The sequence below is a fragment of the Mytilus trossulus genome, chromosome 14 (genome assembly GCF_036588685.1).
Source record: "Mytilus trossulus isolate FHL-02 chromosome 14, PNRI_Mtr1.1.1.hap1, whole genome shotgun sequence".
Lineage (NCBI taxonomy): Eukaryota > Metazoa > Mollusca > Bivalvia > Mytilida > Mytilidae > Mytilus > Mytilus trossulus.
The window spans coordinates 5,146,900-5,291,078 of record NC_086386.1 but is presented as its reverse complement, the minus strand read 5'-3'; the positions used below and the strand labels follow the sequence as shown (position 1 = coordinate 5,291,078).

Sequence of the window (144,179 nt, the reverse complement as noted above, 5' to 3'; positions counted from 1 at the left end):
CGTAAAAAGACTGGAAAAAGATTTACATAAGAACATAAAAAGACCGAAAAGAGTGTCAAATATGAAATTCTAAAATTTGAACATGCTCCATTTTTAACTACCGGTATAATATTACTACCCGGTCTTTCTGCTGTCTCATCAGCAGGCATCAATAACGACGTACAATGTTTCCCGCCATAATGTGGGTTACAGATACAAATATAATGAGTAATGTAGCTCTTACACGTGCCTCCATTGTCACATATTATATACTGACATGGATCTAAACGATTTTCACAAAAGACGCCATTGTACCCAACTGGACACACACATTGAAAGCCAAATCCAGAACTAACGCTGCTACATTGAGCGCCATTTTGACATTCAACATCGGTACACGGATTTATCACAATTTCACATCTATGTCCTGTGTAACCCTGACTACAAAGGCAACTTCCGGAAAAACCACTACTTGACGCAATGCATGTGCCATTGTGAAAACACGTGGTACCCATACAAGGATCCATGATAATGTCACAGTTATTGCCGGTATATCCGTCTCTGCAATCGCAAATGTAACCATCCACGCCATCTTTACAGATTCCACCTAAAATAAACAGTGTGAAACCCTTTAATAAATTTTAATTCTCGTGCTGGAGGTCCCTTATTTAATCGGTCTTAATACACGTCAGATTCTTCCTGGAATAGCAATGGTTTACTCGGAACTTTGAATATATTTGGAGTAGCAGCAAAAGGTCTTACATTTATAAGATGCATAAGCAATAACATGGTTAAATATCTAATCTGCTAGTTGTGGTATTTATAAATAATGATCCAAAATCATGGTGGTAGATAAACGACTGTTTTGTGTCATATTCATTATTCGTTTATTAACCGGTGCGGTTTTTTTTTGTTTTTTTTGCCGAACTGATAAGACATGCATTGTGCATAGTAACAACTATATTTACAATAATTACCATATTTACAAGGACTGGAATTGCATTCATCTATTTCTGATTTGCAGTTATCTCCTGTAAATCCTTTTGTACAATTACACATAGTTCCTGTTAGAGTAGGTATACAAGTACCACCATTCAAACAATCTGTTTCATCACACGTTAACTTCCGGAACTCACAATGAGGTCCATAATATTTCTCAGGACATTCACAACCAATTGAAGATACCTGATTTAAAAAAGCAATATCCTGAATGCAAGACTCGATCTTGTTTATGAAATATATATTACTTTATATAACTTTTTTTATAGAAACTTCACATGACGGACTAGACACCATTATGTATGTCTTTAAATGCCTTATTTGATAATCTGTTTTCCTCTTAAAGTTGATGTGTTTCACTCGGTTTAAGATTGTAACACGGACTTATTTTGAACAGCTTTTTATATATACCATTGTTGTTGTGGTTTTTTTTGGCTAAAACTAGATGTTGTCTAATTTTAAAATGTCTGAACCTTTTCATTCTAAAAAAAAAATTATTTCAAACTGCATATGAACGTCATTTGTGGTCATTTCTTCGGAATAATGCATTCTTCTTAGTCAGTATTAAAGATTTTCGGCTTATTCACAGGCAAAAATAACATAAAATCACTATCTACGTTCACACGAATGCCAACGCCAAATGGACCATAATTTTTTAACAAATAACTTACAGAACAATGTCCACCATTTTGGCAATGCCTGTCTGCACATATCACAGACTCACAGGACGTACCAGTATAACCAGTGACACATTCACACGTGAAATTCTTTAGGTTGTCTGGTAAACAAGTACCTGAATGCTCACAGGGATCATACTTATGACAATAGTTTATATCTACAACATGAATGTCAGACACAATGTATTAAATGGTCTTGGTATACATACTACATTCAAAGAATGTTTGCCGATTACTCTTAACATGTACAATGTATAGGACTGAAATTTGTATTAAACGTTAATATTCTTACCGCTATATGTCAGTAAGACTGTCTGTTGTACAACCGTGTTCGAGGGTATATTATCCGGATGTCAGTGCTGCGAATATTTGGCATGTTTTAAGGTAACACTAGCCTTAAAATCGGGTTTAACCCACAATTTTGTCTTGAAATAACCTGTGCCAATTCAGGTATATTTCAGTTATTATCATAATGTATGTTAACGTTTGTTTTTAATGCATTTATGTGTTTCTGTTCCGTTTTTCATCTATAGTCGGTTTAAGTTTTTTTTTCAATCGATTTATGACTTTTGAACAGCGGTATTCTACTTTTGCCTTTATTTAATTGATATACTTTTATTGTGTCCCCTTTATTAATCCGTTCTACTTACCTATATTGCAGTCTTTGCCTGTCCAGTCACCATAACAAATGCACTGCCATGGTTCATAACAATAACCGTTTATACAACCAGGATTCCTGATACACTCATCACATGATTCACCTTCCCAACCAATGAAACAACTAAACAAATTATGAAAAGAAAAAAAGAAACATGGTAACAATTTCAAAATAGCTTTAACAACTTAGTAATACTAGCATGATGTATATTATCCTAGTAATAGAAAAGAAGTGCATGTAATTACCTAATATGATAATGACTGGAAATGTGATATTAGTATTGAGAATTTGAGAAAGAGGAGAAATGCTATCGATATATTCACTGCTATGCCGACGAAAAATTAGTATTGCAATTGCAAATAACGAAAATAAGTCTAAAAGATATAACAGATCCACAAAAAAAATAATTGAATATCAATATTGAGCAACACGAACCCTACAGAAACCGGAAAATAGGACACAAACTACTACCATAGCAATTCGTCCATGGATGCATATTGAGTACCCTGAGATCACCCCAAAGTTTTGGCGGGTTTGTGTTGCTTAGTCTTAAGTTTTCTATGTTGTGTTTTGAGTGCTATTGTTTGTTTTTCATTTGAATTTTTTCTTGTTTCAGCAACGGCTTTGTCAGTTTGTTTTCGATTTATGAGATTGCATGTCCTTCTGGTATCTCTCGTGCATCTTTTGTAACCCCTACTAAACAGACAATAACTGTCATATGCGAATATGTATAAAGTAAAGTAATTACACTTCCGGGATGCCTTCAACTATTAGCACTTATCCTGATTCAAAGTAGCTTTTCTTAACAAATGTCAGAGAACCTATTTCATTATCATCTTTTCATATGACATCTTTGAAGTACGGTATGTATGAATACAAATCAACTATATTATGTGGATGGTTGACTCATTGGCAATCATACCATATCGTCTTTTTTCATAACATAACACTTCAAAAAAGGTCTCTTAAACTATGATAACAAGATAAAACGTCTGCTTTAAGTAGCCTATTTATTAGCTGATTTCTAGTTTTTTCTACATTTGTAGATGTTATATATAATTTGTTACTACATTTCAGAAAGAATGAATTCGTTTTCATTTTAAAATTAAAATAACAAGTACAGTTCTACGTGTAATTTTGATAAATGCTCTTTTTATTGTTGAAAGATTCAATGTTTTATACCATCATGTATTATCTGTAAGATATCTACAAACCTGCATTGAAATGGTTCATAACAGAAACCATGTGACATATTACATCTATCCCAACACATTGCTGAAAAAATAATAAACACATTTACAACGTTTGTCTTTCATCTTCCTTGGCTTCGATGAGATTGAACAGAGTCTTAATTCTAACACAACCATTGACAAATGTATATATAACGAACACTATTCAAAATGTTAACTTTCAATACTAAGACGAAAAAAAACCTCAGACAAAGTTGACATTAGATAGTTTTAATAGTTGCTCTGTTGCGCCTTAATGGTATTTACGTTTTCATACATTTCATACTTTTGTCTATACAAACTGTTATCATGGAGTGAGCTGGTAGAGTAGAGGCAGAAAATATCAATGGCAAATATATATGGATATACATGGTCGAGGCAATTCCATCATGTACAAGGAAATAGTCATCACACATACAAGTAGTTATGACAAACATTGATCTGTGATGTTTTTAAAGCAGACCGTAGAAAAGAACAAATCATTTTCAGAAAGAATCTAGAAAGACCTCCCAAGTGTCTTTGCACTAGCAATATTTATGCAAGTTGTTCTTGTTTAAGGATATCAAGACTTACATTCTGAGTACAATATCGCAATATATACAGTTACAGGATTGTGGACGTCAACTTAGGAAGTTTTATTAGCACATGCAACTCTTTTTATGTTGAAATGTTTTTTTCAAAATAAAGTATTCCGACAGATAGTATTCCATTGAAAATTTATGAAAACATAACATTGGTATGAAATAATATTCCTCGAAATAATTTTTGGGATTTAACTTGCTAATAACAACAGTGTTTTAGACTCTTTTTAAGTTCTTTCACTTCAAGTACATGGCTAAAGGAATTCCTAGAATATTCCCCGAATATAAGTCCCCAATATTTGATGACAAATGTAACAAACGACAAAAAGTGTTACATACGAATGGCTCCAGAGGTCTCAATCCTTTTCAGGCGTCGTCATATTGAATTTTTTAATGCTAAAGCAAAATACCTCCCTTTAAAGTTATTTTCTGACAGATTGCAACTCTGAAGCTCACACGAAGAGTCACACTTGATAATTTGACAGTAAATAGTACCCAATTGAAAGACAATACAACATTCATAACAATCGATATATCATGATTAACCAACAGTTATTCATGACAAAAATTCAAAAAGGTCATTATATAAATACTAAAGCCTAATACAGTAAAAAATAGAATATAAAAAAAATGTCTAAACAATATTGAATCATGATTAATTCGAATCATTGTGAAGAAACTCCGGAAAGATTAGCAGTTCCTAGTTGAAATCGTCGTTATTTCATAGCCTGGTTATCATCTGTTGATTAGAGTCATAGAAAGTCAAAACAAGGAGTGCAGACATGTGGCTTCAGCAACTTTAACATACCACTTGCTACGTGTGACATAAATCATAAATAACGACGATCGTTCGACTTTAGATGAAAGGATTTCAACAGAACCATTGAAGCAGCAACCTATACCACCGAATGTCTTTTGAAACTTTTTTCTGAAGCCTTGAAATACAGTACCAACTGAAAGGTATACTTTCTTTCTGGTACTGTGTGAATGTTTCTACCATTTTTACTGTTATGCTCTGTAAAAAAACATAATAAATAAAGGCAACAGTAGTATACCGCTGTTCGAAATTCATAAATCTGTGTTACAAACTAAACCTGAGGGAAACACATCAAATATAAGAGGAGACCTATGACACAACAGAAACACAATATTAAAATGCAACCACACAAACGAATTACAATAAAACAAGTCATTTTCCTAAATTCGTACAGGACATTCAAATAAAATGGTGGTTGAACCTGGTTTTGTGGCTAGCTAAACCTCCCGCTTTTCAATGTTAGTAAAACATTTTCACCTCAGTTGTACATGCGATTTCAAATTATGTACCTGTTTGACAGAATTCTCCCTGCCATCCGGGAAGACAAAGCTTAGAACCATCTTGGTCACATACATAATGTCCAAAGCTATCATTTCTTGATCTACAGAAAACTTCACATCCTGCTCCGTAGTAATTGTCATCACATATTACTCTGTAAGTGTATTGTATTGATTTGTCTTCTCCTGTTGTTGTCTGGCTGTACCAGTACGATGGCGGATATATAGTCTCGCTCACAATGCTACGTAAGATTAGTTGTGATGAATCTAAGATAGGGACAAAATAAACAAAATACATCTTTGAAAATAGTTTTCTGTTTGATTGTACTTAAAGATAAACTACAAATTGAGAATTGGATAAGATATGGTCTGAAATAAAAGAATTAATAAAAAAATAAATCTACGATCAATTTAAGAAGGGTGAAAGTCCATAAAAAAGTCCCCCAAAAAAGATTAGATTATAGCAACTAACGTACTGAAATAAAAAAATGTAATCATGGTCATATTCCAGACTTTGTACAGGTACCTTTCGAAGAAATAACAATAGATTATTACTTGGGTTTTGGTGAATCACCGGATATGTTTGAGAAGAAATGAATTATATTAATTCGTTGTACTGTGGTAACCTGTTCCAGGAAGTACCGTCTGACAAGTAGGCGATTATACGAAATAAAAGCAACAATGGTGTATTTTTTTTTATAATTTATGAAATTGTAAATCGTTCAAATGTATAAAAGATGTCACGATAATTTTAATCGATTATGCAAGGATAGTCGTAATGTAAATAAAGTAGTGATACAAATGAATTATCCTTACCATTTTGTGATAGGTGATTATCATTATCATGTCTTACATCTACTACCAATGTAAACACAGCCTGAAAAACAACACAACTGATTATAAAAACAATTTATAAGTCATTTCACAGACCCTTGTAGAACTACATAACCAGATAGCCAGACTTTGAGTAAATCTTTTATAGATAATTGTTTAATATGATCCTACGTAACCTTGTTTATATCTTCAATACAAGCTATTGATGTGAGGTACAATAATTTGTATGTAAGTTTATAATTATAATAAATAAGTCAAGTATACGTTGATTGCTATATAATTGGAAAACAAGATTATAACAAGAAGCTTACTATTCTTTGTTGATACATTAACAGCCAAACCTTTGTTGGGTAATATCCTCCTTCATTTCAGTTGATACATTAAAAGTCAAGCATACGTTGGGGATTCTTCATATGAATTTCAATTGATTCATTATGAGCAATACCTATGTTGGGGTTTCCCCTTATGCATTTCAGTTAATACACTTTAAGCCAATCCTATGTTTGGAATTCCCCTTATGCATTAAAAGTGATACATTATGACCCAAACCTATGTTGGGGGTTCCCCTTATCCATTGCAGTTGATACATTATGAACCAAACCTATGCTAGGGATTCCCCTTTTTCATTGCAGTTGATTTATAATGAGCAAAGCCTATGTTTGGGATTCCCCAAATTCTATGCAGTTGATAAATTATGAGCAAAGCCTATGTTGGGAATTCTTCTTATTCATTGCAGTTGATACATTGTGAGCCAAGCGTATGTTGCGGATTCTACTTTTTAAATGCAGTTAATACATTGTGAGCCAAACCTATGTTGGGTATTGAGGGGCAGTTGATAGATTATGAGCTAAAGCTAAAATTATGTTTGGAATTCTCCTTATTTTTTATGTTAAAACATAAACAACAAAACTAGATAGCGAGAACACGGATAACAAATGTATCTCATAAGTTAAAATATATAAAAAAAAGAATGTGTCCCAAGTACACGGATGCCCCACTCGAACTGTTATTTTCTATGCTCAGTGGACCGTGAAATTGGGGTCAAAACTCTAATTTGGCATTAAAATTAGAAAGATCATATCATAGGGAACATGTGTATTATGTATTAAGTTTCATGTTGATTGGACTTCAACTTCATCCAAAACTACCTTGACCAAAAACTTTAAATGAACGGGAAGAACGAACGAACGAACAGGCAGACGAATGAACGAACGGACCCACAGACCAGAAAACATAATGCCCGTCTTCTTTCGTAGGTGGGGCAAAAAAAATAGGAGAGGATAGCTAGTGGTAAGGTTGCCAATGAGACAAATATGCATCATATCCCAAACGACGTAGATATATATACAGGTCAATGTATGGTCTTCAACAAGGAGCAAAACCCATACCGTAAATTACGGTTTAACAGAATCCGACAACAAAATGGGAAACAATCAAAACGAGAGCACCAACAACGTCTTATGTATTCTAATAGCGATAAAAACAAATTACGGCAAAAATCAAACAACGGAAATCATTACTAACCCTCTACGTAATTATGAAAGGCATATACACCTATATACAATGATTGTGAGATTAAACATGTTTATAAGTTCGCTGAAGAAATGACAAAACATAAGAACAAATTGGTGAAATCGGTTTGCCAGATTGGCACTAAGCAAAAACAAAACATTTACAAAAAGACACAAAATACCTGGTTTGAATTTAAGCGTTTTCGAAGACTTTGAAAATTAGTTTAAAATCTTATTTTCACCAATAAATAAACAAGGTTTTCCAGACAAATATATCAATAAGTATTACTCCAACATATTTGTTGTAAAAGTAATTATAAACAATCAGAAAAAAAGAACGAACTGAAGCAATTTCAAAATAACATTATCAACAATTTTAAAAAATGTCAACCAATACATATTTATTTAGGTTTTGAATTATTAAAAACAAAATCAAAATAAATACCGATGCAGACAATATTCAAAGATTTTATTACAGTTGCTCTGTTATTTGATGAATTGAAATGTTTCTTTCGGTATCGATTAATTGTATTGTTGTTACCTTTTGTTTTATCACGTTTTCCCTTCGCACTTGCGCAATGCAGTGTAAAAGAGGGAAGAAAGATACCAGAGGAACAATAAATTTCTAACGAGAGTCACGATTTGATCACTTTAAAAGAAAATACTGTCGGCTAAAACTTGTAGGGGAAAACAATAGTTCAATAGCAGATTGGAGAATATAATTATCTTTTGTTAAATGATAGTCCATGTACATGTGTACTATTGTTTGTCTGTTTGTCTTTTCTTTTTAGCCATGCCGTTGCCAGTTTATTTTCGATTTATGAGTTTGATTGTCCCGCTGGTATTGTTCGTCCCTCTTATATCGTATCATTCAGCACCACATACTCAATTGATTTGCGAATTAGAAGTTACTGTTCTTTATCCTGATAAGAAGTCTCAGACTAATCTCACCACAGCCTATAGCAAACATTCTATACTCTTTATTGTTGCTAACGTTAAATAAAAGTTATCTTTTAAAATCCGTCAAGTTAAGAAATTGTCATAAGTATCTGTTATTTGAAAATACAAGTATCATGTTGTTTTAATTGGCATTTGAATGTCGTTAATCTACTTTATTTTAATGGGACAACATAGATTTGTATTTCAATATTTTTTAGCATGGCTTAATATGATATGCACTAAAAAAAATAATCTAAAAAGACGTATATTTAACATGATATGACTATAGATTTTTTCCACTTTATTTTAATGGGGAAACATAGATTTGGATTTTAATAATTTTCAGCATAACTTAATATAATACAATTAACGATATAAAATGCACTAATTTTTTTAAATCTTATTTGACATGATATTACTATAAATTTATTATGTGCATAACTTTCTCAGTCGCTGTCCAAGGGGTTTTTAATTTAAGAGCGGACTTAATATGTTACGCAAATATTTCAATCTGTTTTAATCTAGAAAAAAGTGTACATTGAAAATTTGATATATATAATGATTAGATCATCTAATCTCCCTTTGATTAATATCAACGCAATGTCTCGTCTCGTCTTTTCATCAGTCGATTATAAAGCAATAATTACATAATTTACTTCCGTGTAAATAAAATAAAATATTCAATATATCATTATATTTGACTACAGGCACGTACGATATTCACTGAACTAAACAACCTTCATCTTGAAACATTTTTAAATTGAGATACACATGATGCCCTACTGATGAATCTATAAACGATAGATACTTTATCTTACAATATATTTATATTTAACATGACATTCACGAAAGTCATCTTCAAGTGGGGAGGGTAACATTTAGCAATTAACTATTACTTAATGGTTAAAAGTTCATGAAGTTCAATAAACTAAATTCTGTCAATTTAACAGCACTTCAAGAGGTTTATTTGTAAAAAGCAACTGTATGCTGATAAAATAATGTATACATTTTGTGTCGTCAATAACTCACATAGCTGTACAATGTAGAGGAAACATCATACAAAGCAGGTGCTTTAAAATAGGCTGGTTAATAACATGAACATGAAAAGAAACTCTTTCTTTCTGAAATTACTGAAACAAACCTGCAATATTTATAGGCTATTAGAAATATAATCAACAAAAACTTCCTCTACATATATATAAATCTGATGAAATGTTGTCTTTTTCCAATTAAATCTGAAAAATACATATGGGAAAGATTTTACAGTAACTAAAATACACACCATAATTTTAATAAACTTAACATATACTTACAGGCCACGAAAACTGGAATCTTATTAATAAAGTTGACAATTCAAAATCGTTTAGTGTTTTTGACAGTATAACATTGCCACCTAAGACAGCAGTACTGGAATTTCCAAAAATACACTCGGGTAATTCAGGCACCTCTGTCGTGTGTTGCAAGAGGCAGGCGCTTAGAAATGTTCGACACTGATCACTACAATATTCCTTGGTACCGACACAACAATGACCATCAGACCTCCGTCCATTTCCGTTGTATATTGATAAAATCGCCATTTCAAAAATACCCGATGAAAAGACCTAAAAGTAATCAAAGTAATCAATTTAGAATGCATCTTGTTTTTTTGTCAAAGTTAATTTTCTAATCATCGGTCAAGAAAATGACAGAACACTTCTTACGTTGAATTGACTAAACAAAAAAGGAAGGTATGATAATTTATCATTCATGTTGACCATTGAAAATTGAAAGTTTTATAAGGTATTCTAAGAAATTACACCAAATATTTTTTTTACAACAATACTCTGTCAGTTTTAATATTTTAAATTTAAATGGATGTTTTGTCTTGAGTTTTGCGTTTAACAAAATTGTGGGGGAACATTCGAGAAAATATTTTGCCATTTTATGATATTAGCATCAAGGTTAACCAAGGTAAAACGATATAACAAGAGATGAAATAAAGTCGATGGTTTTAGTAAAATACGTTGTTTGGTATAATTGTTGTAGAACTTCAATCTTACAATAACCCAGATAAATAACGTCCAGTTTTGTGAAATAAACAATATCCAACATAAATTGTAAGATGTGTATGATGTCACATTGGTGTGAAATTCGACATGTCTACGCCAAATGATCTATGTCAATATTTTTTACATTTTCTTGTATAAACGTGGAACTATATAAGTCTGCCTTCTTTGCTTTATATAAGCTTCTACTGAATGAAAGCAGAGTATATATGATAAGATTTATGAATGAACTTTCATGTATGAATTAGAGACAACAGAAGTTTACTAATGTTCACATCTCATAAATCCATTCATAAGATACAAATCTGGAAAACATGAATAAATATTTATTTCATGACAGATCTGATACTAGAAATCTTACACACGCATTGGTATAATAGTGTTTTTCAGTAATTTTCTTTTTGCATTTCTTATATTAAGTAAAAATACATATATAAATTCAGATTTATTTTCTTGATAACTAATTGTCTTCAAAATTATTTAAGAGGAGTATATAGTGCTTTAATTTTCGGACAATCTTTGATCATTCCTGGTTTTCATTTGGTTGCTTTTTTGCCTTGATTTTGGTGTGTCCTTCTAAGACAATAATAATAATAATATAAAAAAGTATGAATAGCAGGTGTTCAAGGCGCTTTTCTGGATTTATCTTCTTCGTCTGAACGCACAAAGCTGAATTATTGAAAGCAAATGTATCAGAACCAAAACAGTTGAAAAAATACATGAACAAAAATGAAATAAGACAATAGCAAAATCCATCTAAGGTCAATTTTGAATTAGGGTGAAAAAAGAACTCAACACAAATATTGAATTCAAACACAAATTTAATAGGGGAAATACACAAAAACTAAAAGAATCAACGAGTATCAACCAACGGAGCAAGTAAAAATCAACTGTCTTATTCCTACTTGGTACAGACATTCCCCCAGGAAATGGTGGGTTTAGCCTGGTTGTAAAGCCAACAAAATCCCCTACTTTTATACAAGATGCTTATTGTTTCGCTACATTGGCAAAATTGGATGAGCATTCCAAACATATGTAAAAAGATAATGTGACTATAATTGAAATCAAGCAGCCACAACTGTGTAAGTATACATAAAAGTAAAATAACAAAAAAACTGAACTCCGAGGAAGTTCAAAACAGAAAGTTCTTAATCAAATGGCAAAATTAAATGATTAAGTACTTCAAATGGACACTAACTGTCATATTCCAGACTTTTTCGACAGTACAAAAACAGTTATACAAAACAGCTGACTCAATAAAGCAAACAAATTATTCTTTTATGTCAAACTTAGAGGTATGATTCATGGCAAAATCATGGCGCATACGTTGATACGTCTTGGCAAAACAAACGACGATTCCAAGATGGTCAAACCTTTGTATGGATTCGGCTGTAAAAACGGAAACGTGATTTCAGTGTTTAGTTTTTTTAAAACAACTGAGAACTAACTTGTGTTTGCGTAGTGTTCTCTTTTTTTCACTTTTCGAATACTGTATGCATATATACCAGTTATCGCGGATAATTTATTTCGCGTTTATCTCTTTCTAACACATTATGCGTTGACTTAATTTTGCGAATGTATACTACTTTAATTAGATAGACAAGGAGAGATCAAAGTTTAAAATTTTTGCGACGATTTATATTTGCGTTACTTTTCTTTTCGCTAAAATCGCAAAATATAATCGCTTGCGCAAATAAGCTGGTGATCAGTACAGCGTCATGTAGAAATATATACAAACTATTATCATTAACAATTAGGACTGTTGTGACTTAATAATGATAATGCTCTGTCTTTTCCAGTTGTATTCATTATTTTTGCACATTCCTGACAAGTTCTTATGATGTTTACCCAAGAATACATGTAACATGCAAATATAACATGAATAAAATGCATGCAACACGCAATGATAATATTATTGATTCGCAATTCCACGTTGTACATAACTATTATTTTAGTACAAATAAATTGATATAAAGTCATTTAATCTTAACCAGTTTTACTAAAATGCAGTGATCCCGACTTGTTTCTTGAATCATGAAAGCAAAAAGTTAAAGAAACAGAATGCTTATGTTGCATTTGAATATGCAAAAGTATCATAGTTCATGGATTGACAAGTCACAAGGCATTTTCAGTGGAAACAATACGCATGAAGAGTTTTATTTTGGAAATTGTTTTACAAAGACCATAAAATAAGAAAATGGACAATCAATCTCTTTACATCTACATGAAGTAAATGATAAAAATAAATTATTATTTTATGCTTATAAATTATATTATATTTTTTCAGGAATTTAACATTCAGGGCTTTTCTAAAAGTCGGTAAGTATTGAAGAATATATTCCACAAGTATGAAACATATTTATACTAAGTTCCTTCTGGATAAGCCCATCAAACGTACCAAGTATGTACGCCAGAAATGCGCATTTAATCTACAAAAGACTTTAGACGCCTTAACGCTCGGAATAAAAAAAGACATAAAAAAAGCCAAAAACAGAAAGTTGGAGAGCACTGAGAATCCAAATGCCGAAAGGTTTTTTCCGCTATGGTCATATATTCCTGGGGTAGAAAATCATTAGTATTAAGTTATAAGTAATAAGTTTTAAAAAATTAATAACTTATGTTAAAATATTAGTATTCACTTTTGGGCTGGTAAAACCATTTAAGAAGAGACCTCAATTAAGAGTGGCATCGATCCAGGTGGTTGTAAATACAATTGCTTTAGTTCCGTCCCCTTATTTGCTTAGGATAATTAAGCATGTGTCTTTCATTTTACTTTTCAAACACGATTAAACTCGACAAAAATTCTACATTCCTCCCCGCCACTTTTCTGTTAATTGTTTAAATCGTCGATGCCTTATACACATCAAATCAAAATATTGATACATCTTCAATAAAATTCTGCTTTAGTGACGTATTCAAATAGAAATGAAGTAAACTTACGCAAGCTGTGTGAATGTTTTATCTCGGTTATATGTTATCCAAATAATCATAATGCTTTTTATCTTTAACATGATCGGCTTCATTTAAACTTATTTCGAGTGACACGTATTTTTTATAATATCAACTCATTATGGACCACCAAGAACTTTTTTTAATGGGTTAATGTTACAATTTATATATTCTCAAAACAGTTTTTAAATCTGAAATTGTAAATTTATCATATCAAAACCATCAAAGTGTGTTTCTTTCCAATCAAACTTTATATATTTATTTCCATTATTGGACATCGCGTATGAAAAAACACATTTCCTAAAAAGTGAAATAACAAATATACCGAGCTCAGAAGTAAATTTTAAACGGAAAGCCCCTAAACAAATTGCACATCAAACGAATGGATAACAGCATTCTTATTCCTGACATCGTACAGGCAGTTTCTGGTTTTATAGCTAGTTAAACCTCTCACTTGCATGACAGTTGCTACAAAATCGATCATTGTGACAACAATGTGTGAACAAAAAAGACAGACTTCCAATAGATGGTTAAATCAGTGAGTGAATTTGACCAGTTAACATATCGATAAAGTCTTGGTTGATTTCATCGCATTAAAAAAAAAGATTTCATGTACGCGCAAAAATAATACTTGAATACAATTAATTTTAAAAAAAGACATAACTAAAACTATGCGTATAATTATAAACATTACACATTGAAACTTGTAATTGTGAAAATGGTAAAAACCAAATTACATTGCAATTGTTTCACTCTTTAGTTTAGGACATTTTTTTTTTTATAAAACATCAATTTGGTCAATGATTATCAGAGAGAATGGTCAACTATATATACTAGTCACCAAAAACGATACCGTATTTGAACTCGAATTTATCATAAAATGTAATAAAATATGAATATCTGTTTAATTATCCAATGAAAACCATTTATTTACAAATTAAATGCATATGATTAAAGGAATCTGACCAAATTTGAAAGTTAGAAATACCGTATTATTGAACACATGTGTCATATTTATTTTGCGGAAAAGGATGACAAAACTCTGCACTTAAATTTCTAAAATGTAAAAATGTATTCCAATATTTGCCAAGGCATTCAACATTTTAACCAGACCATGTTTAAGTTAACAAATGTATGTTCTAATTTTTTTTTTTCAATCATTGAAATGAATGACCGTATAGATTAAAGTCTGTATCTTGGCCTTGCTCTATTGTACTAATATCGCCTTATAGTTACCTAAACCTCTATTCAACCATTCGTTAACGTAGTTATTAATTAAATGACCTAAACTGACTGTTAGTTTGTTGATAAATAAAAAAAAAGCAGCAAAATCCAAATGCACATGAAACACTTGATAGTAGATGGCAAGGTTTATCATTATCAAAAATAAGATTTCCATTATGTTCAATCAAATCTAATAATATAACTCCTATAAATAGATATGTGAGACAATAACTGTTTGTTAATCATTAGTATATGCTGGCGCGATAATGCATCAGTTTTGTACTGGTGTTGATTTTATCGAACAATGCTAAGTTTCACAGAAACCTGCTGTTAAGGACATGCTTGTTAATGATATGAACCATGTTCGATTTCGCAAATACATAGTACGTTTATGTCTATTTTGATCATAAACCTCCTCCTTGGTTTTTATTTAATGTTTTTTCTTTAGTGTTACTCTATGCACTGGTATATGTACAGATGATAAATAAAGCATTAATTAAAAAAATGTGTATAATTATACCTGCCTGTATATTGTAGGGGATTTTTTTTTTTGCGTAAAGATTAACAAATGAGATACTAATATGTTTTTACAACATTAACTGTCAAGCGCGTATAAACTGGTTTTGTTTGGTTTCTAATTTAAAGATGCAAATGTATGTCATCGGTCGACAGCATGATAAGTGATATACATCGAGTAACTTTAGGCCCTTGTTATTTCTTATATCGAGATATCTAATTATTGAATATTAAGAGAATATTTTTAAGAATGACACTTTGACATGTTTAAACATTGTCTAATGATGGAATTTTAAACTTCTTAACTGTTGTGTTAGTTTATATAACATAACAACTGTACAACGTTCATTGCACCATTAGCGCAATTAATATCTCTTCACTGATGCTCGAAGCCAAGTAGTTGACTGAGGTAGGTGATGATTAACCACGATATAACATAGTTAGTAGGTGTCGTGTAAATGACTTGTTATGAAATATGCGATGTGGGCTTCAGTGGGATTTAATGGGAGGTCTTCCATATAGAAAAAGTTAAATAACAAAAATACTGAACTCCGAAGAAAATGAAAATGGAAAGTCCGCAATCAAATGTCAAAACCAAAAGCTCAAACACAATAAAAGAATGGATAACATCTTATATTTTTTTTATAAGATGTTGACTTATGTCATCTTTAACATGGTCCTTATAGGTAGCACGGTAGTATTTCCTGGCTCACAAAGGATAACGATAGCCTTTTTAGAATTTCACCACTTTCTAACATTGCAAAACATTCTACATTCACAGTTTGATGAAGTATTTTCATTTTACTATTCAGAAATGAATTTGAATATGTATCATGACCGTTCACTTTTTATGCTATTGTTAAAAACCTAAGGCAACTAGTACTTTTAGGTCCTTTATGGTGCAGTGAATAAGAAAAAATTAAATTCTCAAAAATTCATTTTTATCTGTATGTTAAATTATTTCAATTTTTTCTACACCTGATCATCTCTCAGTTTGGGAAAGTACGTTCAGTTGATACTGTATTTTTTGTCCAATCACACGATGTAGATACATTTACCTAATAGATATAGGAAGATGTGGTGTGAGTGCCAATGAGACAACTCTCCATCCAAATAACAATTTAAAAATTAAACCATTATGATACACAAATGAGAAACCTAAATTCTGGAATGCAAATACTACCGTGCCACTTTTATACTATTATGACAATATGGGATACTTTCTCTAGACGATTAACTTTAACTCTCTTCTGAATATTTATACTGTATGATAGGATTACTAACTAAGTTATTCTTATTGATAAATTTAAAGGAGTGTTCTCACAACATTTAATTGTTTTGTCGAAATATATATTTTATGACTGTAAAAAGTAGACGATTGCGTTATGATATAATTAAAATGAGGTATTCCATTGGCGTTTTATTGTATCATTACAGTAATAGAAATGACAGTTTTGATAATGGTATAATGATTGTGCTGTTGTAAAACTGTGTTATATCATGGTTTATGTTGTATATGAAGAGGAAGAAATTACTACAGCCATTCCATCACTCCTGTTTCAGGCGTAAAAGCATTAAGATATTCCTTGAATTCATGAATTTACATGTCATTATTACCTATAGAATTCAAGGAAGGGCAAATTCCCGGTATTTTTTGGTTTATCACATAGCTGTTTTCAACAAGTAACAGTATAATATATCGACAAGTCATATTTCCGATTATTGTTTGAACTAAACATACATATGAAAATATTAAAACTTCATTTTTGGACTTTTCATGTACTGTTATTTACAGTTTTAATTCCCTAATCATCAATTCCGAAGCCAGTGTTTTCGGTACTCACACGATTTAACATGGTACAAAATTCATCAATCTTATTTCTCTTTTATGGACTGTGGGAAATAAAGACTACGTTTTCTGAAGAACTTGAAAAGGGAGAAAGAAAACCGAACTTATCTTGAAATTATTGAAAAAAGGAGGAAATTGTTTCATCATATTCGACAACGTCGATGAATTTTCAATTTTTAATTATATCTCTCCAATTTCATATTTGATTTGGCTCATGAAATATTTTAGTTCGAGCACCACTGATGAGTCTATGTTAATAATCGTAAGGTTTGTATCGTCGATGAGTTTTAAACTAAATCAACACTTTTAATACTGTGATTGAAACTTTACAGGGGAAAGTGGTTATAAACTTTAATAAAAAATAGACAGCCGTTGATGTAGCAAAAGTTTATGGATTAGTTTTGAATATATAATCAATTGTTCATTATATGTTTAGACACAATGTTGTTATGTATCAGCTTTAACATTAAATCTGTTGTTATAGATCATATTTGATTATTAAATCAAAAGTGGTTCCGCCGTCATAGACACATGTTGTTATGTATCGTAAGAGTTAGCTACTTACTTCGCCCATTAGTAATATTATGTATTTTATACAAGAGTCAATTGTCTTCATAAAGTTTCAATGTTTAGTTTTCTTTTTCGAATGGCATATTTTTAATGAATACTTACAAGTTAGATATCTTGTAATATGAACAAAAGATAAAGGGTCCTCAATGCTCTTCAACTTTGTATTTGTTTGGCTTTTTAACTGTTTTGATCTGAGCGTCACTGATGAGTCTTATGTAGACGAAACGCGCGTCTGGCGTATTAAATTATAATCCTGGTACCTTTGATAACTATTAACGATGTTCAAAACTTGAAAATCCGTCTGGACTATACTTACATAAGGTATAAAACTTAAAGAAACGCGAATGAATTATAAAAGAAGGTTAATCGGATATGTTAAGAGATTACACATCTCCTGCTTAAAATAACAATTAAACTAATCAAAAATTAAAATCACACAAATACTGAACTTGGAGGAAAATTCAAAACGGAATGTCACTAATCAAATGGCAAAATCAAATGAGAAAACACATCAAACGAATGGACAACAACTGTCATATACCTGACTTGGTACAGGCATTTTAAAATGTAGAAAAATGGTATATTGAACCTGGTTTATAGCGCTAAATATCTCAATTGTACGATAGTCTACATCAAATTCCATTATATTGACAAAAATGCGTGAATATAATGTCAAAAATAAGGGTAACAACAACACGAATCCCACCAAAAACTAGGGATTGATTTCAGGTCTACTGGAAGGGTAAGCAGGTCCTGCTCCGCATGTGGCACGCGTCGTGTTTCTTATGTTATTACAATACTAGTAATCTAATTCGGTAGGTCAAATTCGTGAAAAGGAAATGAGAGTGTATTTGTAAATGTCACGATAGAAATTTAGAGCTTACTTTTACGATTTGAAATTAAAGATTTAGAGCTAACTTTTACGATCAGACGACTAACATGTGTCTCCAGGGTTCTTCAGATTTAAAATAGCAACAAAATGTCTTGCGTGCGTTCGGACACTGTGCACTTGTGCTGACATGAAATATCAATGATATGGTTATATTTATAAATTACTGTTCACAAAATTTTGAATTTTTGAAATACTAAGGCTTTTCTACCTCAGGCATAGATAACCTTAGCTGTATTTGGCAAAACTTTTAGAAATTTTGGGCCTCAATGCTCTTCAACTTCGTACTTTATTTGGCCTTTTTACCTTTTTTGGATTCGAGCGTCACTGATGAGTCTTTTGTAGACGAAACGCGCGTCTGGCGTATATACAAATTTTAGTCCTGGTATCTATGATGAGTTTATTTGCGAATTGTATCAGTCACCAATTTGTGCTAACGACTTTAAAACGTGTGTTCCTTCCTCGTGTCCTCGAAAAACAATTGCGACCTGGGAATTATGAATTTTACGCTTGCATGCAAAGCCTTCTAAAACGTTTTCATAATTCTAAGAATTCCGTGTAGGTCATATATTTAAGTGTGATATCCTGCTAACGTTCTGGGGGTAAAACCTTTGCTGAAGTGAGGCATTTGTTTAAATGTGTGAGGCATTCAAATATGCAGTCACGCCCGGTCGAAATGGAAACACGAAATGCAAACGCCTGAGCCTCGCCTCATTTTCTACATTAGACAATGCCTGTACCAAGTCAGAAACATGACAGTTCTTGTCCATTCGCTTTTGATGTGTTTTGTTATTTGATTGTGCCATTTGATTTTGGACTTTCCGATTAGATTTTCCTCTAAGTTCAGTATTTTTGAGATTTTACTTTCGCGTAAACAGCGTGCCATGCTCTGTGCACGTTAAAGAACCATTGTAAAAAGATTCTCTGACGGGTCTGTATATTATATGTTGCAAAGCAAAATTTTCAGTTCCTCTCATTTTCTAGTGACATCCCAAATTGCCAATCCTTTGGCATATTAGATCCCTATCTTGCCGATCTTATCTATTGTATTCTTTCTTAATGTATTCGTGTCACAAACAAATATGAGGTGTTTGTTACTTGATGTTAAGGAAACATCAGTCAGTCAAATATTCTAATATCAATTGCCTCAATTTGTGTTTGTTATAACTGCGTCTAAGAATTGTATTGAATCGAAACCTTAATATCGATTTAAACAAAAGCATTTCATTTTCTTAGACCACCGCATTGCTTATTTATGTCGAATAAACGTGCAAAAGTCCGTGGTTCCTTACTTAACACAAAAAGCATTTTTTGAAAAAGATCTTCGTAGTATCGTAATTGAACAATATGCCTGAGGATTGGTATTTAGACATGTTGAATACACTGGTAATGATGAATCTATTTAAAAGGTTGGCGGTTAACTAAGTTTGACGGATACATGTTTTATAAGTATATCGAAAACTCTGGCAGAAGTGTGCTGTTTAAGATAGTTAAAATAAGACTTCATACAAAGAAATACTTAACAGCTCGTCTATATCACACTATTTAAAAAGTACAATAAAAGCTTCTTGTCGCCGAGATCAGTGGCGGATATCCAGGGATCGAAGAGGACATACGCATACCCCTTTTGATCGCCAAGTTTTTAAAGATCATGATTTTTACGAGATCGATAAACGCTTAGAATAACCTGTGGTTTGTCTATATGCCCAATTGTTTCTTTGAAACATAAATGACGTTGTTCTGTACTTATACATCCCTTCATTGTGTTATTGTACTAAGATAAATGTTGCATTCTAGTCTTTAATTTTTGCTAATATGCTTGGTCTAATAGACTATATGTCATTTTGTGCTTCTTTGTTACATATGTGTTTGTTTTTGTAATGGTTTAGATTATAACACAAAGCTGACTGTTGTTCTCCTATTTTTGACATATTAATTACCTATCAGTAATGTATGTGTTGGTTGTTCACACATCGTTGTCAATATAACAGAATTTGATGCGACTGTCATACAAAAATGAGAGGTTATGATAGCTTTAACCAGGTTAATCCGTCAAATTTCAACATAAGAAAATGCATGTGCCAATTCAGGAGTATGAAGTTGTTATCCATTCGTTTGATGTGTTTGAGCTTTTGATTTTGCCATTTGTTTAGCGACTTTTCTTTCTTGAATTTCCTCAAAGTTTAGTGTTTTTGTGAATTTACTTTTTAGCGTAAAAGAGTCTTATTTCTTGCTTGCTTTCCTCCGTTCAGCAGAAATTATTCATACATCGGGAAGACTCACCAAGCTCTTCTGGTCTTTTTTATTATTATAATAGAAAATATGTAAGGAAGAAAATTATTATAATAGAAAATATGTAAGGAAGAAACACAATTATCTGAACTGGGGGAGGGGTGTTGAGGGGGCAACTAGATAATAAAATTTTACATTAAGTTTGAGGAGAAGTTCGTTTTTCACTACTTTCCAAAAAAATATTATCACCCAACTTGTTTTCTCTCTACATGTCTTATGTTGTAAAAGCACAGTACAATGTCTTGTAAATTTAAAGAATCACGCATTACCTCCCTAAAAAATCCTTTTCGTTTATTTTTTAAATGAAAAGCCTCTCCATATTTGTTAATAAAATCTCTTTCACAAGACAATACAAAATACTTGTTTTCTTGTAAACGAAGCATATCATGCAGCTAAATCAGATTTAAATATTTAGATTTGCAAGTTTGAGTAAAAATGTGTACCAATCATTTGTGTTTCGAAATGACCGTCCGTGACTTACTCAAGAGGATCGAATGTAATACAATGAATGAGCGCGAAAAAAAACTATCTTAATACCACAAGAAAAAACATGCTACTGCATTTCAATCACAACTATCTTGCATCATTAAGCCAATAATTATAGCATTCCACACTTGAGACCGTTTATTTTCATTTGAAGGTGTAGATTTATTTATTTCATTTGTCATTTTGGCATATATATAATTAAATAATTGTTTAATTTTACTGTGACGTTGTTTTTTTATTTGTTTCATTTGCGTTGTTCTACAAATAAAGATATAATTCCAATTTGAAGAACAAAAAGTTTCATTTCTTAAATCTAAAACTGCATTACAATCACAAACAAACGGGTCAGCAGTATCAATGACATGTATATTTATTAATAATTTTAATTTCAATATTACTGTAACGGCGACAAACTGCATTCATTATAATTACACGGCAAAAAAGAATTATAAAAAAATCTTTGCCTACCTGTTAATTAATGAAATATGCCTACCTGTATAATTAATGAAATATATATAAATCCTCTTGTTATCACGCCATCCATTATCTGTTCACTCTATAGTCATAATTGATATATTATTTTCAAATTAATAAATCGTGAGTATCTGAAATGATAAGATCAAACTGATGTAAATACAAGTCAACACTCATCTCTTATCTATGGATACTAACTACTAATTATCGCTTAATTCGCTGATATAATCATCTTGACGAACGTTTAATCAGCTACTCCTAAATGTCAGCATTGTCTTTTAACTCATATTCTCTTAAAACTGAGGCAAACTATAGTTTACCATTAGATTCAATGTGTATTTCCTGTGTTTGAATTTGTTTCTCATGTATTTGACTTCTTTGTACTGGTTTGTTTAGGGTACGGCACATGTTTAATCTGTAATCCATTAATGTTTGGAAATCATACTTATAAGTTATAGTGTATTAATAAATATGACTCCACCGTTTCCTACATCGGAAGTCAATTTCGGACATAACACATAAAAACATGGTATTCAATTTTATTATTTCGAATTTTAAAATGTATTGTTACGGAGTAAGATAATATATGTAGCGATATTTTTCAAATATGATATCGTTACAAAAACGTTTTCGAACTCGTTTTCAGAATCATTAATGTCGATATCATATAATCCGATTGCTTAAATCAGCGATTTCCTGTTTTTTTCATAGCAGATAAAACATTGCTTAATTTGTTGCTACAGGTTTTTTTTTATTTTCAAAAAAAAAAACAATTGGTTATTTCACATTTTCTAAAATGTTGTACTATGTTTTAAATTACATATAACAGATTTCTTAGCAAATTTCAATAATTGGCAATAATATGAAAATCATACAAAATAATGTTTATGTTATCAAGAAATTTTGCAAATGAATATTGCAATTTGTTTTACAGATTTTATTTGATATAATAATTGTTGATGAGCTATTACAAATAAAAAGGAATCATTATTCTGATATCTGAGTATTCGCTCCAATGACATTCGCTTAATATCATTAATGCATTTTCAACAATTTTTGCAGGTATTTAACTGATGCGTTCTCTCGAAATAAACATGACATTTCTACATATACCATAATGAAATCCAAAACAACAATTACAGGGCATTTGTAAAATGTATACAGTAAAAGGCAAAATCACAAAAATACTGAACTCAAATGTCAAAACGAAAAGTCCCTCATCACATGGCAAAATCATAGGATAAGACACATCAAACGAATGGACAACATCTGTCCTATTCCTGACTTGGTACAGGCATTTTCAAATGTAGAAAAAGGTGGATTGAACCTGGTTTTATAGCGCTAAACCTCTTACTTTTATGGCAGTCGCATCAAATTCCGTTATTTTTCAACGATGTGTGAACAAAACAGACATAATCGGTAAATAAAGGCAACAGCAGTTTACCGCTGTTCAAAACTCATAAAATAGTCAAAATATGGTTACAGCAGTCATCACTGCGTTACAATCTCAAAACAAACACACATAAACAAAACCACAAAAAGCATCTCAAATTAAAAAACACATTCCTTGTTTCGCGTGTTGGACAGAAAATGCAAACCTGACAAAAAAAGAAACTTTGTCGTTCAATCTCTGTTCAAAACAATTATAATTTCACATGGAGAATGGTGGTATGCAGGGTTATAAAATAAAAAGTTATGTTAAAATCAATTACAGAAACAGACCGAGATTACAAATTATCCAGCAGTTTTTATAACTTTTAAGAATCGATATATGGTTAATACTACTACGCGAATGAAATAATTTTGTCGTTTGTCGTTCAAAGTATTATCAAATTTATAATAGACGTGACAATAACATGATGACATGAAATAGAACAATAACATAATGACGGGATCTTTAAAAAGTATAGAAAAAGTCACGTTAAAAGTAACAAGGAAACACAAAAAGGGCATATACAAAAAACACCAGCAAAATTGAAAGATAATTACAAACACATTTACTGGATGTATAGGAACCGAAGTCTGTCAAATGGATATCACATAAAACAGACCAAACAGTAAAAGTAATATTAATAATGGAACAAAGACAAATAAACGAACAATACTAGTATAACACGGAGATTATAAACAACGTCAGTATGCAGAATCTTTCATACATCAAGACCATCATGTGTTATTTGTGAAATACGGAATATTTATCTACAAGGTATTGGTACCTTACAATCGGAACTGTTTTAGAAAAGGTACGAGACGTTCTTTTACATACCCCTGGTTCGTCAACTTCAGCGTCATATATCGGGTTTGGAACGACGTAACCATTTCTGCTCAGTGTCCTACATATATATTCGACCATCGGTATTAGACACATGATGTAGTTTTGCTTGCAGAAGACATTACTGTGTTGCTTAACTTGTGTTTGATTCGTTTGTCTTTTCTCAATTCAAAATGTTTAACCGCTAGCATTCTATGGTATAGGTTTAACACTTGTAATTTTCAAACTAATAGACCAATATACAATCACTTTGTATCTTTTCTGTGAAGACAGTTCCTGTTTATCATGCATTATAAGTCACATCAAATTTTGTTAAGCAGAACGATTGCGAGATTTGCTTAAAGATTCTCGCTGATGTTGAAGACATTACAATGTCTTTACTTTTTGTCTACAATATTTTTTTGTTTTTTGTTTTTGTTTTTCCGGTTGCTGTCTCATTGAAGTTTAACAAACATTTTATTTTATCATTACATAATCAGTAGAATTTGTGTTTTTGTCGTTTAAATCATAATAAACACTTCCACAGATTCGAACGTGATACAATATGCAGGTTTTGACGATTAAGCTATAATAAAGACATGATTTACCGAGTGGTTATTATTTCGTATAAAGTGAAACGTGGTGTTATAACAGTCGGGAGGGCAATAACATTAAAACAGGGAAAATATGTAAAAGCTAATTTATTTAACGCGCATTAAGATTGAAATTTGAAAAATCTTTGACTATAATAGAAAGTTGAACTAATGACAAAAGATCTTTTTATAGTTTTTAAGTTTGAAATCAGATGTTCACAGGCTTCTTATTATATAAACGATAAAAATAATGATTTTAAAATGGGCATATAAGTTATCATACTAGATCTAGTGCAATATCTATTCATTGTTAAATATTCATTTTCAACAGAAATTCGTATGATTTTCTCTTGTTTTTCCCTCTTTCTTCTCCTAACACTCATATTTGTTTGCACTGGCATATACCTTATTAATTTCAATTTTGAATCTTAACAAACAATCTAAAACCGTAGGGGTTGAAAATGTTAGTCTGGAAAATGATAAATAGTTCTTACATAATACTTAGACATTTTATGTACATGTATGTTATATTTTGTATATAAGTTGATCTGTCATAAAACAACAGTTTGCACTTGATTGATATGGTTACAGTCTAGTCATGTAGGGTCTACCCCTATGTCACAAGTGACAGTCATGTAGGGTCTACCCCTATGTCACAAGTGACAGTCATGTAGGGTCTACTCCTATGTCACAAGTGACAGTCATGTAGGGTCTACCCCTATGTCACAAGTGACAGTCATGTAGGGTCTACCCCTATGTCACAAGTGACAGTCATGTAGGGTCTACCCCTATGTCACAAGTGACAGTCATGTAGGGTCTACTCCTATGTCACAAGTGACAGTCATGTAGGGTCTACCCCTATGTCACAAGTGACAGTCATGTAGGGTCTACTCCTATGTCACAAGTGACAGTCATGTAGGGTCTACCCCTATGTCACAAGTGACAGTCATGTAGGGTCTACTCCTATGTCACAAGTGACAGTCATGTAGGGTCTACTCCTATGTCACAAGTGACAGTCATGTAGGGTCTACCCCTATGTCACAAGTGACAGTCATGTAGGGTCTACCCCTATGTCACAAGTGACAGTCATGTAGGGTCTACTCCTATGTCACAAGTGACAGTCATGTAGGGTCTACCCCTATGTCACAAGTGACAGTCATGTAGGGTCTACTCCTATGTCACAAGTGACAGTCATGTAGGGTCTACCCCTATGTCACAAGTGACAGTCATGTAGGGTCTACCCCTATGTCACAAGTGACAGTCATGTAGGGTCTACTCCTATGTCACAAGTGACAGTCATGTAGGGTCTACTCCTATGTCACAAGTGACAGTCATGTAGGGTCTACTCCTATGTCACAAGTGACAGTCATGTAGGGTCTACTCGGATATTACAGGTTAGTTGTCTACTCAGATGTTACAAGTAACTGTTACCGTTTAGACTTATAGGTAATACTCAGACGTCACATGTCATAGTACTCTAAAACTTAGATTCTACTCAGAATACAGGTCAGAGTTATTTTAATTATAAGTCAGATGTTATTGATCACAGTCTACAATTTTAAAAAGGTATACTCAGATTTTCCAGATAAGTCTGGAATTAAGGGTCTTTTCATAAGTCATAAGTTACAGTTGTCTAGAATTAAGGTGCAATCTGATATACCAGGTCACAGTCAATAACATAGGGTCTCAGATGTTATATATCAAGGTCTAGAATAAGGGTCCACTTATATGTATCAGATCACAGTCTAGAGGTATGGTTACTCAGATGTCACGAGTAATGATCTACATGTAGATTGTGGGGTCTACTCGAATGTCACAGATCACAGTCTAGAGGTAGGGTTACTCAGATGTCACGAGTAACGATCTACATGTAGATTGTGGGGTCTACTCGTCACAGTCTATTATTAAGGTTCTGCTTTCATTACGCAAGACTTGCATTACAGTCTATAGGGGGGAAAATATGGTAAGGTATGTTTATACTATATGTTTTAAAGTATATCCTGACGCTAATGAAAATAAAAATAATTTTTTTTGCGTTTTTTTTTTTTTCATCGTAAAGCTATTTTGTTAGAATGGCTATTTCTACTGGATAATTCTGGAAGAGTCCTCAGCAGATTACACCAAATAAAATACACGGAATCCATAATGGACTAGCCGACTTAAAAAAAAACGTTCAGTTCTGCTAGTACAACAAATGGAAGTTTTTAACGATCTTGACTGGCTGTACAGCCCTTGCACGGCGGTTCTGCTAGTAGAGCAGGCACTGCTTACCATTCCAGAGCTTAAGATTTCTGCGAAGTGTTATTGTCACCCGATCTTCAAATGTTTTATTGTATTACATTCATCTTTTTTTTACAAAAAAAAAATAATATAAAGGAAAAAAATCATTTATAAGTTGTTAAATGAAATGAAAACTCAAATTTAATACAATGATGTAAACAGCTTTATCGTTGCTTTCACCATTCTGTCAACTGTCAACGTCATTTTGTGTATGATAAAAACGAACATAAAAACGTGTGAATATACTAAGCTAGATCTAGATGATCCAGGGTGCTGACAAAATCACAAATCAAAACTCGTCAATGATGTAAGATATAATGCCCACGGAAATCATAGAATATTACATGTTTTATAAGACAAATGCGCTTGTATGTTTAGGTCGTAATATTTTGCACGTATACATTGAGGAACATGATGGCTGTCACCAGTCATGACATGTTTAAAGCAGAAAAAAACTTACACTCTCTATAAATGTTTCATTCAAAAACGATTATCTTTTAAAAAAAAAATTAAAAAATCTATCTATCGCATTCAGAAAACGTTTAATCTTTATCGGATTTTTTTTGTCATACATATAGTTTTAAAAAAAAATAATGCACACAATTTGACAACTGACAAAATGTTGACGTTTCTAAAAGTTGAGGATATGCGCTTTTAAAGAATAAAATATACTGCATGGTACTTCATTAAATGTATATATGTATAGTATAGGTGGGTATTGTTCAGAGATAATGTAGCGTTTACACAGTTCCAAATAGTGTTCCTGTTTGAGATCAAACGGTGCTAAGACACGAAAAGGCAGATTGCTATCATCAATGATCTGAAATGTCCTATAGTTATCAAAGGTACCAGGATTATAATTTAGTACGCAAGACGCGCGTTTCGTCTACATAAAGATTCATCAGTGACGCTCAAACTTGACTCATCAGTGACGCTCAAACTATCATTGTCTGTACGCAGTCGTATACGTTTGCAACATATTCTGAGAGAACGATGAATCATCCTGACAGTACTGTTCGTACCGTAGCGTTCTTGGAAACTCATTTGATTCTGTCTAGTCGGATTACAATCGTAACCTTGGAAACTCATTTGATTTTGTCGGATTACAATCGTAACGTCGACTATTTCGACAGATTCTGCTGTATCGGATCAAAGTCGTAACGACAGATTCTGCTGTATCGGATCAAAGTCGTAACGACAGATTCTGCTGTATCGGATCAAAGTCGTAACGACAGATTCTGCTGTATCGGATCAAAGTCGTAACAAAATTCTTTGTTTTCTGGAGAAATTATTCGTTGTTTTTATTTTTGCTAATTGTACCCAAATTCCAACCAGATCTTGGTGAATGCGGTCTTTTTTCCAGAACATTTCCGTTGTTTCTTTTAAATAATTATAAGAAATTCGGCAATATACCCATGTTGTTCCCGACAATAACAAAACACGATACGACGGAATACAGACAAAGCCGTTGCAATGCGAAACAGTAGTCTGTGATAGGATGTCTGTGCACTGTCTGATCTATGTCGGATCGCAAACGGCAAAACCGGGATGCTGTCGGAACAAGTTTGGTCGTTGTTTTACCATATGAAAGATACAAACCAAATTAGAATCAGATTGAGAACGGGGCGAGATCGGGACGAATTCTGCTGGAAACGGCTGAAATTAGACGTGTCTTGAACAATATCTGATGTTTGTCGTACGTGTTCAGATATTTTTTTACAAATTTAATTGAAGTTTAAATTTCCAGCAACGATTCAACGAAGATACGGTACCGTTTTTCTCGTTGTTGAAGGCCGTACATTTGCCTATAACTGTTGAAATCCACTTAATTTGAAGTCTGGTGAACCGTTTCTCATTGACAATCATACCACATATCTTTATTCTTATATTATAATATTAGTCTGGTCAGGAGGTTAGTGTAAAGTTGATTGAAAAGTATCTGAAACATTTGAGAGTATTCTGTTTCTACAAGTTGTTTAAGACATGTCTATTTAAACTATATGACATTGATTTATGTAACATCAACGGATTCTGACAAATTAAACAGAAGTAATAACATAAAGTACTGGAGAAGTCATTCTCTATCATATCTAAAGAAATGTATGATAAATCAATCAAAATTTGTTTTCTTTGGTGAATTATGAAATCGAATAAACAAACGCAGATACACTTATCTCTCTGTGTGTTTGTTTTCCATGTGAAATACAAGTCATTATAGACATTGGTAAAAAGTTCTAAGATTTCAAAACTCTAATTTAAAGAGTATAATTAGTAAAAAATAGTTACATAGAGACAATTGTTTTTGAAATTCTTGTACGCTTTATGCTTTATATAACTTTGACGAGTAAGCGACGATAGAATCAAATTTTAAGTGGATTTAAGGTAACACAACTATTTTATTTTCAGGTGGTTTTTGGAAGACAACATTTACTTGACTTTGATATTGACATAATTATATTCCACGAGTTTTGATTTACACTATTGGTTTGATGTTTTTTTTCGGCTTCAAGTTAGAATCCAAAATCATGCATTTATCTGTCACACAAGGCAATTTGTCCATGAACGACTTTGTCTTCCTATGAATAGTTCGTTTGGTTTAAATTTAGGCTTAAAATACATTAAATAAAAGCATCAACGCTGTCTACTGAGGTCTCTACTATTATTAAAAATCGTATGTTCCTTTGGATATCAGTTTCGTTTTTGGTGTTGTTTTTGACTCGTTGACGTTTTCGAAGATATTTCCCTCGGTATCTGCAAGGATGAGAAATATGTCATTTGTATGGCTTTTTAAGTCCAATAGTATATAGTTAAGTCAGAAGTAGGTTAACCTGAACATCTGTAGTCGCCGACTAACATTATGATATGTACAAGTTAAATATTTACAGAGTTAGTGGTGAACATTTAACACCTGTTTGTCTTTTCTCATCGTTCTACTTATAACGACCAAGTCGGTTAGTGTGCTGTGACGACAAAACACAAACATTATAACATGTTCGCTTCAAACTAGCCCGTTGTTTTCAGAATTATTTTTCAAATGTTTGACCATGGATTCCAGAAGCCAAATAATGTCCAAGGTCCGAGTCATGCAATTCCTTTATATTATATATGCCCGTTACTTGTATTAATTAAATTATACTTAAATTACTGAATCGTTTTTGATAAAACTAAGAGCAATGTTTTAATCTGCAGTCCAGCTAATTTTGTTTAACCTAGAAGTGTTGTCATTTTTCATAAAAAAAATGAAATTGTTGCAAGTAAACTAAAACAAGACAAGATAGTACATTGATTGATAATTCATATTGCAACATTGCCATACAAAAGCAGTGAAAAGATGTCAAAATGACAAAAGAAAATTTGACGCAATTAAGATTTCATTCTAGATCCATTTATTACCAAAGATTCTCTAAAAGTCTGATGACACTTTTTCCTGTTTTATCAAAACTAATTGGTAATTTTAGAACAAGAGAACAAGAGACAATATATAAAATATTACTTCGATGTAAATCAGATGTTATAAGTTATTAGCTATAGACTTGCATCTGATAGATATAAGGTGATGTGGTATGAGTGCCAATGAAATAACTCTCATTCCAAGTCATAATTGAAAAATGTACTTTGATACTTGTTTACCTCATTTTCCAATCCCACTGGCTTTGCATAACAAAAACTTATTAAAGTTTACATAGTTTTTAATTTGCTTTGAATTCTGGACATGTTTATGAGGATTGATCCTCGATAAGCTACTATTTCATCTATTTTACATAGAACATACATGTAAATTTACGCTTTGAAAGCCCATCAACGAAACTTTACCCGTCTGAAAATATTAATATAAAGTGTTGAATGACTAGCGTTATTAATATAGAAAGGAAAGTTAATTAATATAATCGTTTTATTATTTTTGCGTTATTTTTTCTTCTATATTTGTTGCATTATGAAGCTGTTATTTCTGGCGCCAGTGGGTTTTTTTCTACTTTTTTAAGCATTGCATTGTTTTAAATATTGAAGTTTTAAGATTGCATCTGTTGACATTTGAGTGTTGGCAGGGTCTGTGATAAATATTTTAGACAATTTGAAGTTGTTATGGTAAATAAACAACCTGCTTTTAACTTTAAGAACGCGTTATAGGCCAGTGCCATCTATATTTCATTTGCTTTTAACTTTAAGTACGCGTTATGCCAGCGCCATCTATATTTCATTTTAAAAAGATTTTTTTCTTGACACGTCACATAATGTAAGTCGATAAAACATTTTTTGTCAAAATATATCAGGCCTAAAGCTAAAATAGTGTGCATCTATCCATTCGGTCCGTTATTTTATATATATACTACTGCGTTGTGTTTTGACTGGTTTCATGGTAACTCTATCATGCAGCCCTTACTTTATAGTTTATGATTTACCTTGGGGTTTATGATTTACCCTTAGAACATTGGCGGATCCAGAAATTTGTGTAAAAGGGGGGGGAGGGGGCACTGACTTATCTAAGAGGGGCCCCGCTCCAGTCACGCTTCGGTGTTACATTATTCAATCAACCAAATTTTTCCCACGTAAAGGGGGCGGGCCCCCAGGCACCCCCACCCCCGGGTCCGCCGATGTAGAGTTCGTTATAAATGGTCAATACTATACTCAGATATATATATTTGCAAATTCCGATGAGGGTAGAGTGACGCTCTCTGCGAACATCATAGAACTTTGCGACTTATCTTTATAGACGTCTTACCCAATTTGCCGAACCTTCCTATTAGATTCAATTTATATTTCTTATTGTCTTGAATACTAATGAAATATTTCCCACTGGACGTAAAGCAATACAGCAACCATTATTTTTGTATCATGTCAACACAAAGTGATTTATTCCTGTCATGCTATAGGCAAGGGCTGTAAAGTAGTGAAGCTCTTAGAACATTAGAAAACCTCTGTGTACATTTGGTTATCATAATAATAAGGCTGAACCATTCTTTTATTTTTCTTTTTAAAATTCTCTCAAAAATAATTTCTAAATCATGTGTAAAATAACGCATAAAACAGTAATACATTTTTGGCAAACCTTAGTGTTCTCCTAAAAGAGTCTATGCAAACCTTTCACATTTGCAAAAAAAAACACCTAAAAATTAGCAGTTCAAAAAAATCAAAAATGTTAACACTCTTAAAGTAACGCTCATCGAATCATTTATAAAATCTAATATGTTTCCCTAAAGTGGATCGTAGAAACGTCATGTATTTTTTGAAACGGAGTTCGGTACTGGTCACTGAATGTAGCGTAATCTATATGGCCAACGTACACGCGACCACAAAAACTAAATTTCTCACGAAAATGTCAAATTTAAATTTTCAATGACATTAAATCATGATTAAACACGATTATAAGAATTCTAACTAACTCTGAAAGAAGTATTTAAACAAAATTGAAAAGCCAAACTACTGACAAAATTATTAATATGTCAAATTAGATAAATGTGTCTTAATCGCGAGTCTTATCGATGATTCAAACAGAACGATTAATTAAGAACACATGTACTTGTATAAATTGTTTATAAAGACGTCTTCCTTTTTGGGTTTAGTCTAAAGTTAGAAATTAATTAGTATATGCATTGTTTACATATGAACATGCAGTCTTAATTGATCAGGTGACGTCTTGTTTATATAGGCCTAAAAATATAAACTATTAAGACTTTTGAAATGTCAAGAAACTGGTTTTCCATCGATTTTTTTTCTTATTTTACACTAGTTTTTGCAAATTCTTACCCGATGATATAATAAACGATTCCTGGCTAATTGCTCCCTTTCACAAGACACCAACCAATGTAAATTTTGGATTTATATGTCCAAAATAAACCACTCAAGTCAACACACGTGCACCCGCTTCATGATCAGTATATGATGTCATTAATTATGTTAATCCCATTTTCATTTCCATAATCGACGCTTTTTAAAGTAGTACTTGATGTTACTATCCGTGTAAATGGTGGACTACCGCTCGGCCGTATGCCACACAATTAGAGGACGCTTATCAACAGCCATCATTTAATTTAAAATGATATTTAAAGCTTATTTACTCTTTTATCTTTCTTGTCCCTTGTCTCTGAGAAATCTCTCTGTAAAGTATGACACGACCAAAACAAAGATGAATCAAAGATATTTAATACTTTTAAATACTTTGTTTTTATTTATTTTAAAGAATATGAACCAAGATATAAAAGATGGGTGAGATATCAGTTAATTACAGAGATTTGAAGATTCAAGATTACTGTTTAGAAATAATGTGCATGTATATAATTCTGACATTTTATATTGTCGTCAGAAAACAAATTATTACAATGTACACGTGTAAATTGTTTATAACATCAGACAAAAAAATATAACCATAGTTTAAAGCATTATTTCAGTAATTAAGTTGTGTTCTGAAATTAAAACTAAACATGCGTAAATATTGTCAATACATATAAGGTTGCATCATATATCAACATTTTGTTGTTCTCTGTACATATTATTTTTCCACTGATCGAGATCACGAGACTACTGTATATACGTAGACATAATTTTTCATAATTTTTTTTAATATCATATATCATTTGATCCAACGTTGTTATTCCTTGTGTAATCTTTAATATCAAAATTATAATTTGAGTCATTTTTCACTCTTTTCGATAAACCAAGACCAACTGTGCACCGTCAGTTATATAATTAAATATCGTATACTGAACACATATCTGTTAGGATTTATTTTGTTTGCATAAATATCTTTTAAAAAAGCAATTCGGAGACAAAACTGGTTCCAAATTTGTATTGCCACACATCCTTAAAACTAACTAAAGATCTTTGATAATTATGATTTTGGTCTTTTGTGGATAGTTGTCTCATTGGCAATCATACCACATCTTCTTTTTTTATAGGTGTGCACTTTCTGATTTTCACAAGTTTAAGTAAATCTTTATCTTTATATTAAGCTGATTTTTAGAATTTACATGTATCTCTCCTAACAATTTAGAAGATCATAGATTAAGGAAAGACATGCAGATGTTTTATAAATAAATTTCCAGGTTTGTAAAATTATTCTTGTTATCCTGATAATCTGTTTTAGTTCTCATGGTTTAAAGTGAATAAGCCGCTTGCGGTATGCATGCACGTGTGGTGGTTTAAACAATTATTTAGTCATGTGGCCAAAGTCAAAGGTGAGTTATGACTTGGTGTCCATTGTTCGTAGACTTTGCAAAGGCCTTTCCGGTGGTGGTGGTGGTGATCACAGATGTGTTTTCCAGTATGTACGGCCGTGGTGATCACTGCTGTGTTTTTTTAGGTATGTGCGTCCGTTCGCCCGTTAGTCCGTCCAGTTAAAGTTGCGGTGTTAGGCAGTTTATAATGAATTTGTGGTCACATGAACCTGAAACTTAGTTCACATACTCATAATACATGCACGCTTTATTTTATTGATGTGTATACCGAGTCGCTCGCTTTAAAAACAGACTTGAAAAAGGAGATATATGCATTTGTTTGCACCTGTCCTTAGTCAGAACCTGCATGATGTTCACTGGTTGTCGTTTGTTGATGTGGTTCATAAATGTTTCTCGTATTCATATATATTAGATCGTTGGGTTTCCCGTCCCGTTTGAAAGGATTTACATTTGTCATGGGGTCCTTTATAGTTTGCTGTTCGGACCGTGTGAGCCAAGGCTCATTGACAAAGACCGTTCTTTAACCTTTAATGTTTACACATTATGACTTGGATGGAGAGTTATCTCATTGGCAAAACTCATCCGATTTTGTCTAGTCTTATTACAATCGTGATTATGTCGTGACAGATTCTGTATTTTTGGACGGTGTCCTGGGGAACTGGTAAGATCCGAAGAGATATACCATTGCTGTTTTTTTGCCGATCGAGTCCAGATTGTATCCCGAATGCAAACCGTCTTTGACGAAATCGTTCCGCAAGAGTACCGTTATAAATACGAAATTTGCCAACAATATCTTCGTCTTAGTCCCGACAATTACAGAATACGATGCGACTGAGTCCAGACAAAGCCGTTTGCACTGGGGTACAGTAGACTGTGATAGGATTCCGTTCCAACAGTACCTGGTCATCCCAAATATGGCGACAGTTTTCTAACGGATATCTTCGGTCAGCGTTGGTTCACTGTCTGGTCACTGTCTTGTGCCTGTCGGTTGTATTCGACAGAAAAGGGAGGCTGTCGGGATACATTCGGTCGTTTTTAACCAGGGAAAGATGCAAATCGAATTATAAAATCGGATTCAGAACGGAATAATCGGGGAAAGTTCGGATGGAAACGGCTGAATTTGGACTCTTCCTAAGCAATGTCTGATTGTTGTCGTGATCAAATAAATGTTTTTTACTAATTTTAATAAAAGTTTCCAGCCATGATTTACAAGATCTTGATCAGACTTTTTACATATTTTAAAACGAATGATCGTAACTAGGACGGCGGTAAAACTCTTGAAAAAATATAGTACAGAAAATCCCTGTGTATAAATAAAACAACTATGACATAGACAATAATACTTCGGATTCGGTAGGTGATTGCTATTTTAGAAAACCATACACTGACAATCTTGCTACATGCAGAACATCAAAGAACATTGAGATAACATCAGGGAGTGCCTCTAGGTACTGTTTTTGGTCAAAGTATATTTCTTGCTCATCACTCTAAAGATCACTCAAACTATATATCTGTCAATGGCAGCGTTGTCTTTCGATTTATTAAAAACAATTATGGGCACTCCATTACACCAAGACTTATAATTCAATTTCAAAATGTGAAAAGACTGGTTTATCCCATTCAGGCATGCACCCAGACGGTTACACACCATTAGTCCGACAGCCCATTAGTCCGACAGCCCATTGGCCCGACAACCTATTAGTCCGACAACCCAATATTCCGACAACCCATTGCTCCAACAGCCCAATAATCCGACAAACCATTAGTCCGACACTTATCAAGTATCAGGGTATCAGGGGAAAATAAATATGTCCGTCTGTATTATAGCGTATATGACATATTTTAAGAAATAACTCCGTATATATTACATAGGTAGTTCGAATACTTTCTATATACTCAATTAGAAATCAGTGTATAACAGTGTATACAGAACAGAACAGAATAGAAAAGAAAATCATTTTTCAAATTACAGGGTCTAATAGAGCATATAAATCAAGAACAGTAAGTTAAAGTTCAAGTTACTGCTCACTGATGATACATCTGCCCAAATATTTCAGTTTTAACAGGAAGTTGTTAGGTTATGATTCTGAAAAAGCACCACACGGCTTAGCTGACTTGGTTATCATATGAAAAGTGTTCGGTAGACAGGAAGTTGTTGAGTGATGAATCTAAAAATGCAATATACGGTATGGCTGACTTCAACAAAAACCTGAAACAAAATTTCAGAAATCTTTGTAACGTAGTTCATGAGAAAGATGCAACGAAAATATTCGTGGGACGGACGGACGAACTGACGGACGGACTAACGGATGGACGGAAGAACAGAGGTAAAACAGTATATCCCTCACCTTTTTTAGAAGCAGCGATATAATGATTGGGTCAAAATTAAAACATTACAATACTAGTATAATATATGTGTAAACAAGTGAACACCTTCAAGAAAAGACCAACATACTTACCAACTATGCAAAGCAAACTGGTCTGAATGCCAATGCCAAGAAGACCAAGGTAATGTCAATAAACACTAGAAATACAACACCAATAACAATCAATGATCTGCCAGTGGACAGTGTTGACGATTTCACCTACCTTGGAAGCATCATAAGCAAAGATAATGGAACAGGGAAGGATATAAAGGCAAGACTATCTAAGGCACGTGCAACATTTGCTAGACTTCATACAATCTGGAAGTCTAACCAGTACAGTTTAAGGACCAAACTGCGAATTTACAACAGCAATGTAAAATCTGTCCTACTGTATGGTTCGGAAACTTGGCGTGTTTTAGTGAGTGACCTTCAAAAAGTAGATGCTTTCCATACTAGCTGCCTTAGAAAAATTAACAAAATATTCTGGCCAAATAAGATCAGTAACAAGAGCCTTTTGAAGAAATGCAATGCTAAAAGTATAACAGCAGAAATCAAACAACGAAGATTTAGATGGTTAGGCCATGTACTGAGAATGCCACAACATCGCACACCTAAAGCAGCTTTAAATTGGACACCACCAGGAAAAAGGAAACCAGGGAGGCCTAGAATCACCTGGAGAAGAACTACAATAGCAGAATTAGAAGCAATGGGTTACACCTGGGGCCAAGCCCAGTACATGGCTAAGGACAGAGAGAAGTGGAGGCAATTTGTTGTGGCCTTATGTCCCACTTGGGATGAAGAGGATAAGTAAGTAAGTAATATATGTAAAGAGTAATAGTTTTCGAGCCTTTTCGTATGTACATAAATCGTTTGATAATTTTATGTATTTACAGAATTAAGTAAAAAAAAACCCGGATAAACCAAACTATTTCTGTTTGGAAAGACTTCGAATTCCGTAAAAAAAATATACTGAATCATGACGGAACAATTATTTGCATACCGCATACGCAAATACACACCACAGAATTTTAATTACGTGTATATTTGCAGAATTCAATTTAAGTTATACAGGGAATTAAATGTACAGATTCTCATCAAACTATTTTTTAATAAATTCGTCGGGGTCGCATATGATTTGCTTTATAAATAAGAGAATCTATTCTGTGTTTTGAAAATAGTGGGACTCCAATATGGCCAAATCCAATCCACCTGTGTAAGGATAAGGTGAACAACTCTACCTTAGTCAATGAATGGTAGACAAACCAAGAGTAAAACCAGGAGAAGGTAAACACGCGGGACAAGAATGTCGCACATTGTATAGATACATGTTATTAGTTGTTATTGGCTTTTAACTAGCTGCCAATACCTGCAAATACTCTCAGATCTGTAATTTGTGTTTGATGATACGTGGGATGTGTAAATACCCTGTCACGTCCGGTATGTATAAGTGTTAAAAAAATTTGTGCTTCGTAATTATATCTGATGAGTTAAGCCCTTTTAAACTAATTTTTAACCCCGCCACATTCTTAATGAGCCTGTCCAAAGTCAGTAGCTAGTAGTTTAGTGGTTGTCGTTGGTTCGCGTCATATTTGTTTTTCGTAAATACATGTAGTTGTGCTGTAATTCATCAGTTCTGCCCCTCCCGAACCATTATAAAAGAGGCCTGTTTTTCGAGATTTTAAAATAAGCTCGGAATATAAAATCGGTACTCCTACAAATATATTGAATGTCATCTCTCAGACTATGTCTGGTCGATCGTTATTGGGTGCTGTGTTCTGTCTCCATATTTCGTGGAGTCATATTCCCAAAAACAACATTCATTAAATCGCACGCGTGGGTGTCTTGGAAGAAGCTGGACTCGAATTGCTTATCTTTTCGGAGCACATTTCGGTCTATTTGTCATCTTATTTTTTTAGGACCTGGGTTTGTATTTGTCTCTTTGTTTTTTCTAATTTTGACTGACTCTACATTAGTCGCTTATTTCCGCGACAAAACTATTTCAAATAAAACTCAGATGAGTGATACAAGGGGTGGAAAGTGTTGCGACCAAAGAGGGCGGGTAATGTTATCTAACTCTGATATATTTATTTATGTAGCTAATATTGCTGAAACTTCACTCCCGTGATACGCGAAAGGGGGAAACCTAGTAAGATCTGACTAGTGAAAAGAAGATAGATCAAGACAGAAAAAAAAACCAGCGAACTAGAACAGCAAAGGATGACAGTGGACACACAAACGCCGAAATATAATGACAAATAAATTACTCAGACCGGTAAAACGAAAGAGGAACAAGTGTAAGGGCTGAGCAGTTGTAATAAGTATCAACTACAATAAACTGAGACAAAAATCACGCATGAGAAGAAGAATCGGAATCAAGACTGACAACAACAAATATTATAGAGAACGGAGTTGATCTTTTCAGAGAAAATTTACCAAATTGAATACACTTTTAAAGACAGATGTATTGTCGGAATAATGAGCTGTCGGAATAATGGGCTGTCGGAGTATTGAGCTGTCGGAATAATGGGCTGTCGGAGTAATGGGCTGTTGCAATAATGGGCTGTCGGAGTAATGGGCTGTCAGAATAATGGTTGTCGGACTAATGGGATGTCACCATCCAGGTTGATTGTCATCATCAGGCTCGCACAAGACGAGAAGCATGTCAAAAATGGTTTCATAACTAATGGTCATACATTCCAAACTATAAAAAAAACCTAAATACTAAGGCGTTACATAATAGAATTATCATATATATTGATAAATTCTAAAGGTTACCAATTCAACACTGCAGTAAATTCTTGAATATTGTCTCATTGATGGAAATAATTATTTTGTTTAAATAAAAGTAAATGAAATCATACTAAATATTTTTGTTATACACATATGCACTTTAACGGTACTGCAGTCTGTGGATACCTTTATTTTGGAATTGCACATGGTCATGCTTTTTTGACGCATTTACACTAAATTCATTAGATATAAAATTTGCACTGATTGATATTTTAATCCAAGCTTTAAGGCATGATTTTTTGTATCAGTTGGTATTGGCTTTGAACTAGCTTACAGTAACTGCGAGTACTCTGAGATTTATACTTAGTGCCCTTATAGTTGTTCAGGATACAGGTTGTAAAATAACCCTGCCATGTCCGGTTTCCACAAGAGACCAAATGACACAGAAACTAACAACTATAGGTCACCGTACGGCCTTCAACCATGAACAAAGCCCATAACGCATAGTCACTGCTATACAAGACCCGAAATGACAAATGTTAAACAATTCAAACGAGAAAAATAACGGCCTTTTTTTACGTACAAAAATTGAACGAAAAACAAATATGTAACGCATCAACAAACGACAACCAATCTCCTTGTTTTTATATTGAATCGTGATCTACCGTAGTCCACACTACAGTCTGAGACACATTATAAAGTTAAAACTAGACCATTGTGACATTTAATAAGTTGTTTCATGTAATTAGTTAATACTTCATGTTTTATCATGTACATCTTTTGTATAGTCATTTTATAAAATTTACTGTTTGCATAAAGTATAAATTATTCTAAATAATAGGGATGTTCTGGTAACTAACAGAAATCTCTTGCCATTTTTAGCACAACCTTTTTGATCTTTTGGTCCTCGATGCTGTTCAACTTTGTACTTGTTTCGGCTTTCAAACTTTTGTATCTGGGTGTCACTAGTAGGTCTTATGTGGACAAAATGCACTTCTGGCGTATTAAAATTTTGAACTTGTTGCCTTTTGTTGACTGTTGTTCGTGTGATTCTTTGTCAATTGTGTTGTCATTTTGATGTTATATTTCACATGGCCATAAAAGTGCGAGGTTTGGCATGCCACAAAACCATGTTCAACCCACATTTTTTTCCTTTAAAAATGCACTGTACCAAGTCAGGAATATGGCCATTGTTATATTATAATTCGTTTCTGTACTGTTTGTATTACATTTTAACGTTGTGTTGTTTGTTTGCTCTTATATTTGAATCACGGTAAATTCACATTGTGATAAGACATGTCACTATACTTGTCTATCCCAAATTCATGTATTTGGTTTTGATGTTATATTTGTTATTCTCGTGGGATTATTGTAACAATTATAAAAATCATAATAATAAATTTATTTGCTCTTCATGGGCCCTTTAATTGGAAAAAAATATCTTATCTCATCTTTCACGGCTTATCTATAGGCTTAATAAATAAAGGCAACAGTAGTATACCGCTGTTCAAAACTCAAAAATCCATGGACAAAAAACAAAATCGGAGTAACAAACAAATAATGTTGACATAAACTGAGTCATAAATGATGAATTTAAATATTTCATGCAATTCTTAGATGTAAATCCACAGCCAGATCAGAGCTATACACATAACACAGGCATTACAATATACCTATTATTAACAGGCAAATATTGTAAACGTATTAATGAAAGCAATATCGATACTGTATTTTTAATTTTTTTTTTTTTTTAGTTCTTAACATTTAAACATACAATTCCTTGCAAACATTTATCATATAAATAGCAATATTTTTTAATACATCTAGTTTTTTTTTAATAAAAGGCCAATTAAATTTGGCACTTGTGCTTAACTTTTTAAAATTTTTACAACCTATTATAATATTATCATGATATTATTTCCTTAAAGAGTTATAGTGGATTATATTTTAAAAAGTAGTTGAATACATTTGAGGGAGAAAAACCGGATATAAATCGTATCCAGTCCGGATCCATGGGAGATAACTCTATTTAGAAATCTAGCAACACCTGTCAAATTTTCATTTGTACGTTAGCATTTGAAACTTATGTACAAGAGCACCCTGATATTATCTTAATGGGGGATCCTGGTATCACTACTTTTATGAAAAATGTTCTCAGTAACTACTCGTCCATTAGAGGTAACTAATATAATGCTGTCTGTTATGAATGAAAGCACGGGTTGAAAAATTATGAAACTTGAGCGTTATTTGCTATCAATAAACTATCAATAAAATTTAAGGCAGATTCATCATTACAAACGGACACATATGGCTGTATTTACATGACAAAATCTACTCTGAGTAAAGACTTGCATGTCCTGTTGGAAATCTTCAATCTTGGAAAAGTTTAAATGCCTGGCATCCTTTTGTTATGATGAACCTTCAAGCTAAACTTTTTTCCTTTAATCATGTTAATAGGCTTGATGCTTGGTTTTTTTCTGCATCAGGTAGGACAAGTTTTTAGCTCTCAAATTCACTGTCCAAAAGCATTGTCCTTTGTATCTGTTGTGCATGTGGATTTATCCCCTTTCCCCATTATATTTGAACTTGTACACCTTATTGCTATTCCAGGCTGACCTAGCTGCCACATGAACTTTTGATGTCATACAAAAATCACTTTTGCATTGTGGCGTCAGATATTTTGTTTTATGACGTCAAAATTTCAAGGGAACATGTGTGATATCCAGTATTCTATAACAGCAACGTTTGTTACGTTCATTTTGTTTGGATAACGTCACTCATCTACATTGCATCAATTGATGCTATGGAACGTACACGCAAGTGCAGACAGCATATGACAGTTTTTGAATACATATTTTAACATTGTTTTCTGTCAGTTTAATTAGAATGGAGATAACAATATTATATTTTAAGCTCCAAAGGCATCAATTGAGGATTTGATGATCACAAATAACCATTTACTGTCTTCGCTAACGCATTGCAGTAAACTGAATTTGCCACCATCAAATCCCCAATTGATGCCGTCGGAGCTTAAAATACAATACAGTTATCTCCTAAATGGCGGACAAATAGCGATAAGGTGTATACAACCCTACGATGGAAAGTGTTTCTATTTCTGATGGTTTCTGGTAATTACTTGATGATATTGGAATTTGGAATAAATTCAAATCTTTGCACTACCAACTAACGCAGTTAGCGGTCAAAGCCAAAAATAAACCAGCATTTCAAGATGTCATAATGTTCTTGAATAAAGTCTTTGCAGTAATAAAGGAATCGTAGCAAAAAAATAAAAAAGCCATCAGCTCAAGATGTCACAATTATTTGGATTATCATTGTACCTGATTTAAAAAATGAAATGCTTTGTTGAAGCTAGGAATGTTAACCTTCCTCAGAACTTATGTGCTATGCTTATTTACTATTGAAAAGGGAATATCAAAACATAAAGTTTAACTGCAACATTACACCAGCTTTGCATTGGCAGTCACTGAAATGTGGCAATCACTAAACAGGACAACTCTTGAGGAAATGCAATCTTCAAAATCATGCACATAGATCTTGTACCTATATATGTAAACAAATTTGCTTATCGAATATCCTATCTGACACAAAACAAGACACCATTCACAGAATCATTCTTATAGACTTATATAACCCCTAAACATGAAAGATTCATATATATATATATATCAGTGGCAGTCCAGAACTTTTGTATTTGTACATGTCACAATAATGCAATCAGCAATGTAACTGTTACACATCTATACTATTAAACGAGAAGACCTCATTTTGGGTGTCGCTTCTCTTCTTTCCACAATAAATTAATCTTCATGCCTCTGTGTCCTATATGTACAGTGCATAATCGCATTTGTCATCCATTCATATGATTATCCAGATTGAGTTATTTTGGGAGAAAAATGAGAAAAAAGGCGTCTGGATATGTTTCCGTCATTGGACGAAATTTTAAGTCAGATTAGACTTCCGGTTTGCGTTTTCTGTATACTTTTAACATACATATATACTACCAATAAAGTGTATTTTCTGTCTGATATCCATCATTGAACGAAATTTTAATTCAGATTAGAACTCCGGCTTGCGTTTATTGTATACTTTGAAACAAATACATATACTAGGAATAAAGTGTATTTTCTGTCTGATACAATTTTCAAGTTTACTATCCACGGCGGTCACAGAGTTAATTAAATAGAGAGTGTCTGTATAATATATCAATGACCGCCGTGGATCGATTATTAAACTGAGAATTGAATTTAAAAGAAAATACACTTTATTAATAGTAATAAATTTAATGTCACTATACTATTTAATTTATATCAAATTCGGAACCTCTGGATTTCATGTTCTTAAGACCGGGATATCAAAATCAGGACCCCTCCCGGTGCGATCCCCCTTTTATGAATGTTCATAATATACAGATAAGCGCTTAAATTATCCATGTGTCATTAAAATTAATAGAGAACTAACAAAAAAATGGATTTCTTTTGAGGAAAAAGGAGGAGCCGGGCTAGAAAAAACAATTATCCTGTCCCAAATTACCTATGACTTTTGATACCTTTCCTGAAATTCTCCAGTTAGAAGATGAGGTATGAATGCCAATGAGACAGTACTCCGCAAGAGACCAAAATGACACCGAAATTAACATTTAAAAGTCACCTTACGGCCTTCAACAATGTGCAAAGCCGATACTGCATAGTCTGATATAAAAGGCCCCAAAATGACAATGTATAACAATTCAAATGAAAATACTAACAGCCTTTTTTATTTACAAAAAATGAACGAAAAACAAATACAAAACACATAAACAAACGACAACCACTGAATTACAGGCCCCTGACTTGAATGCTCATAATATACTACATGTATGAAATTAATAGAAAACAAAAAATAGGAATTTTGGAAATAAAGAAGGACGGTTAAAAAAAAACATTTTCCTGTCCCCAAGTACCTATTACTTCTGATACTTTTCCTGAAATTTACAAGTCAGCAAATCTTTTACAAAATTCTTCATACAGCAAATTACATACTTTCAACCACGCTCTGAATGCCCGCGATTTCGCAGGTGTGTTCTAGTTTTTTTTATCTGTAAATAATCAGTTCCAAACCTGACCTTGAATTCCAGGAATCTAATATCTGTTCTAAAGATATGAATGATGTCAATGTTAAAGTGTTTATAAATTGGAGTTATCTCTCTTTGTCTAGAATTTTAGCTGAATCAACTACAACCTATGTAATATAGACAATGTAATATTTAATTATGCTTCCAACTGATACATTTAAGCAATTTTTACTCTACTCTTCAGTGCTTACAAGCACTTTGATTCATTATTGTAAGATAAACTTTAATACATTGTAATAGCCAGTGTAAATATTTACAGTGTAAAAAAAAAAATGTTTAGTTCAAAAACAGACATGACAGAAGAAAAAAGGAAGTTACCTTGAAACTATATTTGTATACAGGTGTAAAGTTTTTATGTATATATATTTGACTGTAGAAATTTGACAGAAATTATATCTTGCACATGCAGGGCATATATTAACATCAGATTAAAACTCAAATGGTTATAGTATACTTTATAAAAGTCGTCTAATATATGTACAATCATGACAATATAATAATATTTTTTTCATAGCTTTCTTGTATGCATGTCCTCATAAATTATATTATAAATTTAAGTTTTTTAGATGAAGCTGAAATTAACTGCTCTTGGTCTTTTGGTTAGCAGGTTGTGTATTAACTTTTGAATTTAAAACAGTAGTCATGGTAGTACAAAATGTAGTATACATGGTATATGTGTATAATTATGCAAATCCTTGATGTAATTAAACATATGTATGAAAAGATTTACAAGTATTATGTTTGACAGGTAAAGATAAAGACAGTGGCCATGCAAAATTTTGGGATGTGGTAGTCATAACAACAGCAGATGAAGATCAGAAAGATATATTTGATGCTCAGCTGAAAGACAAACTAGACAGAAAGGAAGTGCCATTAAATCTACCTATTCATATCATATCAGATCCACCGGGGACTAAACTTGGTAATTAATTCAGATCATTATTAGTACCATGCTCTTAGGATGCTAAGAACCCTTGCAACAATTCTTTGAGGTGTCCGTACTCCGTGGGTGGCCGGTCGCAAAGCAAAATTTCTGTCCCTATCCAATATACCCTCATTTTTGAGTGGCAGTCCAAATTCTCTGACCATCATTCTGGATGGCTTCTATTACAAGACCTACCTATTGTATTTATTGTTGACTTTTTCTCATCCTGAATATGCATGAAATATTTGCCACTGGATGTTAAGCAACCAACAATATATAAAATCATTATTCATTATAACAAGGTTAATACCATGTCTCAACCTGTGTCACTACATGCAATTGATTGAGAAAGATCTTCCAAATATTCCATTTCATTTGATTCAAGAAAAATCTTTGTACAAGTAAATTTTAAAATATAGACAAAAAGGTAGTGACCAATAATGACTTGCTGGCAGATGTTAAAATTCCTAACATGCCACAACTCAACATTAACAAGCTGTTAGTAAAATATTAAATCAATCTCATGCATAAATGGCAAGAAAAGCTGGACAAACTACAAATATCTTTGGGACCTGACTTTGGCTGTTGCCTGCTATTTGATTGGGTTGTTTTCTCTTTGACACATTACCCATTAATCCCATCCTCAATTTTATTTGGGAAACTTGTCTTTTGTTTTTGAATATAGTATATATAAAGTAAACTGTGCAGAAGTTTTTGTTTATAGACTTATTAGATATAGGAAGATGTGGTGTGAGTGCCAATGACATGAATGAGACAACTCTCCATCCAAACAACAATTTAAAAAAGTAAACCATTATAGATCAATGTACGGCCTTCAACACAGAGCCTTAGCCTTATTGAATAAGGAATCAGAATATCGACTTGCAACAGTCAATTAAACTGGCATGGTTATTTGCATGTTCATGTTGTAATACATATCTACCATTATAACATTTACTACATACATTACATGCCACCACAGACTTCTAATTATTTGTTACTGTGACATTTAAGTGCCAGTCTGCCTAAGAATCAGGCAGTTGTGAAAACATGACCAAAAAAAATCAACCAATTTGACATTGATTTTGGTTCATAATATGTAGTTATGCACAAAAATAACATTCATTTCTGTTTTCTGTTCTGGTAATAGAAGATACAATTTGGTTGAAATGCATAAGAAATTAACGAATGAGGGGAGATAACTTTGTAATTTGCTCTCATTCTAACCAATTTTCTAACCAAGTTATTTGATATTACCAGACACACACAAACGAAAGACTAATAATGTTTAACTCAGGATGATAGTTAGTATTAAATAACATAATTAGCTCAGTGTTTTTTTTCTGATCATGATTTGATTTTTAGCGAAATTGCCTGATTTTTACAAAGACTGGCACTTAATTACTTTTGTTATATATTTTGAAACTGTAAACCCCTCAGTTAGTTCTGTAAAAGAGAGACTAAATATATACCAAAGGGATATTCAAACTCATATATATGTCAACAACAAACAATGACATGACATAAAACAAATTCAGACATTCGACAGACAAAAAACAATAAATTAAAAAAACCATAGAAAAATGACATGAATGAAGACTGAGCAAAACATAGAAAAATGAAGACTGACCCTGGTACAAAAAACCAGAGGTGATCTTCAGTGCTCAGGATTGGTAATTAGTTCCTGCTCTAGATATGGCACCCATCCTGTAAATGTTAATCTTACTACAATTGTTGTGTTATTTTTTAATTTCCTGTTTAATTTTAGGAAATGGAGGTTCTACTTTGACTGCTTTGGACTTTCTACACACGGAGTATGGTGCTAGTTTGTATGACTACAGGGTGTTACTATTACATGCTGGAGGGCAGAGTAAAAGAATGCCTAGCGCTAGCATACTGGGCAAAATATTCTCTGCAATCCCCACTGGGAACCCTTTATACCAGATGTTAGACTTCAAACTAGCAATGTATTGGCCATTTCTACCTAGGATGCCTGCTGGGGTGTTTCTATCATGTGCAGATGATTTCTTGGTTTATAACCTTGGTGATGAAACATTGCCATGGAAATTTGCAGAGACTGGTTTTACAGCTTTAGCTCATCCCTCCACTATACAGATGGGTACCCAGCATGGTGTGTATGTTCTAGAGAACCCTGAAAGTATAGACACATCCAAACATATCTTGAACCAGAAATGTACAGAAGTGTTACAGAAGCCATCGGAGACAGTTATGTACAAGAAAGACGCTGTAATAAAAGACAAAAAGTTAAAATTCCCAGGTGATATAAAAGTCAAAGGTCATGTAGCTTACACAGACAGTTCTTTCTTCTTTGGAATGGATGTTGCTAAGAAACTAATTGGTTTTTACAAAGAAAATTCTCCAATTACTTGTGAAATAGATGCTTATGGTGATTTCCTTCAGGCTCTTGGACCAAATGCTACCATTGATTACACATCACATATCCCTAATGTCAGCAACCCAACAACAAGCCTGGTACCAACCAGAGAAAAAATCTTCAATTTACTGAAAGGAACTGATATCTCACTTCTATTGATGAACTCCTCTAGGTTCATACATATTGGAACTACTAAAGAATTTTCTCAACATTTCTGTTTCGACAAACAGTTCCAAGAAGAAGTAGGCTTAGAAATGGATGTCTTCAATAATTGGGTAGAAAATAGAGAAAGTAAAGAGTGCTCAAAGAAGATGAAATTTTCCGATGTCAACCAAGGTTGTGTAATGCATTCTTGCTTAACATCAGATTCAACTGTATCACCTGGTACCGTTGTTGAATATTTCCATGCGGACATACCTGTAAACATTGGTCAAAATTCTATAATTAGTAACTGTAGTTTGTTGACATCAGAGCTGAGTGAGAGTCTAGATCAGTGTGATGTCCCACACGACATATTTTTACACACTGTGCCTGTATTTCACAATGGTTCCACAATGTATGTCACAATCTTCTTCCACGTAAATGATAATCTCAAAAAACAAGCACCTGCTAAGGACCTAATCTTTCTACAGAGGACACTTGGTGATGTATCATCTATATGTAAACTAGACGTACAAAAATTAGCAAACAAAGGAAGCGGTGATGGAGAAAATTCAGGGAAATTAAGTCTTTGGACAGCTCAAATTTATCCTCTTGAGAAAACAATGTCAAAATCATTTCTATTATCACTAAAAACTATTACGAAAGTAAGAACTGAGAATAAGTCTGATTTGTATCTCAAAGATTATCCATTAGTTTCCATTGCTGAAATATTGAAAATCAAAAATTTCAAAACTATGTTGAATTTCAGAAGCAAATTGAATAGAACTATACGTGACAATCAATAGGGGTTTTATTTATGTAACTGTAAGGGGAAATAACTATTTTTTATAATTAAATTATTTATTATTATATATTCAGAGGTAATTTTTAATAAATTTGGTAATACATAGAGTTGGCTATTATATAATCTCATTTAAACAGGAAACCGTTTTGTTTTAATTAATTTCTCTGTTTACTGGTGTAGTTTCCAATAGGCTTTAGGATGCAGATTGTATTTATGAAGTACCAATAGAATTTTGAAAAGAAGTGTATTTGCTAATTTTGAACTTATGTGTTGTTCCATGGAGTACAATTTATCTACATATTTACCTATTTCAACAATTCTGCTTGAGTTAGATTGATAGAAATTATTTGTGATAGATCAATGATATTTTGTATGAAGATGCATTAATATCAGTACATACATGTATCAGTTTGACAACAATGTTGAGGCCCTAACTCTTAGGCCATGGTAACAAGACTAAATTAATTTTAAATGTGAAGTTTTCTGTTTTTTAAGATAACTTTCCCCAAGAGAAGTTGTTGTTGTTATTGGTTTTGGAAGGCGGCTTACTTATGTAGTAATTGCGCCTTAAATTCATATAACATAATTTAAGATATTATGTATATAATTATACTTTCAGTCTTTAATTTATTTTTAGTATTTAACGTTTTGGCGAGTAATCTTATGAAACTTTGACGAACATGGTTGCTGAATTACTAGAAAATATATATATGTTGAGAGACAAAAAAAAAACACATATCAGAAGGTACATGTACTATGAAAATGAAAAAAAAATCAAGAGCAAATGATAGTCCCTAATGAAATGTACATTATTAATTGATAGGTGTCATAAAATTGTTCAGAAAATTTATATGGTTGTTCACCTTTGTGTCGTCTGTGATATACTTATATACATGTATATAAAAAAAAGTATATTTAGAAACCGGTAACAAGACATGTGCTAGTTATATGCTACCAATGTAAGGACGTCTCCCTCGATTGGTGTAGCAAATAAAGAATCCTTAAGAAAGGATTGATTGTAGTTTTTCCTTTTCCATAATGGTAAGTTGCATCAATTTTTTCCAAATAAATTGCCAAAGACATACTGGTATTTTGTGATTCCTCATTCCCTGACAAGAAAAAACACTTCTGTCATTGAACGAGAAATCATCCCTACCTATGCCCTTAATCGCCTATTTAGATTTATATATATATACAGTGTATAATATATAAATGGAGCAAAAATAGAAAAATATGAAAAAATTTAATACCAGTATATTATTTAAACAATGACATTGTTTGATTTTAGTTTTTTAGTACAGAGAATGCCAGCGAAACAGAAGTGCTGGGATGTGCATATACATAATTATACAATAATCTGTGTGTGTTTGTCTTACTGACATCCTCTAGTACAAATTTTAGAATTTGTCATTTTATTATTATAGAAAAGGATTCAACTCTAAGACTTGTTTCTATTCTACTAATGTATGAGCGTAGTGATTCTGTTTGTTTATTTTTCTTAATTTCTATCAATAAGAGTATGACTATAGTTGTCAGTTTATGAAAATCTGAGAGGATATATTGTATTTTTGTTTAAGCTTTAAAGACTTTTAACATATAACGTTAAATAATTAAGATAAATGTTAGTGGTACTTTCATATTAAAAAGGCCTGTAACAAATGTTTCTATTGTTAATTATCTGAGCATAGTGCGATGTGTTTGTTGTTTTCATATCTTTAAAAAAATATGACTGTAATTGTCCATTGTAGAGAATCTTAATGTGATGTTGTATTTTCCCTTACCATGTACTGTTAACTTATCTAGTATAACAATTTTCAATAGATCAGAGTGATTAAATTGAATGTCGATACTTGTTAAATTTAAATGCGTGCATTTCATGGTCAATTAGTACTGGTGTTTGAAAGGTGAATGATTTACTGATGTATGACACAGGTAGAAAAAGTCTGTTTGATTACGCTCAAAGGACTGACACAAAGGTGAAGTGTGCATTGCACTTGTGACTTGCTTATGCTAGTTCTAAATAAATTTATAAAAAGGAAATTATTTCAAATTCGGGTGAGTTTTTCATTTATCTTTTATCTTGCTGGTTGTATACTGAATTGATGAAATATTTTAACTTAGCGACCATCTGAAAAATAATTCATATACACTTGTTCCACATACATAATTATCTGTATTATGATCTCTAGACTAAAGCTAAATGGCACTTATACATATAGTTGAGAGTCTTCCTATTTCCTTATAAGTATATTAGTTTCCCGTAGATAGTTATGCACGGGACTGAAAGTGTGTGTGTATCCGGATAGAAGGTGTTTCAACGAAAGATCTACGACTCCGTTATTTTTAAGCATATCAAACATCTGTTTACGTTGCACATCATATTTTGAGCATACTAATAGGAAGTGTACTACATCGTCTGTGACTTTGCAGTTTTCACAAATTTCACTCGGACTTTTCCCTATTTTGTGTAGATATTTATTGACATTAATAGAGCCAGATCTTAATCTGAATATTATTCGTTCATTTTCTCTATTCATTTGTGGTATAGTAATCTTAAATGATACATTATTTTGGAAGGAGTGTAGTAATCTACCCTTTGGGTTGTCTAACCACTGTTTTTGCCAAATTTGTTTTAAAATGTTTTTTGTTAAACATTTGATGTCTTCTTTATATAGGGGAATATGACAATCTATTGTATCTTTACTAAGAGCCACTTTGGCAGTCTGGTCTGCAATTTCGTTTCCTAAAATTCCGACGTGGCTTGGGATCCACTCAAATATTATGTTGCTACCTAGTTTGACTAACTGGTTGTACAAAAATATAATGTCGTATAATAAATAATTTTTTACCTTAAATAAATTACTCTTTAAGGCCTGGAGAGCTGATAGAGAGTCGACAAACACAACGACATTATTTGGTTTAAATTCTTCTAACCACATAAGAGACAGAAATATTGCCATAAGCTCACTAGTGAAAATTGACATATTCTTAGGCAGTTTGAAACCTTTTTTTATTCCCATTTCAGGTATTGCGAATGCACATGAGGTTTTATTAGAATTTAGATCTTTAGATCCGTCCGTATATATTTTTAAAAACTGGCGGTACTGCGTATAAATCATGAAGTTACTTTCACTTCGAATTAAGTGTGGATTATCCTTTTTCGAGATGAGACTTGAGAGTTGTGTACATACACGGGGTTTAGTCAAATGCCAAGGGGGGGTCGGGAATTGTTTGTATTTATATATTTGATTAATATCAACATCATGTTGATTAATCATATCTTTTGAAACAATAAAATATGGTTTTTTATTCTGTTTTATTTCCCTGGAGTAGCAGAGAAATGTTGCCTTTTTTGTTAAACTTTCCTTAGTTGGATGGTTGTCTTCATGACTAGATATATTTAAAAACGATTTTGTAATAAGGCACTGCCTACGTTCTTCGTAGGGTGGGTCACCCATTTCTACTTGTAGTCCACTTGTGGCTACATTTTTATATGCACCTGTACAAATTCGAAGTGCTTGACTTTGCACCCGGTCCAGTATTTTCTTTACAGAATGTGAGGCAGAATTATATACCTCACATCCGTAGTCTATTTTAGATCTTATAAGAGCAATGTATATGTTTCTAAGAGAATGGCTGTTTGCTCCCCACTTAGTACCTGTTAGAAGTTTCATGCAATTTAGGACTTTACTGCATTTTGCCTCTATATATTGAATATGTTTTAACCAAGTCAATTTACTATCAATAATTATTCCTAAAAATTTCACCTCATTGACTACTTGTAATAGACTGTTACCTAACGTTAATAATAACTTCTCAGACTTTTTCTTTCTACTAAAGACAATAGCTACAGTTTTAGAGGGGGAAATGAGAAATCCCCATTTATCACACCATGATTTTATATTGTCAAGATCTTTCTGTATTCTCCTTTGAATATAACCAATATAACCCAAGAGAAGTAATAAAAGTCACCATACAGCCTCCAAGAATGAACAAACCACAAATATCATATACAGCAACAAATGGTAACCACTGTCTATGTTTAGCTTAAGTACAAATCTATCAATCAGTTCACATCCAACATCCAATAGATTTAGTGTAAAAACGTCATTTATTGTCAAAGAAAAACTGACCATGTGCATGCCAAAATACAGGTATTAAATGGTATGTTCATACTAATTATTTGCTACTTGTAAGAACTTTTAGTGCATTTGATTAATTTTCTTTTTACTGGTGTAGTTTCCAGTAGGCTTTAGAATGCAGATTGTATTTATGAAGTACCAATAGAATTTAAAAAAAAAAGTGTATTTGCTAATTATACAAATATTTTTTAACTTATGTGTTGTTCCATGGATTACATTTACATATTTACCTATTTCAACAATTGTTAGGTTTTTTGCTTGAGTTAGTTTGATAGAAACTATTTGTGATAGATCAATGATATTTTGTATGAAGATGCATTAATATCAGTACATATAAAAAAGAAGATGTTGTATTATTGCCAATGAGACAACTATCCACAAAAGACTAAAATGACACAAACATTAACAGTTATAGGTCACCGTACGGCCTTCAACAATGAGCAAAGCCCATACTGCATAGTCAGCTATAAAAGGCCCTGATAAGATAAATTATAAATGTAAAACAATTCAAATGAGAAAACTAACGGCCTTAATATGTAAACAAAAATGAACAATAAAACAAATATGTAACTTATAAACAAATGACAACCACTGAATTACAGGCTCCTGACTTGGGACAGGCACATACATAAATAAAGTGGAATCCCAAACCTCCCCCTAACCTGGGACAGTGGTATAACAGTACAACATAAAAACGAACTATAAAAATCAGTTGAAAAAGGCTTAGCTCATCAGATAGACACAAAATACAAGTGGATGTGGCCGGGTACTTATACATCCTGACACAAAAAGACACAATGAACAGATCTGACATACATGTATCAGTTTGACAACAATGTTGTGGCCCTACCTCTAAGGCCAGAGTAACGAGACTAAATTAATTTTAGATGTGAAGTTTTCTGTTTTTTAAGACAACTTTTCCCCAGAGATCAAATGATATAGAAGTTAAATAATAAAAGTCACAATACAGCCTCCAAGAATGAACAAAATACAAATATCATATACAACAACCAACAGCAACCACTGTCTCTAAGCTTAAGTATCAATCAGTTCACATCCAACATCCAATGGATTTAGTGTAAAAATGTCATTTATTGTGAAAGAAAACTGACTGTGTGTAATGCCAAAATACAGGTATTTAATGGTTAGTTTATACTAATTATTTGCCACTTGTATGAACGTTTAGTGCTTTTGTATATTATTGCAAAAATATAAATAGGTGGAACAGTATTGTCGTCACTTACTGTCACATTCCAAATGTAGACCTAAGAATGATAAAGTATGTATTCTACGTAGATTTATTTTAATTCAGTGTGTACAATACAAGTAGTCATAACCATCAGCTCTTCTCGACATTTGAACGACATACTAATGCAGATGAGCATGAAATAAGTTAATAAAAACAAGTATGAAGCACTATTGTTTAGGATGTCGTTATAAACAAATGTTATAACAAAAGCAATACAAATTGATTTTGCTAGTTATATTGATTGATTGTTGGTTGCTGACGTCCAGTGGCAAATAGTTCAGGCATGTACAGGACGATATAGCTAGCCTATATACATGATATTCTGTAGTTAAATATGGTAACTACTGTTAATATAAACTAAGCATGATTTAAACCTGATAAATTAACATGATGTAAACACTAGCCCTATGATGGATAGCTTGTTATGTGGTCTATGTACTTGTCTTTTCGTGATGACCACATGGTGCTTCCTTTTATATGAAGAAAAACAATGGATGTTGCATTAAAATATGAAAAGGTTTAATGAACAAAGTGGCTACACATTTATCATTTAGATGTATGTGTTTTTGAAGTTGGTTATTTTTGTGTTTGAATAATTCAAATTTCGGTCTTTAATACCAGAAGTGGATAATTAAAATTTTGGTCTTTAATACCAGAAGTGGATAAGTCAAATTTTGGTCTTTAATACCAGAAGTGGATAATTCAAATTTCGGTCTTTAATACCAGAAGTGGATAATTCAAATTTTGGTCTTTAATACCAGAAGTGATCAGAAGTGGATAATTCAAATTTCAGTCTTTAATACCAGAAGTGGATAATTCAAATTTCAGTCTTTAATACCAAAAGTGGATAATTCAAATTTTGGTCTTTAATACCAGAAGTGGATAATTCAAATTTCGGTCTTTAATACCAGAAGTGGATAATTCAAATTTTGGTCTTTAATACCAGAAGTGGATAATTCAAATTTCGGTCTTTAATACCAGAAGTGGATAATTCAAATGTAGGTCTTTAATACCAGAAGTGGATAATTCAAATTTCGGTCTTTAATACCAGAAGTGGATAATTCAAATTTTGGGTCTTTAATACCAGAAGTGGATAATTCAAATTTCGGTCTTTAATACCAGAAGTGGATAAGACAAGTCTGACACTAGTAAACTGTTCTTTGTCTTCGGTCTCGATCTGTTGGTTTTTATAGTGTACGCCCAGGGACGCGACAGAAAATATCCAATGGCACACCCAACAAGTACAGAAATAATAATCCAGATATTCATTGTCATCACACATAGCATTAATGTATATCCTAATATAATACGAATCACGTGAATGGAAGATCTCTTACAAATAAGTGAATATGATATTTTCTTTACTCTTTCTTCGTTATCCGACCTAAAAAGTACAAATTGAATAAATTAAGTTCACATAAAAACTTAATATATTTAATGTATTATATAGAATATAAATGGTCACATCTTTCCGATACAAATATATTGGAGTTGCACAAGCTCGTGCTTTTCTCAAACTGTTTATGGAATAAAATTGAGAATGGAAATGGGAAATGTGTCAAAGAGACAACAACCCGACCATAGAAGAAACAACAGCAGAAGGTCACCAACAGGTCTTCAATGTAGCGAGAAATTTTCGCACCGGAGCCGTCCTTCAGCTGTACCCTAAACAAATATATACTACTTCAGTGATAATGAACGCCATACTAATTTCCAAATTGTACACAAGAAACTAAAATTAAAATAATAGAAGACTATCAAATATATAATTTTAATCTGGAAAAGGCGGAAACTTCGATTTAGTTGTTAGAATTGGCTCTTTTAATGTATGCATGTTCAAGTCAGGAGCCTGTTGTTCTGTTCTTGTCGTTGGCTCTTGTTTGTCATATAAGTTTTTCGTAAAATCATTTTTTTCTTTAGAGACGCCTACCTTTAATAGCTTACATTCAACTGTATACGACTGAAAACTGGGATTGTATAATTATCTTCAAAGATCCGGCAGGTTCTGTTAGTAGAGTAAGTAGAACCCTTCCAGAGTACTTGCATTCATCTCAAGTTCTTCATAGGGTTTTTTTAATTAATATTCCCAGTTTTGATTTGCTTTTATCCGATAGTTTTTCATTCTTGAGGTTGAATAAAGAAGATATTTGATGTGTGTGTCAATGGTTTGTTATTCAACTATATATTGATCATGAGGCTAGCTTGCCTACCCTTAATCTGTAAAATTTGCAAAATTTTCATTTCCGGCTTTCGCAGAGTATCACAACGGTGTTGTAAGTAGAGCCTTGATTTATGTTTTGTTCAATCTTAGGATTTCTACGTTGTGGGTTGTCTGTTTTGTTTTTAATCATGTCTGTGATTTTTAATTGCACCCACCTTTGGTAACTTACATTTTCATCCACAATTATATGCATTTTAAATAAATATATAAGATGGAAAGAAAAACTTACCTAGCTGAAGGCAATTTAAATTCAATAACATTTACACATTCAAATAAAACACTCAACAATACCGTTGCAATCATCTCTAAAACTAAACCTGAAAAAAATAATAAAAAAAACATACTGTTACAGATTATCTCGCTTGTATAGATAATGCACATTGTTACAGCTTAGATTTTTGAAAAGAAGTTATTCTTATGCAATGAAAATGCACGTAATTCCACTCATTTAATAATATATTCTGTACATTTTATGGTAATGAGGAACTTCTGATAGCAGCAATGTGAATTTTCATAATTGAAAGAAAGCTAAGCGATTGGCTCTACACATAAGTCTTGTATGATACTTACTGAACAGATCGTCAGTTTGCCATTTCGAGAACAAAAAATATGATGTCGTGTTTGTTGCTAGGAACTTTTGCTAAAACAGAAATCCTTAATTTTATCAACATTACTTTTTCATAATTATATAACACATTTAAAACCGAACTTTAATATTTTTGTAAATGAGATAAGCATATCATAATTGCAACAAAAATTGCTTGGCAATGGAAGCGAGAAAGGAAGTGATAAAAATAAAAAGTCAATCCTCTAGGTTGATATATAGTGTTCAAATTTACTTTGGAACTTTCTACTGAGACAGACTTTGGAGAGGCTTCAAAAGTAAAAACTGTACTGTCTTATAATAATAAACGAGAAAATCGGTCCTCCTGACTAAACCACATTATCACGTTCCTTTGTTTTTGTTTTTGTTCTGTTTCATTTTGTATCTAACACTACACCAATGTAAACTCTCATCTTCCATACTATGTAGTATTTTTGTGTCATTTTTGCATGTCATCCTTTATATCTTCGATTGTATTGTATTGTATTGTATTGTATTGTATTGTATTGTATTGTATTGTATTGTATTGTATTTTGTATTGTATTGTATTGTATTGTATTGTATTGTATTGTATTGTATTGGATTGGATTGTTGTATTGTATTGTATTGTATTGTATTGTATTGTATTGTATTGTATTGTATTGTATTGTATAACCATGTGTAATCCCCCCTTTTTTAACTAACAAACAAACCATACTTAGAGTACAAATGAAAAGAACTAAAGCTTATATAAAGAACATATTGATAGAACTTACCATAACTCTGTTGACAGCTGTAAATGTATACAAAATATTAGCATGCACACTTTATTAAAACATACAGGGACATAAATGCCAGACCATGTATAGCTCGGCACACTTTAAAAACAGACATTTGCCTCCATATGGGGCCTTACGTTCCAAGCATCATTTGCGCAAACAAATGGATCTGAATTAAAAGATGAAAATGTCAGCGTAACATAAAATTAGACAAAATATATAACGGGTGCATTGCAATGAGATGAAGTAATTTCATCTCAATTGATATCTTAGTGCTGGTACAGAAAAAAGCATTGTACTTTATAACTCAACTCTTTCCTTAGTGAGGAACTGTATCAATCATATTGACTCTTTGAATCAGTATGCTATATATAGGACTCTTAAACAAAAATTATTTTCCTTCTGACGAAATTTGTTCAATGAATATATTAATCTATAATATGATATACATAAACACGGTCAAATTGTCTGCTATTAAAAAAGCCATAAATAAAATAATACCGTATGTATAAGATAAGATAAGTTTTCTGTTTTGCTTTTTCAAATCATATTGTGTTGTAAAATTATGCCCTTTATGGGTTCTTGGTTAGATTAATAAAATTCTTATCTTATGACCCGCAGAAGTGAATTACTGACTATATGAGAAGTGAAAAAAAGATAGTTGCCATTTTTGTATTTTTTTTTATCATTGAAATGATTCAAAAACTCTTACCATAATTACAACATATTTAAAGGCATTACTAATTAACAAATCTTCCATCAAGTGTATCATGTGTATGACGCTCTCAAAGATAAGTTCATAGCTATTTTAGTTTGGTACATGTTGTATGATCTTGTATATGCACGAACACGTTTTGATAAAGTGATATAAAGACCTTTGATTTATAAAGCACTATTCTTGAGTGGTTTGTATATATATATATTCTGAATAAGATTTAACACTTTTGAAACCATTTAACAGTCCTACAACTAATAATTTCAGAAGACAAATAAATACAATGTACACAAATTCAAGATGTCAGCAATTATATAATTATGAACAGTATAAAAAATGTGAATTGAAACATAGACAGTCAGAACAAATACAAGGCTTCTAAATGTTCGTTGAAATGCATAATTTATAATTTATAAAAATTTGTTACCTTTTTTCAGGGCTCTGTCATCCGTTTTCGTGCTTGCATGAATTAATTTTCGATAATGTTAATTTCTTTATTAGAACTAATAAAATTCAATATATTCAGTCAAGTATTTTTGTAAACAAACAAAAAAGAATTAAATCCTGTATCAAAAGACAATGAATCAATATACTTTGGTTATACGGAAGATGCCTTGACCTTCTTTAAAAAAAAAAACGGCATTTGAATTGGTGGTTGGCACTACATTTTTATGATACAGGATTGTTTTTATTATGTTCGTACTATATTTTTAGATTTTTTATGATATTTTCAAATAGTTAACCAATATATAAAGTGTGCTTTAAAAATGCAATGCCAAAAAATATTACCGAATATATCTGTTAGGTGAATATTAATGTATATATTACCTAACAACAATTGTTGTTCGTTCAGGACCCGAAGCTCTCAACAACAAGACAGAGTCTATAAAGAAAGGTAAGATAATTCCTTCATTATACCTGAGTATGTATGAAATGTAAAAACTGCAGGTTCCAGTACGGCCTCAGACAATGAGCAAAACCCATTATGCATAGTGAGTGAAGTATTGTTAAAATGTCAAACTAGGGAATACTTTTGCATGATGTTACTCCTTCTTGACATAAATAAACATACGATAATTATTCATTTTTAAATATAAAAGTTCCTCGACCCACGCAAAAGCTTTAAGATTACTATGTCTTCCCCCAACCGACACCCAATAATAGGTAATCCTTGGCATAAATAAAACCCTTATAAAATACCGAATTTTTACATGGAACTCAGTTCTCTCTTATTATTTCATTTTACATTACATATTCATAGGGACAACTTCCTACCACAATATAATGTTCGAAAGTAGTCTTTTCTCATAATAATACAGAGGCGGATTTAGGGGGGGGGCATACATACAAATTGGGCCGTTTAACATGTCAGTAGAATACCAACCCTCCCCCGTGATAACCTGGGACAGTGGTGTAACATTGCAACATTAGAACAAACTAGAAAAATCAGTTGAAAAAGGCTAAACTTATCAGATGGATACAAATAGAAATATTACACAGAGTGGACGTGGCAAAGTACTTGTATATTTTCTACAGTTTCTATTGATATCAAAGTTAATGCTAAGACAAATAAAATGTTTGAAATTTATATGATGCATTGAAAAGTGTATTTCTTACCATCAATATTGTGTGCTTTTTCCTACAGTCCAATGGGGAAAATGATTATGAACTTGTTTAAGGGTAAAACTTTATTCTAGAGCAGGTGTGTTCATTCTCCATTGTATAATTTATCAACAAGGATAACTTATTATGAACCACAGACAAGGTCAAGCTACAGTAGGGCGATTTCAAGGTTTTCTATATACAATGTATAATTATATAGTTGAGGTTTAAAAAAATTCTCAGAACAAGTGCTTATTTGAAAAAAAACTTTGTTAATTTTGAATCTGTATACATGTATCTATGTTGATGAGGCCACACGTAGCCTCTGGCTGTTGACAACCCTCTTTAAATAGATAAAGAACTAAATTGAATTATTTGTAAAATGTATACATGCACATAGCACATAGTTTTTTTTAGTAATGTGTTACTGAAAGAAAAAAAACACAAATCGAACAAAACGATCTTTGGATTGAAATTAAACTTAAAATACAACAGTATAAGGGTCACAGATAACAAATGTTTTGACAGATTTTTGAAATAATCATATCGGATTTAGTTTCAAAGCAGATGATAAAAAAGCACAGTTATGTTGAAACTGAAATTTTGATGGATTCAGTCGAGGATTATGCCAGACAATGGGCTAAGCGCGAGAAGGAAGACGTAGACACTCTATCCGAATGGATTAAGGCAGTGAGGTCGTTAATACAAATCAGAATTAAGAAACTGAATGGGTTCATCAATGCCCATGCTACGTCAATCTTCAAAGATCCAAATGTTGCTAAACACCTATCTGACCTCCATGATGAATATGTTGTTGTCCCCGCAGACAAAGCCCCAAATAACATCGTTTTTATCTGTAAAAGTCATTACATTATTTGCATGATAAACGAATTAGGTATAGACAATTCACTTGGAAACCCAACATATACCCTCACGACACTTACCAAAGAGGAAATCCTGGATAATCATAGGTCTGTTCTTTGTTCCTTTGGTATTTCAACCAAAGATGAAGAACTGGATCTTCCATCACTGTATTGGATACCTAAACTACATAAGTGTCCTTACAAACAACGGTATATTGCTGGGTCTTCCAAGTGCTCCACGAAACCCCTTTCTAAATTATTAACATCCATTTTATCAGCAATCAAAGACGGGCTTCAAAGTTATTGTGAAACTGCCTATTCTAGAGGTGGCGTGAATCAGATGTGGATACTTAAAAATTCCAAAGATCTTTTAGAGTACATACAATCTAACTCTCTTTCATCTTGTAACAGTTTTAAAACATTTGACTTTTCTACTCTTTACACAAGTATTCCACATTCCAAACTAAAAGACAAATTAAAAGAGTTGGTATTACTTTGCTTCATAAAAAAGAATGGCCAACGTAGATACAAGTATCTTGTCTTAAGGAGGGATAAATCATACTTTGTAAAGAATCATTCTGATTCAAACAAAAAATTCTCTGAAACCGATATTATCAAGATGCTTGATTTCTTGATTGACAACATATTTGTTACGTTCGGAGGACGTGTTTTTCAACAGACTGTCGGCATCCCAATGGGAACAAACTGTGCCCCTCTACTTGCTGACTTGTTTCTTTATTATTATGAGGCTGACTTCATGCAGGAACTTCTTAGGAAGAAAGATAAGAAGTTAGCAATATCCTTTAACTCTACTTTCCGCTATAAAGATGACGTTCTTTCACTAAACAATTCAAAATTTGGTGACTATGTGGATCGCATCTATCCCATCGAATTGGAGATAAAGGATACTACAGATACAGTTAAGTCGGCTTCATATCTTGACTTACATCTAGAAATTGACAATGAGGGTCGGTTGAAGACAAAACTTTACGACAAAAAAGATGATTTCAGCTTTCCAATTGTGAACTTTCCATTTCTAAGTAGCAACATTTCAGCAGCACCTGCATACGGGGTATATATCTCCCAATTGATACGATATTCCCGTGCTTGCATTTCCTATCATGATTTTCTTGATAGAGGGTTACTGCTCACAAGGAAGCTATTAAACCAAGAGTTCCAAATGGTGAAGTTGAAATCATCCCTTCGTAAATTTTACGGACGCCATCACGAGTTGGTTGACCGTTATGGAATGACCGTTTCACAAATGATATCGGATATGTTCCTTACGTCGTAACTACAATCCCCTTCCCTTTCATGAATTTGACCTACCGAATTAGACTATTTACTGGATTTGTAATCACATAAGCAACACGACGGGTGCCGCATGTGGAGCAGGATCTGCTTACCCTTCCGGAGCACCTGAGATCACCCCTAGTTTTTGGTGGGGTTCGTGTTGTTTATTCTTTAGTGTGCTATTGTTTTTCTGTTTGTCTTTTTCATTTTTAGCCATGGAGTTGTCAGTTTGTTTTAGATTTACGAGTTTGACTGTCCCTTTGGTATCTTTCGTCCCTCTTTTATGTTCATATTTCTAAAAAGAGTGACGATTTTCCATAAAAATACAAATTAATTGGTCTTACGTAGAAGATGGTGATTGTTTGATTGCTCCAGTAGCAAATAGTACAACTAAAGCAGCGGCACAAAACCCTACCCTACTATACACATTTAGATGTAGGAAACCGTGTCAAATTCTTAATGTAAATGCATATGTTGGGCACTATCATATTAAATAAGCATCATATCGATACGTTTAGATGTTTAACTTGCTAGTTTTCATTGATTCAGTGATTTTTCAGTGTGATATTTGCAATCAAGAGCGCTAGGCGTTGGGGGTTTGTATTACAAGCTGTCTATCTCCTTTTCCATTTTAATATGGTTTCCTATAAAGATTGTTATAGTATGTTTGTGATTAATCATATGCATTTTGAGAGCATTACTCTCACATATCAGAGAATTTTATCACAGTGTTTTTTACAAAGCTAAGGAAGCATGTCATATTAGAATGATTGCTATTGTATGTTTGTGATTAATCATATGCATTTTGAGAGTTTTACTCTTGCAGATCATCAAGACTTTTATATAATGGCATATGCAGATCTATTAAACTTAAAAGTTGTATTTCTAACAGAGGTGTTTAAAGATGGGCTTTTGATTTGATGTAATTATGCCTGTGCTGTTGCTATGCATTTGAAATAATAATTGTTGGTTATATATCTTATCAGCATGTTCTGTGATTTAAATGTAATGTTTGTATTATGTGAATCGAATGAAATTATTAAAATTATTCATATTGGATTCAGGATATGGTCTATAAAAACTGTGTGTGTGTTTTTTTTGTTTTTTTTTTCAGACAAGGAATATAAATGTGGTTAGATATATAGGCTTAGTTGGTTTTCTGTTACAACTTATTTCACATTTTGTCATATGAAGGCTTTTGTTTATAGCTTACAATATGGTATGGGCTTTGATGATAGATCAATGAAGAAGGCCTTACAGTTGTAACATCTTTTAGTATGATACTTTGATGGGGTTATAAGTTTGTATTTGACTAAATTATATACTCTTCTGCTCATGAAATGTATAAAACCAAAGTGTTATAGATAGTTTTACTTTTTTCATGCATTTGAAATTTCAATTAAGAAATTTCAAATTTGAAGCTTTGTAACCATTTTGAAAAAAAAATGTGAAAAAGTTAGATTAGATTGGACTTTTTTCTGTGTATATTTGGGGTATAATGCTAAAAATTAAAACTTCAAAATCTTCAGTTGCAATCACTTCAGGTTAGGGTAAAATTTATGCTAGATTGACTGGACTATTTGTTTTGTGGTCTCTGTTGGATATATGATTAGCATTCTTACCATATCTCCTTATTGTTATATACAATACAAGGTAAATAAATCTCCTAAAACTTGTAAGGGGACAACATGTATTGATGGTTATGGGTGGAATTTTTATGTTCCAAATAGTGTTATTTATAGATTGTCCTTGATCATCTCAACAAGATTGATTTTCCTGCTTGAGCTGGTATGTCGAAAGTGAGAAAAGCAATCGAGTTGAGATGACCAATGATAATCTCTTTATCGCTCTTTTGCCTACGATGATGTTTTCAATTTCCATGTCAATTTCTTTGACAATACCATGTGCGCCCTTAGTTTCTAGTGATAATTTTTCATATCACTCTACTGTGCTCAGAAAGGAAATTATCAGTCGGTAAGATAAAAGTAAAATTTCGCAACATAGCAATAATATGAATTACAATAAAATAAACATACAAATGTATACATGTTTAATATAAAATGAATGTATAAAACATAATGACTTCTAGTTTAAAAATACAATGAAAGTATCATTAAAACCTTTTCAAAATATACAGCAATCAAATGATCAAATTGGTGTATTGTCAATATATTAATAGAGTGTTCATCTGTTCAAAAGTTGTTATAGAAACAACACCAAATCCATAGACCATTTGTAATATTAACTTATTTTAAAACATGATTCCATTGCACTAGAACCTGTTCTTGCTTCTTTCAATCCAGTCTTTTTAACACAAGAGCTGCCATGTAAGTCTATGGTAAGTTTTATATCTCCTATATGTGAGTCTTCACTTGCAATATCTATCTGCTTTCATCTTCTCTCGCCTAATAACAATATAAAACATTCTTTACTTAAGACTTTGACCAATGTATAAGAAGAAAAAATTGGCTAGAATGTTAATACATAACCTGCCTTTTAATTAGCAGAAAGCATTGACCTAAATATAAAACTAAGATGAAACAAGGAACAATCATATACTTTAAGATTGCAAAGGCATCATTAAAATTTGGAGGTGTTTTTGTTTTTTCTTGGCATGAGTATTTTATTTGGTGCCTTCTGTCTACAGTCAATTGCAAGCTTTTCTTATAATACCTAAAGCAAAAGGTATCTGAGGTTTTTCAATGTAAATTATTTTTCAGTTTTACTAGAAAGGCTTTAGCTTCCTAGTTGAATGACTTTGTTCACCGGAATACTGTGAATTGCATCATTTTTTTGGAATATCAGTTTTCATGCATTGATGAAAATTTGCATTTTCAAGGATATCTGATTCTGTGCTTTCCCTATTCTAGTCATACAAAGTCTATTGAAAATATGTAATTCGTTGAAAATTTTCACATGTTTCTACAAAACTTGCAAAATTTGTTATTCAACAAATAATGATGAATCCACAGTAATAAATCTAAAACAATGAAGTCCATACCTGTCAAGCATACATTCATGAAGAACGCCACCTTTCTTGGCTTTCTTTAAACTGCTCACATCTTCTGCACTTATCTTTAATTTTCTGTCTTGATAGCTTTGAAATTTTTTCCTGCAAAAACATTTGCACCAATTACTTTACATGAAATCAGACTTATGGTGAATTAAAGCTTGTAACAGGGTGTGTTATATATTTAAGGTTGAGGACAATAATTATATGATAACTTAATATTTCTATTTCAAGTGGAAACATGATGATAATAGAAGAACTTTGATGTATTATCCATTCTAAAGATTTAATTGTTAAAGGATCCAAATAAATTTAGCCAGGTTCAAAAACATTTACCATTTTGCTTTATTCATCCCATATGAAATGTTATTTTCTGATTGCAACAACATTGTGTCAATAGAAAAGGTCATTTACCATGGTGTTTGAACATGTTTGAAAACAAAACATCACTGACTCAGTCTTCTAAGCGGCTTCTATTTAGGCCTAAAAAAAATAATGTTGTATTTCCGATCACCCCCTTGAAAAATTTAAGGGACGGTAGGTAGGGATTTTTTTTTTTTTTTTTTTTAATTTTTTTTTTAATATATATTATTATGCTTCATTGCTGTCTCAGTTTTATTTAAAGGCAGGGGCACTTTGTTCATTGCTTAAGACCATTTGACAATTTTCAAGATGATTGTGTGAGTTTTTATCAGCCTTATCCATTCATTTTATTTTGTGTTTTATATATACGATAACTTGGTTAAAGAATTCTATACATGAATCATTTATTTTTGATATTTTATGAAGAGTATTTACTCTTAATTATTATATTTTCTCATTTTCAACATTCAACTTTTTAACCTGTATAGGGCCCCATTACTGCTTTGCATATACAACGAAACTAACGAGGTGTTACTTCACTGTCAAACTTCATATCAAAGGCAATTCATTACATATCTACTGTTAAAATAATTATAAACTGTGAAGTATTGTATAAAAGCTTATTTTAATCAAAGCATAGCAATGTACAGTGTACATATTATGTCATAGAAACAAATCTATTTTTAGAACAGTTTATTTTCATATCCCAGGTAAAGGAAAGTCGGAATGCAAATAAACTAAAACAAAATGTTTATAATCTTTATTAAAAGAAACAAAATAAAATAACACATATGACACTAGACAAATAATTTTTATTAGAATAAATCAAAATTCAGTATGTTGTATGTGGATTACAGACGTTCATCTTTCTTCAGGGATTTCCTGATCTGTTCTATCGATGTTATTTGACTCTGTCATTTGGCATTTATATCCGCCATGATATTTGACTCTGTCATTTGGCATTTCGGATACAAGCATACTCCGCTTTAAAATTAGGGGTTGTTTTCTTTTAGGGCGATAAAGAGATCCAGGGACTTAGAATCTTTTATTTTCTTTCAGAAAAAACGGTCTGTAGGTATACAAATTATTTTTTTTCCCACATCAGCTGTAAAAACTTTTGAGTCGGGAGGTCTGAAGGACGGTCAGTCGGGTGACCGGAAAACACAACATTTTTTTTTAGGCCTTAAACCATCAAACTAATAACTACATTGACTTAATAGCATAAGTGATACATTTGTGGTCTCTTAACTTTCATTGCAGATGAGATTCCATTCTCAATTTTAATTTCTCAATATTGAACAATTTAAAATGTAGCACATTAATAGTATATGGATAATAGACATTAAAATTACAAAATATGACACTTTTTGTGCATTGAGTAGGTTGCTATAACTTTAACTGGATGGATTGTGTGTAAAGTCTGTCACCATGGTCATACAAAGTTTTTACAGTAAATTCCTATTGTACAGTTTTTAATCTTTTAAATAGGACCTTTTGAAATGTAATACTGACTTTTCTATCTGATAAACTTACACATAATTTATTTCTGCATCTTTTATTTTGCCTCTCTCCTCCACAGGTATGTTTGCAAATGGATCTGTTTCTATATTTGCATTAAGTCTGATCTGCAATGAAGTTTATTTTCATTATTTTTAAATAAAAATGTGAATTATCTCCCCTAGACTGCAAACATATCATATTATCAATAATTCAAACACTGAATTTCTAGACACATACATACAGAAATTATTCAAAGATAAAAGCTATAATATAATATAAAATATTGTAATTATTTTTTCATTTGAATTCTTTATTGTGTAGTTCACTTAATGTTAGTTCCAGGCTAGTAAAAAAAACTATCAAGGCAAACTCACTATTCACACGTTAAATACAATTTATTTTGTGTTTAAATGTAAAAGTTTGAGGGCTGTCCACATTTGCAGAATTAAATAATATAAACTTTTATCAGGGGCAGATCCAACATTTTAAAAGGGGGGTCCCAACCAAGGCCAAAAAGGGGGGGGGGGGGGGGGGGGTGTGTTCCAACTATAAGTCATTATTCAAATGCATTGATCGTTAAAAAAAAAGGGGGCTCCAACCCCCAGAACCCTTCCCCTGGATCCACCACTGCTTTTATCTTATGGAAATAATTGGTGTCTCCAGGGAAAATACTCTTGCTAGTCTCCCCATAGTAAGAAAGTCAGTGTTTTACTATTCAGTAAGAAACTGGTACATACATTACTTGTATTTTTAGACATTGTTTGTAGTAACATCAATCTTTCTTTATTACAAGTTTCACAATGGCTTCAAATGAAGTATCTTGGATAAACCACAAACTTTAAATTGGAGTATGTTATAAAGTTTTCCAGAACCTTTATATTTTGTATTGATACAATGTGTCATTAGTAAAACTATACAGAGACACATTATTTACTTCCTAATCAAGGCCATCAATGACAATTTATCATATATAAATGTAGGTTAATATGATTTGACTGAGCAAATATATAACACAGTTGCAGAATAACCAATAATTCAGAAGTTTAGGAGAGGAGTCAATTCAAATGATATAGAAAATATGGGTAAAGGATTGCTCATACCCAGTAAGGGACAACATCAAAAGATCGATGTAGGATAAAAAACTTAAATCAAAATAGTTTGAGGGTGGGGGGGGGCAACATTGCTGAAAGTTTTGTTAGTCTAAATGTATCCCTATTGGTCAATCAATTTTCCCAAGTTAAGTTAAGTTAAGAGGGGGGTAGGGGGGGGGGTCAGTGAAAAAACTATGTGAATTAAGTTTTTTATCCTTCATTGAACTTTTGATGTCGTCCCTAATTACTTGTTGAAACTATCAACCAGTATATAGTCTTTTTTGCATCCAGGAAATGGAAATAACATGTAAACAGTTAAAGAACTATCAACTTGAAATAGTCAGTTTTAGACAATTTCTTAAATAAAATAAATTTATTTGTCAAAGATTTTTCCTGTACCAAGGCAGGAAAATAGCCATTGTTATATATATATATATATATATAATAGTTCGTTTCTGTGTGTATAACATTTTAATGTTGAGTTTCTGTTGTGTCATAGTTCTCTTATAATTAATATGTTTCCCTCAGTTTTAGTTTGTAACCCAGATATGTTTTTTTTCAATCGATTTTTGAATTTGAAACAGCTGTATACTAATGTTGCCTTTATTTACAAAGAAATAACATACTGAGGTAGAATAACTGTTTCTAACTTACTTTAAGCATTTCACTTTCCCCAGCTTTCTTACTGTTACAAACAATATCTCCATCATCGTCATATGATAAAAAACAATTATTACTGCCATTCAATGCCATCCTACCCTGAAATAAGAGAAAAGGATTATTTCTTATCAATATCTAGTTTTAATATAATAAATTTTAAACTGAGCAGACTTTATTTGTAACATGACAATATGACAGAAGATCTTATCAAGCCTGGGATTGTTGGGACAACCAAGTATTAAAACAATCTAGGTGGAAACCAGGAATGGCACGATGAACAGGTTATCTGATTGACAGTGGGTAAAGTATCAGCAAATAGACACAATGTGAAGCATTTTAACAGGGCTTACTAAGCAAATTAGGTTGAAATTGTGGCTATAGAAAAATCAATGTGCAGCAAACCAAACAGTCGTATTTATTATGTGGAGAACAGTCTTACAAAGTTTGTTACAATGCTAAGCATGATAAGATGCCCTTTTTGTTCCTAAGTACTATACATTCTAAGCTTATTCTTCATTTCTGTATTTTGAAATTAGAAATCTGATTTTAATTTGTCTATTATAATTTTGGTTGTAACGTACAAATTCAGACCAACCTCTTGAAAAACTGGTTCCCACTGTTCCCTTGCTCCTATAGCTTCAGATCGTCCAATTACACCATCATCTGGGTCAATACTAAGGTATTTTCCATAACCAGATTTAATGGCTATTTTTGTCTCATTAACTTTTACAGCTGTCAGTATTTCTATTGGATCTGGTTCCTCTCCTGAAACGATAATGTCAAAATGAATTTGGGAACCAGAAAAAGAATTCTCATTGTTCTTATTACATTTCTGATTTTTATTATTTTTGCGCATGTACATGTATTGTTGACATCAATGTCATATAGAATGAAGCAGGCTTTCATAAATTTCCAGAAAATTTGTCTTTTCATTGTATTTGAGTGTGGCTATTTATGAAACTATCCTCTCAATGTATCAGATCGAAAGGCTGTACCACAATATCTTAATTGTTTACAGTTAAATAAATATATCTAAATATGGAAGCGTAAGAAGGGAATTCGTAAGTTTTCATTTTTCAGTTAATAATCATATAGCAAATGACCATACATTACACATATATCCAAAAAATAAACAATCCTTCCTCTCTTTAACATTCGTTTTAATGGAATAACCTTTGAAAGAAATCTATAGTAATGCCATCAAATTTTGATTGTGTAGTATGATATATGCTTTTACACATTTAGATAAAGAAAAGGCCTCAATTTGCATCATAATACTTTATTCAGGTTCTGTCAAGAGTAATTACATTGTGCGTAAAAATATATTCCAGTGTTTTGAGAGCAAACTTGTTTTTTGTTCATTTTTTGTACATAACTAAGCTGTTAGTTTTCTCGTTTGAATTGTTTTACATTGTGGTATGGACTTTGTCCATTGTTGAATGCTGTATAGTGACCAATAGTTGTTAATTTCTGTGTCATTTTGGTCTCTTGTGGAGAGTTAAAATGTATCTCATTGGCAATATACCACATCTTCATTTTTTATATTCAAAGTGACTTTGTTGTTATTTAAACAATTAAGAACTATTTTACTTTTCTAAATAAAAGTAACCATCTGATTATACTGTAATCAAAAAAGAAATGTTAGTCATATTTTTTATTTTACTGAAAATTGTTTATGGGTATCTATCAGTCTATCTCTATACTATGTTATAGTAAAGTCAAATGTTGAAGTTTTAATCAACTTCATCGCCAAGCTGTAAGTACCAACCTTCATCCCTAGGTGGCCCCAGTTTAAATCGTCCATTATCTTACCTTCATCCCTAGGTGGTCCCAGTTTAAATCGTCCATTATCTTACCTTCATCCCTAGGTGGTCCCAGTTTAAATCGTCCATTATCTTACCTTCATCCCTAGGTGGTCCCAGTTTAAATCGTCCATTATCTTACCTTTATCCCTAGGTGGTCCCAGTTTAAATCGTCCATTATCTTACCTTTATCCCTAGGTGGTCCCAGTTTAAAGCGTCCATTATCTTACCTTCATCCCTAGGTGGTCCCAGTTTAAATCGTCCATTATCTTACCTTTATCCCTAGGTGGCCCCAGTTTAAATCGTCCATTATCTTACCTTTATCCCTAGGTGGCCCCAGTTTAAATTGTCCATTATCTTACCTTTATCCCTAGGTGGTCCCAGTTTAAATCGTCCATTATCTTACCTTCATCCCTAGGTGGTCCCAGTTTAAATCGTCCATTATCTTACCTTTATCCCTAGGTGGCCCCAGTTTAAATTGTCCATTATCTTACCTTTATCCCTAGGTGGCCCCAGTTTAAATCGTCCATTATCTTACCTTTATCCCTAGGTGGTCCCAGTTTAAATCGTCCATTATCTTACCTTCATCCCTAGGTGGTCCCAGTTTAAATCGTCCATTATCTTACCTTTATCCCTAGGTGGTCCCAGTTTAAATCGTCCATTATCTTACCTTTATCCCTAGATGGCTCCAGTTTAAATCGTCCATTATCTTACCTTTATCCCTAGGTGGCCGCAGTTTAAATCGTCCATTATCTTACCTTTATCCCTAGGTGGCCCCAGTTTAAATCGTCCATTATCTTACCTTCATCCCTAGGTGGTCCAAGTTAAAATCGTCCTTTATCTTACCTTCATCCCTAGGTGGTCCCAGTTTAAATCGTCCATTATCTTGAGCAGCCAGATATCTCATATCATCCATCTCTATAGCTGTGTTACCAGATATGTCATCAAACTTCTTAGCTATCCACCAGCCACCTGAAATATATATATCAAATTCTAAGTTTATACCCTCATTTAGTTTCTTATCAATAGTATTCTGTGTAATGTTTTTGGGAATCTGTCTTTAATGTTTTATAAAAGTCTTTTGTTCATAGTGCTGCCTGTCCCAGGGGCTAGATCCGCCAATGTGTTCATTTGTCATAAGACTAATAATTTATTATTAAATTTGAAATCTGGACAATAGACGCTAGTTTTATGCCTGTTACTTTACTGTCTTCATTGAAAAGTTTCATTTATTTATAAATATGTGAGTAAATGCCTGCAAAACAACCTAAAAGAGCAACATGTACTATCAAATGTATTGAAAGCCTTGTTTACCTATGTTTTTTTTATTTATCACACAATCCCATGAAACATGTATGTGTAATCAAATTATATTTTTGGTAATTTTGTCCTTATTCTGAAATGAAATCTCCTACTCCTGCAGATCAAAGACAATTGCTAGTATTATTTTGAACTGTTAATTAAGTAATTTTCAAAGTCCTGTTTTTTGCTTTTGTGACTGTTTAAAGACACTTTGTTTATTTGTGTTTTTGTTGTTGTTTTTCACCCAGGGAAGGGGGCAGTATTCATTTTACCATGTTTTTCACTATCTCCTTTTTCTGGTTTGGGTGTATCTGTGTCAATTTCATCATGTTTCCTTTTCTTGTGCTTCTTGTGTCTGCAAAAAGAAAAAAAAATATATTAAAATTCAAATATTCTAACATAAAAATATGGATTAAGGTGGTACCAAACACATGTTTAACAAAAATATAAAAATTTCTAAAATTTTTAACCAACCGTTTTGTCAGAAAAATTACAATAGTTATATAGCAGTTTGACAAACACTTATTTTGATCATTGTGAAGCTTTATATTGCCTTCACAAGGCAACGTTATTAAAACGTTTAGCTGATATTACAGAGTTATCTCCCTGTAGTGTTAGATACCACCTTCATGACCTTAATGTCGAACTATGAACATGATGAAATTTAACAATGTACACATTATATAATTAGTGCAGTATTAATATCAAACATGTTTTTACCCCAACATACATATAGCGTGCTGTTTGTTGTGAGCTAAAGCTCTGTGTTGAAGACCCTACTTTGACCTTTAATGGTTTACTATTAAACATTGTGTTGTCTCATTGGTACTCGTACCTCATCTTCCTATATCTATAAACATGATGTACTACAATTATAATTAAAAAGACTAAAGTGTTATATCCATTACTTTGTAATAAACCATTTATTCATGTAATAGTTATAATAAATACAAATGTACTTTATTACTAGTACAATTCATTTATTTAAAGTCAGTTTGGCAGGATACATTAATCTCTTTTGTATACAAACTGAAGTCATCATTATTGAGAGCATCCAAATATACAAATGTCTAAAAGTGTTATCTATCATGTCAATTTTTTAATCAGATGTTGTTTTGATGGGTTGCTGATTTTAGTCATACATTGTCACTCAAAACAATACAGAAACATGTCCACAATAACATGAATAAGAGAACAGTTAGTCCCCATGGGAATCTCAATAAATGGAGGATATACAGATTCTCAATCATAATGAACAAAAATGTTATCTAGAAAAAAATCAAGTTTTTAAAATTATAAAAGACCAAACACTACCAGAAAATAGTAAACACTATAAACAGGCTATTGTTTCAAATACATAGTACAAGGAACATGGTGACTTCACTCAGTGCTCATCACTTTATTATCAGAATGTTGTTCAAGTGTTGATATGACATGTGTATATGTATGTGCAGAGATTTTCCAAACCTCATTTTGGGTCAATTTATAGAAGTTTATAGACTGTTACTAACATTCCTGCAAGATTTTGTTGCTGCTGTATCATTGTTTTTTGTATACAAATCTCTTCAATCTTGTTTGCAAATTCATGCAGCTCATGCAGTTATTCCTTCTCAGAATGCAGGAAGGGGCCATGTCTCTGAACCCCAATAGCAAGTGCCCTCTTTTAAAAAGACTAACATTTTTTCACAAAAGCAATCATTTGTTTTTCATTTCACAAACAACATTTCAAATTGTATGGGCCTTTGGCATTTCCCCATAGCACTAGGAAAATCACTGATATGTCTCTAAGCTGACCATGCTGACCTGGTGTCGATTTGACTTTTCCTATGCATGGCTATACATAGTCCAAATAATTATGACGTCTTGAAAGGCTATTATAATTGGTTTCTTTGACGCCTTACTTCGACTTAAGGCGTCAAAAGAAAAAAAATTATAATAGCCTTTCAAGACGTCATAATTATTTGGACTAGGCTATACACTGAACTGAACATTGCTATATATACATTGTCATTGACATGCTATCATGTGCTATAGGAGATAGATGCAGAATAATTCAATTTGACCAGGTGCTAAATTTCAAGTTTTCTATGGCCGTATGGGTGAGGTTTGACTAGTCCAAGATTACTTAGACATCCAAGCGCTGATTTGCCACGGCCCGAGCTTGTCTGGCATAACAGTCGTTGGACGTCAGAGTAATCTCAGACTAAGGTTTGACCAGGTGCTGATTTAACTTTTTCTTTAGGTGCCGATTTGACTTTTTTTTATAGGTGCCGAATTGATTTTTTATATGTACCGATAAAAAAAATATTTTGGGATAGTAGAACCAGAAAAAGGTAACATGGTTTATAAAAGCAACTTTTGAACAGTTAATACGTTATACTTCTTATCTTTGTGTCCCTTTAACTTCAGTTTTCCGCCTTTTACAAATGAATAAGAATCTGCCATTCTCTGGTAGAGTAGTATAATTCTCACAAAAGCTCTCTGCTCACAATTCAAAAAACAAAAACATCCCAAATCGTCTGAAATGAGAGTAAAATTAGAACGATTTCCGGATACGACCCAAAACGGAATTATATTCAACTAAAGAACGTGCAAAAAAAATCTTAAAAATAGCTTTCGGTATACTGATTTGTGTATTGAAGATTATCATATGACATACTTGAATAAGCAAATCTAAGAGATACTCAGTGTTTTCTCTTTTAATGAAATTAATGTCTTCGGAACAATTGCTTCATCAAGTACGTCCTTGACTTCGAATCTTATCCTGAAGAATTCAGTTCCTGTTGACGGGGAAAAATTATTTGTGTCAAATATTTGTAGAGATAAAAAATACATTTTTCAGAAAACTGAATCAGGTAAACAATAGTTAGAAGTTAATTAATTCACCAGCTGACCAAGCCAATTGTCATCCAATAGACGTTAGCCTAAACATCACTTGACATCACTTGACATCAAAGACATTTTTTTTTAAAGAAAACTGAATCAGGTAAACAACAGTTTCATGCGTAATTTCATTAGGTCAATCATCATCCATAGGACATTAAACATTACTGTGATTACAGAATATTGTGATATTTTTATATACATGATATACATGATATAGAACAATGTAGAAACAATGCAAACAATCACAGACAGAGTTTGCAGTGATATTGTTGTCTTTATTCAAAACTACTTCTACCCTTTTTTATTGGGAAAATATGGGTCATTTTCATCAAATTGGGAAATTTAAAATAGACCATGAATTTGAGTGAAAATTTAATTTACAGACCCATTTTCAATAGTCAAACCCTGCTTTAAAATAAGACTCCATTTTGTGAGTGATGATACATAAATAGACCCTCAAATGTGCACATATAGTCATTTTAGGTGAGAAAATTGTTTAAATGAGTGTTTTTCAGTTTGAATTCATGCACAATTACTGAGACTGCACTGTTTGGGAAAAAAGTTGTCCTTTTGGGAATAATTTTAAGCCGTTATTTTCTCAAATTGGGATTCTTCTCCAGGGGATAAAGCCTTTATTCTCCACTAATTTAAGGCAAACAATTTCACTGAAGTTTGCACTGTTTGTGTTTTTTTTTTTATAAATACCCATATTTGTTTGAACAATTTTGGGGTTTAAATTTCTTTGTTATTTTTCTGAATTAGCTCTACACAAGTTGACCTGAGATTGATCTGCCATAATAATGTCATCGAAACTACACTCCTTATCACTATTTACATGATTTAACCAGATGTTAAGCAGGGCTCAGCTTTATTCGACCTTAGAGGTTGAACCCTGATCAACGGTTGGGGCAAATATGGAAACAACATTCAAGCTGGATTCAGATCTAAATTTGGATTGTGATTAAAAAGTTGACACAGCATACTAGGTTTCTGATACAGAATGAATGTGGTCTAATGAACTTAAAAATTTTGTTTTGACTTTGATCAATTCACTATGCTGTTGAATATTAATCCTCTCAAAAAAATGTTTGAAGAAATTTCCTTTTTAATCAGATTTTTGTGACAAAAATGTCGGTTATTGATTTGGGGATGTACGGCGTGCAATCAGGAGGTCGTGCGAGCGGCAACCAAATGTTGTCCATGCATTTACTCTTGAAATTTTCATATGTTGTTACTGACAACAAAACGAAGGTCAAGTTCAATAATAACTATTTTGACTTTTATCGTTCAGGAGTTATGGTTCTTGAAAGATTAAAAAATGGTGTTTCCAGTCGGTCTGAGACCATAATTATTTTGTAGTGCATTTCTTTTAGAACATAAATGAAAATAAAAAAAAATCCCACCTGCGCTTTTTCTCAAAGAAACTTTTACAGTGTGTTGTACTACCTTTGGGACAAATTATATCAAATTGGTAGAAAACTTCATCGGTTTTAACTCAAAATATGGACAATTTTATGTTGAGAGCCTCTTGAAATCTTTTGACAGCTTCCGAAGTACTAATTTTCAACCTTTTTCAGCTGGACCAAATCACTACTTTCCTTTAAAATTATGGACCTAAATTTTTATGCCCCATCTACAATAGTAGAGGGGCATTATGTTTTCTGGTCTGTGCGTCAGTTCGTCCTTCTGTCTGTTCGTTCGTCCGTCCGTCTGTCTGTCCATTCATTCGTCCGTATGTTCGTCCCTCTGTCCCACTTCAGGTTAAAGTTTTTGGATTATTTTAAAAAAATGAACGAAAAACAAATATGTAACACATAAACAAAGTACAACCACTGAACATGCTGAATTACAGACTCCTGACTTGGGACAGGCACAAACATAAATAATGTGGCGGGGTTAAACATGTTAGTGGGATACAAACCCTCCCCCTAACCTGGGACAGTGGTATAACAGTACAACATAAGAACGAACTATAAAAATCAGTTGAAAAAGGCTTAACTCATCAGATAGACAAAAAAAAAAGTGGACGTGGCCGGGTACTAATAAATCCCGACATACTAGCAGTTAACTGACATGCCAGCTCCAGACTTCAGTAAAACTGATTGAAAGATTATGATTTCATCATATATATATATATGAATATCAGGCACAATCCTTCCCGTTTAGTATCATACCATCATAACATATATGAGAAGAACATAACCCGTGTCATGCCAACAACTGTTTTTTTAATAAATGTGTTTAGTTCCGATGCAAAGACCCTAGAAGTGAATCAAAATTAACGCCAAAATAAGCAATCTTTAATGACCTTAGTATCGTAACTATATCCCTTCTTGATAAGTCTTTTAAAGGTTTTGTTAGTTTCTGAGGTGAATACTGACATTTTTGTGCTTTATAAAGAATATTTCCATAACAAATTGGATGTGAAATACCTGAACGTATAAGAAGTCTGCATGTTGAGCTATATTTAGGAATGATGTCCTTATACCGATGATAAAATTTAGTAAATGTTTTGACTAGTTTGTGATATCTAAAACCCTGGTGTAATAATTTTTCAGTAATACATAAATTTCTCTCGTTAAAATCTAAAACATTGTTACATACACGAGCAAATCGTACAAGTTGAGATATATAAACACGTAAGATGGTGACAAGGGAACGTCACCATCTAAAAATGGATAATTAGCAATCAGAAAAGAAAAGTCATCTCTTTTATCATAAATTTTAATATTAAGCTTTCCGTTAGTGATATAGATATCAAGATCGAGGAAAGGGCAGTGGTCATTGTTAGTATTAACATGCTAGAATAGTTCTGGAATGAGACTATTTCCATCAGATAACTTTTGTTGTAAGTGGGGTTGTTCCAATAATATAAAAAAGAAGATGTGGTATGATTGCCAAGGAGACAACTATCCACAAAAGACCAAAATGACACAAAAATTAACAACTATAGTTCACCGTACAGCCTTCAGCATTAAGCAAAGCCCATACCAATAAGGTTACCTTTAAGGAAATTTGATATTGAACTTCATTCAACTAAAAAAGGTTGTTTGTATTAATATTGTTGCTTGCTTTAATAAATCAGCTTTGTAACAATTAGAGTTTTCCATATTGCCAACATAACAAAACACAACACTTATTGCTCACTGTTGATACAGTGGTTTAAAGTAAAATTTTAAAATAATCATCAGAATTTTATGTTTATCATATTTATCTGTATGTTCCTGTTCAGATAAAATCCCAGTAGATCAATGATGAGCTCTGGTAAAACTAAGTTTAACATCAGTCCTGTGTAACTTATTTAGAATTATCATTTTCAATAGAATGTACTGTACCTTTAGTCCAGTCAATCTAGCATAAATTTGACCCTAACCTAAGAGTAATTGCAACAGAAGATTTTTAAGTTTTAATCTTTAGCATTGTAACCAACATATACACAGAAAAAGTCACATTGAAAATGTAGAATCTAACTTTAGAAAAATATAAACAATACCAAATATTCACATTATTTTTTCAAAATGGTCACAAGCCAAAAATGTGCAAAAAAAAAATAATATTTCAGTTTTCCTCAAGTTAGATTTTGTGAGACTTTTTTACTGTGTATATTTGCAGAGTAAACATGGAATTTATTAAAAAAATGTCAAGTACAGTGAAAAATTATGCAAATTCCATAATTAAAATAATTCCAAGTTGAAATAATAGCCTGTTACATTTTGTACTCTGTGTAGATGTAACAAATTTAATATGAATTTTTATTGATTTAATTGTAAGCATACAAGGAGTTAATGACCAGAAAATGTAAATTTATGTAAGCTGACTAAGCAAAGTATATGTACTTATAGATTGTGTTTTTCAGTTTGTGAATTCATTAAAAATGACAGACAAAATTATAGGTGAGACTTTTTCAGCTGCATATTTTTTTTCTTTTCTTTGGGATTTTGTCTTTTACTTCTCTGTGGGAATTAACGTTTAACTGAATGTGTACAAACTTGATTTTGGATTTTAAAAATATAGTATAATGAATTAACATTAGAAGTTTTTGCATGCTGTTGAGAAAATATCAGTTTATATTACTGAAACTAGTGTGCTGAGTAAAGTTACAAGTTCTATCATGTCTATTATATCGGTATATGGAAAACAATAAAAAAACAACACTAAAATACTTTAATACAAAATTGTTAATATTTGAATCTATTAAAATTAAGATGTACACATTAGTATCTTTGCAAGTATTTATCTCTCTTCTTTTTCATGTTTGTTTTTGGTTGAAGATATTTTATGCAAGTATTTTTCCCTCTTTTTTTTGTTTGATTGGAGATACTTTAGTTTATTCATATGAAATTGGTGGAACCTTAATCAATTTCATTACATTAACAACATTGTTAAATGACCACACGCATGAAGAGGGTAGGTGATGTGAACAACATTATAAGCTATAAAAGACCAAGAAAAGAAATGAGTTTACATCAATCTGTTATAAATCATATGATTGTCAAAACTGCATTAAATACAGCCATTTCCTCAGAATGAGTTTATAACATGACAGTTATAACATATTTATATCTCTAATATGAAATTTAATTTATATATTAATACTGTGTGTCTTATAGTTTCTTATCACTGTTTATCACCACGCACATTATTTTTGTTTTTCCGTTATTGATTTTTAGGTTTTGGGTCAATTGTAATCAGATCAAATTTAATATATTTATATGGGAAAAGGACTGGTAAGGCAAGTCAAATGTTTAGTACTTTGTAGACTTTTCTTTAAACTTTTTAACGTTTTTCAATTTTTGAGAGTTTTTAATAATTGTATATTGTATGATTTTCTTTTCCTTGAAATTAGACAAAGCAGTAGGGATTAAAACTGTTAGCCTCTATCATATTTATCCCAATCAGTAAGGAATTCAATAAGTTATGTTAGATATGCGCAAACTGTTAAAAATTATAAGAATATTATTTGTGATGTCACACATATCTAGCATGTCTATAGTCAGCATTTCAATTTTCCAAGTTATTGAAAAATATAAAACTCATAAAATACTTATACCAGTAACATGATGGTTACTTTTAAATAAGTATAACAAATTTATTGACAGTACATTAACGTGACAGAATTAAATGTTTATTGAAGCAAGACATGCATAGGAATACATTGGTGTGTAATGTGATAGAGGTTTATAATAAATAGAATCATACATTAACAATGGATTCAGGTAAGGAAACTAAGTTGTCCCATCAGGCATCACAGGGATGGGGGCTCGTAGTTTTGACTGTGTGTAAAAAGTGTATAACAATGTATTCAGATTATTGTGTCACTACTGACATTTACAATGTACCCCGGGGCACCCACATCTTTTTCTAGTCATATGAAATGTTTACGTCAAGTACAAATGAATATTGAACGAGGATACCATTTTACCTGTTTGATTCAGAATCAAATATCAAGTCCTGGATGTTTTATTTGTTCCTTTTATTATGTTTATTATTTGCGCAATTATATACAAGTATAATGAAGACCGTAATATTAATTGTTTCTAATTTTTTTTGGCGTATATTGTGTAAACAGACCAATATATATATATATATATATATTTATGTATATGAATGAGTTTACATATTAAAGATAAACAAATATATTTAAATCTTAAGAAGACAGGTATAGGTAGAAGGAACAAATATTATTATTTCAGGCTTTATACATTAAGTGGTTTATATTAGATATTTTAGATTAATAGACCGTATCATTGGCTATCATATCACATCTCCTTATAAATATATGGAATATCATTTTTGTCAGGTAAATATTTTCAACTGAGATTTTGTCTGACTTAAAATCTGTAAGAAAAATAAAAGAAGTAGTTTCCGTTGATTTTCAAAACTCTATCATCCATTTGTCATCATGACCATTCAAAATTAGAGGTTTTAAATTAGCATGTTACGTTTATTTATTTTTACCTGAGAATATACTGCTAGGTAGGTAATATTTATTAAAAAAGAGTATTTTAAGTAACAGAAACCAGACACACAACTTAAACCAGGATGTGATGATATTACAAAATTTGAAAGAGAACAATTACATCACAGATAGAGAATAGAATATTCTGGATGCGCATATATATATTATAAATAAGTGTTGTTTATATATTACAGAGATTAAGTTGATTTATTGTTCAGAGTAAAAGAAGGTAAAATGTTTTGGTCATAATTATATTGTAATTTTAATGAAAATGTTGATTGATAAAGATCTAACAAGAGTGTGCTCTAATATATGGAGTAATAAATGAAGATGACTTGCATGCAAGAGTAAATTATGTAGGCCTAGGATTTTTACATGGTTTAGTTAATAGACTATTAAAATCTCTTATGAATGGAAAGTTGTTAACTCTAAAATCTCAGTCAAATTGATTATATGTATTGTAATGCAATCTGATTAAACAAAAAAAAGTCATGTAGGACTGCTAGTAACATTGGGAAATTTCTGACATTCCTTTAATTTTAGTCCAAATGACCAACAAATTGGTTGTTCTTGGTTTTTACAATCAATACATTTAAATAGCTGGAGTTGACTGAAATTTCATACTCCCCTTTGCTAGAGTTGAGGGTACCATGTTGAAGTTTTTTGTGTGTGAGATTTGGCTGAAATTTGCAATTATAGATTGTTCCGCTGTAATATAATATTGTACATCTATGTTAATTTAGTTGACTTAAAGTTGAGCCTTACTGAAATATATATATTGAACTGATGGAAACTAAAAAAAGGAAAAAATGACATCATTTGTTTTATGGATACCTAATATAATTGAAATAGAACTTAGGGAGTTTCTCAATTGTGTTGCATTACAATTGAGAGAGTTCTACTTCTGTTTCTTGACAGTTCTGATGAGAACATTGTTTATCTGACCTTTATTTGATGAGCATGCAGACTCTTAATTTAGTCTTAAAATAGTTCCTCCTTTGAAATTGTTTTGAAGACTCTCTGAAGTATAAGTATAATGTTACATTGTTACAGTTTGACTTACACAGTTCTGTCAACTTGTCATGAAGCAAATGTGAGTGGCAACCCTGTAACCATGGTAACGATGATGTAGATGAGTTTAATATTTATTTCATTTTGCATATTTTAGGTAAATGTTATAACTTATAACATTAGCATATTTTAGATAGTTCTTTATTACTCATCATTTTGCATATGTTAGGTAAATCTAAGTTAATACATATCATTTTGCATATTTCAGATACAGATGAAATGGAAAAGACAGCAGTGTTAGAGATAGATGGAATGACATGTCAGAGTTGTGTGAAAAATATAAAGGCTGGTCTGGCTGAGGAGAAAGGAATTTACAGTTTAGAGGTAGGTTATTTTTGAGGGTTTAAAATCTATACATTATAAGAGAAAGGGATTTTCAGTTTAGAGGTAGGTTATTTTTGAGGGTTTAAAATCTATACATTATAAGAGAAAGGGATTTTCAGTTTGGAGATATAGGTATAACATCAAAGCTGGCCTGGCTGGAGAGAAAGGAATTAATAGTTTCGAGATAGGTTATCTTGGAGGGTTTGAATTATATAGTTGACAACAGAAAGACTAATTCAGCTTACAGCTTGCACATGTAAGATTTTGGTGAAAATTAGAATTTTTTATACCATTTTTTCATGAGCCCAAAACAATTGTATTCAATTAAGTCCAGGTAAATTATAATCACTCATACTATCTTCTTTTGCAAAACAATATTTATAAAAATTGATTTTCAAGTTCAAAGTTGGGCATTATCATTTATTTGATTGTCTAAAGTAAATATCCATCTATTTTATGCATGGGAGATAACTCTGTAATATTTGAGATATATGATAGAGTTACCTCCCATTACATATTTAAATGTATATGGTTTTCCTTTAAGTTGTGCTACATTTATGTAGTTTTATTGGTATTCAAAGATGAAGTGATGATTTATGCAACTATTTTTCCTTTGATTTTTATACGACCGCAAATTTTGAAAAATTTTTCGTCGTATATTGCTATCACGTTGTCGTCGTCGTCCGAATACTTTTAGTTTTCGCACTCTAACTTTAGTAAAAGTGAATAGAAATCTATGAAATTTTAACACAAGGTTTATGACCACAAAAGGAAGGTGGGGATTGATTTTGGGAGTTTTGGTCCCATCATTTTAGGAATTAGGGGCCAAAAAGGGCCCAAATAAGCATTTTTTTGGTTTTTGCACTCTAACTTTAGTTTAAGTTAATAGAAATCTATGAAATTTTGACACATGGTTTATGACCACAAAAGAAAGGTTGGGATTGATTTTGGGAGTTTTGGTTCCAACAGTTTAGGAATTGGGGGCCAAAAAAGGGCCCAAATAAGCATTATTTTTGGTTTTCGCACAATAACTTTAGTTTAAGTAAATAGAAATCAATGAAATTTAAACACAATGTTTATGACCACAAAAGGAATTTTTATATTGATTTTGGGAGTTTAGGTCCCAACAGTTTAGGAATTAGGGGCCAAAAAGGGACCCAAATAAGCATTTTTCTTGGTTTTCACACCATAACTTTAGTATAAGTAAATAGAAATCTATGAAATTTAAACACAAGGTTTATGACCATAAAAGGAAGGTTGGTATTGATTTTAGGAGTTTTGGTCCAAACAGTTTAGGAATAAAGGGCCCAAAGGGTCCAAAATTAAACTTTGTTTGATTTCATCAAAAATTGAATAATTTGGGTTATTTGATATGCCGACGCTAACTATGTATGTAGATTCTTAATTTTCGGTTCCGTTTTCAAATTGGTCTACATTAAGGTCCAAAGGGTCCGAAATTAAACTTAGTTTGATTTTAACAAAAATTGAATCCTTGGGTTTTTTTGATATGCTGAATATAAAAATGTACTTAGATTTTTTATTATTGGCCCAGTTTTCAAGTTGGTCCAAATTGGGGTCCAAATTTAAACTTTGTTTGATTTCATCAAAAATTGAATAATTGGGGTTCTTTGATATGCCAAATCTAACTGTGTATGTAGATTCTTAATTATTGGTCCCGTTTTAAAATTGGTCTACATTAAAGTCCAAAGGGTCCAAAATTAAACTAAGTTTGATTTTAACAAAAATTGAATTCTTAGGCCTCTTTGATATGCTGAATCTAAACATGTACTTAGATTTTTGATTATGGGCCCAGTTTTCAAGTTGGTCCAAATTGGGGTCCAAATTTAAACTTTGTTTGATTTCATCAAAAATTGAATAATTGGGGTTCTTTGATATGCCAAATCTAACTGTGTATGTAGATTCTTAATTTTTGGTCCCGTTTTAAAATTGGTCTACATTAAAGTCCAAAGGGTCCAAAATTAAACTAAGTTTGATTTTAACAAAAATTGAATTCTTAGGCCTCTTTGATATGCTGAATCTAAACATGTACTTAGATTTTTGATTATGGGCCCAGTTTTCAAGTTGGTCCAAATCAGGATCCAAAATTATTATATTAAGTATTGTGCAATAGCAAGAAATTTTCAATTGCACAGTATTCAGCAATAGCAAGAAATCTTCAATTGCACAGTATTGTGCAATAGCAAGAAATCTTCAATTGCACAGTATTGTGCAATAGCAAATATTTTCAATTGCACAGTATTGCACATTAGCAAGAAATATTTAATTGCATAATATTGTGCAATAGCAAGAAATTCCAATTGGATTTTAATTGGAGTTATCTTTCTTTGTCCAGAATAGTAGTTGAATCAACTTAAATCATTGTTTTATACAATATACAATGTATATTCACTGTTACTACCAACTGATAGATTAAAACAATCTTTACCATTCAGTGATAACATGTCAAGCACTTTTTTTTACATTTTAATATTTTATGATGTATTTAATTGAGTGGTTATTGTTGCAAACTTCATTAGAAATTTGAATTGAGATCAGTTTTGAAATAAGGGAAAGGGGGATGTGAAAAAAAAATTGGGGGGTCAATTTTTTTCATTTCAGATTTCATAAATAAAAAGAAAATTTCTTCAAACATTTTTTTGAGAGGATTACCCTAGAGAAAAAAATCAGTGGAATTACACTGGAATACCACTGATATTCCATTGTAATTTCCACTGGAATTCCAGTAATTATCAATGGAATAATTTGGCTGGAATTCCACTGGAACTACATTGGCTTTCCACTGGAATTACAGTGAAAATTCCAGTGTTATTTCACTGGATTCCAGCCAAATTATTCCACTGATAATCACTGGAATTCCAGTGGAAATTACAGTGTTATTTCACTTGTATTCCAGTGGAATTCCAGCCAAATTATTCCAGTGGAATGCGAATGTAATTCCAGTGGTATTTTTGCTGCAACTCCAGTGGAATAACTACAGTTCCAGTGGAATTGATACTCTGACATATACGCCCTATTGCTGGCCTTAATATCACTACTTCTGAGAAACACAAAATATAGTGATTCATCATATGATTGATCTGATCATATTCAAATAAATAACATTTTTAACATCCTATCCATGAACAGAAAAATGTCCTGCATGGTTTGTATAAGTAGAATAAAAACAGTGTCTATATGGTCAGCTTAAACCGTACCCACAAACTGATTAACTAATATAAAAATTATGTGTGATATATAAACTTCTCTTCCTTTCTGTAATTCAAAACTTGCTGTCTCTATACTTCCAACTATAATTGCTGAATAAAGGTATTAAAATGGAGTCTGCATAAAATCTGTTTCATATCATTGCTGGCAGCTCATATTTAATCCCCTAAAAGTACAAAAATATCCACAAAGAATCAATTGTTCAAGAGGTAATGATTGTATGAAGCAATAAATTCAATAGAAACAGCATTATGCATCTTAAATTGCATTGGAAGTTTAAGTTAAACTCAAATTTAGTACCCCCCCTTTAACCCTTGAAGATAAAACTGGCGACTTAAATTATTATTAACGTTTCACCAAGTTAATTTACGATGAATATTATTCACACAATTTAATTTCTACATATTAGATTATCATATATATACCCATGTACCATTTACAAGTCAGATTACGATATGTCTGTTATGAATGTGACAACAATATATCAATTTATCATTCTTCATTAATTTATTAAAATCCTAAATGTTTTATATTGCCTCAACAAATTGTATTTCATAATCATTATATGTTAAATCAAATACTTATCTGAAAACATCTGCGTTTGGATTCTCCATTTTTGTTATCCAGCGTAATCATATGACGTCATATTTGCAAGTGCGTTTAAGTCAAGGTGTCAATCTCGTCCCATATAATATCGGCCCAAAGTTCATTCGTCCCTGTAATGGTATTTCAGTGAACTTCTCAAAACCGGTCGTCCGTTGGACTACGGAAACAGCCGATTTGCGGGGTTTGCCGGTTTGTAGAAATTTTAAATCACAAGAGTTACGTCCCTTAATATGGGTGTTTGAGAATGTTTTGAAAATGTATTTCACTTTCATTAAAATATACGTTTTCCTTTTTAAATTTTAGTTTTGTATATAATATCTATCTTAAAATACAGTTACAACTTCTATTTCATCTTATTTTATTTTTTTATTTTGCAGGAATAAAAAAATAAAAACACCATACATTTATGATATTTCACGAATAATTAGATAAAATGTTCTACTCTGAATGGTCGAAACGGTTCCTATGAAACTCATTTATACGTGTGCTGTGAGTTATAAGTGTTACACCTTGTCATAACGCAATAAAAAAGGAGAGTTATGAAACGAAATTGACAGGTGAACAGATATTACAGCCTCGGACTATTAGGTGACCTAATTGAATTTAATTGACCGAACAATTTGTAGTAATTTTAAATCATTTCAGATGACAAGGCCCATTTTTCGAGAATGAGTTATAATGATATAATTATTTAAATACAACAATACCGGCTAGTATCCGATTTCAAGGAATAACCATTTAATATAATGCAAATCTGCTGGGTCTTCTTAATTTGGCCGGTATGGTGGGAGAGGCTGTATTCAGATAAATTTCAATATATAAGAAATAAATAAGGGTGATGCATTAAAACATTTTTGAACAGAATGGCAATTTAATTTTTTTTCTTTGCACGTTGCTGCAGAAGTTGTCATTAAAGCAACAATTAAATTGCCTTTCAATTAAGACATCATAATTATTTTGACTAGGTACAAATGAATTGTACTGAGAATAGTCATTAGAATATAATATAAATACTTTTTCTACCCCAAAAATGGCCATCAGTATCTAAATGATAAATCATGCAACCCAACAATGTATTCCAGTGGAATTACAGTGGTAAAATTTTCAAATGTCATTATTCCAGTGGAATTACAGTGGTAAAATTTTCAAATGTCATTCCAGTGGAATCACCAATCAAATTCCACTGGAATTTTTAGTTTTAAATGATTTACCAGTGGAATTCAAATGAGTCACTGTAAACCAGTGGAATTCCAGTGGAATCAACTGGTATTCCACTGGAATTCCATTGATATTTTCTATGGGGTAATAGTCAACAGCATAGTGAATTGCTCAAAGGCAAAAAAAAATATTTTAAGTTCATTAGACCACATTCATTCTGTGTCAGAAACCTATGCTGTGTCAAGTATTTAATCACAATCCATATTTAGAGCTGAATCCAGCTTGAATGTTGTGTCCATACTTGCCCCAACCGTTCAGGGTTCAACCTCTGCGGTCGTATAAAGCTGCGCCCTGCGGAGCATCTGGTTTATTTTAAAGTAATTTTCTACAAAATCTCAAAATTTTATTTTGTTTCTATTGCTTTTAGCAATTAGAGGTTTAAAATTTGCTTTTTATAATTTTATACTAGGCTGAAATTAAGATTTTTCCTACATTTCCCAATTATAATAAAGATTTTGTGTGGGTTAGGCTTTTTTTTATATTTGATAGAAATGACAATATTTTTTTTTATCAATATTCATAATTAAAAATCAATGCTTATTTTGACCTAACATTAAATTTCAAATTTGAATTTATGTGGTACAGACAAAATAAGATAAAACAGTAAAAAATCACAACTATAAATCATTTTAATATCTCAGTGCATTCTTTCTATATTTTCTGTACAAGTTTTAGATCCTTGTTGTTGACTTACATACAAACTAGAAGGAATGCACCTGTAATGTAATCAATGTTTACCTGTACAAAGTGTAACAGGTAAAAGATAAGACTGACTTTAAATTTTATAGATATGTTCTGCCCATGTATCAAAGGTTAGATAAAAAGGCCTTGTTCAGAAATGTGAAATTTGAAATGTTAAAGGTAAAAACAAACATGATATATTTTAACAAGTACAGATTTATAGTCATGTGTCTTATCCCTTAAAACCATATAAAAAAGAAAATCTTTCAGTATTCATGTTTCTTTAAATCACAAAACATGTTCTTCTGAAAAGGATTGAAATACCATATTCCTGTAACAATAGCAGTCATCCTGACGGACAATTGAACACATAACAATAAAGAATGCACACATTGTAAGTTAGATATAATAAATTATGCCCAATGAGAAGTAAAAGTTCCCTCTGGGTTGAGTATGGAACCAGGGACTCTTTTATAAGTCTTATAGGAATATGAGAATTTATGCAGTCCCTAAAAGTGTTTATAATCATGATATTGAGAAAAAAAAGTAGTATATTAGGATTTTCAAGATGCAAAAAAAACAAAACAGTTGGTAAGTCCAACAGGTTCTATAGGGTAAATATAGGCCAGATTAAGGACCTGTAGGTGAATATATGATTTTTGTAAAATAAAGGGTTGTAATTATCGAGACTACTTAAATCTTTACCTTTAACTCCTGTCACCTCCTGTTTTGTTTAGAAAAATAAAATATTGTACTTTTAATGTGTTATTAACCACGTTTACTGGATATTAATTTCTCACATATTAGGTTGTTACCGTCAGTAATACCTGACGCGAGGTGATGTTATGCTTTATTTCATGTTTTACATTCATTATAATGTACATTTTACCATGTTAAACCTCAAGGGAATTCACAGGATGTTTTCAGGAAATAAGAAATGTTATATAACATATATTAAACATGTCAAATTGTGAAAATTAAAGATTTTATTTTTATTTGAAAAATTAATAATCATGTTTCACTGACATTTACCTTTTTTGGGTTAATAGAAATTATGCTAATTAGTCAGAAAATCTGTTACAAGTGTTGATTTTATTTGTGAAACTTTTTAAGTTTGATTTGAAATATGCATGAAATGTGCACCTAAGAAATCTGTTGAAATATTTTAGAGTAAAATTAATAAGTAATAAAAGTTTTTCCTGAGAACTAAATATTAAGAGGATATATAAGAGAACATCAACAGCCGTCTTATCAAAACATATTTTATAACATGAAAAATAATATGTCGTTTGATATCCTGGATTAAGTAATTCTAAGAAACACCTTACCTTCAAAGGCATCTAACAGTAAACAGTGTTATTAATGGTGTAATACAAAGTTTTTACATGTAAAATGACGTAGCTAAACGTTATCTAAGGGCAGATAAGATTTGTTTATAGGACTTTACACACTTGATAAAATACTTCTCTTTATAAGGACATATTGTTCAAAAATGTCAAAGATTGGATTTATCATTACCGTAATTTATTGACATTTCGAGTTTTGTTATATTTCACATTTTTGTGAGGATGTTTTGGAAGTAAAATTAACAGATATTAAGTGTAACATACCTTGGCAAGATAAAAGTGAAAATTACAGTTAAAAAGTTGACAATTAAGTGATCAGTTATGTACAGGAGTATTTATCTGTAATACATGTGATTAGTATGAACAGATACATCATTTCCTGACGTGTAATCATCACTTATAACCACTGATCATTGTTTTTACCTATCATACAGCGGATATCTGGATTTCTTTGAGAAAGGTGGATTAATATCAACAACATGGCATTTAAAATTAAATCAGGATATAGTAAACTTCCGGTAAATTCTACTTTATATTTGTCTTGTTTAAAAAAAAATGATTTGTTAATGGCAGTTATTTTTTATATCAACAATCCTACTACAGGCTCATTAAAATTAAATTATTATTTGACTTAAAATAATTGATCAGTTACAGTATTCTATCATGTCTATAGACATGATCATGATGAAAGATATATAGATATAAGAAGATGTGGTAAGAGTGCCAATGAGACAACTCTCCGTTCAAGTCATAATTTGTTAAACTAAACCTTTATCATGTTTATAGGTCAAAGTACAGTCTATTTATTCATACATATATTTTTTTAAATTTTTTACATGTATTTTTGGCATTTTTTTAGCACTGCATGTCAACAGAAAAATTCCTGCAGATCAAAAATACTTGTCCATTCTAATTATTAATCAATGAGCACCTTGCATTAAACTGGTGTTTTTAATACATGGCTATTTAACTTGTAAATTGCACAAATGCCTCTGATCATGCTAATACAGTACTGAAAATCAATAGAAACCTTTCTCACAGATAAAAGTGTTATTATGTATGGATGAAATGACGATTTTATTGTTTAGGTTTTGTGTACCTGGTAAAGCTATTATATGACTGGGACATTTATTGTTGTGGCTAGGTTTATAGTACATCTGCCAGTCAACCCATCAAACAGTTGTCAAATCCTATCAAAAACTTCATAATTTTGGATAATGTATTCTGAGATCCACAGAACCAATTATAAGTAGGACCAAACTTTGCCACAGTAATTTTTATGGTACTCATAGGTGGATCCAGGGGGGGGACCCTTTTGTGGAAAGAATTTGGTTGATTTTATAGGGAAATATTGAAACATGACTGTAGTGCCCCCCTCCCCCCCTTTTTAGGAAAATTTATGGATCCACCACTGGTACTGTCACTACTGTGGAATATTTATTTTCATCTGTACCAATTTTTGTGTGTTAGATATGGATAATAAACTCATCATAGATACCAGGACTAAATTTATTATATACGCCAGACGCTCGTTTCATCTACAAAAGACTCATCAGTGATGCTTGAATCCAAAAAAGTATTATAAAGGCCAAATAAAGTACGAAGTTGAAGAGCATTGAGGAACAAAATTCCTAAAATTTTTGCCAAATACAGCTTAGGTTATTTAATCCTGAGGTAGAAATGGATATTTGATTTCATGGATTTGTCAAAGTCTGTGTGCCTTTATTTAGTATTTATGCTTCATTGAACATTCAAATTTTTGGTTTAACTACGGTATATACCAATGTAATCCAAGAAAACTTGTACCCTTTGAAACCACAAAAAAATAAATGGTACCCCATGAAACCAGGAAAATTGCTATGCCAATAATCCAGGAAATTTGTTCCCCATTCAAAATTATGAATCCACAGTAACATGAGTAAAAATGAGTGTTACCAGGGATAAGATGTTTCATTTTATTGTTTGATATAGTATAAAATTCTCATTTCCCTGGTCACAAAAGTTCTAACAGAATGTTAGTTTTCCAGCGACCAACCCTTTAAGTTTCAATATAACAGTATTTTATACGCATAAACTTAATTAATTCAGTCACCTATTCTGAAGCTAGAGCACTTCCTGTTGTCCTTATCTACTAAATATAGTAAACAAAGTGTTGTTATAAGACTCTCTACAAAGTGGTATTAAGTGCAATGTCTATTTCATGTAACGTTACACTCTCAAACAATCTGGGGCTTCGTTTAGGGATAGAAAATAAGTTTTATATTTGTAAAAACTATAATTGCCATTTTTAGCTGGTCAATGTCTAAAAAATATGACTTTTTTGTTTTTGGCACCAAACTGTTGAAGGACTCTGTAAACCTGCTCTTCTTTTACTTTCTAAATGCCATATACAAAAATGTTGATGTTTTTTTTCTTCTGAACTTGATCTCATATGGTCCATGGGAAAAGCAATTAATATGATAATTTTTGTGTTTATCCATGTTAAGATATGTAGATTGTCTGTAGATCTTATTTCTAAAGTTTGTAAAAATAGATTTGATGTTACCTGGTACTGTATGTTATAATTTATTGTGTCATTTGTGACTTAAATGATTTCTTGTCTAAATTTATACCTGTTATAGGATGATCTGTTCTGTTTTATAAACAAACTGAAACAGGATTTACCAATTTGTCTCAATTCTCTCATTGTTAAAAAAGGGTGCAACATGTTATTACATACTTCTAAAAAAACTGTGAGACAACATGTTATTACATACTTCTTAAAATCTCCTTGAGAAAAAGTGGACCTATTTGCATCCCTTCATATATATATCATAATTGATTGAATCAATATTTGTACTATGCTTTTCAATGAGTCTATACAAATGTGCTGAATGTCATCTATGTCAGATTTGAAGTATTCAGTTTATACAATTGTAAGGGTCAGAGTATATTGACAGTTACCTCAATGTAAGACATTCACCTTAAGTTTAGAAATATAGCTAATCTCAGCCTCTGTTTTGGCGTAGAAACTGTCATTATGATATTGACAGGCCCCAGATTTAGGTGATGCCAACCCTCCTATATGGTTAATGCATAGAATTTTTCCAAGTCCTACTCCAATCTTTGCATTTCATCTGTAAACCTCTGGGCTTCATCCTAATAATAGAGAAAAAACAAAGTACAAATGCACCTCAGGAATAATGTTACATTTGATAATCATTTATACCAAGATATTTCCTGTAGAAATCTAATAAAACATTGTTTTGATATTTTCAGTAGATAACATAGAAACAGAAAATGTATAGAGAAACTTGATATGTCTATCTTAAAAAGAAATTGTGAGAAAATAAGTCTTTTTAACTCTCTGCACATGGTGCATGGAAAAAAAATAAAGTTAAATGGAAATATAAAGGTCTCTAGACAATAAGGTTTAATATATTACCTAGGAGAGAGTTGTTAGTTATATTCTGAACATCCTAAACATCCTAATTCTAAATTGATTTTGTTTTACTTTTAATTAAGACTTGAGTGATTTTGAAAATGTCAACATTTCATTAGTTTTAAAAGGAATATTAAAATGTTTTTGTAACAGGGAAATAATTCTGATCTTAAATAAAATGTTATAAAATTGAGAATGGAAATGGGGAATGTGTCAAAGAAACAACAACCCGACCAAATAAAAAAACAACAGCAGAAGGTCACCAACAGGTCTTCAATGTAGCGAGAAATTCCCGCACCCGGAGGCGTCCTTCAGCTGGCCCTTAAACAAATATATACTAGTTCAGTGATAATGAACGCCATACTAATTTCCAAATTGTACACAAGAAACTAAAATTAAAATAATACAAGACTAACAAAGGCCAGAGGCTCCTGACTTGGGACAGGCGCAAAAATGCGGCGGTGTTAAACATGTTTTTGAGATCTCAACCCTCCCCCTATACCTCTAACCAATGTAGAAAAGTTGCATGTTGAAGGTTATGAAGGCTCATGGGTGCTAATCAGTGGTTAGTAGTTAATAGGGCACAATTAATTTGAATTAGAATGTTTCTGATGGGAACAAAACATAGATATACACTGGTATAGTAAAGTTTGTCAGTAAGTCCACTAGTACCATGAGTACTATAACTAGTAAATAAAAACTACATCTTTTTATGGTTCGAAACATTGATGTCAAAATTAAATCTTTACCTTAGATGAAAGAATGCATTGCATAGTACATGTATTCACATTCACTGTTCATTTGACTTATATGTTGGATTAAAAATAGAACATCAAAGATTATTAAAATCAAATTTCATTTCCTTTGAATGTTTTTGTCTTTTAGATCTGACCCCTTAGATATGACATTAGATTGACAAGACATAGAAAAAGCCTGGGGCACAGACTCTGACTAGGTTCCTACCTGTAAAACATCATGTTTTCTTTACTTCTATCAAATTTACATATAGATTGACATTTGTCATCACTTTATTTCTTCCACAATAAATTTCCCATGAACATGATGAACCTGGTGGTTTTCTTATTTTATTTTTTTGAAAGGACAAATATGATACAAGTTTTTTAATATTTTTGGAAGGATTTCATTTAAAAACCATGAAAATGAAGGTAGTATCTTTAATATTTTTTTTAAATATTCTAATATTATGTAATAATATGTTCATTCATAAAGTATCAGTCGTTTTTAGTATGACAAAAAAAAACTGGGCATGTCAAATGACGCCATTGACATTGTGACGCTGATTAAATCTTAGGTTTAGGTTTAAAAAGGGAGATAGATATAAATATATTAATAGATCTAGATAACTTACATCTTTTTAATTTTTCATTTTAGTAGTTGAAAAAATAAATGATCCATTTATATACAACTTTATGTAGAGGTAATTCTTAGCTGTTTGTTTTGTTGAAAGTAAGATAAAACATGTGAAAGTCTAATAACAAATTCTATTGGTGTATATCCATCTAATAAAAGATGCCTTTTCCTATATTTACAGGTTATTTTAGAGAAAAAAGAGGCTGTGATAAAGTACAGTCCTACAGAAATATCACCACCCATCATTGCTGAAAAGATTGATGAAATGGGTTTCCCAGCCAGAGTGAAAACTGTCCATCCAGCTACTACAGATGCCAGAGTAGACAACTCCGAAAATAGCGTGGAAATTAGTGTGAAGGGGATGACCTGCATGTCATGTGTCAGGAATATAGAAAGTAGCATATCACGAGTAAATGGAGTAAACCAGATTTCTGTTTCATTAGAAAACGAAAAAGCTACAGTCATGTACGATTCAGTGAAAATATCTCCAAATCAGATTGCAGAAGCAATCGATGATATGGGATTTGAAGCAAATGTTGTGAAACAGCCAAAATCTTTAATAACAAGAATAACTGTTGAAGGAATGACCTGTCAGTCTTGTGTTAGAAACATTGAGTCAAACCTAAAAACCAAAGCTGGCGTTGATGAGATTAGAGTTTCTCTTGCTGACAAAGAAGCCTTTATTATTTATAACCCAGACCATACAAATCCAGAGGTACTGAGAGAGGCTATTGATGACATGGGTTTTGATGCCTCTTTACCCAGACAGTCATCTGTTGATAAAGAATTTGACCGTCTTGCAGAGAGAAGTTCAACACGATCAGGAGGCCCGGAATCTGAATGTGAAATTTCTATCGTAGGCATGACGTGTCAATCATGTGTAAGAAATATTGAAAGTAATATAAAGGATAAATCTGGGATCTTTTCAATCAGCGTCAGTCTAGAAAAAGAAAATGGAATGGTCAAGTACAACAAGCTAGTTACAACACCAGAGAGGATAGCAGACATGATTGATGATATGGGGTTTGATGCCAAAGTAGCAGGGGATACAGGGTCAGATACTGAGACAGTCACAGTTGACATCAGAGGAATGACATGTCATTCATGTGTCAATAATATAGAGGGGAATATCTCAAAGAATCCTGGGGTAAAGTCTATCAAGGTGTCCCTGGCCGATCAAAATGGTGTAATAGAATACCTGAAGAACAGAGTCACCCCACAGATGTTATGTGATGCTATAGATGATATGGGATTTGAAGCCTCACTACCAGGTAAAGATTTGAAATTTGAAAAATGTGTAGATGTTGATGGATGCCATGAACTTTCATATTATAGTTACAAAACTATTCATGGAGTGTGATATGAGAATGGAGACTCACATTTTTTATGTCTTCATGATACTTTGCAAATGTGTCCCATCTTTTGTCTATAATTTCAAGTGGTGTCTCATGTTTAAAGAGGATGTTTGGCCATGGTTTTCTATGACTGTTGTATATTTGCATAACACTTGTACGAGAAATAGGCAGAGAATCTGGGAAAAATAGTTTTGTAGTTTCTCATGAAGCTCTGATGCATTCAAGCTTAAACTTGTCCCAAACCTATATACTTGTATGCTATTCCAGTGAAATTTGATTGAAGAAAAATTCCTTGTACAGGCAAATCTCCTAAGTCCTTTTTCTGGTAACACTCAAATTCAGTAGGAAGTTTGGTACTTAAGATTGATTTTAGTCATCATTTAACACAGCATTTAAGGAGTTTTTTTTAATGTTAAATCTAAACCTAATTAATTACTTTGTATTTACATAGAGGGAAAGTTTTTAAAATTACCAAATAGAAAATATGTTCTTTATTTATCTTGTACTACTTAAATATATAGACATACTTAAGGTATGTTACATCCATGATAACATATTGTCTGCCCCACATACCACATCAAAGTATTTACATTGTTATAGAGACATAGGTATGCCTGTATAAAAACAGATGAAAAATTTAATGGATCACAATTTAAAACTTTGTCTGTCTTGTAAACAGTTCAGTTACTACAGATAAAGTGTAGATTAGTTATCAATGAATTAAATTAAAATTAACAGCTAAAAATCTCACTGCAAGATGAAGGTCTTCAAAAATGAGAGAAAATCTCATTAATAATTGAGGATAAGAATGAGCTGACCTAGCATATGTTTGGCTTTAATGACTGTGATGTGACTGAAAGGTTGTCAAAAAAAACTGTCTATGCTAGTACTGACCAGACCAGGTAAAAACAAGTAAACACTGGCTAATACTGGTCAACGGAAATTTTGAAAGGACACATATTATATATAAAAACCAGTCCCAAATAACCTGATCACTAAGTAAATGTGGAAATACATAAAGTCACTACATTACTAAGGGGCCAGTAGGGGAATGTTTAAGTTTTTTTTAATGGCACTAACATGACAAATGAGTATGATCAATAGAATAAATTAATAGTTACATGTTTTATATTAAAGCCCTTGTTCCTTACCACAACATAATTTTATATAATATAGTGTTAAGTTTTATTTCATTAGAATTATAGAATGAAAAAATGGAAGCTTTAATGTTGTTGTTAGTGCAGATTTGTGTGACAGACAAACACACAGACTTATGGAAAATAAGTCATTGTTCAACATTAAATGTGGAGGAGACAATTAAGAAATCACTTCATTCAATTTGATAAATGAAAATCTTTTTTTGGCTTCTTTTGAAGTAAATTAAATGCCAAGTGCAATACATATTCAAATTATGGGCCCAAATTATTCAATGGCAATACATAAGAAATTGATATGTATGAGTTCATGGTACAGTTAGTAGACATGATAGACACAACAAAATAGAGTGATCACAATACTTTGAATATCACTGTTTGCTCCGGATATTAGCAAGATAACCGGGTGGCAATATATACTACTTTCATACATGTCATATAATATTAGAATAACACATAAAAGCATTAAATTTAAAAAAATGATAAAATTGTCATTTGCTGGAAAAATAATTTCACAGATACACATTTATTTCTAGTTTTCTTTTATATGATGATTGAATTCTTTTAAATTGTAGTAATACACAATGACTTAGAAGTACCTACAGTAACTATTACTAGATCTGCTAGTCAGGCCTCTAAACTCAGTGGTACTGGTAGTCTGAAGGTGGATGTTTTAAAGGGATCTGTGCAGTTTAAAAAGGGTGTAAAAGATGATGATGATGATGAAGACTTGGAGAAATGTTTTCTACATATTACAGGGATGACATGTTCATCATGTGTCAGTTCTATAGAAAAAAATCTCAAAAAAGTTGAAGGTGAGAATGGGTAAAATATGTCCTTATAAGTTATATATATGATTTTCTGTAAAGTATTTCAATTTTGAATATCCATTAATACATAAGTTCCACATGTTTCAGTGATTCAAACAGTTGCCTTCCCCACAATTGTTTCTAGCTCTTGTTTGCAAAAAGAATCTCCCCAAAGAATACTAAAAAAAGAAAAAGTGGTAATTTATTAACGTATAGCAAAAATTAATAACTTGAAGATATGCAATTTATTAGCAAAGAGTGCAAACTGAGTTTAAGAAAAATTAGTATTATGTATATAACACAAAAGGTGGTATGATATATTGCCTTAAAAAAATGTCCCTCAAAGACCACAGAACAGATCTTAGCTACATATAGTATTATCTTTACACATTACTCATAAATGGCCCAACAATATTTATGCTGAAATGAATTGTTACAAAATAAAAGCTAATGATATAAACCAATGGATTATGATAAGATATGATTATATTTGCAGGTATAAAACATGTGCTGGTAGCACTTATGGCACAGAAAGCTGAAATCAAATATGATCCAGAATATATATTATCCAATCAGATAGCTAACAGGGTCAATGACCTTGGGTTCCATGCCACTGTTATGGAATCAGAATCCCTTGGAAAAGGCACGGTTGAGTTACTTGTAAGTTAACGTTATAATTGAAAAATAAGGAGATGTGGTATAATTGTTAATGAGACAACTTTCCCCCAAAGATTAAATGAAGAGGATATAATCAATTATAGACAACTACGAGAAAAACCCATACTCCATGCCAGTATAAAAGGCCCATCATGAAAATATAAAACTAATCAATTGAGAAAAGTAACCACCTAATTTTTAACAAAATAATTTATGAAAAAAAAATATGACAGACATGAACCAATAATAACCACTGAACTTGAGGCTCCTGGGATATGCATACAAAGAATGGGCCAGGGATATATATGTGAGTGAGGGCTCAACCCTCCCCTAACCCGGGACAGTGGTTTTGTAGCACAACATTAAACCAAACCATCAGATGGATATAAAGCAGAAAACATCAAACAAAATCACAGAGTGGATGTGGTACGGTACTCATACATCCCCACAACAACAAAAAAGACACAAAGTACAGATCTGAAAGAACTCACAACTACTGACAGCTACTTCAAAGCCAATTACAACTTATTTAAGAAATTTTGTGTCTTAGTATTATTTAAACCGACAACTAACAGTATCAATCCCCTTGGTTACCATGTCACTGTTATTGAGTCAGAGTCCCTTGGCAAAGTACTCAAATGTTACTTGCAAGCTATTGAAGATTTGAAATATCTGTACTCTTTGCTTTAATTGCAAGCTAGATTTTGAATTGTTTTATGATTTTAAATTATTGATGTTATTGTTTTGTCAAACGTTAATGCTCTTTGATTGCCATTTATTGGAAATACATTCTTCTTTTTCTTCTACTTCTTCTGTAAATATACATGATGTGTTTTGTCCAATCTGTGATAGGTTAGTTATCTAAAATTCCATGTTAAAGTCTTTGTGGTAGGATGACTATTTAATGTTCATGTAACTACAATGCAATAGTATGCTCATTAACATTGATTAAATCATGTAAAAGGCTCACTGAGAATATTTGTTGCCTTTTACAAAATATCATGTTTATTTATACTGCAGCTGTGGCATTTAATTTGAATTGATTGTATAATTCTTTTTATTACATACTTAATAGTTATTACAAGTAGATTTAGTATGTCGTCCATTTCCACTGAACTGGTACACATTTTTATTTAGGGGCCAGATGAGGTCCACCTTCAGATACAGAATTTTTCTTGCTGCATTGAAGACCAATTAGAGGCCTTAGGCTGTTATCTGCTCTTTGGTCGGGTTGTTGTCTCTTTGAAATATTCCCCATTTCTATTCTCAATTTAATGGGTATTACAATAAATGGTAATCTTGCTGTATCAGCAATCCATGATGATATCAAAACCTCTATCCATGATGATGTCAAAACTGCTACTTTACGGAATTTTCCTTTGTTCTTGCTGACCGATGATTTCCTTTCTAAGCAGAGTCAAGTGATATGAAAATTATTGGTAGAAACTAAGAGGACATGTGGCCTTGCTAATGAAATTGACATTAAAATGACAACATGGTGATAGCTAAATGATCAATAAGCTTCACAATTCACCTGTTTCTGATTCTTATACTTGTTGTTTTTTTTTTTTTAAATTTATCATATTTTAATGAAATCTGTACATTTGTTAGTTTAAAACATCAAGTACCGGTACCTTATCCCGGCCTCTTATACTTAATAATTGTATTATTCCAAATTAATGTTAAATAAATGACTTTATGTATGTAAAGATTGTTTTAGGGTTACCAAAAGTAAAACTATTATGATATTTCTATTTAACAGATAACTGGCATGACATGTTCGTCATGTGTACACTTGATAGAATCTACACTGGTAAAGGAAAAGGGAGTTTTAACGGCTTCTGTTGCCTTGGCAACCAATAAAGGAAGGTTTACCTTTGATACAGAGATCACAGGACCAAGAGACATAATAGACAAAATTAAGGTACTGAGTGTTTTAGTGTGTACTGCATACATTAATTTAGGGGGCATCTATAGGCAAGTGGTCAAAGTAATTCCCATCTCCTGTATCACTATTTTTGTCAGAGAGCTAATTATAGAAATTGTGATACAAGAAAAGCATAAGGAACATATTAAGGGAAATCTGTTGAAGCATTATGGGCTATGTGCCTACGATACAAAAGTCTATTGTGTAGGGAAGTTTTAAGATAATTATCTTGATACTTAAAGTAAGACAGCCTAAACTACCTTATTTTAAAGGACTATCAAACTGAAACTTGTCTTAGGCTACCACAATATTATTCATTCATCTTTTAAAGATATGACATAGATTAAAGATAAATGAAAAAGTTTATTCCATTGAAGAAAACATTTCTAATATATAATTGATGGGATTTTTGTATATTGTGCACTTAACTTGCTATTTTATCAAAATTGATAAGCAAACAAGGAAAACACATAGAACTGTTTTATGTCCAAACCGAAAATTCAAACAAAAGTAATTGTTTTATAAAATTAGTATAAATGTGATGTCAATTAGAAGAAGGCACTGTATATGTATTTTCAATATTTTTACATGTATATTATATTTATTACTTTAGGCATTGGGATTCAATGCAGATTTGTTTACTGATGATGATAAAAATGCTTCTAGATATGACCATAGACATGCAATAAGGAGGTATGTAAATACAACAATGTACTTATATTTATTTGGTAGGTTGGAAATACAAAAAAAAAATACTGTCATAAATTTACATAATATTCTTCTCATATTGACAAGGAAAAACATACATAGAAATGAATGATCTTTGTAGCTAGGCTGTACAGATTTTTCAACATATTAACTACATGGATGGTTAGAAGTCTCATTAGAGTAAATTGAATATAAATAGGCAAGGTACTAATGATACTTAATTGAGTATGAAGCTGAGATGCACCCTCTTGTTTTAAAAACATCAATAATCTATGTTTTGCATGTCTGTGTTCTTTCCAATTGTATATAAAGGTGGATTTACACAGAACTATTTTTATGCCCCACAATAAATGTTGAGGGGCATAGATGTAATCCATCTGTCCATCTGTCTGTCCGTGTATCCCATTATGGATATATAGTTATTCTTAAATCAGACATTGTTTGGTTAATAGAATATATCCAAACAATTAATGGAAAATTGTATCACATAAACAGAACTTTCTACCATTTACCTGTGCTACTATTTATAATGCACTTAATCAGTCAGAAATATCAAAATTCTATTTTTTATTATTCTATTTTTAGATGGAGGAACTCATTCTTATGGTCGTTGATATTTGGTGTGCCAGCCATGTCTATAATGATGTACTTTATGTTTGTGGAACCCCCTGACGATGACCATGCAGATCATAGCAATATAACGGGGAACATGACAACACCTAAACCTAAATATAATGGTCACATGTACCAAATAATGTTGACACCTGGACTGTCGTTAGATAACCTACTAATGTTCTTATTGGCAACACCTGTTCAGGTAAATATAATGGTCACATGAAAATAATAATGTTGACACCTATGGTTGAAGTCATAAAACTTTGCTCAGTGCTTGGAGCACAAAAATCATGCTCAAAACATGAAATCCAGCATTTTGATTGGTTGCTTTTTGAGTATGAGTACAAAAAACTGATTTCGAAAGTTATATGACCTCAAGGCCTGGACTGTGGTTAAATAACCTTCTGATGTTTTTATTGGCAACACCTGTTCAGGTAAATCAGAAAATTAGAATCAAGTATATATCAAGAATTGTGCTATGGTAATTAGGTTCTCACTCCTAGGATATTGGTTTTACATATATCCATTGAGTTGACAGAGAGTTGACACTCTGTCTTCCTCCACCAATAAAAACTGACCCCCATAAAAATACCACAATAGGTCTGAGTACACAGCTATCGTCCTTTGATTTTCGTTGTCCACAAATATAGTCCCTAGTGTGTACAGTGTGATACTTGCCAATTTTATTTTATACCCCTTTCAAATTGATTTCTCCATGTCTTATGCCTCAAATAGCAAGTAGGGGGTTGAAATAATACTGTAAAAAAAGTTGGGTCATGAATTTTAAAATAAAGTAGTGATTTGGTCCAGCTGAAAAAGGCTAAAAATTAGCACTTCGGAAGCTGTCAAAAGATTTCAAGACCCCTTTAACATAAAATTGTCCATATTTTGAGTTTGAGCCGATGAAGTTTTATATAATTCTGATATAATTTGTCTCAAAAGAAGTACAACACACTTAAAAAATATAATGGAGAAAGCACAGGTGGGATTTTTTAAATTTTCATTTATTGTCTTAAAGAAATGCACTATGAAATAACTGTGTACTTGAACCTATAGTGCTGTAAGTGGGATGAAACACCAATCAATGCAATCATTTAATCAAAGTTTCATCATTTACTCAATATCATTTGTGTTATTTCTCCATCAACACATTCTTTATTCTCTCTCCTTTTTGCATTTGTCATCTTGTTATCTCCTCTTTTCCCTTAACTTTTAGAAAAATCTTTTTTTTTTATTTCTTTGTCAATTAGAATAAAACTAAAGTTAACCATAATCATTCTTGGGGTACCTAAAATAAAATTGTTATTCATTATTAAATTTCCTCCACTTACGATCAGAATCTGATTTTTAAGCCCAGGCCATATATCTGTTTAATAAAGTTTTCATTTATGCTATTGGGATCATTTTGATCTGCATTATTGATAGTAGCAGTGAGAAATTGAAATGGGTTCTCTAATATCTTTAAAAACTTGAGAAAAGCAGTGGAAATTGAAAACATTGATACTAATAAACATGTTATTGAATTTATCTATTTCAGTTTCTTGGTGGTAAATATTTCTATATACAAGCTTGGAAAGCAGTCAAACATAAAGCTGCTAACATGGATGTATTGGTTGTCTTGGCAACATCCATATCTTACACTTACTCCATAATAGTTGTCATTGTTGCTATGATACTCCGTGAACCAATGAGTCCTGTTACATTTTTTGAGACAACGCCAATGTTGATGGTTTTCATTTCTCTTGGAAGATGGTTAGAACATGTCGCAAAGGTATACTTTTTATTTTATGCAAAAAGCCATGGCCAGTTAAAAACTTATGATTGGAGGCAGAGCAATATGATTATATATCACTATATCTAATTAAAATCATCATTATCTTATTAAAAAGATAGTTATTATGAAAAAAAAAAAATTCTATGTCACTGGATGTCATTATCCGTCTACAAACAGGTGTGTGCAACTGCAACTTAAATAACCAGTTAATTGCAATCATTTATCCTGAACTATAATATACTGTTTATTTCTGTATCAAATTGTGATTTTCTCCTCCCTATACTGTTAACCGACTTATTTTCAAGGATTCTAAGAGATGATTTATTTTCACAATTTTTTACTTTGCAGATCTATTTATGAGTCAAGTAGTTCCTAGTAAAACATATACAAGACAATTTATTTTTCCTGTAATTTTTCTACATATGTAAGGGGGGATGATCAATGGCTTGTAATAAATTAATTGGTTTATAGTAGTTAATTGGACTGTTTTACACTTATACTAGCAAAGCACAATCCTTCACTGTACTTTATTTGAGTTGTATATTGCGGTGTAGGAAGACCAAGTGAACTTAATTTCAAACTTTCGTATCAAGGAGGAATACTTTCGAATTACATTGTATAAACAGTAACAAATAAATTTTTAAAATTGTTATTTTTTTTTTAAATGAAAAATGAGAAAGTCTGGCACATTAACATTATGTTTTATATTTGACAGGGTAAGACATCAGAAGCTTTAGCCAAACTGATGTCACTTCAAGCTTCAGAGGCTGTATTATGTGAGGTAGACAAAGAGAACAACATCTTGAAGGAATCCACAATCAGTGTAGATCTGGTCCAGAGAGGGGATGTTTTAAAGGTATTTATTGCTTGTATTTATGTTTATTTAAATCTGGTCCAAAAAGGAGATACATTATACATATTAAACTGAGTATAGATCTAGACACAGAGGAGATTTTATAACTAAAAGGGACAGTCAGTGCAGCCATTGCCTCTAAAGACAATGCCTATAGAGGCAATGTAGTGTGTGTGTTTTACTTATGTATAACCACTACAATGAATATATGAATGTTTCTAAGATATCTGAGAAGGAATTTTAACACTTAGTAGTAGTTCAGGTTTTGTTTAGAGAATGAATTAAAAAGGAATATTATAATGTAATGATCACAAATATATTGTTCATTAGATCTGATACTTTTTTTACCCTGATTAGTCTAGTATTTAAGGTGTTTTGAAAGCAATATTAACTATGTAAAAATAGCAAAATTAAGCAAGTCCCCGTATACATGTATATATTAAAAAACAATGCTGTTACATTTCCAACTGATCAAGTTCATGAAGCATAATTTTGTAAATTATGATATAAGGGAGATAACCAAGAAATACATGTGAAAAAAATAGAAAATTGTATTTTTTTGTCAACAGACACATTTTGGTAAGTCCTGTGTCATAAATATAATTTCAGAATATAATTAAAGCATATATTGTATTCAGTATTCAGAAAACCTAGTAAACATACTTATAATGTTGTATTGATTTCCAAATATCTATAACTTTTTGATGCTTGTTCTGTTTGAAGGTTGTACCTGGTGAAAAGATCCCAGTAGATGCCAGAGTTATAGAAGGAACATCAACGTGTGATGAATCTCTGATTACAGGAGAAGCTATGCCTGTTGTTAAAACCACAGGTAACTGGTGCTCCTTATTTTGAATAAAATTGAGAATGGAAATGCGAAATATGTCAAAGAGACAACAACCTGAGCAAAGAGCAGACAACAGCCAGGGGCACCAATGGGTTTTAAACACAGGGAAATAATCCAGCACCTGCAGGTGGTCCTCAGCTGGCTCCTTAATAAAATTGTGTACAAGTTTAGTGTTTTAAAATGGACATCACATTAAACTCCAAAACATGAATATACTAAAATATAAAAAAGTTACTTTAACAAAGGGTATAGGCTCCTGACTTGGGACAGGTGCAAAAATACAGCAGGATTTAACATCTTTTGTGAGATCTCAACCCTCCTAAACCTCTAGCCAAGATAAAATAAAGAAACACATAGCAATACACACAGTAAAACATGTTTGTCTGAGTTGAATTTTGTATTGCAGACAAGAACAAAATCCATTCTAATAGATGATTAACTACCATGTATATTACATTTGTTAGACAGTGTTGTAAATTTATAGATAATTCTGTGTTTTCAAACTTTGCCATTTATTAAGTGAGTCTGAAAAAGGTATTAATTTCAGTATTGCAACAATTGGTTATTTTGAAAGAACTCTCAAAAGATAAAAAGAAATAGTATTTGAGAATTTTTGAATAATATATTTTGTCTAGTATGGTGTGACCATAAAAATAATCAAAATAAGTTGCTACCAACAATATTATGTCAATAAAACTTAAGAACTAGTTTTCTCACCAAGATTTGTTGAAAATTTACATTTTCACAGTTATTGAAATAAGGAGATTTAAACTTAAACATATAATGTAGCAAATAACATAAAAAAAAGTTAATTGTGTGGTCTATATATGTCTGGTATTAGTAATAATTGCTGTCCTTTGACCCAATCTTATTCCCATTTAATTAATTATTAAATCTTCTGTGTTTACCAGGCAGTGATGTAATCATTTAATTAATTATTATAAATCTTCCGTGATTACCAGGTAGTGATGTGATAGGAGGCTCTATTAACCAGAATGGTATGTTGTTAGTACAGGCCACACATGTAGGATCAGAAACCACTCTCTCACAGATTGTCAAACTGGTGGAGGAGGCTCAGACATCTAAAGCTCCAATTCAACAGTTGGCAGACACCATTGCTGGATACTTTGTTCCTATCGTCTGCTCTCTGTCGACCTTGACCTTGGTTGCCTGGGTGATTGTGGGATATGAAAGTATTTACAACATTGATCCTGAGTTTGATGTAAGTTTTTTTCAAACTAAAGTGTAATCTGCATAATTATTACAAATTCTATTAAAATATAAGGTAATGATATATCAAAAGAAAACCTTCCAGTATAGCATTAAAAGCAAATACCCTTCAGTCCTGTAAATTTGTTTTAATTGAGATGGCTTGTAAAAGTAACATGATTTTCGGCAGTATTGGCCACAGCTTTATGATTATTCAACTTTAATTTAAATATTTACACACAGATAGATATTGTTCAGCTACATAAATTGAGATATTTATTATATTACCATAGTTTTTCTGTTGTCTCTTTGTCTAAAAGCATAAGAAATTCTCTTTGAAAAGAGATCTTAAACCGTTATATTCACTGCAACAAAAATAACGATAGAGGTTGATATATGATTTAGAACAATGATCAAAATATTTTTTTGTTGCTTTCAGATATAGAATCATATTCAAAACAGTGTGGTTCTGGCCATTGTTTGACGACCTAAATTATCCCATTGACTGGGACAGATTAGGTGAACCTTTGTCTGTAACAACCATTGCTCACTTCTAACTTATTATAGAATTTAAACTGTGGGGTCACCAAAGGTTCTCAACGCCTTTAATAATAAAATAATTCGAAAAATTATTCAGGAATAACCTTTATGTTTTGATTTATATTATTGATATAAATCAACACATTGTATTATTCAGGATTGGTTTTTCGAATTGCTTTATTTAGGTGTTGAGAACCTTTGGTGACCCCACAGATTCAGTGTCTTTAACAAGTACATAGTGAGCAGTGATTGTTACCAACGAACGTTCACCTAATCTGTCCCAGTCAATTGGATAATTTAGGTCGTCAATCAATGGCCAGGACCACACTGTTTTGAATATGATTCTATGCATTTTTTACCAATTTTGAACAGAAATGTTTCAAAATCACCATTATAGTCATTGAATACATAACATCATCTTTACTTTCAGGAGAATGAGGGTATCACAAGACATGAACTGATTTTCCAGAAAGCTTTCCAGTTTGCTATCACTGTACTGAGTATAGCCTGCCCATGTGCCCTGGGACTGGCCACACCCACAGCTGTCATGGTGGGCACTGGGGTAGGAGCTACAAATGGAATATTAATTAAGGGAGGAGAACCACTAGAGACAACACACAAGGTTAGAATGTGATTAAATGTGATAATGTTAATAAGTTGTTTGTCCATTGATAAGAGATCTAACCTATATCTTTTAATTATAAAAAAGAATATTTGGTATTATTACCAATGAGACAACTATCCACAAAAGACCAAAATGACACAAACATTAACAACTATAGGTAAACATACAGCCTTCAACAACTAACTTATTTTCGATGTTACTTTAATTTTTTCACTTTGTAGTCTTCTTCACAGCAATTTGATTTCTTAATTTTTCTAAATTATTTGGTGTAGTAAAATTAGGAAAGATCCAAGTTTTACATATATTTGTTATTATTTTCTACTCACGAAAATAAGTTGGTTAACAGTATGAAATACTACAATCCAGTTTTAGTCTATGGAAAACATAGCCCTTGTAGACATCAACATGTTTCATTAAATATATACACCTTTCAAGTTAATTACAGAGGTAGGAAATAATAATCATATGGAAACAGATTTTGGATAGATTTTTGATTAGCAGCAACTTAACAATATTGAAAGCAAACAAAAAGGAAGAGGTCAACATTTGGTCTTCATAATAGACAAGAATCTTTATTGAAAGTCAAGTTCTAATTCAACGTACTACTACAATGTTTCTTTATGCAAGTTAATGCACCAAGTACCAATAATTCATGCACAACAAAAAAATAAAAACACAAAGTATTTAATGAATGGCTTTTATTTATTTTGATTTTATTGAACCATAAAACTAATTTTTGACTCTTCACATTGAATAATCCGCGAAGCCGATTATGTTAAATGTGAACAGTCAAAAATTAGTTTTATGGTTCAATAAAATCAAAATAAATTATTGCCATTCATTATAAATAAATTTCCATTAAAAATAATGCCGCAGTCAAAGAACTTTTTATATTATTTATCTTGACAATAACAACGTACGCACATGTAAGCGTATGAATACACAACGTCAGAGTGGGCGTGTCGCCATCAAAATTGACAACATTGAAAATAAAACTAATAATTTTAACCAATCAGAAGACAGTAAATACACCAAATTTATTTATTTCATAAGAATGTATTTCATAGAAATAGAAAACAATATAAAGTTGTTATATCTACATGACTTTTTTATATTTCCCCAGATAAAGAGTATTGTTTTTGACAAGACTGGGACAGTGACTCATGGTGTACCTAAAGTATCACGAGTTGCCAAGTTTGTTGATGACAAAGTTTGCTCATTAATGAAGCTGTTAGCCATCGCAGGAACAGCTGAAGCCAGCAGTGAACATCCAATAGCATCAGCTATTGTCAAATATACAAAACAGGTACATTATACAGATGGGGCCTTGGTGGCCTAGTGGTCTAAGAAGTTATTACTGTAATCACTAGCCAGTCAACACTGAGGTTGTGAATTCAAACAGTGCTCTTGCTGGTACAATAGAGTCCAATCTTAAATGACTATGATTGTCATTTTTCCTATCGAAGGTCGGTTGTTTTCTCTGATAATCTGGCTTCCTCCACCAATAAAAACTAACCTCCACAATAGTCTAGAAAAATCTAAATGCTTTGCTTGAAAGTGGCGTTAAAACACCAAAAATCAATCATTATATAGTCTGTTCGTCCATCTTTCTAAGCATGTCTCATCGGTATATTTTAACAAATCCATACCAGACTATTTGAATTTGAATAAAAAAATAATCATGATGCATCTTACATTGTCTTAGTTTTGATGACTATACAAACTATTCATTCCATTCATTCATTCATTCATTCCAAAAAAAATCACGTTTCTGATGATCTCTAGCTCAAGTTAGTTTTCATGAATCCTAATGTTTATTTTTCCTGGGTACAGGTTAACCACAAAATTGAATATTCAATGAATGATAGATGGTATATTGACTTGTATGCACACCTTGGCAAAACCACAAAGTTAAATATCCATGAACATAAAAGTTTTCCTTTATCCAAGGAAATAGATTAATCCACACTGTGCTGATAAGCTGTATCTTTCTAGCTATTACAGGAATGATCTTTATAATTGATTCATTGAATTTGATTTCAGACATTAAATGCAGATAACCTTGGTAAAGTCAGTGATTTCCAAGCAGTTCCTGGATGTGGCCTTAAATGTACCGTATCTCAGATAGAACCTCTACTTACAAACTTAGATCTAGAGCAAATCAACAATCGTAAAAATGAAGTCGGGAGCCTCCGTATCAAAACTGAAAATGTTTTGAATGATGGCAATACTGCTATACATATAGAGGGTAGGTTAAATAAAATCAATTGTAATAAAACCTATAGGTATATAATACATGGAAAGCTCACATTAAAAGCTTATTAATGCTATCAACAAGTTATTATATTAAACAGAACTTTGTTTATAAAGTCAGCAGTTCATAATATTACCAAATTGACCTTTGTTTAGCTTTGTTTAGTTAACACATATTTAATTTACTCAAAGTAAAATGGATTGGACACAAGTAAACCCTACTTATGAAGTCTGCTCCGAACTTTGCCTTATATTACTTGCTTCAAAAGGGTGTAATGTATCTGCATTCACATCTCATCATGAGTTACAAATTTTATTATGAGACAAGATCAACATGCTTAGAAGGCCTTCATGATTGTTCAAGTATTTTCTTCTGTTCTGAAGAGAACAAAAAAATATTTTTCCATTGATCATGCAATTAAAAGTGTGAAAACAATACTTTTACTTTCTTATTACAATTTATAATCCAATATTCCTACATCAATAGATATAGAACTTATGGGAGCCTCAGCACCTCAGCCGTATCAGGTGTTGATTGGTAACAGAGAATGGATGCAGCGCAATGGACTGATCGTCACAGATCTAATGGACAACACCATGTCAGAACATGAAGATCAGGGTCACACAGCTGTTTTATGTGCAATCGATGGTAATTTTATTCAAAGAATTTAACAAATATAACTGCTGGATAGTTCTTTAAATTTGATACAAGAAGGAAGCTTAACAGTTGATTACACGTACAAAAAGTACATTGTGGGGTGTATGTCTTTTTAGTAATTCAGCCTAATATGTAAAAGGGAATTTTCTGAAATTTTGCATGTGAGAAACTTCATCTGAATTGCAAACAAAAATTCAAATGTATCATTCATACTTCAAAAGATATAATTAACATTTGTGAAATAAATCATAGAACTAAATATATAAAGAATTCATGCTAAACAAAAGTCATTTTATACCCATTTACCCAGAAGAGGGTGTACATAGCTTTACCTCTGAAGACCAACACTTACAAATCATATGGACAATGACATTATCTATTTACTAGGTATTTTGGTAGCCATGTTAGCTGTAGCAGATACTGTGAAATCAGAGGCCCACCTTGCCATAACTACACTTAGGGAGATGGGATTACAAGTTATCTTACTGACTGGGGATAATCAGAAAACAGCCAGGGCTATTGCCAGACAGGTATGGTTACCTTAAGTTATAACTGGAGTCTTAAAGTCAACCAGATACACATTGCCAGACAGGTATGGTTACCTTAAGTTATAACTGGAGTCTTAAAGGCAACCAGATACACATTGCCAGACAGGTATGGTTACCTTAAGTTATAACTGGAGTCTTAAAGTCAACCAGATACACATTGCCAGACAGGTATGGTTACCTTAAGTTATAACTGGAGTCTTAAAGTCAACCAGATACACATTGCCAGACAGGTATGGTTACCTTAAGTTATAACTGGAGTCTTAAAGTCAACCAGATACACAAGGCATCTTTTACAGGGAAGCATTTGGTACTTGAAAAATGTTTATTTGAAAAATATGCAATGAGTATAAAATGTTTAACATTTGATCAAAATTTCTTCATCAAAACATAGAGATATCATCAGTCAACATTTTTATACCCATTCTCCAAGAAAATTAGTATAAGCATACGTAGCTATAGCTTTTTGTAAACATAATATCTATATGTAACCACTTGCCTCAGTGGCCTTGCAGTTACAATATTGCCTTAAGCTGCTTAGTTTGGGAGTTTGCGGGTTTGAACCCGGGGCTTAGTCAAATCAAAGGCAGCTCTGCTAGCACTCAGTATTTAGGAGAAAAGGCAAAGACGGGTCAGTTCAGACAGAATAATCTATCAGTATATCGTGACTTATATTCCTGTTAAACATACCTTTTAATTTGTTAATGAGCATGTTAAAAATATGACTTAAAATTGGTAAAAATAATGTGTTGGGCTCATTCAAAACAGGGTACATATTTATATTATGTAGATGTTTAAAGAGTAAATGTTTTCTTTAAACACATACAAGTGAAAAAAGAGCAAAAAACGTAAGTGCTATACATCAAGGGTTCTAACACAAAAATTGCAAAAAATAAGTAAATATATAATTTGCAACCTACTCTTTTGGTAGTATGTTGAATTTTATAGTAATACATTTGAATTTTCCTAAAGAATGTTTGCTAATAGGTTAATACATTGTCTTTTTGTTTACAGGTGGGAATACAGAAAGTTTTTGCTGAGGTTTTACCATCACACAAAGTGAAGAAAATAAAACAGTTACAGAGCAGTGGTCAGAAAGTAGCAATGGTTGGTGATGGAGTGAACGACTCGCCAGCGCTAGCCCAGGCTGATGTTGGTATAGCTATAGGTACAGGCACAGATGTAGCAGTTGAAGCAGCTGATATTGTTCTTATCAAGGTATGTATAATGACCCACCAGCGCTAGCCCAGGCTGATGTTGGTATAGCTATTGGTACAGGCACAGATGTAGCAGTTGAAGCAGCTGATATTGTCCTTATCAAGGTATGTATATTGTCTCGCCAGCGCTAGCCAAGGCTGATGTTGATATAGCTATAGGTACAGGTACAGATGTAATATGATTTCTATTTAATCAAACTAACCTCAAATACGTGAGTGATACATGTTAACTCTAATCTGTATTTGCTATTTATATTTCAGAATGATTTACTTGATGTAGTGGCTGCCATTAAATTATCCAAGATGACAGTAAGAAGAATCAGAATCAATTTTGTAGCTGCTTCTGTCTACAACCTAATAGGGATACCTATAGCTGCAGGTACGGTTCAGATCTCATCAGAATCTTGATCTCACCCTCAAATTTATTTTGATTCTCATTGTCATGTGATTTTTATTTTTCTCCTGAATGATGATTTTTGCATTTTTATGCCCCACCTACGATAGTTGAGGGGCATTATGTTTTCTGGTCTTCGCGTCCGTATGTTTGTTCGTTCGTCCGTTTGTTCGTCCCTCCGTTTGTTCTTGTGTCCGTACGTACGTCCATCCATTCGTTTGTCTGTCTGTCCCGCTTCAGGTTTAAGTTTTTGGTCAAGGTAGTTTTTGATGAAGTTGAAGTCCAATCAACTTGAAACTTAGTATACATGTGCCCTATGATATGCTCTTTCTAATTTTATTCTAATTTCACGGTCCACTTAACATAGAAAATGATAGTGGGAGTTGGGCATCAGTGTACTGTGGACACATTCTTGTTTGTTTTAAAATACTATATAAGAGACAAAAACAATAACAATCAAAACCCAGGAGTAAACAAAGACTCACAAAACCAAGGGACATTTACACCAACAGTTATAAATAATAAATAAGAAGCAACAAGAACTCCACTAAAATTTAAAAGCTATAATGATCAGCAAAATCAGATCTGTAGTGAGTTAAGGTAGATTCATGATATACCGCCATCTTGGATTGTACAATAACAGTACAAAATCGGTCTAGTTATTTGCCTAAATCTGCCAATTTTTTTTATGCACACTAATGTGTTTTTTCATGATCAAAGTAACCAAATTTTGTCAATTTTCAATGACTCATAGCTTGAAAAATAGCACGATGACCCATACTTTTTATTAAATTTTTGAAAAGAGCATAGTCAAATCTTCATTTTAGCAAATTATAAGAAAAATCTGTCTCAAAAAATATATACTATGATCTACCTTAATATGGCCACTGGTAATAGGATTTATTGCCAAGAAAGAAAACAAAATGGCATATTTTTTTACCAGGTGAGCGATTAAAGCTCTTTGGAACCTCTTTTTTGGTTCAAGCAACCTTGTTAAAGATGGAGACTGTTATCAGTTGATGTAGAATCATGTTATGTTGTTTGTGGGTTTTTTACCATTAAGCTACATGTTGTTATAACCTTCTTTTGAACTTGAATTTTCATCTAAAATACAGAATACAAACTATTGTGGCAACTTCTGGTAAGCTTTTCTTTACTGTAACTTCATCCTTTATTACATAGATTTATGATATCTGCTGGTACATGTTTAGTCTTATTATACATGTTTGATTCCTTTGTTTACAGGTGTGTTCTCACCACTTGGTTTGACCTTGAAACCTTGGATGGCCTCTGCTGCCATGGCAATGTCCTCTGTCTCTGTTGTGACATCATCACTGCTTCTTAAATTGTAAGTTTAAACCATTACTTCCCATTAATAGTCTGCATAATTTGTATAGCTTAAATATTTATAGAATAACAAAGTACACATGTTCAGTAATACTGCGTTAGAAATGAATTTAATCACTGGGTTATAATTTTTAAAATATGAGGTATAAGACTTCAAATTCTATTCTTAATGACTGTGTAGCAATAGATAATTTTTTTGGCTAAACTTGTGCTTTTAGATCTCATTTGAGTCACAACAAGTTACTTTATTCATATTTGTATATACTTTGTTTTATGCTAAAGCAATGTTGTTGCTAATGCAATAAAGATTCATTCAAAATCATTAATGTTATCCATCCATGTCATTACTTTTTATTTTCAAAAATGGTTTATTTCCAGATATATATAAATATATACATATATATAAAAGTGCAACTATCTATTTATTATTTTTGTCTATAGGTTTAAGAAGCCAAAGAAAGAGAAATTGCTGACACAGGAATATCATATGCAATTTGTCAAGGACCAGTCACTTGAAATATCAGTACAGAGAGGCATAGGTTATGAGGGAACCAGTAGAGAAGGAAGTACACAAGGGAGCTTACTCTCTCGACTCAGTGGAAAACGTAAACCTCAATCAGTAGATCACACCAGTCTGTTGGAAAACAATGAAGATGATGAAGACTGTGATCAAAATACAAAGTTGTAAAAACTTCTTGTAAAATAACTTTTTACATGTTCAGAACTAGTGCTAATTTAAGATATGTTATATTCTATTTATATTTATATTATGTACATTCTCAATGACTTAACAAAAAGAATGTTTACTTTGACTGAAACTAAAGATTGAGTAAACCTGTAGATTTATTGTATTAAGATTATTTTCATATATGTTTGTTTCTGGTGCTCATTTGTTATTTTTATGTAAGTTTGAAATCAGCAGTTCACTAAATCCAGTTTAGTTTTATTTTAAAAAGTTGTTCTCCTTAAATCACACTTCTAACTATCTAATTAAATTCAGAATATTATGTCCTTGTTTATAACTACAGCAATATTGATAATTAAAACTTGGCTGTTCACCTTTTTTTTTTATGTTGGATGTTTATTCCAGATATCTGCACTATGAAAGGGACCACATTTTTCTTTATAAAAAATATATTTGTTTAATTTTATAGTATGATCACTTTCATAACAATTTAATAAAAAAATCTTATATGCATATACATTTTTAATCATTTGATATATTTCATACAAACATGAGTACCATTTATTGATTATCATATTTGATATTATTTCCTATGAACCAATCATGATGACTTATCTTTGGTAAGTGTATAAGAAATAAGACAAAACTATAGCTACCATACTGCATATAGATGTCTTATGGTTATGTCATTGGGTGTCTCTTATTGATGTCAGAAATCATTTTATTCCTATTGACATTGAAGTTCCAATAGTTAAAGTTTTCCTATCAAGTAAGAAGGAGGCACTGTGGATTTTTTATCATTTGTTGGATACAAACTTTCTAGGATTTCTTGGGTGAAGATGACCCATGAATTTAAATGTTCAAAGAATTACAAATGTTCCATCAGGTTTTATAAACACTTGGGCAAAACTTTGAAATTAAATGTCCATGAAAATACAAGTTACTTTCATCAATCCATGAAAATTGGTACTGATGTAGCCACACAAATAAATGAATCCACAGTAAATGATTGAAAATATGAAATGAGAGGACAATCACTGACCCTGTAAGACCCTCATTTGAAGTCAAGGTCACTAAACATCTCCATAGTAGTATAAGAAACAATTAGAATATGAATTAATCAAGAGAGTTTAAAACTTTTATATTATTATATATAGTAGGTATGTTGTATCTTAATGTCATATTCATTAATGTCATGTAAAATGTTAACTATTGTAAAGAAAATTAAGACAGGGACCAAAATAGCACAATAATATCATTTTGATTTCAAAGTTTTCTAGAATAGAGTAGAGTACATCACTGCAATCAAATTTCTTCTATTCTATTTACTGTTGATCATTTTATAAAAACGTTGATTATGTGTCACAAATTACAACATAAGCATATCTTGTGAATTATGTATAGATATTGTTATAATATATTTTTGTATTGTTTTATTATCATGAGTGTATTTATGATTGGTTTCTCTATGTCAATCCCTACAAAAATACATGTAGATCATAGTGTTATATCTAGAGAGGCTTTCAACTTATCTCCCACCTACTATGAATATTAAATTTTCCATTGCTATTTTGATCTGATTATAATTGAAACACTATTAACTTTTGAATATCTTTAGAATAATTAATCACAAGTATTTTTTTCATCTACTTTTGTGATCAGAAAAATAATGAGAATATGTAAAAACTTTCATTATTTGACTGCACCAATTTCAGATGGAAATGTAAAATTCAAATCGCTGTGAAGTTGGCTAGAATTACATTTTTATATCAACCTTTGTTTTGGTTAATGTATTGACAAATGCCATAGCCATTGAAACTAAACAAATTCCACGAGAGAGAAGGGACCCACTAATTGATGTCCAGTTGTCATTTTGTAGATGGTTTGAAAATTTGATAATGTTGTGTCTTCCTCTTCAGTGAGATGTTTTTATATAATACTGGATAAACAAAATAATAATTGTGTATAAGCTACCAAAATTACATGTATAAGGTTGGACACATTTTTCTGATTGACTCAGACTACCAAGATATTTGTGATATACACTGTGATAAATGTTACCGGTATTTTATGTATATTTGTCTTCAAAGATATTCTAAAGTATACAGATATTGTAATAAAATCCAAACTCAGAAAAAATTGCTTTTGTGTTTTTTCTGTCACCTTGTCCAAATGGCTGTTAATTCTTGAAAAAAATCTTCTCTAAAACTACTTGACCATTGGAATCTGACTTGAAAACTATCAATATTTGAGTATCTTGTGTAATAAATGTGTCTAATGATTGTGCCCACCAATATGTCTACAGAAAGGAATAAGGGTTAAATGCAATTTATGGCTGTTATTTTGAAAACCTCTATAGAAAGAGAAAATCTAACAAATGCAGAAATGTTCAATATGTTTAGAACTTCATACTGTCTGTTTACATTTAACAAATCAGACTAATTCTTATAGGAGTTTTTAAACCAATACCAATTTCTTTTTTATTTTTGTCTCTTATCTTATAAATATTACAAATAGCGTGAAAAAGAATTCTGTATAATGGAAACACATAGAAATTATAGGCAATTCAAGTTTACTTTTAAATAAAAGAAAAGTTTGATGTGACTTATATATTCTCAATGTTTAAGAGTGTTTCATTTTTGGAGAACCTTCACATACAAATCATGCTATAATTAATTGCTTCATTGCTTGTCAATAAAGATACGCCTCATCTTTATTCTAAGAATTACCATTATAAAGAATGTTTCGCAGTTTGATGTCATTCTAGATGTTTGTTTTCATATCTCATTTTTGCATATTTATACAACAGTCATAAAGAGCAAAAGAGAAACACGATTGTTTTTAAATGTTTGATCATACTCCAAAAAGGAAAATGTACATTATGCATCAGGTTGCTGAGTTTTAAAAACAAATCTTTACCCCTTAACACCATGATATAAGAATACGAAAATATATGTTTGATGTAAACTTTCTTGACAATACATCTATGTCATCAGCTGGACACATGCTTGAAACATTGTATTCTGCTTTCTTTACTTTGTAAGTTTGAACAAGAATATTTTTTTTTAAATGATTGTCCGTGTTGGATGCATCTACAATTGACTACACTTGGAGATGTCTACCTTTACAGTGTGGACCTACTCAGTCATTGGTGATCATATCATCTTATGTTATATTTAATTAAAAAGTTCTCATGTACTAGAATATATATATAAAAAAAAACCACACACAATGTGACATGTCGTATTGAAATCCCGACAGCATAAACTTTTGCATCAAGACACAAAAGTACAGATCCAATTGTATTAACTATAAGTTCAGGTGGTTAATTTCAACATTTGGTAAATGGTATATGGAGAACTTGGTATATATAATTTGGACATTGATATTGAATCAAATCAGTATCTGCTACAGAGACTTAGTTATCTTCTATCGCATGTTCACCATTAAAACACTATTTACTGTTATTAATGTACGTTTATATTTTTTAAGGAAAGATACAAATTTATTGGAGGAATGTGTTTTTTCAAATATCGGGATTTCTAAAAAAAAACGTTTGTAACGTTACATGGTTAAAAATGCACTAAAGTTCAATACCAAGACCAATTTAATACAATTGTGGAATACACAATTACAAGAGTCTACAAAATTAGGTAAATGTAATTACAGTGTTTTAGTTAAATTATATTTTGATTTTTTTTCGATATCTAGTGGAAGGTGTCTATTGTGAAATCTTGCACATGATGCAATTACATTGTGTACCCATGCCCCACCAGAAGAACATATTTAAATGATAAAATAAAAATCGAGTAGAGAAGTATTTTGTATCACAGAAAATATATAATGTAGTGTTATGTTAAAAAAGGAAATCATTCAGTACACGAAATTAACGCAAGCAGTTAAAACGGGCATCAACAGTTTCTCCTGTTGATTTCACAATGGCCTCCACAGCAATATCGGGCCCTCCAAATCTCATCCCTACAATGACTTCCCGTTCACACCCTCCCTGAATATCCGACATATCCACCTCAAGATCACCGAGGTATGTACAGTCTTCTTCATCAACATACTGGGGATCTATTGATAGTGAAACATATATAGGAAGTATAATTCGGTTCTGGTCAGCTGTTAAAGGGTTGTATGTTTGTTGTTCGCTTACTTCTCCTTGTTCAATGGATTGACCTCTCTCAACATGTTTGCCAAATCTTTTACGGCAATACATTATACCATTGACGATTTGCTTTTTATCCTCCGGATCTGTATGTGGACGAAAGCGTTTGTTTGTACTTATTCCATATGTAAATCGACCGATGCGAGGACTGATTACTTGTGGATTGAATCCGAACTGGACAGCACCTTTTAGTACCGCCACACCAGCTTCCTCTGGAATTATCACAGTCATGTTTGGAAATGCTGTCTTTATTGCCTCCTGAAGCATTGGAGATTCTGAGAAATCTCCGACCATCACTATAGCTTCCGTACCTACGACTGCTGATTCTTCAAAGATGCCACTTATATGGTCAATTATTTGTCTGGAAGCCTCAGTAAAGAAGGATTTAGCAGTTTCCGAATCGAGGCGTAATTTATCACCAACCCATACTATCGATTTGTTAGAATTTGATATTTCTTTCAAAGACATTCCTTTGACGTTCTGCAGCCTCTCGATTAAACAAACTGGTACACGTATTGTACACTTTGCTTTGCTGTCTGGACGAATATCACGCTTTTTCATTTCAAATTCCCTGCAGAGGCTCAAGTATTCTAATTTATCTTCCTCGCGGAACTCTTCCATTGTCTCTATTCCTACTATATCCGTCAGGAATTCTTCGAATGCTTGGTCGACTTTGACTCCACCCCAATCACCTCCATTGGCCATATAAATCTGTTTGATATTACCGTCTGGTTTGATTTCTTGTACAGTGATGTCAATAGTACCACCTGTCAACAAAATAAAATACTAGTTAGAACTCAAATGTTAGTTTGTCTTTGTCGATACATATTGAAACAGGTATGAGACTAGCGCTAATCACAATATGTGAACCAGATGATCAATTACGAACCATTGTGTCTTTGAAACAGTCGTATTACAACGATACAAACAACAAACTCCAGATGAAACAAACCAGGGAGTACTTTTGCATCGTGAAGGTTTATAATTTAGTAAGTTGAATATATTCGGAAATAACAATATCAAAGTAATCAGGCTTGTGCTACAAACGAAACTCAAAGGATACAACCGTTAACATCGACAGGACACTTGAATTCTTTTTTTTTTATTATTATTATTCCAATAGTATTTAAAACTGTAATCTAGATATTTGTAATCGATGATAAAACTGGATTACCTTTTATCAAGAATATGAACAGAATCACAATCGTGTCAGCATACCTCATGCAGTACGACGGGTGCCACATGTAGAGCAGGAACTACTTACCCTTCCGGAGCACCTGAGATCACCATCAGTTTTTGGAGGGGTTCGTGTTGCTGAGTCTTTTATTTAATATGTTGTGTCATGTGTACTATTGTTTGTCGTTTGACTCTCTCTCGGGTATCTTTCGTCCCTCTTTGATATTTTAAAAATGCGTAGTATTTTACAACGAATACAACGTACCACATTTTCATGAACAGTCGATCGGTACCAAATATAAAGCAGGTTCTGCTTACCCTACCGGGTCATCTGGTATCATTTTGTCTTGTAAAGGGTTCGAGACGCTCAGTATTGCTTTTTTACAACTGTTTTTTTTTTTGTAAACTAGTTGTTTACGTATTAATAGTGGTTTTTTTTCTCTTTTTCGCAATTGTTGAATTAAAAATATTTGTTTAACATTACCTCCCGCGTCCAGTATAAGATACTTGGTACCAGGTGAAAAAACTTCAAGAACAGATTTCCGTTCCGAACATACTGTTCTATCTACAGGTAAGTTCTTACAGTAGACGGAAGCAGCCTCTGGTTCTAACGCCAGTATAAGGCGGCTGTTGGGTATACCTGCCTGTAGAATGTAATAATATATATAAATGAACAAAATATGACCAGTAACTATCTTCGATATATTTATCTAAAAAGTATAATAAACAAGAATGTGTCCAAAGTACACGAATGCCCCACTCGCATTATCATTTTTTATGTTCAGTGGACCGTGAAATTGGGTTCAAAAGTCTACTTTGGCAATAAAATTAGAAAGATCATATTAAAGGGAACATGTGTACTAAGTTTGAAGTTGATTGGACTTCAACTTCATCAAAAACTACCTTGACCAACAACTTTAACCTGAAACGTGCACTATCTCATTTTCTATGTTCAGTGGACCGTGAATTTGGGGTCAAAAGTCTAATTTGGCATTCAAATTAGAAAGATAATATTATAGGGAAAGTCCATAAAGATCGATAAAATCAAAACATCATTATGCAATGAATGGGAAAAACCAATGATTTTATAATAGTTTGACTCTAAATCTATGATAGGAGTTCCAGATTAAAGCGTATCTATTACTGTAAATGTTAATCTTTTCATGTGTGTTAAAACAAATATATGATACCAGTTTTTAGTGTCATGGTCATGTTTCTGGGAAAGCTTTCATTGACAACAATTTTAAGCCGACTAGCATGAAAAATAAACCAGAATTTTGGAAAAAATTCAAAATTTCATCTTTTTTCTTATGAAGTTTGAATTTTTGTCAAGTAGAAAATCGTAAAAAATACGACTTTCTTCCCGAGTTCTTTCTAAAAGTAATAAACATTGTAACTTGTCGTCGAAAAATAGCATCTAGAAGCTTTCAAGAAACAGAGAAACGTACAAATGCTGATGGTTGATCTCGTTACAATTACTTTTAAATTATCGCCCCTCGTCCTTTTCCCCCAATGATAGTTAATAAATTCAAATAAAAGACGATGGAACAAGCAAAATAACTTACAATATTAGCAGCCTCTCTCATAAACTGCTTTGCAGGATCTGTCCAAATAGCTGGGATCGTTAGCACCCATTCTATCTCCTGTGGTTTAAAACACAATGTTTTACTGTTGATGTGATTCTCTAAGTGTGTTTTAAGATACTTAATACTCTCTGAGAAGACCTTCATTGCTGGTATAAGACAACCATTCTCACTTACCAACATAAAATCCCTAGATATTTCCTGTAAATGTAAAACACAAATGTTCGAATTTCGTCTACTTTGTTACATTAAAATTTTTGTATATAAACATCTATTTGAAGTGTCTTTTGCACAGGTTGATTATGATTTAATTATTGACCGAATCGCTGAGTCGAATTTATTTCAAGTAAAAGAAATAAACCAACAATGTTTTGGCTACTGATTCATCTAAAATCTGGCCAGTGACTTTAAATTAGGAAGCAATGTTCATTGTTGAGTTTACTCCTAAGTTCATTTGATATGTACTACTTGTGATAGGTCAACGACAATTTCAAAACAATTGCATTACTGCCGTTAGATATAGTCTGACGACTATTTTGATGACTTGGCCGTTAGGTCATTGTCCAGTGACATTCAATTATTAAGAACCTTTCAATGTTAAATTTTCTGCATTAGTTAGTTTGGTATGACATTTCTATAAAGTTACCTTATTATCATTTCATATCAGTTTGAAGACTATATTGTTCATCAATTTTCATTAATAATATAATATTTCTATATTAATACATCCATAAACTGAGATCTTTTCACTTCGATTTAATACCTTGATAAGGATTATGTACCCTTTGTGTTGGTTCAATGTTAAACATCTGGGAATTTTATAGAAAAAACACAGCCTTTATCCTTGTACTCTAATATTTGGCAATTTGATGACTGGTAGATATGGAATGATTGCATGCAATGCTAGCATTGATTTCCTTAAAACAAGTTTATTTAATGTAGTTGTTGGTTAAAACAAACAACAGTATGAACCAAATCAAGTATACCTTTTAGGTTGCGCTCGACTTTAGTAACTCAGCACGAGGTATTTTTAAGTTTACACGTAAGTTAGAACTTTTTGTAAAAAATAAACACTAGCACATCATAGAAAAGCAAGTAAGTAACCTATGTTTCAAATTTTGTAACAAAAATCTCTGTATTAAAAGCTGTGGATTTTCTATAAAAATCTTGGTTTATTTGCCACAAAGTACTCACTTTCTATTAAATGCAATGAAACAGCAAATAATGCTTTACTTCAAGTTTCCACTTGGTATGTATACAAAATGGTATATATCTATAATACATTTTATCTGTATTTTTTATACAATGGAAGTTTGAAAAGTGCGTACAAAAATGGCTACAGAAGGGTTCATGAAGGGGTCATAAACCTTAATAAGAATAGACCTACCTTACATGTAAACATTTACATGTCTATGTGATCAAGTTTAAATTGATAACATAAAAGCATAGGCAAACTGTTTCCCTACAAATCCTGATTTGTAAACTGTTTACATGAAAGACTCACCTGTTTGTCATATAGCTGCATTTTGAACCTTCTAAAGAATGACCAGTGTATGTGGTCTTCCTCTTGTGCTAGCTCTGTGTATTTATCTTCTGCTTCAGCACCAAATGCAAAGAAATTTTGAACTTTGTCAAACAGAATGCAGGTGGGTGTTTTGAGTGACAGTCCCGGCTGTGAGCCAGTAAACCATGCATAAGAGGATATTTTTGTTGGATCATCTTTGAAATCACCTCTGGTGGCGAAAGCGTAACTTGAGAATGTTGTTCCTAAATCAATCGCTGCGACCATTAGCGGCTCTGTAATAATCTCCCCACATGCCATCAGGGGTGAATATCACTTCTGTAAATGATTGAAAATTAGGTTTATCATAGGATATGGATGGTACATCTTACCTTATTGGCTAACCGGGTCCAAAATGGCCCCATGTGAACTTACGCCATCTCTTGGCGACCGTCGTCATCTGTCGTCGTAAACTATTTAAATAATGTTCTCCTCTGAAACTACTGGGCCGAATACCTTTCAACTTCTGTTGTGTCGTCATTTTCTTGCATTTAATGCGTTTCCCTCGGTTTTGTTTTTTGACCCGGATTTGTTTTTGTTTATCGATTTATGAGTTTTGAACCTTGGTATACTACTGTTGCCTTTATTTATATTACAGTTGTTATGAAAACAAAAAAAAACAAAGTGACTTGGTACTTCTATGGCTTCATTGTGCCAAGAAATATATCCTTTGCATGATTAACATTTAATAAATTTTGAATTATCAAGGACTATTAAGGATTTCCTTAACTTAAAAGTGAATGTATACGATAAAAAGAAAATATTTCAAGATTTTTCTCTTATATATTCAAACCAATATTTGTGACTTTTTTCCTGTGATTTTTTGTCCTATCAAATTTGTGACTTTATGTCCTGTGACTTTTGGTGCTGTGACTTTCTGTCCGTTTACCTCATATTTCACTAACCTGGTTCAAAATACAGTTTGAGAAAATTATGAGTCGTATGTTTAAATAAAAATTTAGTTACGTTTATTTCCTCTCGAGCTCAGAAGTTCTAAAACAAGAAAAAAGTAAACATTGACCTAATCCATAGCTAAGAGATCTTAATTTTCGAATATTGTCAATTTATATTTATGAAACCTGTTTTAGAGACAATATAACAGGAATTACAAAAAACAAACCTTAATTTGTGAAAGTAATAGTGCAAGGGATCAAACCAGATTATCCATCATCCATCTCCGCCGATAACATAGTTGTTTCGGAATGGTGTGAGGCGATGAACACAAAGGCAGTTTCAGTCTACATATTTAATTAGCTACATGATAACAAGAGAGTGTGTGCGCATGCTACGTCAGCAATCTATTAATACATTTTGGTTGTGCAGGTATATCTAAATTAATTCTGACTGAGTTCTGATATTGAAATATTAATAGTATTGTCATATCCCTTCTTCTTTAAATAAAAATAATTACATAAAAGTTATTTTACCAATTAAAGTCATACATAAAATTTGTTTTACCAAATAAAATCATATTCAACACTTAGGAAATTTAATGTCTAAATGCGAAGTTAAAGTCAAAGATATTGTCATAATGATTGTTTTGTATACATAAAACATATCCTAGCGATTGTTTGAAAACACTACTTCTCTAATAGACGGGTATATAATTATGTTACATTATTTACACGAGATCACTTCAGGGATTATTATGCCCTGCGCGCACTTGTGATCTAATCACACACAAAATCCTTAAATCGTGCTGGTGGTTTTACAACTCTTCCTGATCATGTCATAATCGGTGTTTCTTTCGCATTTTCGATTTCTGTCGCATTTTCAAGATTGTCTTGATTGTTTATTTCTCCATGTTCAAAGTTGGAATTGTCTCTTTCAATTTCTATAGGTTTATTGTTATCTTCTTCTAGTGTGTGTTTAAGTTGACGACGATTTCTACGTATGGTTCGCGTTCCAACACGAACTTCGTACGATCTGATGTTGACCTGTTGTTTGATAGTTCCTTTCTTCCACTCTTTGTTGAAGTTTGACGGTTGTATTCTTACGGTATCTCCATTCTTTAACATCGGTAAATCTTTTGTTCCTTGATTGTAATAGAATTGTTGCTTCTGTTTTTGTTTTGTTAATTCTGTTTGTACTTTATTCAGAGTAATCACTTTCGGTTTCAGAAGACTTTCTTTCGTTGGTAAAAGTGTTCTAGTCTTTCTGTTCATAAGTTTTTCAGCTGGACTATTGTCAAAACCCTCGGTTGGTGTATTTCTAAAATCGAGAAATGCTACATATGGATCCTTTTTGTCAAATTTTGATTTCTTCATTAACCTTTTTACTGTTTGTACTGTTTGTTCCACTTTTCCATTGCTTTGAGCATACAATGGAGAAGAAGTGTCATGTTTAAATTCCCAAAGTCTGCTAAATTTTCTAAACTCTCCACAGTCAAATTGTGGACCGTTGTCTGTAAAACACACATCGGGTATACCGTGCCTTGCAAACTGAGCTCTGAGTTTTCTGATTACTGTTAGCGCAAGAGTATCTTCAAGATAATCGACTTCCCAGTAGTTAGAATAATAATCTACTGTCACTAGATAGTTCTTACTTTGAAATGTCATTAGATCGATTCCTACTTTTGACCATGGACGACTTGGTATTTCGTGTGATATAAGTGTCTCTTTCTGTTGTTTACGTTCGAATGTTCGACATGTTTCGCATCTCTGTATATAATCTTTTACTTCGGTGTTCATTCCCGGCCAATAAAGACTTTCACGTGCTCTACGTAAGCAACCTTCTATTCCTATATGTGATGAATGAATCTTTTTAATCATAACAGTTCTTAGAGATTTAGGAATAATAACTCTCTCTCCTTTGAATAATAGACCATTTTGTAATGTCAGTTCATCTCGAATGTCGAAATATATTGATACATTCGATGGTACATTCCATTTGTTACTCGGCCATCCTTCCTGAATAACTTCTTTCAGTTCTTGCATTTGTTGATCCTTCCTAGTATGTTCTTGAAGTTCAGAAATTCGCTCTTCAGATATCGGCAACTCATCTATCATGTTGATACTTTCGATTTCGTCTGTTGTGTTACTTGAATCTGAAGTCTCTTTTAAGTACGCTCTACTTAAAGTATCGGCTAAGTGCATCTCCTTTCCTGGTCTGTATTGCAGGATTATGTCGTACTTTTGTAAACGTAAAAGCATACGTTGTAAACGCTTTGGTGCAGCATGAAGTGGCTTTTTCATGATTGATTCGAGAGGTTTATGATCAGATATTACATTTACTGTTCTACCATATGTATACGAGTGAAATTTTTCAAGTCCGAAAATGACTGATAATAGTTCCTTCTCTATCTGAGCATACCTTGTTTCGGTATCAGTGAGAGCTCTACTCGCATATGCAACTGGTCTGTCTTCTTGCATAACTGCAGCACCAAGTCCAGTTTGTGAAGCATCGCTTTGAACTGTTAACTGTAGTTTAGGATCATAATATTTTAAAACTGGCTCAGCAGTCACTAGCCTTTTGATTTCTTCAAGTGCTTTATCATGATTTTCAATCCAACAAAATTCGGAGTCCTTCAAAGTTAGCTTTCGAAGTGGCTCGCAAATGTCGCTAAGTTTTGGTAAGAACTTACTTAGATATGTTACAAATCCAATAATTCTTCTTACTCCGGAAACATCTGTCGGTTTCGGCATATCAATTACGGCTCGAATCTTTTCTGGATCCGGCTTCAAACCTTCGCTGGTTACTAAATGTCCTATAAATCGAACTTCCTTCAATTTTAACTTAAACTTTTCTTTGTTAAGTTTTAAGTTTCTTTCCCGACAACGTTCCATTAAAGCCCGAAATTTCCTATCGTGGTCATCAATGGCTTCTTCTTCTGTATCGCCTTCGCCATAGATAAGAATATCATTTACTATGCTTCGTACACCTGGCAAACCTTCAACCGTTTGGTCTTGCCTTCTTTGATATTCTTCTGGTGCAGAAGATAAACCGAACGGCATTCGCAACCATCTGTAGCGTCCGAACGGTGTGTTGAATGTTGTCAACAACGAGCTTTCTTCGTCCAATTCTACGTGCCAAAATCCATTCTTAGCATCAACGACACTAAAACCTTCGCTCTACTCAGTTCTGGTAGTAAATCATCGATAGTTGGTAGCGGATAATGACTTCTTTTCAACTGCTGGTTCAAATGCTTCGGATCAATGCATATCCGAAGTTTGTCTGGTTTTACGACAGTAACCAAACTTGAAACCCACGGAGTTGGCGTTGAAACTGGTTTTATAATTTCTAACTTTGTCAGTCTTTCCAATTCGGATTTAAGCTTCTCTTTAATAGCGACAGGTACTTTTCTTGGCGGATGTACTACAGGATTTGCAGTATTGTCCAATTCTAAATGATATTTTCCTTGCAATTTACCAGTCCCTTCAAATATGTCTGCATATTCCTTCATAACGGTTTCTTTTGAAAGGGGTTTAAAAAGTGCACCCTGTCTCACTGCTTTAATGTTTTCATAATTTACAGTTACCAAATTCATAGCTTGCACTGCTTTGCTACCTAACAACGGAGTCAAAGTGCCATCTTTTACTACTACAAATTCTGCCTTGAACTTATCATTGTTCTTTGGATTCACCAATTTTAGAATGCATGTTCCTATCGGTTTTATTGTGGTATTGTTGTACATTGTCAGTATTTGACTTGTTTTCTGTAATTGGTTAATATCAAGCTCTTTCAATGTTCTTGCTCGAATGCCATTGTAAGGTAGATCTCACGGCCTCTCGTACCGACTAAATACTGAAATAGTTTAACCTTTGCTTGCTCATCCTCGCTGTCCATTACCAAATCGATATATAGATTTAACTCTTCCTTCCATTTCTTCCATGCATCGGCAAGATCATGAGCGTCTAAGTTAAATCTTTCTGGGGCTCTCAGTTTCTCCATTGTTTACGTTTTATAGACAAAGGAAACGAACGAGGTCAATTGCGATGGGCAGTGTTTTGGATATATATGTACTCCCTGATTTATTTAGTTCTGTCCAAACGTCGGACTATTGTCTTTTCTCATTACTTCGCTTCTTTTAGCACATCTGACACCATGTTTCGGAATGGTGTGAGGCGATGAACACAAAGGAAGTTTCAGTCTACATATTTAATTAGCTACATGATAACAAGAGAGTGTGTGCGCATGCTACGTCAGCAATCTATTAATACATTTTGGTTGTGCAGGTATATCTAAATTAATTCTGACTGAGTTCTGATATTGAAATATTAATAGTATTGTCACAATAGTCAGGAAACTGAGAGTTTTTATCGATTCGTTTGATGTGTTTAATTTTTGGATTTTCCCATTTGATTAGAAGTTTCCTCGGAGTTCGTTATTTTTTTTATTTTAATATTTAAAGGTATACAAAACAAACAACACAAAATACAGGTAAATTGACCAAATTAATGAGATGTATGTTTTTAATACAGGGACTTCAAAGTCAATCACATGATCTGTAATATCGTGCAGTTGGTTCTTCAAATGGTCCTGCGTTAAAAATATATACTGGAGAAAGTTGCCCTGACTTGTTTATGGCAATTTACATATCTGTTTACATTTAAATGTTTTAAAATTGTCAAAAGAAATCTGTACCTGTACTGTATTTAGAAACTCCACAGTAATTAACTTTCTTCCTGGACGACGCTATAAATAATTATAATTTATAAGTTCAGGTGGTTAATTTCAACATTTGTTAAATGGAATATGGGGGACTGTGAAGATATAATTTGGACACTGATATCGAATTAGATTAGTATCTGCAATAGAGACTAAGCTATCTTCTATCGCATATACACCATTAAAAACACTTTTTACTGTTCATAATGTATTTACATTTTTCCTTATATTATATATAACTAAGGATAAGAATTTATTGGATGAATGTGGTTTTTCAAATATTGGGATTTCTAAATGTTTTGTTAACGTATATGGTTAAAAATGCCCTTAGGTTGCCATTGCAAGATCAATTCAAACAGTTGTAGAATTGTCAGATCTAAAAAGACAATACAAACGTGCTTTGTTTACAACGTCTCAGAACTGTCGCTCGTCAATAAAATCTCACTGAGCTGAGAAACACCATAAAAAAGTTTTGGAAAACAATCGATAACAATAATGATAACAAAAAAAGCTGCGCCTCAGGACAACAGTTGCAAATCGGGGGACAACAAACCGACAATTTCACTCATACCCATTCAATAAGTATACAACACACATTCCCCGAACTTTAATATAATATATTAATCTGCTATTGCTTTTCAGCTGTAACATCGACAAATACCATCGGGCAAACGTAACCATGATAGTTCATCCTTTGAATGTTTATGTTACTATTGTTTTCCAAGTAGTGTAGAAAGGTTTTTCGGTATAATAAACCATGTAATGACTATTTTATGAGTGTAATATTAAGTTTGTTGTCCCTGTGATAGTCATGTATACTTATGTTATGAATTATCTCAACTGATTTTTCCAATTTGTTCTTATGAACTATTACACCACTGTCCTATGTCAGGGGTGGAGTTGAGTGCTAACAAACATATTTACAGCGACCATACATAATGTATTAAATCCGCTTCATTTGAAAGCTGTTGAATAGTGTTTTTTTCACTTTCTGGCTTGATTTCATGTACAGTGCAAATGCAGTGATGTCAATAATTGTGTATCATTGTAAAGTCGTTATCTAAGACAATACCATTAGAATAGGTGGTTGTTTTGCGAATTGGCTATCAGGAAAAATAACATTTGAACGAAATTGTGTAAACCTATACAATAAGTAAATATACAAATTTTAGTATTAAATCATAAACAATGTAAAACTAAAATGATTCTAACGATATTTTTTATATGAAGCCAGTAGCCGGAGATGAAAAGTTATAACCCCTCCCCCCTAAAAAAAAAATCAAAGGAAAAGCAAATGGGAAAAAGCGATAATCCATAATCCGAAAACAATCCTATATAATAGGTATGTAGAAATAAATACAATACTATTTGATAGATAGTTCGGGGAATACTAGTAGTTTATTTCAGTTTAAGGAGCTATATTAATCGACAAGCGACACCTGTAATTCCAAAATATTTTAAACGCTTTATCGTTACATAAAGAGCATAGAAATGTTTCTAATTTTATAAATGTTTAACAAAACGAATCGTAGCAAGATCACTATGCAACCAATCACAGATTATTCTGATGCAAAATGAGCTCACGCATGGTGTGCAAACACCTGATATCTTCTAAGTATCACAACCATGTATGAGTCGATGCCACTTAGTTGTGGAGGGTTTAACCAGCTAAGTATTTAGCACTCTAGTGTTAATAATAAACATTAATGTTCAATTCATTTTGGATAATCGACTGTAAATAAAATGTTGAATTATTCACACGTTAAGATGTTTTAACCAAAGTATAGATTGTCTTTGCCATATTTCTAATACCTTTACGGAATTCAAGTGTTTAAGGATCTACAACATCTTATTCGTGATTTGTCCTTAAAACTGTTTTAATTTGATTGCCAATGATAAGTTTAACTCAGCGGAACGCGTGTCTGGCATATATAAACTTATAATCTTTGTGATAGTTTATACATCATTGTAAATATAACGGAATTTGATGAGACTGTCATCAAAGTGAAAGATTTAGCGCTTTAAAATCACGTTTAATCCACCATTTCTACATTTGAAAATGCCTGTACCAAGACAGGAATATGACAGTTCTGGTCCAATCGTTTTTGATAAGTTTTGTCATTTGATTTTGCCATGTGATTGTGGACTTTCCGATTGGATTCTTCTCTGAGTTCAGTATTATATTTGATTGTACTTGTTTTTACACCTTGTGGTTTGATGCCTCTGCTCACTCTCTCTGAAGGTAGCACTGGTTAGCACTGAAGACTTTTGTGTAGACATGAAATTATTAGTCATAACTTTATTTTTTGTGATGGAACTGTTTTTCAAAAGAGGGGCGAAAGATACCAGAGGAACAGTCAAACTCATGAATCGAAAATAAACGGACAACGCCATGGCTAAAAATGAAAAAGACAAACATAACAATAATAGTACACAGAAACAACATAGAAAACTAAAGACTGAGCAACACGAACCCCACCAAAAACTGGGAGTGATCTCAGGTGCTCCGAATTTTATATCCTAATTTATAGAATACCTTACTAATACTTGGCACTACTTTTGGATCTCCTCTTTTCAGCTAGAAAGTTTGCTTATACATATTGTCCTTACAACTGCTCTTAATCGAACGCCATGCATGGGTCGTATGTAGACTAACCGCGCGTCATGTATACAAAATAACAAACCTGACATCTTAAACGAGTGTTTTGGAGTGTTGAATATGAATATCAAATTTGACTCCTATGGGACTAATCACAAGTTTCTGAACTACACAAGAATGTTGCGACACCAAACTGTGAAATAAGCATTCTGACAAAAGTTTAAGATTTGCATTGAAAGGTCAATTCTGTATATCATTACCAAAGGGATAAAAAAAGGGGCTTGATTAATATTACAGTATATGTGACATTTCTTAATCTCTTCATGTACAATTTTGATTATAGACAAAAGTTAAGTAATGTTATAATCTCATGTAGCCCCTTGTGTGCCCTTTATTTTGAAAAAAAAGTATATAATTAATTCTACTCTATACATGTATAATGTTTTTCGATGTGAGAAAAAGCTTCGTGATGAAGACCATACTTTGACCTATTAAGGTGTACTTTTACAAATGCTGACTTGGATTGAGCGTTGTCTTATTTGTACTCATACCACATCTTCTTATATGTATGTAATAGTCTCAAATGATATAATAGACCAATACTTATTAAATAGATAATATAATGAACTAAAACCTTTATAATGATTCCGGATTATACAGGTATATATGTCTCTGAAATAGGTGACCAAAATATATGTACAATAGGCCAAGATGATAGAAGTAACCAACATCTGTAGGATAGCTCCTTATGGAGGCAACAGGAAACAATAGCAGTTTGTTTTCCTATGAACAATTTCTTGAGATTAGAAACATGTTCATGCGTTCAATTAAATAGTATTTAATCATTGTAACCTTAAATAACCGAATTTGACAACAATAGGTCACCGTTCGGCCAAGCTCATATCGCATAGTCATCTATAAATGGCCACGAAATAAAGAAAACTGATGGCCATATTTATGTACAAAAAATGAAAACAAGTTCATGTAGTGTGCATACATTATGCAAAGACACATATTGTAATACGCACGTTAAATTCGATTTCAAAATGCTCTTACGATGCTGATGTACATATATGTCTTCACCATTTTCCTAACAAAAATATTAATCACAACACCATTACAAACTTTTAGAGTCACTGAATAATGTAAATGAAGATGATTTGAAGTTAAAGTTTAATTCTAAAGTAATTTTTTTTATATCACCTTTACTAATAAGCAGCAATATTAATGCCTAATAAAAGAACTTTTTGCCCTTATCACGCGTCTGGCGTATTAAATTATAATCCTGGTACCTTTGATAACTAATTAAACCCAGACAATTGGATATTCCGCAAAAAGTGCATTGGTACGAACGACTATGTACATCATGTACACAAAAATATGTTATTGATGGACAAACAATAAAATCACAAAAATACTGCACTCCGAGGAAAACTCAAAACGGAAAGTCTTTAATCAAATGGCAAAATCAAAAGATAAAACACATCAAACGAATGGATAACAGACATAACTCCTGTCTTTGTACAGGTATTTTCTTATGTAGAAAAATGTTGGCTTGAACCTAGTTTTATACCTAGCTAAAACTCTCCCGTGTATGACAGTCACATCAACTTCCATATATGGATAAATATGCGTGAATTATTATAAACATTGCAATCAAAACTTATAAGCAATAGTTTTAAGTATATGACTGTTAACGCAGAAAGTTGAAACGTGCATCCACCTTTTCGCCAGTGAATTTAACCACTGCTTCAACAGCAAAATCGGTCTATCCGAATCTCATCCCTACTGCGACTTCCCGTTCACATACTCCCTGAATGTCGGATACATCTACTGTAAGATCGCCGAGGTATGAATTTTCCGTATCATCTACATATTCAGAATCAACTGAGAAAGACGCATTAATAGGAAGGTGTTTTCTACGCTGATCTCCTTTAAATGGATTATTAGTTCTCTGATCGATGACCGCCACTACATCTATCGGCTGATCTCTTTCGGCAAGCTTGCCGAATCTTTCACAACAGTACCTGATATCATTGACCAGTTTTTTTGTTGTTCTCAGGGTCGATATGGGGAAGGGACCGTTTGATTGTACTTATACCATAAGTGAATCGACTTATCCTGGGATTAATAATTTTAGGATTAAACCCAAATTGAACGGCTCCCTTTAGCACTGCAAGTCCGGGCTCCTCCGGAATTATCACTAGTTTTTTATGATATGCAGACTTAATTGCTGCCTGAAGCATTTTGGTTTCGGAGAAGTCACCCACCATAAGAATTATGTCAGTGTCAACAACTGCTGGTTCCTGGAATATACTATTGAGATGATGCGTAATTTGGCGGCAAGATTTACTAAAGAAGTCTTTAAAAATATCTGGATCAATGCGTAGTTTATCACCCACCCATTCCATTGATTTGCTTGATTTCGTAGAATCTTTCAAAGAAACACCTTTTACCCCATGGAATTGTTCACTTAAAACTAAAGGAATTCGAAGTGTAATTTTTGCTGTACTGTCTGGACGAATGCCGCGCCTTTTTACCTCGAACTCCCTACATAGGCTTAAATATTCGGCCTTGTTCTCATTCCGAAACTTGTCCATCGTTTCCATTCCGACAATATCTAACATAAATTCGTCAAACGCTTGGTCGACTTTTACTCCACCCCAATCTCCACGAACTATAAAAATCTGTTTGATATAACCATCTGGTTTGATTTCTTGTACAGTGATGTCAGTTGTACCATCTTTGTAAAAACAGTATTGCAAAATAATAAACTTAAATAAAAGTATTATGATAGTGGGTTATTTTATGAGAAAAAATGATATTTTGTGCTATTTCGCATTTCCTGATCGGTATGTAAAAAATGTTTCTCCTCACAGGTTAAAAAGTCAAATGATTGGTTGAAATTTAATTATCACGTCAAATCTTCTTGATTTCTTCTGACATTTCCTATTGTGACGTCATATTTTAAAAAAGGCCTCTACTCCTGATGACGTCAAACATATGGACCACAACTTTCCGCAAATATCTAAAATAAAAATGGATAAAATAAGAAGGGGAAGCATTTTCCACCACTATAATTCGTTTATTTCGATATTTCTCCATTCTCAAAAGTTAAATTCAAGTTATTTACAATTTTACTGTCTAGATTGGAGAAAATCGTAACACACTTGTTACAGTAGTGAAATCTTTATCTCTAAGAAAATATTTAAATGAGAATCAATGTAAAACTTACTGTTAATCTTGTTATTCATCATAGATACCAGGAATGAAATATAAGTTTCCTATCAGAAAAACACCAATTTGCTAATAAACTATAGTTCTTAAGCGAAGAATGTTAGCATTACGTTGCATAATTATATAGTTGAAACTGCTGTAATTTTTGTATCGGTATGTTACTTTATTTTTACCTCCAGCATCCAATATAAGATATTTTGTACCAGCAGCAAAAGCAGCCAGTGTAGATCTGCCACCAGAACTTATGGTTCTGTCTACAAGTAGGTTTTTACAGTAGATGGATGCAGCTTCTGGTTCTAACGCCAAGATGAGACGACTGTTAGGAATCCCTCCCTTAAAAAGATTATTTATCATGTAAGACAATGACATGATTGATGAACAATAGGAACACGATTAATGCATAATTCTTATATACAAAATCAATCTTTTGGGAAATGCATCAAATATTAGAGAATATTACAGAAACAACGGCAGTTAACAACTAAAAAAAATGTATAACATAATGGCATTGTAATAAAATTGAGAACGGAAATGGCCAACGTGTCAAAGAGACAACAACCGCCCATAGAACAGACAACAGCAGATGTAATGGGTCACCAATGAGTCTTCAATGCAGCAAGAAACTCCCGCACCCGGAGGCGTCCTTCAGCTTGCCCCTTAACAAATATATATATACTAGTTAAATGATAATGGACGTCATACTTAACTCCAAATTATACACGAGAAACTAAAATTAAAAATCATACAAGACTAACAAAGGCCATAGGCTCCTGACTGTGGCCCTGAATGCGGTGGGGATAAACATGTTTTTGAGATTTCAACTCTTCCCCTATACCTCTCACCAATGTGAAAAAGTAACAATACGCACAGTAACCTCTGTTTAGTAGAAATCCGAGTCCGATGTCAGAAGAGGTAACAAAAGAAAATAACCAAAATGACAATAGTACATATATAACAACAGACTACTAGCAGTTACTGACATGCCAGCTCCATACCTCAATTAAACTGATTGAAAGATTGTGTCTTCATCATATGAATAACCGGAACAATCCCTCCCGTTAGGGGTTCAGTATCATACCATTATAAAATATATGAGGAGAACATAACCCGTGTGCTGACAACAACTGGTTTTTCAATAAACGTGTTTAATTCCTATGCAAAGACCCGATAAGTGAATCAATATTATAGCCAAAATATGCAATCGTTAATGACCTGACAACATTATCGTTACTATATCCTTTTTTAATAAATCTCTTTAAAGGTTTTGTTAGTTTCTGAGGTGAATACAGACATCTTTGTTCTTTGTAAAGAATATTACCATAAAAGATTGGATGTGAAATATCCGAACGTATAAGAAGTCTGCATTTTATTTATATTTACGAATGATGACCTTGTAACGATGATAAAATTAAATATACTAAATGTTTTGACTAGTTTGTGATAGCATAAACCCTGGTGTAAAAAAAAATCAGTAGTACATAAATTTCTCTCGTTAAAATCAAAAACGTTCTGAGAATCTACCGATTTTATGACTTATTCCTAAGAATATGACCAAATTAAAGATGCTTATATTGATAGCTAGTACTGATTTCATAGATATTGACAAATAGCGGTAGCTTAATCAATATATTACGTACGAAAAACGCTTAAGCCACAAATAAAATCATATTGGAATGTATGCAATATATTGTCTTAAATTTTTTATTCACTTGGTTGACGATATCCTAAAGTGCCAAATTTCATTAGTAAAAACCATAGAATTGTGCATATTGCCATTAAATGATGTTATCTTTGACATTTACTGAAATATTGTAATATCGTATCGATGTATTTACATGACATATACTTTCTTTTAAAAGCAAAATAAAGTGTAACTTGGCAGATTTATTGCACCTTACAAAAATCGACTGTAATGTATTTACAACAATAGAAAGTGATTCCGAATAAAAAAAATGCCATAAAAATCATTTGTTTTTATTATCTATAGACTTTGAAGAATAATTTAGCTATTATAAAGTTCTATCAAATAAATTTCAGTTCATCATCTACTATCTCAATCAGTGTGATCAGCGCGAAGTTTTAAGTTGGCCGAAGTTATAATAACATTTTAATGAATCCGAATAAAACAAGTGAAACTGCGAAATACTGCTCACTGATGATACCCCGCCGCAAGTGGATAATATTAATAGTGTAAAAATATGCAAGTGTTCGGTAAACAGGAATTTGTCGAGTGATGAATCTGAAAACGCACCACACGGTATAGCTGACTTATATAAATCCTGAAACCAAATTTCAGAAGTCCTTGTATTGTAGTTCCTGAGAAAAATGTGACGAAAATTTTCAACTTGGCTATCATGTGTAAACTCATACAAGTGTTCGGTGAACAGGAAGTTGTCAAGTGATCAATCTGAAAACGCATCACACGGTATAGCTGACTTAGATAAACCCTGAAACAAAATTTCAGAAATCCTTGTATTGTTGTTCCTGAGAAAAATGCGACGAAAAATATTCATGGGACGGACGGACTGACGGAAGGACAGACAGAGGTAAAACAGTATACCCCCCTTTTTAAAGCGGGGGTATAATTATATATATTGGTGTAACATATAGCATACATTATTAGCAGCCTCCCTCATAAATTGTTTGGCTGTATCTGACCAGATAGCTGGTACCGTTAGAACCCAGTCTATTTCCTGTGGCTTTATACCGTCGGTTTTACTACTAATGTGCTCCTCTAGATGCATCCGGAGAAATTTAATGCTTTCTGTGAAGACCCTCATTGCTGACATCAGACGACCATTCTCTGACACCCTCTATCATAAAATCTCTTGATATTTCCTGTTGATGATAAAATTTAAATATAAAATGAAAAGTATCAAAACCGTTTGCTATTTGACACTTAGGATAATCCTTAATTACGACATTAAACACAAACTTTCAGATATAACGTCCTTTCTAATTGCTAAGTATTGTTTATGTTGGCGACAAAAAGCTAAAGCTTAAATCCTAGGCAATAAGCTAACGCCTAGACATTAAGTTATTGCCTAAAATTTTCAGGCATTAAGCTTATTTCCGGAAATCTGATGATGATTATTCATCCTTTTGCCGAACATAATTTTACGCAATAAGTAAACTCTGGAATTGATGAATATTTGGTGATTTCTTCTTGATCTAAAATCGTTTCTTAATTATATTTCTAATAATGCATGTATAAATATACATTCATTTGACAGATCTTTAAAAGTAAGTTTATTTACTAAATAAACTTACTTTTGAAGATCTGTTTCGGAAAACGGCGTCAGGGCAGAAAGGCGCGGCTGAGGGCACACAGGGCGCGGCTTAGGGCACCCAGGGCGCGGCACCTTTCTATATTGGGCTAACGAGACCACTGTTTAGTAATTTTAAAAGTCAAAAACTCATACTTTCTTCATGTTTTTAAGGTTTTACAAAAAATAAAATGCTGGGGGGAGATTCTATAGAATAATTATACTATTTTTTTGAAAATGATACACTTCATTAGTCGAGCTGGTTTGAACTGGTTAAAAGTAGACAAAATTAAGATATGATTACTTTGCACACATCATTTTGGATACGTACATTTTCTTTGAAAACGTTTCCACAATTTGTGATAACAAAATGATTTGAACACAGTTTCTATTAAGTTCTTCATATTTTTAAATTATTGATTGATGCGTTTGAATACAAATAACATATTTCATTTGTGATTTTATTTCCGGTCTTTTGTGGACAGTTGTCTCATTGACAATCATACCACATCTTCTTTTTTATATATTTAGGATGAAGCTATAGACCCTGTAGTTTTGCATCAGTAAAATTATATTTTTTTCTTTTGCTCATATTCAAACTGTTTATTACAGTAATAAAATACAATATTTGAAGTACTCAGTATCTATATGAAAGATGCACGATTATTTATTTAATTTTTAACCATTTACGATTAGTTTGTTCAAGCCGTATTTGGCACAACTTTTTGGAATTTTGGGTCCTTAATGCTCTTCAACCTTGTATTTATTTGGCTTTTTTAACTATTTTGATCTGAGCGTCACTGATGAGTCTTATGTAGACGAAACGCGCGTCTGGCGTATAAAATTATAATCCTGGTACTTTTGATAACTATTTACACCACTGGGTCGACGCCACTGCTTGGGGACGTTTCGTCCCCGAGGGTATCACCAGCCCAGTAGTCAGCACTTCGGTGTTGACATGAATATCAATTATATGGTCATTTTTATAAATTTACTGTTTATAAAACTGAATTTTTCGAAAAACTAAGGATTTTCTTACCCCAGGAGTAGATTGATTACCTTAGCCGTATTTGGCACAACTTTTTGGAATTTTGGGTCCTTAATGCTCTTCAACCTTGTATTTATTTGGCTTTTTTAACTATTTTGATCTGAGCGTCACTGATGAGTCTTATGTAGACGAAACGCGCGTCTGGCGTATAAAATTATAATCCTGGTACTTTTGATAACTATTAATATATAAAAGTTATATTTTTTTGACTAATTTTTTGTTTCAAAGAGTTTAAATGTACAAATATGATTATATCAAAATTATTTATTACCCTTTAATTTAAAACTTAATATTATTTTCTAATAATGAATCGGTTATTGAATTATAGCAGTTGGTTAAATTGGATACAATATTTCAATTTTTCATTTGCTATTTTCTTTTACATAAATACTTAGGACAGCTGTTAGGACGTCCTAGCTAAAATATTCCCCAAATAGCTTCGATGTGCATCTGAGACATGTCGAAAGTCGTTCCCAACTTCATCCTAATTTCTGTCTTAAGAATCTCTTGTATGACCGATCTAAGGATAGTATCGATAAACAGGCTCCAGTTCTCTTAATGTTTTATATAACAAATATATTACTATTTAAATGAATACATGTCTTTTATTTACTCGCATTTATGTACACATTTTTCAGGATTTAAGATTAATGCTTAACATCATTTAGGCAATAGACTTACTGCGTTAGCTTATTGCCTACGATTTAAGCTTTATTCCTAATTTCACTTATTGCCGCTAATATATACACCAAATTCAAAGATAGACACATTCTTGTGCTTGTGGTTGAAATTAAATATTTCATTGGAAAATAAGAACGATTCCTTGAAGACTGAATCACTTCACTTACGGTAAAGTCTGCATTTTTACTTAGAAAAAGAGATATATTCGGACTGTCTTAGTTTCAATTGACTTTCATTTATATTAACAAATGCCGGCCTCGAGTTATTAGATTGACCAAAAGGTTTAAGGGGTTTCTATTTTTTTCGTCTTCAAGCAACAGGTGAAAGCCAACCATCATGAACTGAAGTAAACGTAAAAACTAATGTAAGAAAAAGACATGTCGAATGTGATCACAACATGATGTAAATAATTGGTTTTAGAACGTGATGTTTAAGTCAGATTAATTTTTACCCAATATAAATAAAGGCAACAGTAGTATACCGCTGTTCAAAACTCATTAATCCATGGACAAAAAAACAAAATCGGGGTAACAAACTAAAACCGAGGGAAACGCATTAAATTTAGGAGGAGAACAACGACACAACACAGAAACGCAACACACACAGAAACGGAACAAGCATCAGACAAAACACCACGAGAATAACAAATATAACATAAAAACCAAATACATGAATTTGGGATAGACAAGTACCGTGCCACGTCTTATCTCAATATCTCAAAAATAAGAGAAAACACAAACGACTCAACGTTAAAATGCAACACACACAGAAACGAACAATAATATAACAATGGCCATCTTCCTGACTAAGTACAAGACACTTTTAAAGGGGAATAAAAGTGGTGGGTTGAACCTGGTTTTGTGGCATGCCATACCTCGCATATGAATGGCAAAGATAAATATAACATTGAAATGACAACATAATATTACAGGACTACAATACAAATAAATAGGAGAACATATTAGACAAAGAAAAACATGATTAATAGATAACAAAAAGCATTAGGTTTAAAAGACCTGTATAGAAGCTCATTAAATACCCATTTCAATCTCATCAAAGAACGATTTGGCCAAGGTTAACACAACGCACAAGAAAGTTAAAGAGATGTAAATAAACTCATTATAGATACCAGACCAAATTGTATATATACGCCATACGCGCGTTTCGTCTTCAAAAGACTCATCAGTGACGCTCGAATCCAAAAAAAATAAAAAGGCCAAATAAAGTACGAAGTTGAAAAGCATTGAGGACCAAAGTTCCTAAACGTTTTGCAAAATACAGCTAAGGTTATCTATGCCTGAGGTAAAAAAGCCTAAGTATTTCAAAAAGTTCAAACTTTTGTAAACAGTTGATTTATAAATATAAAAATATCAATGATAATTCATGTCAGCACAAAAAGTGCTGACTACTTGGCTTGTGATACCCTCGGGGAAATAAATCTCCACCAGCAGTGGCATCGACCCAGATGTTTTAAATAAACTCATCATAGATACCAGGAATAAATTTTATATATACGCCAGACGCGCGTTTCGTCTACAAAAGACTCATCAGTGACGCTCGAATCCAAAAAGTAAAAAAAGGCCAAATAAAGTACTAAGTTGAAGATCATTTAGGACCAAAGACCCTAAAAGTTTTGCCAAATACAGCTAAGGTTATCTATGGCTGAGGTAGAAAAGCCTTAGTATTTCAAAACATTCAAACTTTTGTAAACAGTAACATGAGTAACTAACAAACATAATGTCCGATTTTTTTTAATTGTTTCTTTAGAGGCGTATTTGGATGATTGAAGCTCCCAAATCCAACTGTTATGAAAACTTAAAGTGTCGTTGGTTTCAATATATTAGACTAATATATATATATACTGTAGTATTGGGAGAACAAGTTGAAAAAAAATGTTGTTTCACAGAGAATAAAATTAAATGTATGTTTTTACATCTGGGGTTTAATATGCCAAATAAAAAGGTTGACGAGTGAAATAAGGTCTGTCACTGTAACGTAAACGACTAGCTATTCTGACTCCCACCCACTTGTACTTTATTTTTCGATCGTTGTTTACATATAAGTTTGGTTTAAAGGGGTTAAGATTATAACACAATGTTGACTTCCGTATCCAGATGTTATTCATTTGTTTGATGTATTTGAGATTTTGATTTTGTCATTTGATAAGGGACTTTCTGTTTTGAAATTTTCTCAGAGTTCGTTATTTTTGTTATTTTTTGTGGTTGCACCCAGCTTTCTGAATTGTAATGAATACAGTAATAGAGACGAGTCATGTGTGCTCCCGTTCGAATCGCACCAGTGTATCCATGAAATATTTTCCAATGAGATTAAGTAAATGATTATATAAATATATAAATCAACATACATTGCTTTACAATTCAACTGATGATGTATATCATATTCTAATGTAATTAACAGACCTTTTTGGCATACAGTTGCATATTAAATTGTGTAAAGAAGAAGCAGTCCATATGTTCTTCTTCTTGTGCTAGCTCTGTATATTTATCTTCTGCTTCCCCGCCGAACGAATCAAAAACTTGATTTTGATCAAACAAAATACATGTTGGTGTTTTGAGGGAAAGACCTGGCTGTGAACCTGTATGCCAATGGCTACCAGACACTCTTGTAGTATCAACTTTGTAGTTATTTCTGATAGCAAATGCATATCCCGAAAATGTTGTGCCCAAATCTATAGCTGCTACCAGTAACGCTTCTGAAATTGTCTCACCACACGCCATTTTAAACGAGCGTTATCGTTTCAAATTCTTTGACTGAAATTAATATAATCATTGTAAAGTTTAAAGTTATTAAAGTTACCAGGATTATAATTTAATACGCCAGACGCGCTTTCGTCTACATAAGACTCATCAGTGACACTTAAATAAAAAAAAAAAGCCAAACAAGTACAAAGTTGAAGAGCATTGAAGACCCAAAATTCCAAAAACGGCTAAGGTAATCTATTCCTGGGATAAGAAAATCCTTATTTTTTCGAAAAATTTTAAGTTTAGGAAATATACAAAAATTAACATATAATTAAAGAGATGGATGAGAGAAAATTGATTTTGGTTAAACAAAATACATTTTGTTTTTGAGGGGACAACCTGGCTGTGAACTTGTATGCCAATGACTACCAGACACTCTTGTAGTCATAATACTAGTAGTCGTTGATGTCACTATATTTCTTAATATAAAAAAAGAGGAACGAAAGTAACCAGAGGGAGAGTCAAACTCATAGATAGAAAATAAACTGACAACGCCATGGCTTTAATAAAAAGACAGACAGACAAGAAATAGTACAGAAGACACAACATAAAAAACTAAATTCTAAGCAACACAAACCCCACCAAAAACTTGGTATGATCTCAGGTGCTCCGGAAGAGAAAGCAGATCCTTCTCCACATGTGGCACCCTTCGTGTTGATTATGTTATTACAAATCCTGTAAATAGTCTAATTCGGTGGGTACCATTCGTGAAAGGGAAAGGGTATCCCATAGACAACAGGATGATTTGACAATAAATAAAGAAGTATACGTAGTCAAACCATCCCTGAATTATATCAAATGTTTGCAAATGTGTAATGGCCTAACAATATCTGAATAATTACAAGTTGAAAATATACACCGTATAAACGAAAGGCTTACCGTGAAGGTGATGCGCAAGGTATGCCAGTGTCTTTATCATATAAATGAAGAGAGTGCTATGTCTTTTTAGTGGAGGTACAAATAGTTACTAAAAAATACAAAAAAAAAACCCATATCTAGATACCTTTTCAGTAATATTGCCGGTTTGATTCACAGAAAATCACAATACAAAGATCAAATCTACTAAATATACTGTAATCATTTCATGTATCACACATGTAATTCACCCTGATAAGAAATAACTACCAATAACGATAGTACATGCATGCTTTTTATTATAAAAAAAGGTGCGAATTGAGAATTACTTTTTTGATTGAAAAAAAAAAACATTGTGTGGACTTGCACGGTGTTTCCAGAGGTCATTTGAGGACTATATCAGCGTTATAGGCTTTAGAAGAAATTTGTTGTGTATTTTCGCGGTGTTGTAGACTTTAAAGGTGCACACATCAACTGATGTGAGATAAAAAGGCGTATTGATAACAAATGTCAATATACTAATGACAACAGAAAATCTATACACGACATGTTATCATGTGAAATTTGATTTTAAAATAGGTTTGAATTTATGAAATAATTTTAGATATCAACTTGTTGATATTTAGTAATATATATCGCAAAAAAGTCTTTATGTTGTAAAGATAGTTAGACGGAATTGTTTACTCCAATAACAAAAATTGCTTACACTAGTGAAACATGATATTACATTTAATAGTTATAATTAGTGCCTCGGATATCGCAGAGGACTAATTTCGTGCTTTGTGCGTTTCGTGTTGGCAGTTTATTGTGCTTTGCGCCATTTCCAACTGATCTTAACATTTCTTCTTGCTTTGTGTTGTTACACCACTGTCAGAGTTGCTCAAATCCGCTGCATTTATACTCGGTTGGATAACAGTGTTTTGTTAAAAAAAATTATTCGGCATTTTGTCAACTTGGGGTCTTTTATAAAAGCTTACTGTATACCATATAGGTTTCGCTTTTTGTTAAATACCGTACAATGACCTTTTAAAGTTGAGGTATACATCAACGTTTTTTGTACTCAAAGGAGAATTTTTTGTCTCTTTAGCAACTGATTTATCTTGTAAACAAGTTCATGAACCACTTTTTTTTTAAATAAATTTTGGTTTGATTTACGTAAGAAAATTACGTGTGCTTTTTCATGAAATCGTCAATAGGGCAAATTTTTTTTAAATTTAAAAGATAAACCGCAAAAATTATGTTTTTTCCTACATTCGTGAACATTTGGTAAATATGAGTTATTTGAAAAAAAACAATAAATTGCATAAATTTATGGGACATTTATAAAAAACAGAATTTACAAATAATTTAACAAAAAAACAGCTTGTGTTTATC

General features: G+C 32.2%; 8 protein-coding genes across 17 annotated transcripts in view; 3 read left to right on the top strand and 5 right to left on the bottom strand.

Annotated features, from left to right (window-relative positions):
• Window positions 1-33,048, bottom strand: part of LOC134695739 (protein jagged-1a-like) — a 33,096-nt gene extending 48 nt beyond the window's left edge. The window contains exons 1-10 of one of the 2 annotated variants that reach the window (XM_063557137.1): window positions 32,885-33,048; window positions 22,035-22,146; window positions 10,035-10,322; window positions 6,254-6,314; window positions 5,450-5,704; window positions 3,528-3,588; window positions 2,306-2,436; window positions 1,650-1,813; window positions 957-1,164; window positions 1-586 (exon numbers count right to left, since the gene is read on the bottom strand). The exon at window positions 1-586 is cut by the window's left edge and continues 48 nt beyond it. In XM_063557137.1, coding sequence (XP_063413207.1) covers window positions 1-586; window positions 957-1,164; window positions 1,650-1,813; window positions 2,306-2,436; window positions 3,528-3,588; window positions 5,450-5,704; window positions 6,254-6,314; window positions 10,035-10,322; window positions 22,035-22,085 — 1,805 coding nt within the window. In that variant the 5' untranslated portion in view covers window positions 22,086-22,146; window positions 32,885-33,048. Of the gene's footprint in view, window positions 587-956; window positions 1,165-1,649; window positions 1,814-2,305; window positions 2,437-3,527; window positions 3,589-5,449; window positions 5,705-6,253; window positions 6,315-10,034; window positions 10,323-22,034; window positions 22,347-32,884 lie in introns of those variants that run through there. The other variant, XM_063557135.1, reaches the window with a different exon arrangement.
• Window positions 33,049-36,822: 3,774 nt separating this feature from the next.
• Window positions 36,823-37,488, top strand: LOC134696933 (uncharacterized). The gene has a single exon (XM_063558900.1). The coding sequence runs from the start codon at window positions 36,823-36,825 to the stop codon at window positions 37,486-37,488; it is 666 nt and encodes a 221-aa protein (XP_063414970.1).
• A 3,936-nt stretch (window positions 37,489-41,424) lies between these two features.
• Window positions 41,425-48,911, top strand: LOC134695968 (fucose-1-phosphate guanylyltransferase-like). The gene is made up of 3 exons (XM_063557473.1): window positions 41,425-41,585; window positions 45,287-45,460; window positions 47,232-48,911. The coding sequence occupies exons 1-3, from the start codon at window positions 41,522-41,524 to the stop codon at window positions 48,803-48,805; spliced, it is 1,812 nt and encodes a 603-aa protein (XP_063413543.1). The 5' UTR covers window positions 41,425-41,521; the 3' UTR covers window positions 48,806-48,911.
• Window positions 48,912-64,286: 15,375 nt separating this feature from the next.
• LOC134695719 (protein FRG1-like) lies at window positions 64,287-89,583 on the bottom strand. Of its 3 annotated transcripts, none has more exons than XM_063557097.1 (9): window positions 89,560-89,583; window positions 74,360-74,498; window positions 72,252-72,334; window positions 71,524-71,649; window positions 69,471-69,640; window positions 68,870-68,974; window positions 67,158-67,249; window positions 65,253-65,363; window positions 64,287-64,656 (listed from the first exon to the last, which is right to left on the bottom strand). In XM_063557097.1, exons 2-9 carry the CDS (start codon window positions 74,422-74,424, stop codon window positions 64,620-64,622), a joined length of 789 nt encoding a protein of 262 aa, XP_063413167.1. In that variant the 5' UTR covers window positions 74,425-74,498; window positions 89,560-89,583; the 3' UTR covers window positions 64,287-64,619. The 3 variants fall into 3 exon arrangements, with proteins under 3 accessions (XP_063413167.1, XP_063413168.1, XP_063413169.1); XM_063557098.1 differs by lacking the exon at window positions 89,560-89,583 and adding an exon at window positions 89,278-89,341; XM_063557099.1 differs by lacking the exon at window positions 89,560-89,583 and adding an exon at window positions 74,639-74,661.
• LOC134695717 (copper-transporting ATPase 1-like) lies at window positions 74,814-115,293 on the top strand. 7 transcript variants are annotated; one of them, XM_063557088.1, is made up of 22 exons: window positions 74,814-74,834; window positions 78,722-78,758; window positions 82,104-82,219; window positions 94,269-95,358; window positions 97,172-97,411; window positions 97,902-98,065; window positions 99,825-99,986; window positions 100,603-100,682; window positions 101,283-101,514; window positions 102,850-103,083; window positions 103,802-103,942; window positions 104,663-104,771; window positions 105,749-106,008; window positions 106,966-107,157; window positions 108,284-108,466; window positions 109,204-109,408; window positions 109,901-110,062; window positions 110,459-110,601; window positions 111,631-111,834; window positions 112,095-112,212; window positions 113,473-113,575; window positions 114,016-115,293. In XM_063557088.1, the coding sequence occupies exons 2-22, from the start codon at window positions 78,740-78,742 to the stop codon at window positions 114,260-114,262; spliced, it is 4,404 nt and encodes a 1,467-aa protein (XP_063413158.1). In that variant the 5' UTR covers window positions 74,814-74,834; window positions 78,722-78,739; the 3' UTR covers window positions 114,263-115,293. The 7 variants fall into 7 exon arrangements, with proteins under 7 accessions (XP_063413158.1, XP_063413161.1, XP_063413159.1 ...); XM_063557091.1 differs by lacking the exon at window positions 78,722-78,758; XM_063557089.1 differs by lacking the exons at window positions 74,814-74,834; window positions 78,722-78,758 and adding an exon at window positions 80,057-80,081.
• A 2,776-nt stretch (window positions 115,294-118,069) lies between these two features.
• Window positions 118,070-123,027, bottom strand: LOC134695718 (heat shock 70 kDa protein 12A-like). The gene is made up of 4 exons (XM_063557096.1): window positions 122,694-123,027; window positions 121,172-121,390; window positions 120,091-120,250; window positions 118,070-119,197 (listed from the first exon to the last, which is right to left on the bottom strand). The coding sequence occupies exons 1-4, from the start codon at window positions 123,009-123,011 to the stop codon at window positions 118,146-118,148; spliced, it is 1,749 nt and encodes a 582-aa protein (XP_063413166.1). The 5' UTR covers window positions 123,012-123,027; the 3' UTR covers window positions 118,070-118,145.
• A 9,962-nt stretch (window positions 123,028-132,989) lies between these two features.
• On the bottom strand, window positions 132,990-136,937 carry LOC134696929 (heat shock 70 kDa protein 12A-like). The gene is made up of 3 exons (XM_063558895.1): window positions 136,809-136,937; window positions 134,367-134,526; window positions 132,990-133,699 (listed from the first exon to the last, which is right to left on the bottom strand). Exons 1-3 carry the CDS (start codon window positions 136,935-136,937, stop codon window positions 132,990-132,992), a joined length of 999 nt encoding a protein of 332 aa, XP_063414965.1.
• Window positions 136,938-141,599: 4,662 nt separating this feature from the next.
• LOC134696928 (heat shock 70 kDa protein 12B-like) lies at window positions 141,600-141,926 on the bottom strand. Its single transcript, XM_063558894.1, has one exon. It carries the CDS (start codon window positions 141,924-141,926, stop codon window positions 141,600-141,602), a length of 327 nt encoding a protein of 108 aa, XP_063414964.1.
• Between the last annotated feature and the right edge of the window lie 2,253 nt (window positions 141,927-144,179).

What these genes read in the sequence shown, in the direction of transcription:
- LOC134695718 (XM_063557096.1), bottom strand. Translation starts at nt 123,011, where the DNA reads ATGGCATGTGGGGAGATTATTACAGAGCCGCTAATGGTCGCAGCGATT. An exon ending in TGAGAGAGGCTGCTAATATT is followed by an intron (nt 120,251 to 121,171) that starts GTAAGTTATTTT and finishes TACATTCTACAG; the next exon opens with GCAGGTATACCCAACAGCCG. An exon ending in TCTTATACTGGACGCGGGAG is followed by an intron (nt 119,198 to 120,090) that starts GTAATGTTAAAC and finishes TTTTGTTGACAG; the next exon opens with GTGGTACTATTGACATCACT.
- LOC134695719 (XM_063557097.1), bottom strand. Translation starts at nt 74,424, where the DNA reads ATGGCAGATTCTTATTCATTTGTAAAAGGCGGAAAACTGAAGTTAAAG. An exon ending in AAGGGACACAAAGATAAGAA is followed by an intron (nt 72,335 to 74,359) that starts GTATAACGTATT and finishes TTCTTTTTGCAG; the next exon opens with ACACAAGAAGCACAAGAAAA. An exon ending in GATGCAGAAATAAATTATGT is followed by an intron (nt 65,364 to 67,157) that starts GTAAGTTTATCA and finishes ATGTTTTTGCAG; the next exon opens with GAAAAAATTTCAAAGCTATC.
- LOC134696933 (XM_063558900.1), top strand. Translation starts at nt 36,823, where the DNA reads ATGTCAATAAACACTAGAAATACAACACCAATAACAATCAATGATCTG.
- LOC134696928 (XM_063558894.1), bottom strand. Translation starts at nt 141,926, where the DNA reads ATGGCGTGTGGTGAGACAATTTCAGAAGCGTTACTGGTAGCAGCTATA.
- LOC134695717 (XM_063557088.1), top strand. An exon ending in ATTTGAAGCCTCACTACCAG is followed by an intron (nt 95,359 to 97,171) that starts GTAAAGATTTGA and finishes TTTAAATTGTAG; the next exon opens with TAATACACAATGACTTAGAA. An exon ending in TATTGGCAACACCTGTTCAG is followed by an intron (nt 101,515 to 102,849) that starts GTAAATATAATG and finishes TATCTATTTCAG; the next exon opens with TTTCTTGGTGGTAAATATTT.
- LOC134695968 (XM_063557473.1), top strand. Translation starts at nt 41,522, where the DNA reads ATGGGGGATCCTGGTATCACTACTTTTATGAAAAATGTTCTCAGTAAC. An exon ending in TAACTACTCGTCCATTAGAG is followed by an intron (nt 41,586 to 45,286) that starts GTAACTAATATA and finishes TATGTTTGACAG; the next exon opens with GTAAAGATAAAGACAGTGGC. An exon ending in TCCACCGGGGACTAAACTTG is followed by an intron (nt 45,461 to 47,231) that starts GTAATTAATTCA and finishes GTTTAATTTTAG; the next exon opens with GAAATGGAGGTTCTACTTTG.
- LOC134696929 (XM_063558895.1), bottom strand. Translation starts at nt 136,937, where the DNA reads ATGCATCTAGAGGAGCACATTAGTAGTAAAACCGACGGTATAAAGCCA. An exon ending in TGAGGGAGGCTGCTAATAAT is followed by an intron (nt 134,527 to 136,808) that starts GTATGCTATATG and finishes AATCTTTTTAAG; the next exon opens with GGAGGGATTCCTAACAGTCG. An exon ending in TCTTATATTGGATGCTGGAG is followed by an intron (nt 133,700 to 134,366) that starts GTAAAAATAAAG and finishes GTTTTTACAAAG; the next exon opens with ATGGTACAACTGACATCACT.